The sequence below is a fragment of the Rousettus aegyptiacus genome, unplaced genomic scaffold (genome assembly GCF_014176215.1).
Source record: "Rousettus aegyptiacus isolate mRouAeg1 unplaced genomic scaffold, mRouAeg1.p scaffold_m13_p_2, whole genome shotgun sequence".
Classification (NCBI taxonomy): domain Eukaryota; kingdom Metazoa; phylum Chordata; class Mammalia; order Chiroptera; family Pteropodidae; genus Rousettus; species Rousettus aegyptiacus.
The window spans coordinates 97,566,301-97,698,787 of record NW_023416295.1 but is presented as its reverse complement, the minus strand read 5'-3'; the positions used below and the strand labels follow the sequence as shown (position 1 = coordinate 97,698,787).

Sequence of the window (132,487 nt, the reverse complement as noted above, 5' to 3'; positions counted from 1 at the left end):
CTTTAAATTTTTCTGGAATCAATTTCTGCTTCCAGCTATGATGGAGTAACCAGGATCAGATTTGCTCTTCTGCCAAAAGCAACTATGTTTGAGACAACTATTTTCAGGCAATGAAAGCAAAAGACTGTGATCTCTAAAAGAATAGAAACATGAGTTGAGCCCCACATTTACCCCACTTATTTACTGGGGGACAATTTCACAACCATGGCATAAAATGGTGAACCACAAGCAGAGCATGACAGTTGTATTGATCTGGACAGTCAGAGAGCGGAGTTTGGGAGTCTGCTAAAGCATATGGAAATTTCACTGTAGAGTACCAATGTTAAAAGAGCCGCACAGAAAGAAGGATCCCAGAAGTTTTTCTGGGGATTCCCTCCAGGTTTCCAGGCAAGGAATTGGATAAACAGGCCAAGGGAAAAATTACACAAGGTCTACTGCTATAGGGTTGAGAGCATAAATAAGATAGATATTAGATGTCACACAGGCTTGGGGGACACAAGAGTTCTGGCTGAGTCATAATAGAGAGATCTACACTGAATAGTCTGGGTATTCTACTAAGACACCAGGAAGACCACTACTTAAGAGTAATGACCATGCCCTAGAGTAAGGGCCACCTAAACCTACTCTAACAAAGCCTAGGAACAAGTCTCAATAGCATCAAAATAAGTTGCCAGTATATTAACAGCCAGAACATAATTCAACACTCCTTAAGGAAAGACAACATAAAACAAATGTTTTACAAGGATTCATTCACAATGTCAAGATACAATCACAAATTACTGGAAATATAGAGAGTCAGAAAAATATAATCTATAAACAAGAAAGACAGTCAACAGAAACTGACCAAAAGATGACCTACATGTGGTAATTAAAAAATAATAATTTTAAAATGGTTATTATAAAAATGTCCAAGGAGGAGTTCTGATCAAGATGGCAAAGTGGGACAATACTGTGCTCTCCTCCTCCCATGACCATATCAAAATTACAACTAAATTATAAAGCAATCAACCCAGAAAAGGGATAAAGGGACAGCAAAGGGACAGCATCTCAAAAAACACCAGAGACACATTGGGAGAAAATGAATTGTTTGGCATGGACTTTGGGCCACCACTATCCCTGTGTTGAGCCCTCCCCTCATGAAGCCTGTAGGGGCAGGTGAGTGCCCAATCTGAATCTGCATTAACCTGATGAATACTGCTCATCCCACCCTGGTGATTCCCTGAGGCTTCTCTCCACCTGGCTCTCATACTGTCTTTGGTTCTTTCAGTGGCTGTGCCTCACAGGCAGACTCGGATCACACGGCAAGCTTTCTTAAACTCTCCAAGGTCCACATGCCTCGGAAATGCTGTAGCTGGCTTCAGTGTGCCCTGTGCCTTTCCCAGACCTTGGGTGACAGTGTGGCCTCTCCCTTGAGCCTCTGGGCTTAGCACAGACAGATGTCAACTGCGGATTCTTTGTAGCTCTTACAGATAAATGTAGGCTGAGCACAGACAGAGGCTGACCTTGGCCTGCACCAGAATCCCTCCCAAGAGGCTTTAGAAACACCACACCTAGTGACCAGCATCAGACCACAACAGAGTACCATCAGATTAGCTCCGTAAAACTGCACACTTAAAGAGTGGTCTTGGCAGACACCAGAGCCCAGCTGGGAAAAATCCTACTTTATAGGGTCAGCCCCCACTGTGGTTGTGGGCATTCCTCACAGCCAGCTAGCCTGAGAGTCAACTCCAACCACCAATGAGTAAATAGCAATCAAGCCTCAATTACAACAGAAGAGCACACACAATTCACAAAGGGAACACTCCTGGAGCACCCAGATCAGGTGCCCAAGGAGACTGCAACACTGGGCCCCACAAGACACCTATAATAAAAGGCCACTCTGCCAATACTGGGAGACAGCAGATTTACCTAATACATAAAAACAAACACAGAGAGTCATTCAAAATGAGGATATATGTCCCAAATACCAGAACAAGAGAAAATTATAGAAAAGTACCTAAATAAAATGGAGGTAAGCTACCTACCAGATGTAGAATTCGAAACACTGGTTCTAAAATGCTCAGCAAAAATAGGTTAAGCGTATATCAACTTAGTGAGAATATTGACGATGATATAGTTAACATAAAAAAGAACATAGAAACCATTAAAAAAAAAGTTAGAAATGAAGAATACAATGACTTAAATGAAGAACACAGTAGAAGAAATCAATACCAGAGTAAATGAAGTAGATTGAATCAATGACTTGAATGACAAGGTAGCAGAAACACAATGAAGAATACTCTAGAAGGAATAAATAGCAGATTAAAGCATAAGAGCAAATCAGTGACTTGGAAGACAAGTCAGAAATACCTAAAATACCTAAAAAAAAAATTTTTTTTTAAAGGGGGATAGTTTAAGGGACCTCTGGGACAGCATCAAGGGTGCCAATATTTGCATCATAGGAGTACCAGAAAGAGAAGAGTGAAATGAGGGATTAAACACTTATTTGATAAAATAATGACTGAAAACTTCCCTAACCTGGTGAAGGAAATAGATATAAAAGAGTAGGAAGTGTAGAGAGTCCCAAACAAGATGACTCCAAAGAGGCCCACACCTGACACATTATCATTAAAATGACAAAGGTTAAAAACAAAGAGAGAATCTTAAAAGTAGCAAGAGAAAGGTAATAAGTTGTCTACAAGGAAGCTCCCATAAGACTGTCAACTGATTTCTCAACAGAAACATTGTAGGCCAAAAGGGATTGACATGACATATTCAAAGTGATGAAAAGCCAGGATCTATAACCAAAACTACTCTACTCAGCAGAGCTATCATTTAAAATTCAAGGAGCAATAAAGAGCTTCCCAGACCAAAAAAAAAAAAGGCTAAAAGAGTTTATCACCACCAAATCAATATTACAAGAAACATTAAAGGGACTTATTTAAAAGAAGAAAAAACCATAACTATAAATTTTAAAAATGACAATAACTATGTATATATCACAATCACATTAAATGTAAATAGATTAAATGCTCTAACAAAAGACATAGGGTAGTTGAATAGATAAAAACATAACATCATAAAAACTCTCAACAAAGTGGGAATAGAGGGAACATACCTCAAAGTAATAAAGGTTATATATGGCAAATCCACAGCTAACATCGTATTTAACAGGGAAAACTAAAAGCATTTTTCTTAAGATCAAAAACAAAACAAAAATGTTCACTTGCACTACTTTGATTCAACATAGTATTGGAAGTTCTAGCCACAGCAATTAGAACAAAAAATAATAAAATAATAAAATAAAATAAAATGCATCCAAATTTTAAAGGAAGAAGTAAAACTGTCATTATTTGCAGATAACATAATACTACATATACAGAGAACTCTAAAGATTTCACCAAAAAACTGTTAGAACTGATAAATGAATCCAGGAATGTAGCAGAATACAAAATTAATATTTAGATGTCAGTTGCATTTTGATACACCAGTAATAAACTATCAGGGAAATTCAGAAAATAATTCCTTTTACAATTGTATCTAAAGAAAAATAAAATACCTAGGAATAAATTTAACCAAGGAGGGAAAAGATCTGTTTTTGGAAAATCATGACATTGAAGAAAGAAATAGAAGGAGATTCAAATAAATGAAAACATACACCATGCTCATTAGAAAGAATTAACATTGTTAAAATGTCCATACTACCCAAAGCTATCTGTATGATCAATGCAATCCCTATCAAAATACCAATGGCATTTTTCACAGAACTAGAAAAAATAATCCTAATATTTATATGGAACCACAAAAGACCCCAAATATCCAAAGCAATTTTGAAAAAGAAGAATCGAGGTGGAGATATCAAATTATACTACAAACCTATAGTAATCAAAATGGCATAATATTGACATAAAAACAGACACATAGATCAGCGGAACAGAATAGAGCACCCAGAAATTAACCCATGCCTCAAGTAATTTATGAAAAATTAATTTACGACAAAGGAGTCAAGAATATATAATGAGGTAAAGAGAGTCTTTTTAATGAATGATGTTCAGAAAACTAGACAGATACGTGTAAAAAAATAACATTATACCACCTTTGTACACCATACAAAAGAACAAACTCAATATGGATTAAAGATTTAAATATAAGAACCAAAACTATAAAAATTTAGAAAAAAACAAAGGCAGTAAACTCTCTGACATTACTTTTAGTAATATTTTTGTTGATATAGCTCCTCAGACAAGGGGGGGAGAAGAAAAAATAAACGAATGGGACTACATCAAACTAAAAAGTTTTTCACAGTGAAGGAAACCATCAAAAAAAAACAAAAAGACAACCCACCAATTAGAAGACGGTATTCGCCAATGTTATATCTGAAAAGGGGTTCATGTGCAAAATTTATTTAAAAACTCACACATCTTAATACCAAAAACTGAACAATACATTTTTAAAAATAGGCAGAGAACCTGAATAGACATTTTTCTATTATTTTCTATTCAGGTGGCCAATAAACATATGAAAAGATGCTCTATGTCACTAATCATTAGAGAAATGCAAATTAAAACCACCTCACACCTGTCAGAAGGACTATCATCAATAAATCAACAACCAAATGTTGGCAAGGATGTGGAGGAAAGGGAACCCTAGTGTACTGTAGTCACTATGGAAAACAGTATGGAGGTTCCTCCCAAAATTAAAAATAGAACTATCCATATGACCCAGAAATCCCACTTCTGAGTATTTATTCAAAGAATTCTAAAACATTGATTCGAAAAGATATATATATATGTACCCCTATGTTCATTGCAGTATTATTTACAATAATTGAATATGGAATATATGGAAGCAACCTAAGTGTCCATCAATAGACAATTGGATAAAGAAGTGGCATATATATAATGCAATATTACTTGGCCATAAAAAAGAATGAACTTAGCATTTGCATAGACCTAGAGGGTATTATGTTAAGTTAAATGAGTCAAACAGAAAAAGACAAATACCATATGATTTCATTTATATGTAGAACTTAAATAAAAATATAGGTGAACCAACAAAACAGAAACACACTCATGGACACAGGGAATGAACTGATGATTGGTGGATAGGAGGGGTAGCCCAAGACTGTGAAAAGATGAAGGGAGTAAGAAGTACAACTGGTAGTTAAAAAATAGTCACAGGATGCAAAGCACAACATAGGGAATATAGTCAATAATATTGTTATAACTATGTATGGTGCCAAATGGGTACTAGATTTATCAAGGTGACCATTTCATAAATTATATTAATATTTAACCACTATGCTATACACCTGAAATTAATACAATATCGAAATATCAAAAAAAAATAAAAATTACAAATATAAAAAATACAAAAATAAAGGTTTATGCTACCTTTAAAAATAAATAGGTGAAAATGTCTAAAGATTTAAAGAAAAAAATGGACAGAAAGAGTGCACAAAGGAAGAAATCCTTAGAATTTTCATCTTTCTGCTTGTATTATTCAATGTGCTCTTGTTTGTTGTCTACTTTGTCCATTAGTGGACTTACCATATTAATCATAGTTATTCTAAATTCCTGGTCTAATAATTCTAAAACTTATGATATAATTTAATCTAGTAATGATGCTTGTTCTGTTTCTTCGAATTGTGTTTATAACCATTTAGTATGCCTTGTAATTTTTTGTTGAATGCTGCATGTGATACACTGTCTTAAAGGAACCAAGGCTTTTAGTGATATGGTGGTAAGGTGGTGTGTGAGGAAGATAATTGATGATTGAGTCTCCTTCTTTTAATGAACCTGTGACCCTGAGTTCTGACCTTCGCATGTGCTTCAGTTCCTACCCCCGACCTTAGGTGGGACAGGATGACTAGCGGGAGCTCCTAGAGTGGGTATTTACTTCTCTTCCCAGGTAGGTTAGTCTCTTATAAAACCCCAGCAGGTTAGGCTCTGGTAAAATAGTTTCTCTTGAGAGCAAGTCTTGTTAAGGAGAACAGAATGCTCTGATATATTTCAAAATTATTACTTTTCTCTTCCCCCTGTAAAGAGAATGAAAAGATTTTGCTCCAGTGCTCGCTGTGAGAATTTGGTCAAGTTCTAGAGGTAAAACTTACAAAAGTGTGGGTGACCTCCTAAGACTGGACTGCCAAGAAGTGTTTAATCTCAGACTTGTCCACAGTGAGCCTCCTACAATTCATATATTATACTTTGTGTTTTCCTGTCCTAGTACTGGTTTCTGAGGACATTTCTGCCCCCTCAGTTGCTGCTCCAGGAAGTTGTGATTCTCTGTATCTGCCAGTGGTTTGCTTTGATTTTCTGAAGGATTTAAGAAGAGTTGTTGATTTTCAGCTTATTCAGCTTTTTACTTGTTGTTAGGACAAAGTGACAACTTCCAAGTTTCTTACCTGTTTGAATGGAAACCACAAATCACACTTATTTTTGTAGGGAGAGAAAAAATGGCATAGATGATAGAGGCTCTGTTCATCCTTCTGGCTAATATGGGACCTATTAAGACTCTAAATATTTGCCTGATCGGCGTAACAGAAGAAAATCAAGATATTGAACAGCTGTTTGAAAAAATAATGATGGAGAACTTCCCTAACGTGGTGAAGGACATGGACATAAAACCCCAGGAAGCTCAGAGAATTCCAAAAATCAGGGATCCAAAAAGGCCTGCACCAAGACACGTCATAATTAAAATGCCAAATTTAAATACAAAGAAAGAATATTAAAAGCACCAAGAAAAAAACAGGTAGTGACTTATAAGGGAACACCCATAAGACTGGCAGCTGATTTCTCAAAAGAAACTATGCAGGACAGAAGGGCTTTGCAAAAAATATTCAGCAGAATGAGGACCCACGATCTATAACCAAGGATACTTTATCCAGCAAAGCTATCATTAAGAGTCGAAGAACAGATAAAGAGCTTCTCAGATAAAAATAAACTAAAGTAATTTATCAACACCAAGCCAGTATTACAGGAAATGTGGGAGAGACTTCTTTAAGAAGAAAAAACATGTATCAAAAACAGGAATAAAGAATGGTAACAACTACATTCCTATCAATATGTTCCTTAAATGGAAAAGAATTAAGTGCTCTAACCAAAAGATAGAGGGGCTGAAAGGATAAGAAAACAAGACCCCTACATGTGAAAAGGAAGGGGATGGCAAAAGATATTACTTTGATGAACCTAGAAGGTATTTAAGTCAGACAGAGAAACATAAACACTATATGATTTCACTTATATGTGGAATCTAAGGGAAAAAAAGAAAAAACTAATCAAAAACAGATCACAAATATAGTGGACAATTTGGTGACAGATGGCGAGAAGGGGAGTTTAGGGGGCTGGGAGAAAGGATTGAAGGGTTAAAGAAGTACAAATTAGTAGCTGATGGATGGTCACAGGGATGGGGAACACGGCATAGGGAATGCAGTTAGCTTTAATACGTTGGCTAGGTAGACAGTCAGGGGAGGGAGGGAGCAATTAGGGGGATTGTTTTACGAACTATATAGATGTCTAACCAATGTACTTTATACTTGAAACTAATTAAAATTTTAAAAGTAAATAAATAAAAGTAAATAAATAAAATTAAAATAAATAAATAAAATTTTGAAAATAAAATAAAATTTACCTTCTACTTTTTGATATAAAAAATTTTTATAGAACACATAAATGGATTGCCAATGTCTGTTTTTGTGTTACAAGAGTACATTGAGTAGTTGTGAAAGAGACCATATGGCTTGCAAAGCCCAAAATACTTACTATGTGTTCCCTTAGAGAGAAGTTTGCTGACCCCCAGACTAGACTAGATAAAAAGACAAGACTCGACTATATTCTGTCTCCAAGAGACACATTTTAAATATAAAGACTAAAATTATTGAAAATAAAAGATTGGGGAAAAATCCCATGCAGCAGTAATCATAACAGAACAAGCGTGGCTTTCAAACAAGACTTTCAAACAAGAAGTATTACCAGAGATAAAGAAGAAAATTTTATAATAATAAAAGAGTCAATCACGAAGACATAACAATCTTAAATGAATATAAAGCTTATAATAGAGCATTAAAATGTGAAGCAAAAACTGAGAGAAATGAAGATAAATAGACAAATCTACAATCCTGAAGAGAATAAGTGATAAAACAATTAGAACAAAAAGTTAGTAAATGTATTAGTTTTTTATTGCTCCACAACAAAGTGCCACAAAATTGGTGGCTTAAAACACCACAGCTTTGTAGATTAGAAGCCAGGGTAATCTAAGTGGGATATCACCTAAGGCCAAAAGTATTAGCTAATCTGGGCTCTGTAGCCTCTGGGTCTACAGAGAATTCACTTCTAAGTTCACTCAAATCGTTGACAGAATTCAGTTCCTTGCTGGTGTAGACCTTAGGTCCTCATTTATTTGCTGGCTGTTAGCCAGGGCCACTCAGCTCCCAGAAGCTACCCACATTCCTTGAGCCTCACCACCTCCATCTTCAAAGCTAGCTATGGTGCATCCATCTTCATCATGCTTCAAATCTCTGACTTCCTCTTCTGTTACCAGCCAGAGAAAACAGTCTGCTTTCAACGAATTCATGTTAATGAAGCAGGTCCACTAGGATAATCTCCCTATCTTCAGGTCAACTGATTCCTAATTTTAATCGTGTAAGGGAGGAAAAAATGGCCACCCTCTACTCCAAGTTCTGAAGTTCCTATAACAAAATACAGATTAACAAAAGAAAAACAAACAGAAGTTTATTAGCATGTATAACTCTTGGAAAATGCCAGGGAAATGATTAACACTCAAAGAGGTGGCTTAGAATTCAGGCTTAAATATCATCTTCAGCTAAAAACAAAGAATGAAGGGTATGAGGGAGGCCAGTTATGAGAGTGGTCAGTAAAAGTATGATAAATAAAGTATTTGTTAAGCAGATTTAAATTGATACCTTCTCCATTGATGAGTCTCTTGTGATACAGTCATCCTCTCGTCTGGGTACAGAGAGGGAGATATCCTTAGAAATCCAGGTTTCTTTAATAAATGTAAATTTCACTTATAAAAGGGTAACTTCTACTCTGTTTTCAGAGCTTCTTCCTGTGCCTGCTATTTCTCGAAATAGTCCTTATGTCAAAGAAGCATATTTGGGGGTAGAATATTCTGGTCTCTTACAACTTCATCTGTAAATCCTCTTTTACAACGTCACATAATTTAATCACAGGAATAACATCAGGGAATGGAGATCATAGAGCCCATCCTAGAATTCTTCATGCCACAGTAATGATACAGAAGATCTGAACAACACAATCCAAGTAACTTAATTGGCATTTATAGAACACTCGCTTGCAAAGTTAATCATTGACTGACACTATGATCCAGCTATTCTATTTCTAGGTACTGACTCAAGAAAAATGAAAACTTATGTCCATAAAAACTTTTATATGAATATTTATGATATTGCATAATTAACAAAATAGATTTTAATGAACAATTAAAGTATATGCCTCCTCATAATAAAAATTAAGGCAATTCATTTCCACCAGGAAATGGAAATTTTTCTTTTTCTGAAATCACCAAAGAAATGTGAGAGAACTAGAGAGGCTGTTAAATAAATATTTGTAATGATGTCTTAACATTCTCTTTCTTTTCTTTCTTCCTTGAGAGTTCTTAGCTACAGATGTGGTGTAGCAGTCACCAGGCTGGCCTCTTGTTTCATCCCAAATTCTCACGGTGTACAACATCTTCAGAGCATGAACGAGATGGTGAGAGAAGCATCCACAAGTGATGGAGGGACTCTGCACGTGGGTGGTGGTGGTGGGCATGCGTTTCTGTGTGATGAGGTGAGTGGAGATGGCTATTTCCATGAGGGTTGGAGGCAGCCTGTGCTGTAGGATGTTTCTTGGGCAGCTTTTACTACTGCTGTGACTTAGCCATTTTTGATGTCACCACAGTGGAATTATTCTGGGGGATTGGGGCAAAGGGAGGGATGAAAACGTTTGCCAAAAACATATTTCTAGTTCTCTGGGAACAGATGACTCCTACATCCCTCTGGAGCTACAACATATACATTTTCTCACATCTCTTCATAAAGGCAGTGTGAACCAAAGCAGGAAACAGCCTATGATGTATAGGTTTTAATTGTGTGTGTGTCTGGTGTCTCAGCTTGATTCTAAATCTAGCTGATTGATTCAGGCAAGTAATTGTATGACTTTCTAACTGGTCAAGTAACTCTACTAAGGGCTTCAGGGCTGAGGTGGGTCCTAGGAAAGAACTCAGCAATTATCCACTGTGTTCCTTCTCATACTTCGTGAAACCTGAGACAAAGCCTTCCTGGCCTTTCCTTCCCTATCCTGAACAGTTTGCCATTAGGACACCCTCCTCTCCAAGCATTACTAAGGCTAGCTCTACCTTTACAGGGAGCTTAGCTTTTTACCCCTATTGCTGTAAGCCAGGTATTTTTCCAGCAATCCCCTGAGAAGTCTAAGAACTCCATACAGATGCATTTGGACTGATGTAAAGGCCGGATGGAAGTCGACGGGCTAGCAGAGCACCAAACCTTGTATCTTTTTCACCGTTTTCTGCTTCCACAGAGTGCCTTGCTTTTCTCTGTTTCGTATATAAATTACCAGAGAACGAAGATTTCAACTGTTAGATTGCTCAAAAAAAAAAAAAAAAAAAAAAAAAGAAACCAATAATAGTTCACTATTTGGAGATGGTCTTTCTAGAAGCCTTGTGAAGAGAACCATATTTCCAGGGGCTTCTGCACTGCAGCTTATGTCTCGAACCATATTTGTTTCTTTTCTTGTTGAAAGAATCTTACTTAATCTTGAAAGAATCTTACTTAATCTTGAAAGAATCTTACTTAAACTTGGTAGTAATACTCAATTCTGATCTGAAGAACAACTTTGGATTACAGCTTTGTCACAGAAAATACTCAAATGCCTCTACTTACATGCAAAACTGTAATATAATATCAGCAGATTGATGTAGAGGTACAGGGTTTTTGACCTTGAGGCTTGCCTTTAACCTGTCTTTAACCTTGAGGGTTGTCTTTCCTTTCTCAATTTACCAGGTCCATGCTGGCAATAGTATTTTAACACCATCATAAATCTGGCAAAGGTCTTTAAAAATAGCTGTTATTGCTTTTTTTTTTACTTCAAAAATAGATATTTTATGTGACTATTCATTTCAAATGCCTAATCCCTCTCTCCAACTATCCATTTTTTTTTATCATGGTGACATTATTTGTTATTATTTATTAGTTTTATTATTATAAAGGTAAAATATACTCATTATAGAAAGTTTATAAAATAGAGAGAAGCAAACTCAAACTTTTAAAATACCTGCAATCCCAACACCTAGAGAGAACCCTGGATGACATTCTGATTCTGTCTGTCCAGTCACTTGTGCTGGCTGGAAAGTTACTGTTTGGCTATCACCCGTGGGAACATAGGCTATCATCCATAGGGACATAATATTCTAACAATAAGCTTTCTGCTTCTGTAAACCCACTTGCACAACTTACCTGTGGGTTGACAGTTAGTAAAAAGAAAAAAAATAGACTTTTGTGTTCAGACAGAATGAAGAATGGGGTTTAGGGCTTAAAAACCCTATACTTCTACATTTCGGGGCTGCTTCATTTGGGGTCTGCATACCCCTGGCAGACTCAGCTGGCTGAATAAAGAGTGTGTTTCCTATAACTTACTGATTTCTGGTGGTCCGTGTGTCTATCAGGGGCTGGCAGCTACGACTTTTTAAAACATTTTTTTACCATAAAAATAAAATCGTGTGAAGTTTTATCTTGCTTTTTAAAATTTAACAATATGTCTGAATATTTTCATGTCATCGAGTACTCCTCAAAAAACATGATTTTGAACGGCAGGGTGGAATTTTACACAGTCATTCATTCGAGCCTTGATTATTGGGAGTTATTTCCCATTTAGTATGACTATAAACAATGTAACAATAAATATCTTGAAGAAAATTTAATTCTTTTTCTAAATTCAAGATTATTTCCCTAAGGCAAATTCCTGAAATATTATTTCTATATTCTCAAATTGCTCTTCATTTCATTTTATATACCACCACCCCACTCTCCCAGCAGTGTGGAGGATTACATGCATCACCAATCTTTGCAAACTCTGTATTATTATTGTTGTTGTTGTTTGTTTACTAATATGATATGTGGGAAATATCTTATTGTCATTTACATTTGCATTTATTTGGTTACTAATTATATTGCCCTTTCTTCATAGGCATATTAGTCAAATGTCTTTCTGCTTCTTAGACATTTCTACTTGGATGTTCCACAGGCACCTCCAATTAGATACACATAAAAGTTTACTCATCTTCTTTCCCTTGTAAATCTTCTCTTCTTCCAATGTTCCATGCCTTGGATAATGGTATCACTAGGCATCCAGTTTCCCAAGCCAGAAACCTTGGAAGCTTCCTTAATTGTTCACCTTCACCTTCCATACTAATATGTACCAATTGAACTTCCTAAATATCTTTCAACTGGTTCGCTTCTGTTTCTCCACTCTTTCCAGCTATCATCATGTCTTGCTTAGATGACTTCTCCAGAGCCAGCTGGTCTCCCTGCTGATCCCCTCTGCACAGTGCAGTCAGAGGGGTCTTTCCAAAACACGAATCTGATATTGCTCTTTTGCTTCATGCCCTTCAGTGGCTCCTATTTCTAGCTGGTTGAGGTCTAAGTGTCTTAACATGCTATATGAGACCTGCATGATTAACCTCTGCTACTTATCCAGTCCAGCTTCTTCCTAGCCCTGTGTCTTCACCTGCTTCCCCTTTTCTCTCGCTTCATGGCATGGCAAACTCTTACTCATCCTGTGAAGTCCACCTTAAACATTACCTTCCATGTGATGTTTTTCCTAACTCTCCATTCAGCCATTGAGGTGTTCCCTGTGTTCCCATGGTTTTTTTGCTCATGTGCTGGCTGGAAAATTACTGCTTGACTATCGCCGACAGGAACATAGGCTATCACACAAAGGAACATAACATTCTGACAATAAGGTTTCCGCTTCTGTACCCACGCTTGCACAACTGACCTGTGGGTTGACAGTAAAAAGAAGAAACATAGACTTTTGTGTTCAGACAGAATGAAGAATGGGGTTAAAAACCCTGTACCTCTACATTTCAGGGCTGCTTCATTTGCGGTCTGTGTACCCCTGGCAGACCCAGCTGGCTGAATAAAGAATGTGTTTCCTATAACTCACTGAGTTCTGGTAGTCCGTGTGTCTTTCAGGGGCTGGTAGCTACACCACTTATATTTCTGAAATAGCATTAACTGGCAATATTAACTTTGCCATTTTCATCAAGAGCAATGGAACCAGTGGTTTCATGCTTAAGAGATTCAAGGTGGCTGTGCCCAGACACTGGTGCTCTGAAAATTTCTCTTTAGTCTTCCAGCATCCTTATCATATTTTCTAATTCTAGTAACAAGGGCTTTTCTCTCCCTCTTGGCTTTCCCTCAGCACTGATGGCTACCAAATCTATATTTTCTCGTACTGACTTTAGCCACAATGCCAGCAATGAACTTTGAAAACCTTCCTGTCTGATTATCAGTAATTACATCAGAGTCCACATGCCTAAAGATAATATCATTGTCACTGTCAAACTAGAATTCCTTTCTGCCTTCCTCACCTTGGCCCAGGTCCTGCTCAGGAGGTTTTCTCTTTATCATTGGGGGAACCATTTTGGAATTTTAAGCAAGGGAATAAAAATTTGAACTTCTATGTTAAGGAGAAAACTGACAATGGTGAGATTTGGAATGGGTGGAGAGGTGAAGAGACCAATTAGGTAAAAAAAAAAAAAAAAAAAGGTAAAAGGTAAATGGACCAATCAGAAGATTTTCAGAGCAGTGTCGGTCAATTTCTTATCTTTGAATCCCCAGGACCCAAAACAATGGCTAAACTTGTCATGAGAGTTCTTGAATAGAAAATTTTGCAACACTCAATGAAGGCAATTGAATCAAGGTTGTAAAAAGGCTTGTTTTGTTTTTATCAGTGATTAACAGCTAATATATTCTGCTTTTTAATTTTTATTTCAAAGTATCTGACTACGAGGCCCCGCAAAACTGATATAATCTGGGTTTAGAGCTCTGGACTTAGAATCAGATGTTTTGCACCGACCAGCTGTGCAGTTTTAAGTAAGTCTAACTTGCTTCTCCATTTCTGTAAAATGAAAATAATATTTTCCTCTCAGTGTTGTTGTGAGCCTAACTCCGGGTCTTTCTTGCCTGTCACATTTATTTATGAGCGAGTGAAAAGAGTAAGAAAGATAGTTTTATTGTGTTTGCTATGCCAAGTAGGCTCTGGTACAATGATAAACTTATTTTGTAGGAGGTCAGTAATTTTTTAAATAAATGAATGAATGAATGCTTCGTGTGCTCTGGTTATGAAACTTATTAAAGCAACTCAAAAGTGCAAAGGCTTTTTTAATCTACCCTATGATCTTTCCAGTTTTCCTAATAACTTATCCATCATTTTATTTCTATTTTGATTTACAATTATTATAATGTAGGAAGGAGGCAAGAGAATTAAAAATGTTAATCAAGCTACATTCAGAGAATGCAATATGCTGAGCAGCCCTTCAGCCAGAACAGGAGGACACCTTCAGAACAAAGGAAGATTTCTACCTGGATTGCTAACAGCCCATTCCTCACACCTGTGATGGCGAACAGGCACCAGGAGTCATTCCCTATTACTAACACCATGGGGGAACCTAGGATTAAAGGCTAGGAACTGCCAGCAAGACTTTCGCTCTACATATTCTTACTTTTTCATGCTACATGCTCTTCCCCTTCCCCTAGCTCACTGCATGTCCATATCAAAGGAAATGGGAACTAAAGAATGACCCATGAACTGAATTCCCTGAACACTCAGGGTCACTCTCAGTACCTTTACTCTGTCTCTCTCACTGTCCCTCTCACTCTCTGCCTCTGTGAGGAGACCACACTCTGTGGAGTGTTATCTTTTTCCTAACAAACTTTCCTTTTGACTCTAACTTTGGCGTGTATGTTGAATTCTTTCCACGCTCTCCGCGCAAAAGACCCTTTTCTCTCAGTGCATGGCTTGGTCTCCACCCCCACTCTGGGAAATTTGCTTTGTTCTTCATCTATTAGATTGGGACTGTCCTCAAGAAAAAAAAATCTCAGTAGTAGGCTGAAGGAACCTAAGAATATTTCATCAGTTGTCACTGAAAAAGAAAAATCATTTGGAGAAGCTAGTGGGTTATAAAACCTGTGAAAATCCGCTCATTTGATAAAGGATCTCCCAGCTGACATTTCCTGTGAACCTAATGATCTCACAGAGCTTGCCCTGGCCCCAGGCAAATCTGTAAAGCCTGACCACCTTTTCTTCTTCTCCAACTCCCACTGTTCCTGGCTGTAGGAAAGACAGTGCTGGACAGGAAACCTGGATCTGGTCCTGCTGCTGCCATCACCTTCTGACACCTGGCCTCTTTGCATCCATCCTGTGAAATAGAGTGATATCTACTTCACAGATTTGTGGTGAGGAGGAACAAACAAGTCAGCATAATGGTCCTCTTTGGATCCAGGTTTCCCCTGTAAAACTGAAAAAGTCTCCAGCAAGCTAGTCACAAAGACAAGACAGGGAGTGATCTCTTCAAGTGCTGGCTCTCAAGAAAAGGAAAAAAAAACAAAAACAAACAAAAAAACATCACTGCCAGGAGGCAGATAACAGAACTGTCTACCAGGCCCTGTTTGCTATTGTAATGGCTGAAAAATGACTGCTAGAAATGTATTACTTGCAGGAAATTATTGCTTGGCTATGCCCATGGGAACGTGGCTATGTCCATGGGAACATAGGCTGTCACCCATAGGAACATAACATTCTAAACAAGCTTTCTGCTTCTGTAACCCCACTTACTTACGCACCTGACCTGTGAGTTGACAGGTAATGAATAGAAGAAAGATAGCCCTTTGTGTTTAGACAGAATGAAGAATGGGATTTTGGGCTTAAAAATCCTGTACCTCTACATTTCGGGGCTGCTTCATTTGGGGTCTGCATACCCCTGGCAGACCCAGCTGGCTGAATAAAGAATGTTTCCTATAACTCACTGAGTTCTGGTGGTCCGTTTGTCTTTCGGGGGCTGGCAGCTACAACACTATAAGATTTAAGAGTCCCCCAGAAACAATATATCTTTGTACCAGAGGATAATGGCCAACTTCTGCTTCTATAATCTGCCTGCTTGTTTAATGTTTAACCAGGGTGTAGTTCTAGGAGATGTCCTGTGCAAAGATACACTAATGACTAACTCCTGCTTCTGTAAACCTGCTTGCCTGATGTGGTTTTAGGCTTTATAAGCTACCTCCTCTGGAGCTCGGGGCTGAATCTCTAGTGGGGAGAGTCAGTTGCCGGCTGGCTAATAAAGGCTCATAATTAATCTCAATTGGTTCCATGAGTCTTAGAGTTGAACGTGCCACAACACCCCTACTTTCCTGACCCAGCCTGGCCAATGGGCTGGATCATCAACCAGTGAGTTGTCTTGGGCACACAGACTTTTTCTTTCTTTTCTTTTTTTAACATAAAAAAAAAAAATTTAGTCGTCAATATTTTAAAATAAAGAGATTTCATAGATTTACAAAAATTAGATTTTCAGCTTCCCTTGAAAAACTGGAGCTCTGGCAACACTGACCAATATCCATATTTGCAAATAGTCATCTGGAGGGAGCAGGAGGATCTGCCCCAGTTCACCATAGTCTCTGTTGTTAAGGATAATTTTGAAACAAACTTAACAATTGCAACTCTCATACAGATATAAAAATGAAACATGTTAAAGATTGCATTTAATTCATTAATGATAAAAGTGGTAAGTTGTTACAATTAGTTCAAGAGAATTCAAATATCAGTAATACTGAAGTAAATGTGTCATAGAAGGCAAAACTTGGGAAGGAAGTTCAGCTGAACCTCTGTGGACAGAATTTACACATCTATGGACAAGATTATTTTGTATTGTTACCAGTTTTCTACAGTTTATAGATAGGGTGGTAAATAGCTCCTGTAGAATCAGAATCAGAAAGCCCAGAAGGATGTGTTCTCATAGAGTCTAGACTCTGGACAATGTATAGTTTTCTAGTGAAGTACAAATTTTCTCCTATACTTCTAAGACAGGAGGTGTCTGCAAAATGCAAAAGAAAGGGCTTGCAGAAATGACTGACTCGGCCAATTGTAGATTAACCACACCCTATAGATCTTTAAATTGCCTTCTGGAAACTCTTGCCACACTTAACGATCTGAAAATAGATTGGACTGGTGGGCCAGGAATTCCTTCCCCCTTGCAGCCCCACCTGAAACTCCCCCTCCCATCCTGAGACATGAAGTGCACGTATACCCTCAGACGAAGGAATCACATGCCCCTTGAATGGACACTGCCAGGGTATATAAGCTGTAAGAAATCCAACCAGAATGGGCTCGTGCTTTGTAGAGCTTCATGTGCTCCGTCGCCCTAATAAATTCTCCTTCCTCTAACAAAGTCGTCTGAGCATCCAATTTCCTCTGCCAGGTATCATTTCCTGTAACACTTCTACTTTTTATTGTCCTACATATGGACTGCCTGGCTCCAGAAGTGTTTGTCCTCCTAGATCCTACAGAGTTGTCATTTCTCTTGTTTTTATTCAGTTTCTTCAATTATGAAATGTGGAGACTGGACCAGATAATCTCTAAATTCACTCTTAACTCCTCAATTAGAATTTCTTAGTACTGCTTCCATCCAACAGTCCCCCCCATACACACACACATAAACCACCATAAATTATTTAACCTTATTCAGCCCTGAAGGTCCTTATCAGTGAAATGCAGCTACTTTAATTTGTTCTAAGGTGTTAATGAGTGATATTTTATGAATATGATATTTTATCCTCTGCAAATCTTCTATAGTTTCAATTACCATCCAAAACCATCATCACCTTCGTGTAAGCACCTCGTTGTGTGCTGGATGATTGAGCTTTAAGTATCGACTGCCAAGAAGGCCCAGACATCTCTCTGACACTGGCGTCCTAATGACAAAATTGAGCCTATTATAATTTGAGGTTTTATTACAGATTTGAAACTGTTATTACCTGAACAAGACCAAAACAATTTGGGATCAGACAGAGTATTCACCTAAGAGTAAGGAAAGAATCTCCCCACCCCATTCATTCTTTCGTTCATTTGGCAAATGTTTATCATGTGCTGAGTAGGTACCTAGCACTGTTTTAGATGTTGGGGATGTAGCAGTGATTATGATGAATAAAGAGTCCTCCTTTCATGTGATTTACATTCTAGTGTAGGCATTTTAAAAAGAATTTGAGAGACAAAATGGAGTCACAATTTCAATATATAGCAAATAAGTTTTGTGTTTAATGTGTTTACAACATATAGTTATGTTAATACAAATTATGGTATATTACTATTACAATCAACCCGCACTATCCTGGTATTTGAGGCTAATTCCTCCATCAGTGCTCTGAATTCATTTCCTCCAGAATCGGACACCACAAATTATGGCAGCGTCACCCAGCACAAAACAAGGTACTTAAATATTTGCATCCCCCTGACCAAGAGGGCCTTACCATTCCCTCAGCCCAACTACATTTTAGACAGGCTTCTTCTTGACTATACAAGAGGGCCCAGGAAGAAAAGAATTTAGAGTTTAGAGTAGGATCAGAGTTAAACAGATTTGTTAAATTACAGAAGTATAATGATAAGTGTACGTAAATTATAGATGAAAATGTAATGATAAATGGGATGAATTTACAGTATCGCAGGATGCAATCAGTTCTGATGAGCAGGTAAAGTGCAACTTGAACCCCAAGGACAGGGTTCTATAAGTGTACCTCCCACAGGGCAAGATTTGAAGTCCCTGAAAGAAAAGCCACTATAAATGGGTACTCAGCTCATTCCTCTTTAAAATAAAAAGAATCACTCTGGATATGGGAGCCCAGATCTTGCACCCAGGGCACAGTGCTCGGTCACATGCCATCTCCACACACAAAGATAATTCTAAAATGTTTGGGATGGTACAATTGTTTCCTTAGTTGGTAAAGGTCTTCAACCTCTGAAAGACTTAAAATTAAATATACAGAATGAAGTAATTCAAACTTTGACTAATATTTTATGTCAAATTTTGGAATAACTTGTGAATATTTGGTATTTAAAACGTTTGTGATATTTAAGAATTTAGCATTGTGCTGTCTAACAGATTCACCTTATGATTCTAATTTCAAATGTGTACTTTACTGATTCAGACTTTGAAAAGTATGACAATTTTGCTAAGTTTGTAAATAGTATGATTAGCAGACATCGAGATTAATATCTATATAATTATTAGCTTTCCTAGAGTTGTTCAACAGTGTAGGAAGGTTTTGTATATTAGACAACTGCAAAATTTAACAGAAAAAAAGAACTTACTAAGGGTTTAAAATATCTAAATTATCAGTAACTAAATTGTAAAAACTAATTGCTATATTCACTAGATTTATAAATAAAATTGTGGGTTGAATTTAAAAGTTTAAAAATTTATTACTTCAATAAATTATATGATTTGAAAATTTCTGTACTGATAAACTGCCTTCTGGGAAACCTAAAGATTCATATTAAGGTACAATAATTACTGTTTACATGTCTATTTCTTGCCACTGAACTATAAATTCATTGAATAGAAAGTGTATTTTCCTTCTTTATGTCAAGATCACCTAGCATAAGAATGGCCGGTAGAGTATATCATGCGTGGTAAAAATACCAGCAGCTAATATTTATTATTTACTATATGCCAGGACTGTAATATGTACTTTATTCATAAAACCTCAAGGAATCTTCACCACAAACTATTGACATGGTTAAGGAAAAAAATAGCAACAATCCAGAAAGCTAAAATAACTCTCAAGTTCACATAGCAAGGGAGTGTTGGAGCCTTGGCTAAATCGAGGCTCTGACTTCAGGGGCTGCATCTTCCGTTAACTTTTATTTTAGTAGTTAAATGGATTAAATTCTTTAATGGCGAGACTTCCAATAGTATTATTTGAGCTGAGGAGACAAAATGGATGTGCCAGAGACATGGATGTAAATTGTCCTATGTGGAAAAAAGACCAGGACAGAGATATTGGATCCAAGTGGAGGTTCCTGGGAACAATTTGAAAAAAGTGAAAGGCTGTATTCCTTAAAAGACAGAAAACATGAAGATTCTGAAGGGAAGGACATAAGTGATGAAAAAGAAAATACTTTGGCTTCATTTAGAAAGATTAGGAAAAGTGCTGCCTGGATCATGATTTACTTGGTGGAGGCTCTGGGAATATTTCCTTCATGGTCTGTTGGCTATTGTGGCACTTTGATTTGGAACTGAAGTGTAATTCCGGGTAACTCAGATTAAGCAAAACAGGATTCCTCAAGAGCCAAGAAAATGAAAGAGAAACCTTTGGCGCTGGTCTAAGGAAGAAGAAGTACAAAAGGGCAAGCAAAGGGTAGCCCAAAAAAAGAATTAGTATTGGTTGACCTAGAAGTGAAAGCAAGGAAAACCACCCACTAAAAGTTTGGTTATTTTGCTAATTTGTGGCAGAATGTGAATAGTTAGTCTATACTTTACCTAAAATTAGCACCCCATATATAAATAGATATATAGGTTAGATAGATGATAGATAGATATAGATGACATATAGATGATGATAGATGATAGATAGATAGATAGATAGATAGATAGATAGATAGATAGATAGATAATGGATAGATGGACAGACAGACGGATGGATGGATGGATGGATGGATGGATGGATGGATGGATGGATATGCGCTATGGTAGCCTTTTGCATTTTGAACCTCAAATGTGTACTCTCCTACTGGAGGGTGGACTGTGGGGGAAGAGAATCAGAAGTAGGAAGACTGAACTATGGTGTGCCCTGGGCCTACTCAATGGTGAAAAGCTAAAGGCCCTCATTTTAAGATCAAAAACAAGACAAGGATGCCTACTCTCCCCACTTTTATTGAACATACTATTGGAAGTCCAAGGCACAGCAATTAGGCAAGAAAAAAATAACAAAAGGCCTCCAAATATAAAAGGAAGAAATAAAATTGTCACTATTTGCAGATGACATGATACTATATGGAGAATACTCTACAGGCTCGGAAAGAAAAAAACTGTTAGAATAAATGAATTCAATAAAGTTGCAGGACACGAAATTAATATACAAGTCTGTTGTGCTTCTTTATACTTTCTTTACACTAATAACAAACTATCAGAAAGATAAATCAAGAAAACAATCCATTTACAATTGCATCAAAAGGAATAAAATACCTAGGAATAATATTCATTTAACCAAGGAGGCAAAAGACCTATACACTGAAAACTATAAGACACTGATGAAAGAAACTGAAGAAGACACAAATAAATGGGAAGATATTCCATGCTCACAGATTGAAAGAACTAGTATTGTTAAAATGTCCATACTACCCAAAGCAATCTATGAATTCAAAGCAATCCCTATTAAAATTCCAATGGTATTTTTCACAGAACTAGAACAAACAACTCTAAAATGTGTATGGAACAACAAAGACCCCGAATAGCCAAAGCAATCTTGAAACGAGAATAAAGCAGAGGTACTATTCTCCCTGATCTCAAACTATACTGCAAATCTATAGTAATAGAAACAGTATGGTATTGGCATAAAAAGACAGATCAATGGAACAGAATAGAGTCCAGAAAAAAACCCAAGCATATCCCATCAATTTACAACAAAAGAGGCTAGAATATACAAAGGGGAAAGAATACTTTCTTCAATAAATGGTGTTAGGAAAACTGGACAGCTACATGCAAAGGAACGAAACTGGACCACCATACACAAAAAATAACTCAAAAAGGATCAAAGATTTGAATGTAAGACCTGAAACCATACACTCCTGGAAGAAAACACAGGCAGTATGCTCCCAGCAATGTTTTTTGTTTGTTTGTTTGTTTGTTTGTTTGTTTGTTTGTTTTGGGGGGGTGGTTGGGGGTGGGCTCTAACTCCAATGGCAAGGCAAATAAAAGCAAAAAATCAACAAATGGGATTACATCAAACTAAAAGCCTTCTGCACAGCAAAAGAAACCATTAACAAAACAAAAAGGCAACCTACTGAATGGGAAAAGATAATTGTTTATCCAATAAGGGATTGATATACAAAATATATAAATAACTCCCATCACTCACTAACAACAAAAACATCTGATTAAAAAATGGGTAGAGAATCTGAACAGACATTCCTATGAAAACACATACAGATGGCTAACAGGCACATGAAAAGATGCTCAACATCACTAATCATCGGGGGCATACGAATCAAATCTACAATGAGATAATACCTCACACCTGTCAGATTGGTTATTACCAAAAAGACAAGAAATAACAATTATTGGCAAAGATGTAGAGAAAACAGAACACTCATGCACTGTTGGTAGAAATGTAAATTGGTGCAGCCACTGTGGAAAACAGTATAGATATTTTTGAAAAAATTAAGAAAAAGAACTACCATATGATCTAGAAATTCCACTACTGGTTATCTATCTGAAGAAAGTGAAAACATTAATCAGAAAAGATATGTTTACCTCTATGTTCATGGCATTATTTACAACAGCCAAGATATAGAAATAACCCAAGTGTCTTATTGATGGATGAATGAACAAAGAAAATGTGGTATATATAACTAACAGAATACTACTCAGTCATAAAAAATGAAATCTTTCCATTTGAAACATGGATGGACCTTGAGGACATTATGCTAAGTGAAATAAGTCTGACAGAGAAAGACAAATATCATATGATTTCACTTATATGTGGACTCTAAAAAATAAAACAAAACCCACATTCATACAGAAAACAGATTGGTGGTTGCCAAAGGGGAGGTGGGGTGGGGGTATAAAATAGGTAAAGGGGATCAAGAGGTATTAACTTCCAATTATAAAATAAGTCATGGAGATTTAATTATAGGAAGGGGAATATCATCAATAACATTGTACTAAATTTGAATAGTGACTGATAGTATCTAGACTTACTACAGTGATAATTTTTCAATACATACAAATGTTAAATCACTATGCTGTACACATGAAACTAATATTTTGTCAGTTATATTTCAATAAAAAAAAAGTCCACTAATTCAGAAGTTGACATCATGAATAGTGATGACGTTCACAGTATTTAGGTGAGCAATACAACCCCTCCCACTCGTATCAGGCCACTTCACAGTGGTGCCTACTGTGATTACCCATAGGGATGCAAGTGGTTGATGACTTCATTATGTCTTCAGTGTGGTAGTGCTCGCACATCAATATATTAGAGTATGTTATTTTATTATGTATTACTTCTCTTAATTTCTTATTCATATAAGACATTACACTTCAACTACACATTAGGTAAGTTATGTAGTAGCTCTGACTTTCATATCAGGAAAATAAAGGATGCATTACAAATATATAAGGGGCATTAGGTGTTACAAGAAAGAAAAACTATCCTGGTTGAATGATGATGTTAAAGAAAGCAAGTGTGTAGCATCATAGGTTATGATACAATTGAAGAGATGAGAAACAACATTCCTAGAACATGCAGATACTGTAAGATGCTATACATTACAGAATTCTTATTTCTTTTCAAGTCAAATCCACTCAAATGTGTGCCTACTGGCTGGCTTATGGCCAGCAAGAGTATCATCCAAAATAAGAGATATGTTAACTGAAGAAAAAAGTGCAGCTGCAGTTGGGCCGTTTTCCAATAAACACTGATTCTCACCTATTATTGTGCATGAGAATAGACTGACATGTTTAGTAAAAATGTAATTCCTGAGCCCTTTCTCTAGATTCTGATTCAGTAGATTTGGGGTGAGGATTTACCACCTGAATTAACAATAGGAATCACTCTGCTCTGATGCAGCATTTGCACATATCAATGCTTTTCATACCAGTGTGCGTATAGATCTCCCAGGGACCTACTTAAGATGCAGATCTGAATTCAACAGATGTAGGGAAAGACTTGGTTTTCTGCTTCTAACAAGCTTCCAGGCAATGCTGATGCTGCCGGTCCATGGACCACACTTTTAATAGCACACTTTTGTCTGTTTTTGGAGGACACACAGAAGGGAAGGTAGAGAACTCACCGTAAACACTGATGTTCCTTACTCCGTAAAAGTGAGACAGGCATTACTATAACTGAACAGTATTTTCAGTGACAGTCTCATCCTACAGATCAAGGGCTGAATCATGGTAGAATGCAACGACCCACCTTGGGACATCTGGGACAGTGGTGTGTTAGCTTCACCTCAAATTATGGGCATTTTTACTCATACTGTACTAAGGAATTTGCTGACATTAAATCAACTGTTCATCTGGCTCTCGACTGCAATAATAATAACTCAGTAAAAAAGTCCGAGTCTTAAACCCTGGAGATTACTGCAGAGGCTGGGGCACCGCTTTTGCATGAGAGAGAATCTACATCCGTATATCTGAAATCATCCGGATGTTGTTCTAACAGTGAGGGATAGAGGGCTCAGGTAGTTCAGATCTGAGCAGAGGACTATGGAATTACCGCAAGCAGTTTGAGAATCCACATCTATAGACAATGTTTTATATGTATGGACTATTTTTTACATGTTTGTAGATATATATCATTATGATAAATTTTTTAAATAATAAATTTATATTAGTTATGAAACATTGTATATTTTATCAATTAATAGATAGTAAAAGACAATCACGTATCACATGTGGTAGTCATATTTTGACATTAAAAATATTAATGTCTAATAATATTGTCAAGTAGCTTGACATAGGGAAATTCAAATCCTTCAGCATTTCAGAGAATGATATATATATATATGTCATCATTAAACATATATTTAAAGAAAATTATGCTCAAATTCTAAATGGCTGAATGTCTCAGAATTTTATAAATCACGAAAGAAAATGCTGCTACAGAATATAACCTCAGATGTTTTAATAGAGAGATCTTATTTACTATTTACAGGATTCTCTGATGGAAGTGGGCTAGTCACTAGCCAAATGACCCAAATGACACCAAAAACCAAGGGCAGTCGGGGGCCACTAAATGTTGACAGTCTTGGCTGGCTTCACATCTTCAACTTCAGAAGCTAGCCAGCGGTAAGTGCGATGACGCCTCAGCACCTCAATGGCCTTCATTTCCAGGGGTGTGGCCTGAATGCCAAGGTCTTCCAAGCCAGGCAGGTGAGGCAATGTTAAGTCTGTGATGTGAACCTTTGAATAAACAAAGAACCACAGAAAGCACTGAAAATTTGCCAAGGACACAAAGTGCTATTCTAGCAAGCACTTCAGCACTAGAGATGGCCTGAGTCCTATTAGTGAGACATCACTGTTTTCAAAGAATATGTGGTAGTATTTGATTCCTGGAACTCAGTAAAAGTAAACAGCAGGAAAAGAGTTTAGGGAAAAAGAAGGCAAGTTCACAAAATATTAGCTCAAAGGTGCCCAGCACTATCCATGAGCACAGGACACTGCCTATAAGTGAGTCAGTCATTCTACAGACTTAAATGGAAATAAATCTAGATTGGAAAAGCGCAAGTCATCACATTTATTAGGGGTAACTTTATAGGAGGGTGTAAGAATAAAATAGGTACTAAGGCAGAGCTAACCTATTCCCCAGTTCTCCCTGTGCCTGTGCTCTGCTTCAGTTTTAAGTGTTGAATTAAGAAGATAATTAGCATTTGTCCTTGCTCAATAAGAGAAAATCCATTAACCTTTGTGCTCCTGCTATACTTAATCTGGTTGGCTAATGCTCAGTGAAGATCAAAAATCCAAACCTGTTTTGTCTCTGGGGAAGGAGAATAAACTAAAAGACTTCCAAAGATCTCAGATCAATCATCCAAAAGCACAGAAGAGAATCAATTTGCATATAGAGCAGCATCAATCTTTTATCCTTCACCCAACAAAGTCTGCAATTCTTTTGTGAGTGCTATAAAGCAACTTCCAAACCAAATCTAAAGCCCATTCAGCCTACTGTATTAACGCTTTTTCAATTATAAATATAAGAGGCACATTAGTGTAAGATACACTGAAGTGTTCTGATAATCAGTTCTTTCTGATCTTTCATGAACATAAAAGGGATGCCTTGAAAATAGTCTTAGCTTTCCAGCCTGTCAGAGGGGAGGATAATTACTTCCCATTCACATCTGTTCCCTAAGGGCTATTTTAGCTGTCAGGTAACATTCAGAGGACAATCCGGCTATTTCTTGTTGATAAAAGGTCAATAGGTCCTCAAAGGTATTTCTATTGTCTGATACAGTATTTTTTATTTTGTGTCTTCCCTAGAAACATTTCTACCTACAAACAGTGGGCAGTGATCAGTAAGGAATATTAGCAGAGGAGACAGCAAGATCGAAGGAGCCAGAGCTCTGAAATTCGACGCACTATACTGAGAACAGAGAGGCAGCAGGAGACTAGTCAAGAGAATAAGAAAGGAGGAGTCTACCCATTTGGATTAGTTATTATTTCTTTTACCTTTCTGTAAGTTGAAAATTTTCAATACTATTATAAATGTTTTCATAATAAAAAGCTGAATAAAAAGGTAGGCAGAGGGACATGCTCTAAGATCTGGTATATATTTTGAGGATTGCCAGAATCATACTTGCCCATGGTCTAGAGCTGTGCTGTCCCATACAGTAGCCACCAGCCAAATGTGGTGATTTAAGTTTAAATTAATTAAAATTAAATAAAATTAAAATCTTATTTCTATAGTCACACAAGCCACATTTCAAGTGTTCAACAGTCACATGTTGCTAGTGGTTCTATCTTAGACATTGTAGCTTACAAAACATTTTCATCATTGCAGAACGTTCTATAGGAGTGCTGATTTAGATCTAGACTGGATGGGAAAGAAAGAAATCAAGGGGAATCTCTACATTTTTGACTTGAGCAACAGAGGTAATAGTGATACCATTAACTGCAATGAGAGAGGCAGGCTTGCAATTCATTTATGGACATGTTATATTTCAAAAGACTAATAATATATCTAAATTGATAAAAGAGACTGCAGCTGGGTTGCGGGAAACAGTTCGGGGCTGGAAGTAAAATTGAAGCCATGAGCTTTACAGATAGCAGCTGGAGCATGGGACTAGGTGAAGGACATTAAGAGAATGAGCAAAGACAGAAAAGAACTGAGGACAGAGACTTTGGGTCCCTCAACATTTAGAGATGGGGGAAGAAAGTGAATCAGGAAGACATATCGAAAAGTATGGCCTAGTGAGAAGAGGGTAAGTAAGAGAATCTGGAGCTTGCCAGAAAAGTGATGGAAATTCAGGGTTTCAAGAAGGAGAGAGCATGTCAGAGATGGAATGAAATGGAGGTCAGAGAACTGACTCGCATTTGGCAGAATTGAGATCATAGGTGAGACCTTGAGAAGAGCAGTTTTAGAAGAGAAATGAGACTAAAAGCCTGAATGGAGTGGGTTAAAGAAAGAATGAGGTAAGAAGCTGTCAACAGCAGGTACAGACAGCTCTTCTGAGGAGTTATGATGCAAAAGGATAAACAGAATGGAAAAGGGAGGACTCTGACTTTAAAAAACCTGGAGCTCTTAAGGCATGTCTGTATCCTCATGGGAATGAACCAATGGAGAAAGAAAAATTGATGATGTCAGAGAAAAGATAATGGAGAACCACACCCTGGGGCAGGCTGAGAGTGGATGAGTCTGAGTGCACAAGCAGAGGGGCTGACCTCAGATGAGTAACAGATAGGAAGCATGAAAATAAGGAAATAAGCAAACAAAAATAAGGAAGCAAGCAAACAAAAATCAATTCTAACTTATCTGTCTCTATACTCTGGTTTTTCTTCAGATCATATAAATCTTTCACTTTCTGTTAACTTATCTGTCTCTCCAACTTTGACCAATATCTATACAGAGATACTCACCCGCTCCACTTTATCCCTTGTTGTCCAGGGCTCAAATGGAGTTATTTCAAAGAGCCGTGCTATCAATCTGTACAAAGGAATAAACATGACACATGTGATAAATGTCTCCATGCCCAATATTCAAACTAACCTATAAGAATCATAGGAAGAGAGGCTACTGTAGAGGCAGGAAATTCACAATTTTTTTTTTTTTTTTAAGAATATCCTGGCACCGCTACCTGTGATGTTAGCTCCCCTTTCAAGCTAAGCCAACCTGAGCACTGTAACTGCTGGCACTCTGTTCTCTACCAAAGAGACAATGAATCTTAAAAATTGAAAACTAAAATAAAGCCACCACCAACAACAAAACAAAAAATTTCCAACATTCAGTGAAGTCTAAAATTCAATCTAAGCCTCAAACATTCAAATATGCTACCATTACGAATGCAAGGCATCGAGTTTCTGTCATAAGTACCCTTGGGGCGGTAGGTGTTAAGCTACCATACAAGGTACCCTAAGAATTCCTTGGACTCTCCAAAGAGGACTAGGGGCAAGGGAGTATATGTTCTGAGTATCACCCATCAGTACAGACAGCTCTACTTTTATCTGATTACTTAGTGGGCCTTTATGTAAAGAGGCATTGAACATAGGGTTCCATAGTAAAAAGTAAAAAACAAAAAAACATCATTCAACATGTGGCATAAATAAATGAAAAAGGAAGCTGAAGACTAGTCAGGATTCCTCAGGAACATATAAAGCCTCAGATTCCAGACGAACTATTCCAATGGCAGAAAAAGGCACTTTACTGGGCTAACACAGCTTAATAAAAACACCCCTTACAAAGCTTCCAACTTTCTATGCTCTGGCTCTACGCTAACAGATCACTTCTGGCATCCATTTCAGTGTCCTCGGTGCGCCACGCTATGTGCATATGCCAGTTCTACGATAACTCTCAACTGTATGCACAACCAAGAAAGCAGCTCCCTCCAATCTGGCTTACACCCCTATTCCACTGCAATGAAAACACATGACCTCACTACTAACTCCAGTGGATACTTTTTAGTCCTTTATCTTATTTGAAATTTCTCCAGCATTTCACTCCACAAATATTAACAGAGTGCTTACTTACTGTATACCAAGTATTGCTCCAGGTGCTCACAATACAGATGTGAATAACAATGTTCCCCTCCTTAAAACATTCCCTGTCCTTTAGTATATAGGCTTCCAAACTCTTCGTTTTTCACTTAAATATTTGATAACTCTTTCAGCCTCCCTGATAAATTTATCTTATACTGCTGATCCCTTAAATGGAGGTATCCCTCAAACTCCGTCCTCAGCCTTCCTCTTCCACTCACTATGAGGAAGTAGACAGCCTAAAAATAAAACATTCTCAGTATGTTATCATCACACTGCATTCTAATTGTCTGTTTTTCTTTTACCCCTGTTAGAGGGTTTACTGTAACATCTTGAGTCCCTAGGACATTGCCTATGACATAGTAGGCATTCAATAAATGTTTGTTGAATAAATGAATGAAAAAATCATATGAAGTGAACTGCCATGCTGGTTTATAAGTCAATCTCTGGAAAACTGGATGTGAAAGCATCCCTGACCAGACCACTAGTGTGTGGCATAATTCTGAGATTCTAAACCTACAAAGAAAAGAAGTGAACCAAGAAGCAGGAAATGAAGATAAGGCAACCACAGGCAAACTCCGAATCAACTTAGCTCCTTTCCCCAACTGCATGACCAGACTGGTTTAACAAAAAAGGATCCCTTTGCCATTTCTAGGTGGGTGCTATGAAACAGAGGGAAACCTGAAAGCTCCTTTACCCAATCTGCCAAGCAAGATACTTCTCCAAACTAAAACTTAGTAGTTTTTAATTAGAGAATTTGAAGAACTGCAGATTTAACCTCTAGACACACACTGTTTTTCTCATCCACAATAATCTACATTTCTCTTTCTGGTTTTTCCCTAGACTAACATCAAGACATCATGGGCACATCCTAGCTAGAGATTCAGAGATTGCACTGTACCAGACATACTCCTTAGAATCCTAAGTGAGAGCATCACCAACAAATGTATCAAGTTAGCTCTATTTGAGAAGGCACAAAAAGAAGCACTATACTTACTGAAAGGCAAAATGTGGCAAAGGGTATGGCAGGAAGGGCCTGTGAGCCACAGCAAAAGCATACTGCACCAGGTCATAAAGAAGGTACCGATTGGGCCTATAAAAAGAAAACTCATAGTTATTCAAATTATTTGCTCCTACAAATTTTATTTTTTAATTTGACAAAAAAAAAATGTCATTTTTCTTTTGAAAAAGAATACATATGCACTGCAGTAAATACAAATTAGCACAAAGAAAAATCATCACAATCTCACCAAAGATAGTTCATACATTTAACATATATCCTTTTCATTGCCTCACATATACATTTTTGTTTCTATAAATGTAAGATGACACAGTTCGTCCTATTCTGTAATGACTTTTTCATCTGATATTAAATCACAATCATCTTTCAATGTCATTAAATATAATATCTATTGCATGTTTAATGGCTGCACATACTGTACTACATGTAATCCTATTTTACCAATTCCTAGTTTTTGGATATTTAAGCTATTAAAAAGATTTTTATTTTATAAAACAATGCTTTAATAAACAGTGTTGCAGTAAATATTTATACTTACCCATAATTATGTATTTATAATACATTCTAGGGTAGAACTGGCTCATCATACATTTTGAAATTTTAAGGCTTTTATTGAATACTTCCAAACTGTCTTCCAAAATGGTTATATCAATTTGCATAAAATGCTAGTAGCCCCTCATCAAAATATTTCAGTCAGAAAAAATAAACAAAATTTTGCCAATCTGCTTCGTAAAAAGGTGCCTCAATGTTTTAATTAGCATTAATTTAATACTAAATATTATTTTTTTTTCTTCATTTATTTTTGGCCATTTACACTTTTCTCTCTTTCCTACTGGTGTCCCTGTCTATAAGAATGATTTGTAAGTGTTCTTTATATTTTAATGATATAGTTGGAAAAATCTTTTATTGTATTTTACCTTTTAATGTTTAGGTGTTTCACGGCATACAAACATTTCAATCAATCAAAACTACTGGTTTCTTTTACTTTATGGTTTGGTTTCATATTTAGAAAATCCCTTCATAGTCACCAGTGATACAACTTTCCACATATTTTTACTAATGCTTTTGGGTTTTTAATCCATAAAATAAGTTCCTTCTGAAACAAATTTTTGTACTGTTATAAGGTAAAGACGTAACACCATTTACCGAATCCCTCTATATTTTTCCTTAAGACTGTTCCTCGACTTTCTATTCTATTCCATTCATCTGAACAGTTTTGTACCTGTATAAGCTAGCTTTAATAATTACTATTGCTTATGATACATTTTAATACCTCTTCACCTATTTTCCTAATTCAGCCTATGATAGCTGAGAGCTAAATGAAAGTAATTTAGTGAGAACCTCATCATTCTAACATTTTCGCCAAAACAAAACAAACACAAAAATATCAGCTAGGAGAAATATCAGACAAAGCCCTCACATAGCTTCCTTCAAGTTTCAGAAGGGTGTGTAAAGATCACTGCAGGGCAGATAATGTATGCTGTGCCAAAGAACAATCTGTAGTCTTTATGATGACAAGCAATACTGATATGGTAGGTAAACTATTTATGTCACATACTTGCCCTCCAGCTGTTCTAAAGCACTTTGTGTTCCATTAACTGTGACTCAAAAACTGGTGTTAGATGCCCCTAGTCACAGAGAAAGGAATTTACCAATTCCTATGACAACGAAGCCTGTATCCTTCTGAGCTTAGTTTTCATGGTCATTCCTTTGCAAACATCCTCAGCAAAACCTTGTCCCCCAGCCTCCTCTCTACTATGCTAGAACAGCAAAACCCTTACTCTGGTTAACCCAAGTATCTGCCTTCTCTGTGCCTGAGCCCCCAGAAAAAGAAATTGTAGGGAAAGTACAACTGGGCTAACTGGCTTCATCTTCTATTTTTGATCACTACCTTCGAATGAAAAACTTGGTTCTGCTCTGCAATCCTATTATTCTCTCCTAGGAGTACTCTTTTCCTGTTATCCCAAAGAGTACTTTCCTATCTTCCCTATCTTCTCTGTTCTCAGATTTTCCATATACCTCCCTGATCCACCCCATTCTGCCTTTTAGCTGATGATCTCACTTGTCTTTATCATTTTCTTAATGATGTCTTTGGAGATATGAAAGGTTTTAATTTTGATGAAGCCTAACCCAAGGTCTAGATTTTTTTATTTTTCTTCCAAAAGTTTAGTTTTACTACTTACATTTAGGTCTCAGATTTATTTTTTGAATTAACTTTTTCATGATGGTATAAAATAAGGCTCAATGTTCATTTTTTTGCATTTGGATACCCCAGTATCATTTGTTAAAAAGACTATCTTTTCCCCTTTGAGGCGTTATGGCACACTTGTCAAAAATCAACTGTCCATAAACCTAAAGGTTTATTTCTGAACTACCAAGTCTGTTTATTGATCTATATGTCCATTCTTATGCCAGTACTAAACTTGATAATTGTAGCTTCAGAGTAAGTTTTGAAATTGAGAAGCTTAACTGCTACAACCTTCTTCTTCTTTGTCAAATGGTTTCAGCTATTGTGGGCCTTTTGCATATTATAAATTTAGAACAAAATTGTCAATTTTTGCTAAAAATCTTATTTTGATTTGATTAAGTTGAATATACAGATCAATTTGGGGAAAACTGCTATTTTAATACTGCTGTCTTTTCAAAACCATGGACATGGGATGTCTTTCCATTTATTTGTCTTCTTTCATTTCCCTCAGTGTACAGGTCTTATACCTCTCTTGTTAAATTTATACTTAAGTATTTTATTCTTTTTTATGCTATTGTGATTAAAACAATTCTCTTGATTTGATTTTCAGATTGTTCATTTGCTAACATATGGAAATTGATTTTTACATGTTGATCTTGTTCCTTGTCATCTAGTTAAACTTGTTTACTAGTTCTCATTGTTGTATGTGTGTGCATCAAAAGGTATTTAATGAATGAATGAAAAACAGAATGAACCAATATCATGTAATTAAGAACTATGCAAAACCTAGAAACAAAATTAGGGTCTTATGCCTCTGCCTTAGCCTCAAAGTGTCAGGAAGATAAGAAAAGTTTTCCCCTGGACCTGAAGAGACAAAAGAGAAGTATAGATACATTTTTTACAATTTCACAAGGATAAACGCCTACACTGCCATGTCTAGAGTAACTTGACCCATCACTATGCCAAACAAATAGGACTTACTAAAGCCTAGCAAAGAAACTGGAGTTGCTGGGCTAAACGAAAGAAAATGGCTAACTCATCTCAGAGCTATTCTCACTGAGTAGTAGTAAAGGTTATAAAGCCATTTCTATTCATTTAATCCTTGGAATCCTGTCTAAGTACCTCTTAACTAAAGCCTGATGATGTCTTTTCAGTGTAGAGTTTTATGAAACCTGTGGTGAACTCAATTTTTTGTGACTAACTTTCCTAGAGTATATAACTGATTGCATGTTAATACACCGAATTGGGAACTCAAAGAGAGACATGTGTCTTGCAGCAGCTAGTTGACAGGGAAACACAATATAAATTTTTGGAAAGGCACACACAAATTTTACTAAACTACATTTGTAATAATAGTGAAACATAATAATGTATAGATTCATAATCCTGGAAATAAATATTATGCATCTGGCTTAGAGAGAAAGTGTCTCTTTTTTTAGAAGCAAATATTTCTTAGAAATTAGGCTATGCCTGAATTGTTGAATTAGGTCCCCACATTTCACAGAACATCAGGTATCATTAGTTTCTTTCACAGAATGACAGGGTTCTGAGCCAACTATTAGGTGGATTTGGTACTTTTCGATTTGGTAGACTGAGTCTTAGTTTTTTCAGTTTTAGTTAATTCAGTAAAAATGTCCTAAACCTAACTGTGACATAATTTAACAATTTCAGGTAAGGCACCTCCCTTAACTGTGTCCTACTTTTTCTGGAGAGCAAATTTCAACAAAGAGAGCATATAACAAAATATCAGTTTTGCACAGCATTAGCAATTGTACCCTAAACCAGTCATTTCCAACCTTTTGGGGCATTAAAGTACTCTAACAAAATTAATTTGATTTGCAACTGTACTTACTCCCTAAAAGTGTTTTGTTTGTGTTTTAGAAATTATAGTAATATAATTTTATAATGTATTATAAACATCACGGGCATAGTATAAAATTATACTTGTGGTTCACTGGACTAAGTATATATAATAGTCTAGGGCAGAGGTTCTCAGACTTTGGTGAGAGAAAAACCACTGATCAAAGGAGATTCTCAGGTTCCCTCAAATTCTGACTTCACGAAATCATTCAGAAGATTCTGATAATGGTGGCCTTTGGACAGCTGTTTGAGACACACTGGCCTAAGGTCTAAGGGAATAAGGTTTCTGGAATAAATACAGTGGAAGAAAAACACTATAAAAATGTAACAAATAAATCTGTTAGTGACATGTGTAGAAATTATTGTTGTAAATCATTATGATTCCTTCATTTTAACAGGTACCATAATTTTAAAGTCAAACTCTAGCCACCTACCCAACAAAGGCAAAAGTTTTCCCTCTGGCATCTGGCTCCTTAATTGCATTAATGATTCCTTTGGATACATCTACAACCTATAAGAAATTATAATATGTGTTTAAATAATTGTTGGGGTTGTGGGGAGAGAGAGAGAGAGAGAGAGAGAGAGAGAGAGAGAGAGAGAGAGAGAGAGAGAGAGAGAGAGAGAAGAGAGAAAGAAAGAAAGAAAGAAAGAAAGAAAGAAAGAAAGAAAGAAAGAAAGAAAGAAAGAGAAGAAAGGAAAAAGGGATTGAGGGAGGGAGGGAAGAACGAAGGAAAGCACATCGCATCAATCACACATACACAAAACCATAAAAAAATTAAGATAATGGCATTGCCTGTATTCAGAAAGCTTCTGCGAGAACCCACTACTCAGGAGCTCAAATAATCTCCACATTGGAAGGTTCGCATAAACATTTTCTCCAGTCAGAGGATGTTTATCTTCAGATGGCTGCCAAGGCCTTCTGATTTACCTTTGCCCACTATCTCTCCAATTTCATTCCTTACCGTTCCTAATGCTGTTACTCAGCTATCACAAGCTATTAGGCTAAACTACATGGAATTGCCAATATTCTACTACTTTGACTTTTGAAAGTAATTTCATATGTTTGTAGACTCCATGGTTTTCAACTGGGTTGACTTTGGCTCCCAGGGGCATTTGGCAAATGCCTAGAGACATTTTTACTTGTCACAACTGTGGGGGTGGGTGGGGGGTGGGGGGGTTGGGAGTGGTGGTGGTGCTACTGCCATCTAGTGGTTGGGGACAGGAATACTAGTAAACATTCTCCAAGAGCCTCTACAAGGAATTATCTGGCCCAAAATGCTACTAATGCCACAGTTGAGAAACCCTAATTCATAATATGGACCTCAAAATGCTTCCTCACCTCTGCGTCCCTGTTTACACTGTTTCCTCTGAATGGAATACTCTTCCCCAACCCCCTTCATCTGACTTACTGTTAGTCCTTTTTAAGGTCTCACCTTAGACGTCATTTTCCAGAGCTGGCCCTCAAGTATGGATTAGGTGTTCCTCTGAAATAATTACCTAAACCCTTCTCCCCTTCACAGCACTTACCACACTACATGATAATTGCTTGGCTGACCTAACTCTAAAACCATCTTGAGGATAGTAATTTGTGTTTCCCTAGTTAAAACCTTTATATCCTCAGTAGCATGTACAGTGTGCCTAGCACATTAAGGATTCAATACATTATTCTTAAGTGAATGAGCAAGTAAAGACACAGAGAATACATGTACCTCTTAGGTAAACAGAGAGGCAGCCAGTTGAAGCAAATCGATAAGAAGAAAATGACAGGGTTACAGGATTAGGATAAAACCAGAAAACTGATCATCTCAACCTGAATTCAGCTAAAGCCTCTTCATCCAGGGTACTTACATATACTGGTTGTTTCACGGTCTTCATGCCCAAGGAAATAAGAGGTACGCCACCAAACCAGCGAATATCTGGTAGAAGAAAGAGAACCATTCTTAGAAAGCCTAAGTGGCTATAAGCCTCACCAATCTCCAGGTACTCCAGATTAACAGAATCATTTTGCATAATATAAATAATGAAATAAATGTGACTGACATTGAGGAAGCTAATGAGCAGCCACTTGGTTTTGGCACAACAAACATGGAAAGTAAAAAGGCCAAATATTTAAAGACACAGAGAGAAAAGGAAAAAGGTCAAATGGCTTGGCTACTTGTCTTCTACTCAACAATGCTAAATGTGTGGCCACTCTCAAGACTGGACTCTAACTGCACTCCATCTTAAGTAGGAATATAAGAAAAGATGCTGGTAAAAATGGGCATTTAGTATAGGATAAATGCAGTATCACGAATATGAGGGAAATGGTGCTGAGACAAGCATTCTACTATCTGGGGAAAAAGAAAGGAGAGGATAAGACAGGACAGGACAGGACAGGAAAGGACAGGACAGGACAGGAAAGGACAGGAAAGGACAGGACAGGACAGGACAGGACATGACAGGGCAAGAAAGAAATGGCTTGCATCTCACCATAAAGCAAAACAAATCAAATTCCAAGTACAGTAAGTGTAAAGGTAAAAAAACCTTTCAAAAAAAATTTCAGAAGTAAAAATTATTTATAAGAGCATCAAAAAGAATAAAATACTCAGGAATAAACTTAACCAAGTTGGCTAAAGACTTACACACTGAAAACTACAAAACATTGCCAAAAGAAATTTTAAAAAACAGAAATAAATGGAAAGACATTCGTGTTCATGGAATGGAAGACAATACTGTTAAAATGTCAAATCTACCTAAAGCAATCTACAGATTTAATGCAATCCCTATTAAAACTCCATCCTAAAATTTATATGGAATCTTACAGAACCCTGAATAGCCAAACTATCTTGAAAGAGTTGAAGGTATCATACTTCCTAAGGCCTATTATTAATCAAAAGAGCATAGTGATAAAAACAGTAGTATAAAAACAGATATATAGACCAATGGATTAGAACAGGGGAAAATAACCCTTGTACATATGGTAAAACATTTTGGACAAGGTGCCAAGACAGTTTAATGAGGAAATGAGTCTTTTCAACAAATGGTACTGGGAAAACTGGATATCCACATATAAAAGAATGAAGTTGGACCTTTACCTTACATCACATATAAAAATTAATTCAAAATGGACCAAAGACCTAACTATAAGATCTAAAACTATAAAATCCTTAGAAGAAAACAGAGGGAAAGCTTCATGACATTGAACTTAGCAATGATTTCTTGGCTATGACAATGAAAGCATAGGCAACAAAAGTAAAAACAGATAAAGTGGACTACATCAAAATTAAAAGCTTCTGTCCATAAAAGAACACAACTAACAGAGTGAAAAAGCAACCTGCGTAATGAAAAAAAATATTTGGAAATCCTGTATCTAATAGCAGGTTACTATTCAAAATATATAGAGAGCTCATATAACGCAACAATAACAGAAAACAACCTAATTAAAAAATGAGTAAAAGACATGAATAAGACATTTCTTCAAATAAGATATACAAATGGACAGGAAGTAAATGAAAAGATGTTCAACATCACTAAGCATTAGGGAAATGCAAATCAAAGCCATGAGATACTACCCCACACTACTTTTTTTTAAAAAAAAGAAAGAAAATAACAACTGTTAACAAGGATATAGAAACACTGGAATCCTGTGCACTTGGTTGAAATGTCAACTGGTATAGTCACTATGGAAAATAGTACAGCAGTTCCTCAAAAAATTAAAAATCAAACTATCACATGATCCAGCAATTCCACTTCTGGATATATACTCCAAAGAATTGAAAGCAGGGTCTCAAAGAGATATTTGTTTACCCATGCTCATAAAAGCATTATTCACAATAGACAAAAGATGGAAGCAACCCAAGTGTCCATGGATGGATGAACAGATAAACAAAATGTGGTACACACACACAGTGAAATATTGTTCAGCCATAAAAAGGAAGGAAATCTTGTCACATGCTACGACATGGATAAACCTTGTAGACATTATGCTCAGTGAAATAAGTCAATTACAAAAAGACAAATACTGTGTGATTCTGCTTACATGAGATATCTAGGGTAGTCGAATTTAGAGACAAAAAAAATGGTGGTAGCCAGGGGACGGAGGCAGGAAGAAATGGGAAGTTGTTTAATGCACATAGTTTCAGTTTTGCAAGATAAAGAGTTCTGGAGATTGGTAGCACTATAATGTGAGTATATATCAACGGTACTGAACTGTATGCCAAGAAATAGGAAGATGGTGTCTTAGTCTGTCATAACAAAATACCATAGACTGGAAGACTTATTTAAACGAGAAATTTATTTTTCAGCTCTGGAGGCTGAAAAGTCCAAAAAGGTGTTGGCTGTTTTGGTTCCTGGTGAGAGCTCTCTTCCTAACCTGCAAGCGGCCAACCTTGTTCTCAAATGACCTTTCCTCACTGCATACACACAGGAAAAGATAGATCTCTTTCTTCCTCTTCTTATAAGGCCACCACTCCTATTGGGTTAGGACCCCACCCTTAGAGCTCCTTTAACGTTAATTGCCTCCTAAAAGCCCTATCTCCAAATACAATCATACTGGGGGTTAGAGCTTCAATAAATGAATTTGTGAGGGACGTACTTCAGTCCATAGCAGATGATAAATTTTATCTCATATATTATATTCTCACCACAATTTTTTAAGTGGAATACAGAATGTGAAAGGACACAAACCATGGGGGGGAAACATATGATAAAAACATCTAAATTGGATAAATGAACTATAGTACATCTGTATAATGGAATATTATTCAGTTATAAAAAGAAATAAGCTATTAGGCCATGAAAAGACATAGAGAAAACTTAAATGCACATTGCTCAGTGAAAGAAACCAATCTGAAAAGGCTACAGACTGTATGATTTCTACTATACAATCTTCTAGAAAAGGCAACATTATAGAAACAATAAAAAGATCCATGTTTGCCAGGCATTAGGGTGAGGGTGGGAGGTAAGTGGGCAAAGAGGGGGGAATGAATAGGTGGAGCACAGTAGATTTTTTAGGGCAATGAAACTATTCTATATGATATTCTAATGGTAAGTATATATTATCATACATTTGTCAAAATCCACAGAATATACAACATAAAGAATGAATCCTAATGTAAACTATGGACTTTAGTTAATAATAATGTATCAATATTGGCTTATCAATTGTAAGAACTGTACCACACTAATGTAAGATAATAATACGGGAACTGTCATGGGAGAAGGATGAGGAGTTAAAGGATACATGAGAACTCTGTGCTCTGCATTCAATTTTTCTATAAACCTAAAACTACTCTAAAAAATAAATCCATTATTAATTAAAATAAGAATTTTAAAGTAAACAAGCCAACCAAAAAGTTACAGCAAATGTAAGAAAAGATATGTATCCTTAAAAGGTAAAGAGCCTGAATAAATCACTAAGAAAACCACCTCTCCAAACAAACAAACAAACAAACAAATAAATAAATAACCCACCTGGGCAAAAGACAGCATAGAAAACTCACAGACGTAATACAAATAGCTCACAAGGAGAAATAGGAAGCTTCTAATAAAACAGTAATTCACTAACCTTTCTAGTACTTCCTAGGAGGAAAGTATGAATCCTCTCCAGATATAAAAGTGAATAAATGGAGAGGTAAAGATGGTTTCTTATCATAGACTTAAAAATGTATTCTCCTCTCCTGTGCCCATAGAAGTACAGGAAAATCATTTTTTCACCCCTAAAATCTCATTACTGATTTTCTCTGCCAAGACAAGTCTAATTAGTAAACAAACAAACAAAAACCCTAAGAATAAACATAAATACCTCCCAGCCTATGAAATTAGTTTACATACCAACTGACTACTTTTAGTTTATCAATGGCCAAATTAATATTTATTAATCTCTAATCCCATTCCATAGAAATTGCCATTAACAAGGAAGATCTATTAATGTGTTTGATAAAGTATACTACCTTTCTGTCTTTGAAAATCAACATCTAAGTCTTAGAAACATGGCAATCAGAGAAAGTGAGAGAGCAATAAAGAAACTGGTTTCATATGAAAGAATAAAAGTATAGAAGTATAAAAGTATAAATGAAGCCAATATTTAAGCATTAAATATGTGCCAGGTGATATAATACAGGCTACTTCATCTAATTAACACATCACTCTTGAGGTAGACATTATTATCTCCATTTTAACAAATAAGGAAGCTGCCACTCAGAGTCATGCCAAAGTCACAGAGCAGGTTAGTCCCAGGGCCAAAATTTTAACTCAGGTCTCTGACTTTCAAGTACATGCTCTTTCAATGAATCTAAGTTGCTTCTTTTGATGCAAGTAACAAAAATCCTGAGAAGGACCATGTTGGCTAGACAAATATAATAACCTTGGGGAGAAAAAGGCAACTTGGGGGAGAAAAAGTATAATTTCAGTCTGTCAAGTCAGAGAACATTGTTAGCTTGTGCTTAACTTTGACAAGGTTAACTGGTTCTCCTCTCTTCTACCATTAAGAAAGAATACGCACTTGCAAAATAATTTAGGAATCTATCTTCTCGTCCATAGATGTCTGACGGCTTTATGATAGTGGCTTCTGGAAATGCATCTCTCACTTCTTTGTCTCCAACAGCCTAAACAAACAATCAAATAAAAGAGTTCTCAGATGAGTAAAAAGAAACCTTCCATTATTTCCACTATCAGGGCACTACTTGTATTACAAAGGTCATATGTTCATTCAGATTATAGTAATGATACTATTCATAAAACTCAGTTAACCAGAATTTTTTTTTAAAAAATCATACATAAAAATATCCTGTCTCTTACAACTCTTGTTGGGTTTCTTCTCATATTTAGTCTCAGGAAGCTTACACAGAAAGAGAAAAACCAGAGTAGAATTTCCAAGCCTCTATTTTTCCTTCTAATTACAGATTTTCTTGTCTGTCAACCACCTAGCAGCCTGCCGGAGAAAGGAGAGTGCTGAAGACACTACCTTGATGAAAGTTACGGCAGTACATACCTACCCGGGAGAGGTCCAAAAGAGGGTCCTTAATCTTCCTCCCCTCACCTGTTATCACCCACTCATCTCCTAGACAAGTCCTCTTGTTCAATGCAGACATCGGCACCTCGTTCAGTCCTTCTTTCCATCCCAACTTCCTTTTCACCTACGCCACCACTGTGGGTGACATCGAATTTGAAAAGGACTTGGACCTCTCAGTTTCTTGAGCTTCTCAACTCCAATGACCACCTCTTCACTCTACCCCTACACTCTCGATTTGGTCAGGCTCAGATCATATCAATGACTTAAGTGCCCTTCTTCTGAAACACTAAAATGAAGACATCCTACTCCTAAATTACAAACTTCTATTTCCAGTCTGCATGTTCTTTGTTTATCTGCCCCTGAGATATGTTTCTCAACTTTCTCTGGAACCCTAGTCCACTGATTCTGCTTGTAACACTGTCTTTCCTTGGCTTCTTTATCTCGTTATTCTCCTGATTTCTCTTCTATCTCATCATTACCTCTCTTCAGTTTTTTTGTTTTGTTTCTTGCAGGTGCCTCCTGCAATTAGTGGTCTACAAGACCACTAATTACTGGTATTCCTCTCCTCTCAATCTACACTTCCTCTCTAGGCCATCATAACACCCCCCCCCCCCCGCTGCCACCATTGTTTCAACAACAAATGCTGCTGACTCCCTAATTTATACCTCTAACCCAGACCTCCCTTCTGGGCTGCAGGATCAGAAAGCCCATTTCGCCACTGTTACCTGGATGACTGACATACATATGAAATGCAACCCGAATCTAAAACTGGATCATGGCCATGCCACCCTGAATGCGCCTGATCTTGTCTGACCTCAGAAGTTAAGCAGGGTCGGGCCTGGTTAGTAGAAACCACCTAGGAATATCAGGTGCTGTAGGTGTTAAAGTGAGTGAATGAATGAATGAATAGGTAAGAAAAGCAAAATAAATGAATGAATGAATGAATGCATGATGAATGAATAAACAAATAAATAAAAACTGAATCATCCTCTTCCATTCTCCATAAATAGTATTTCTCAATCTTTGCTATACACTAGAATTACCTAAAGAGAGTTAAAAAACACTCAAGTTCTATCCCAAGAGATTCTATTTTAATTGGACTTGGTGCAGCCTGGGCATCAGAATTTTTCAAAGCTCCCTCAGTGATTGTAATGTGCAGCTAAGGCTAAGAATTACTGCCCTAAGCCCTGGTCCTTCTCAAGGGTTTCTCATCTTATTCAACAGTACTGCCATCCACCCTGCTGGACATTTTTGACCCTTTTCTTTCTCACCAGATTCCCTCTACCCTGTTCCTTCCAAACAATCATAAATTCAGATGATTCTATGAATACTACGACAGAAGCAGGCACAATGTACATATTCTTTCTCTCTAATGTAGTATGAGAATGTGAGGCCTTGATGTGCTGTCAGGCAGTTTTGTGAGTATGAAAAACCAAGCTTACACAAAAAGCTGAAAGAATCACAAAGAAATGAAGCTGCACTCTTGATGAACCTTGACACCAATATGTTTTAAGGGTCCCCATTGTTAGATTTTTCAGATACATGGGCCTATAAATTCCCTTTTGTTTAGGCCAGTTTACACTGGATTTGCTAATGCTAGTAATTAAATGCTCCTAACTGATAGATATCCTTTCTCCTCCATTATAGGCTCCTATGGGACTGTTTGCTATTCTGCAATACCTGGTGCCTCGGGAATTATTTTCCTCAAAGAACTGGAAACTAGATATGGGCTAAGACCATATCTCTTTTATTCACTACTATATCCCCAGTGCTTAATACAACATGTAGTACATAGTAGGTGCTTAATAAACAATATATTCAATAAAAGAATGCAGTAAGTCAAAAAGTTAGAGCCACTTTCAAGGAACTCTGTGGTCATTCTCAGTCTTCACATCACCCCTTTAGAAGTGGCATAAGACCATGACTACACAAGGGGTTTGAGAAAAAAAGACTGTCCTTTAGCCTTGGGAGGTGACATAAGCATGACTCTTTTGGGCAGAAATCATACTCTATTTTTCATGATGTTTACTGTGTAATGCTATTATGTCCCAAGAAACTATGCATTTGAGGGCAGGTAACAATATTGTCTAGCTTTCTTTGAAGTCCCTTAGCATAGTTCCCTGTAAGCAGAAGGCACTCAACCAAAATGAAAGAACACTACCCTCACCGCCCCGCCCCCCACACCCCATCACATACACAAATCTAATTCTGGTATGGAGAATTAGAAACCTCTGTTAATTCTGGATATGCCAATGAGAGACATGAGAAACCCTTCTCATATAACTCATGTTTCAAAGGGGCCAGGAAACTCCAGCTCTGTGAACCACTTCTCAAATTAACTTGTTACTTACCTTATTTCTCAGGTATCTAGAAGAGCTTTTAATATCAGCATTCAGATGTGAAATGTGAATCAATTTTTCAACTCCAGCTTCCTTGGACACCTGAGCAATTGCTTGGGGAATCTTCACAAAAACATCCTCAAAATCATAGTTTCTGGAAGAATAAAGGGGGCGGGGGCGGGATCAGCTGAGAACACCTAACTCAGGATTTCAAAGCTTTTTATCCCAAGCTGGTTTTCATACTGCTGCTGAAATTCCTAATAGCTAAACTTTTAAACAGCAATGATTTAACCCAAAATCAAAAAAAATTCTTTTTTTACTGCTCATTATTATTACGGTACATAATTCAAGCCTTACCATAAGTTACAAAGCAGTATGTGTAATATTCTGTGTTCTCAAGGAATCCCTAGGCGGAGGCACTTGAAAAACATGTGACTGCACTGTCTGCACTTCTGCGTTGGGATGAGGTTAGTGCTGGGACTGGAAGGAAAATCACTTCTTATGTGGGCCTTTGTTTCCCTCAGGGGGAAAGAAAGAAACTAAAAAGTCACCACTTTAATCCAACAACATTAACTAAAAGCTTACTCTGTTTAAGGCACTGTGTTAGTCACTAAGGTGGATATAAAGGTGACTAAAACTCTCATCAAAGAACTTAAGAACATTTGATGAGGCAGACATATATGAATAAATCTAAGTCAAATTAATAAATGCTACAAAAAAGGTGTGAACAAAGTGGTGTGGAACTACAGGAGTCAAACGTTATTTGTTGATAAAGGACTCATGCAAAGGCTAAAAAGAACTGTTCAAAGCAGTACTCATGCCACCTTCGATTAACAATGTGAAGAACAGATTCAGGACATTGTCCACACTGGAAAACCAATGTCCATCTTGCTGAATAGTGAAATACGAAAATTCTCCTACTTAATCCCATCCCAGCTGGACAGATACACGCACAGTACCAATACCTGTCATCATGTCAAACTGATGACACCAACCACACTGACACAATCTATATGGGGTTTTTTATCGGCAGCATATCACACTCCTTACCTTACCTATACTAAACTTATGCAACTAAATCCCTGGGGCCAGTGGGAAGGGGGGCAGTCACTAGATAAGTAAATGGTTGGTATGTAAATGGTTGTTCAACCAATGCTTATTGATGGACTAATTAAAAATGTCACCACCACAATACCTAATGTATAGATGGTTCCCAATGAATGTTTACTGAACCTTAAGACAGCTTATGCAAAGAAGAAATGAGTCAAAGACTTACTTGGTTTCCCAGTCTCTACCAACAAGATTGATGACCACATTGCTGTGCTCTACTGCTCTTCGGATAGAATCTTTGTTTCTCCCATTCCATTCCTATAACAGCAACAGTCAATCGGATGGAAAACTAAGGGGTGCACCATAGCACATAACACTTTTGTAGGGTCTCACCCCCACTCTTTTGGAGACAGAAAGTTGAAAGTACATGTTATTCAGGTAATCAACTGATAAAACTAGTAACGACGCTATTCGTTTTTAATGGGACATATCAATTTTTGTCTACCCGATGGCCACAAGTCTGTAAAGGAATCCAGTAACCAAATCTCCCTTTCTGAAATACAGCCAAGGAACCAAGGATCATCTGGGAGGTAAAGCGACTTGCCCTTTTTAGCAGCAAGCAGTTACAGACTAAAGACAGGAGGGTCTCTTAAAGATTAACAATAAATTGAGAGCACATAACCATTTTTTTTTAATTTCTTTTTAACTCTTTCCTCTTTATAACCCTAGATCCAGTCATTTCTACTTTAAAGACATGAAAACAACACTCAGAGAGAAGTGACCTGCCTAAAACTTCAGGGTGAGCCAATGGCAGATTTCAGTGTAGAACTATACTTTTGAGTATCATTTAGGACTGAGGTCAGGTTCATGATCCTTATCCAAAATAGTGACTGGTGATTAAATGACCCCAGACAAAGGTACAGAGTTTTCTATGTTAAAATAAAATGGAATTTTTAAAGTATTTCAATGGAAGATAATAAGAATTTCATAGGGTCAAATGCTAAGTATATATGTATGAGTGGAGTGGAAAGGAGAATGAGGACGAAAGAAAGGACAAGAGGAAATGGGGGCGGGGGAAGAAGGAGGGAAGGAATGAGGGCAGGAGTGGGGGAGAGCACGCAAGTGCGAATGGGTGTGAGCGTGAGTGCAGACACACAAGCGAGCATGAGTGAGCATACTCAAATGCCTGTGTAATTTCGAAAAGAGTGAAAGGGCTATAGAAATGTGATTCAAAAACAAAAAGAAGCCCTCAGCAGGAAAAACTAGTTACAACTGATGATGGAGAGTAGAGTGCAAGGATCATATAGCATAACAGCTTCGGAGTCAAACAGGAATTCAAATTTCATTTTGCCATTGACTCCCTGTATACAAATGATCTCTCCAACCACCATGTAAAATTTGAAAATACAGCTTACCTCATAGGGTTGCTATGAAGATCAAGTAAAATACCCATAAAATCTGCAGCACAGTTGGTGACATACTTATCAAAAAAAAAGAAGCTCTACACATAAAGAGTTAAAAAAGGCCTTTTCAGCAAAGATGGCAAGAGTGAGAGAAAAAGAATCCAAAACCACTGGAGAGTGGAAGAGCTTGCAGCATTAACTAAATAAAGAGCCCAAGAGAGGCCTGGAGAGAAGGAATCAAATGGAAATCAAATTCCCGGGGGTAAGGCCCAAGAGCCACAGTCAGAACAGTGGTCACTCAGACACCAGTTTCAAACAGAGCCGAAGCAGAGAAATCAGCATCCCACACCCCAAAATTTCCATCCTTTTCAAAAATAAACAACAATAATATAGTGAGGTTTCCCTCCATTATGCTTTCCCTGGGCTTCCCCTTTCATAATCATTATTATATTTAAAGTTCTGTGCTTAGTGTCTGTATTCTGTTAAGATTAAACTCCCTATGGACTTGTTCATCAAGATATGCTCCAAGCTTAGCTCAATGCTAAAAACATAGTGGACACTCAACAAATATCTGTGGACAGAATGGAATAATGTCATATGGCTCAATTCCAATGATTCCACATTTGCAAGCCTGCAAAAGTTTTCATCTATTACTTGAGAAATATTTTAATTTTTGGACTGACAAGGTGACCAATAATCTTAAATTACAAAGAACTAGAAAAAAGAAGATACTTGAGAATAAGATTTTGGAAAAGAAAAACACTTTAGAAACACGCAATTTCTAGTATAAATATACTTAGCTTGTGAACATTCAATAAAAAATAAATGAAAAAGCCATTAAGAGTAAATCAAAATTTAAACAGATAATTTCATACAAATAATCTGTATGAAAATAATATCAGAAATTAAGAACGTTTATCAAATCTTTTTTAAAAGAGAAAAGTGCAAATTAAGAACTCAGTTCCATACAGGATGATGAAAGTAAGAAAAGTTAGTGAGAAGAACAATAGATCCAAGCATCAAAGCCCAGAGTGTTTTTCAGCAAGAATACTGCAGGCATTTTGGGCAGCATGATCTTATATGAAAAGGGACTGTCCTGTGCACTGTAGGATATTAGGCATCTCTAATAAATCAGTCAGGTCTCCAGTGTCACTGTGATAATCAAAAGAGCTCACATATTTTTAATCACTCCCTTGAATGTTCTTCCTGACCCCATTCCCCCTGCCTCGCCCCACTGGCAACTATTGGCATAAAGGAAGAACATGCAAATTAAAAAAATAACAACATGGACTACTCAGGAAGAATTATTTTAAGTTAAGGCTACGCCAAGCAAACCAAGTTATAAAACACCCTATATTATGATTTTCTCTGTCTACAGAAGCACTGTCCAGTAGAAATATAACTTGAGGCACATATGTAATTTTGAATTTTCTAGTAGTCACATTCAAAAGAATAAAAAGAAACAGTGAAATTCATTTTAGTAATATACTTTATTTAACCCAACATGTCCTAAAACATTATTTCAATATGTAATAAATGTAAATAATTATTGACAATACATTGCATATTTTCTTGATACTAAGTCTTTGAAATCTGATGTGCATTTTAAACTTAATGGCACATCTCAATTCAGACCAGCCACATTTCAAGTGCACAATAGCCACACATGCGGCTAGTGGCCACCATGCTGGATAGCATAGGTCTAGAGCAGGGACTGGCAAATTATGACCCCACAGGCAAATCTAGCCTACAGTCTAACTTTCCAAATAAAGTTTTATTAGAACACTGCCACTCCCATTCCCTTACATATTGCCTATGGCTGCTTTGTGGGCAGAGCTGAATAATAATGACAAAGACCCTATGACTCACAGAGCCTAAAACATTTACTATCTGGCCCTGCATAGAAAGTTTGCCACCTGCTGAATCAGAGTTTGCAAGAATGCCATGTGAATGGAGAATGTCCTTGGTCGATTCTGGGTGCTCTTTATTATACCACCTCTCTTTTCCCAAAATGATCTTAGTGATCTACATTTGTCAACTCCCATAATCAGTAATACAGGCTCTTACCAGAAAGATAATCTGGCCCAGGTCACCCATGGGACGAAGATGCATGAGGTCGTATCTTTCACACCGATAGGGTATGATTATCTGTGATCCCATACGTCCTAAAAAAGAATGTTTTGAGACAAGGAACAATGTTAACATAATAAAGATACATTATATGACAGTGATTTGGTAAACATTTAAATTCCAGTATTATATGTGAATTGATACTATCCTTAACAAAAAGTGTATTTTGCCATGTTAGAGATGCCATAACTTTTCAGAGTCCCCTATTACTATTTTAATGTGCTATATAGGAAGTATGAATGTACTCATAATGCACAGCAGACCAAATTCACATAAATCCAAGACAGTGGTTATTCGGAACAGTATTGAAATGAAAAGAAACATAGCTCATGGCTTCTCATTAGGTAACCCTGATAAATGGCATTAAAATATATTAAACTCAAGAAATCTTAATTACCAAGGTGGTTGACAACATATCGGCCCAGGAATCCTGTTGCTCCAAACACAGTGGCCACTATCCCACTGACCGAGGAACGCCCACCTTTCCCATGAGGTATGACTGCATGATGAAGCTGGCGATGGGGTGGGCCATGAAACACGGATGTGGCTACTGCAGCAATAGACGAACCTTAAACAAAAGCCCAGAAAACACAAAAATGGAAAATGTCAATATAAAAGTGACTATGAATACAAATACTTTCTTTCCCTAGAAATCTGTAACATTATTTTACCAGCATTTTTATTTACATATGTTAAAGTTTAAATTTAACTTTAAAATTAAAAGTTATAATTTAAGTTCCAATAGCAATAATAAACACAAATTATTACAACAAAGACTCTGTAGGAGATAAGGAAATATATAAAAAGTATAAACTCCCTCTCCTATAGGATATAATATGCCTAGGAAGATAAATCACAGTTAAAACACTAATCAGTTACAAATTAAGAATATAAACCTCTACAGTGAAAGGAACTGAAAGAATGCAATGTAAAAAACAATGAGTTAGAATATCATGAGGAAAGAGTCTGAATAAAGTGTTTTGAGAAAGGTTTTAAAGAATAACAGAAAGAATAGATTTCCATGTGAAACACGTAACACATACAACAAAGTCGAGGTGGAAATGAATAAGCCCGGTGCAGGGAATAGCAAAAGATTTACCTGAAACAAACTTTGAAACTAATAATGAATGAAAAATAAAGTTGATGATATGAGTTTATGCTAAGCGAGGCAGAAGGCGTTAGTATACAACTTTTTTCTTTTTTTAATTAAATTTATTGGGGTGACATTCATTAACAAGTATATGTTTCAAGTGTACTCTTCTATAATACATCATCAGTATATTGCATTGTGTGCTCACCAACTAAAGTCCAGTCCCCTTCTGTCACCATATATTTGACTCCCTTTACCCTCTTCAACCTCCCCACAACCTCCCCTTCCAATCTGGTAACCACCATACTGTTGTCTGCTCATCTATAAGGTTTTTTGTTTGTTCGTTTGTTACTTTCTATTTTACAGCCCACATGAGTGAAATTATATGGTTTTTGTCCTTTTCTGACTTATTTTGCTTGGCATGATACTCTCAAGTTCCAACCATGTTGTCACAAATGTTAATATTTCATCTTTTCCTATGTCTATTGTATATACATATCACATCTTTATCAAATCATCCACCAAAGGACACTAAGGTTATTTTCATGTCTTGGCTATCATAAATGATGTTGCAATAAACATAGGGATACTTATATCTTTACAAGTAAATGCTTTCAAATTTTTTGGTAACTACCCAGAAGAAGGACTGCTAGGTCATATGGCATCTCTATTCATTTTTTGAGTAAGCTACATACTGTTTTCCAGAGTGGCTGTACCAATTTACATTCCCACCAGCAATGTATGAGGGGTTCCTTCTCTACAACCTAACACTAGTTATTATTTGCCTTAATGATAAAAGCTATTCTAACAGGTTTGAGGTGGTATCTCATTGTGGTTTTAATTTGTTTCCCTTATAGCAAGTGAAGCTGTGCACCTTTTAATACATCTATTGGCAATTTATGTTTTCCTGGGAAAAGTGTCTGTTTAGGTTCTCTGCCCATTTTTTAATTGTATAGTTAGTTATTGAGTTGTATGAGTTCTTTATGTATTTTTGATATTAGCCTCTTAACAGAGGTATTGTTTACAAATATCTTTTCCCATTCAGCTGGTTGCTTCTTTGTTTTGATGACAGTTCTTTTGCTGTGCAGAAGCCTTTGAGTTTGAAGTAGTCCCATTCATTTTTGCTTTTATTTCCTTTGCCTTAGGGGTCAAATTTATAAAATTTGAGACCAAGGTTCATAAGTTTAGTACCTATGTTTTCTTCTATATATATTTTTTTAAAGAGTGCAATTCAGACTTAATATAAAACTACTGAAAATCATCAAAAGTAGGTAGGTAAGTAAGTCCGTGTCTGTTTCCTAGGGATGACTTTCCAGTGGCACTCCACCCATGTTTTCCCTATCCTAAAGTATGCATTTGGAGAAAAATCCTAGCTTACTGAAAAGTTACTGAAACTACAGAGATTAAAAACAAACATTGCTCTTTACAGGTAATAACTATGTATGGTGTAGATTTATCGAGGTGACCACCTCATAAGTTATATAAAGGTCAAATCACTATGTTGTACATCTGAAATTGATATAATATTTTATATCAGCTAGAATTTTTTAAAATATTGCAGATCAGACACATAATAATAACAAAATAACAACATAATAATAGCTAAACTTACAAAGCTTTTACCAGGTGCCTGGCATTGTTCTAAGTGCTTAATAGGTATTACCTTTATTGCCAATTTACAGATAAGAAAACTAATGTTTGGAGTGGTTAAGTAACTAGCCTAAAGAGCCAGCAAAGAAGACTGAAAAGCAGCCCAGTGAGGTTAACAGGGGGGAAAAAAAAAAAAAAAAAGATATCTGGAAACGAAATTTAAAAAGTGATTGACGAAGAATACAATAGTCTCCTCTTATGCTCAGGGGATACGTTCCAAGATTTCCAGTGAAGGCCTGAAACCATGGGTAGTACCGAACCCTATATATACTACTATGTTTTTGCCTATATATACAAACATTTTCATTTACAGGAGACATTTTTATGGCTTCTCTTTGGTATAGCCAAATTCCCAGTGTCACTATTCTTGCTCTTTGGGGCCATTAAGTAAAGTAAGAGTTACTTTGAACACAAGCACTGCAAACTCTGACAGTCGATGTGATAGCCAAGGCTACTAAGTGACAAACAAGCAGGTAGTGTATACAGCATGGATACAGTAGACAAGGGGATGATTCCCGTTCCAGGCAGAACGGAGTGGGAGGGTGCAAGGTTTCGTCACAGTACTCAAAATGGCGTGCAATTTTCAACCTGTGAATTGTTTATTATTGGAATTTTCCATTTAATATTTTCGGACTGCAGCTGACCACAGGTAACTGAAACCATGGAAAGTAAAACTGCAGATGTGGGGGACTATTGAAGTAAACTCTATAACTCATCAAATACTGCTGAAAAGTGAGGTAGGGTGAGGACAAAGGACCATAGGATCTACAATATGTTGGTTGTAAATGGCCTTAACAAGAGCAATTTTATTGGAATAGTGGGAATGAAAGCCTAACTGGACAAGCAAAAGAATGAGAGGCAAGAAAGTGGTAAGAGTATTGATAATCTTTTGAGGAGGTATGATGTAAAGGGACAAAGAAATATGGGACTCAAGTAACATGAAGACAAGGGATTTTTTTTTTTAATATGAGACATTATATTAACATAATAACCAATAGGAAAGAAAATTAATGACCCAGTAGAAAAGAAAATTAATGACTCAGGAGAGGAAATGAATAGGTAAGAGAGGATAAGATTGAATGCAAAGTAAAGAAACTGGTCTTAGAGCAGAAGGACCTCATCTACTGTAATAGGAAGGAAGGCAGAGAACTATTACAGCTCAGCTATTAGATTTTTATAGTGAGAAAATGATATTGTTCTCATCTGATTCTTTTTTTTTTTTTTTAATATTTTAGGCAAGGCAACCCTCAGTTGATCTCACAGACTGCAAGGACCTTGTCAGCCTACAATCTCTTATTTTTTTTATTTTTTACGCCTACAGCACCTGGTCTTCCTAGGTGGTCTCCCATCCAAGTACTAACCAGGCCTGACCCTGTTTAGCTTTCATCTGCTTCTTTTGATTTCTCTGTACAGCTGAGAATGAGACAGAAGCACATGTTAAAAGTTTTAGGAGACTGGTAATATTAAATAATTGTTATGGAGAAAGGGAAAGTAAATTTCCTAGGAAATTTGTGCTGAAAATCTACTTTGTAGTCTACTGAAAATCTACTTTGAGATTTGTATTCATGAATTTAAAATAAGGCCAGTCAGTTTGGAGTTTTCCCTACTTCAGTTCTCCACTGCTTAGGGGCAGCCAGGAAATATAGGGAAAGTTTGGCTTAATTGGTATAGTTTTCTTTTCTTTTTTTTTTTTTTTAACAACAAAAGGAGATAGGCTGGGGAGTTGAGAATATATGAAAGGGAATGATTAAAATGATGAGTAAGGAAGAAAGTGAGGGCACAAGATAAAAGACGGAGCCAATAAAATGGCAGCAATTACTGGAGTCAAAGAATTAATACCTCAAAGAATTGTTATGAGAATTAGAGTAAATGTACATAAAGCATTTAGCACATTTCCAGCACACATTAAGCATTCCATGAATAATAGTTGCTTTCATTTATTACTACTTCAAAATTCCTCAGAAGGTAATATTATACTAACCTCATATGGTTGTTTTTTCCAACAATTATGGGCAAAGCACTATTCTAGAAACTGTGACTGGCAAGGTAAAAAAGACAAAGTCCCTGGCCTCATGGAGCTAACATTTTAGAGGGCTGATGTAAGAATTAGTAATACATGGGTAAGTATCTGTCACAGTGCCTTGCTCACAGTAGGTGCTCGATAAATATGTCATTACCCTCTTTGGCTCCAGTCTCTCAATTTTCTTCCATTTATTATAACCATCATTAGGAGAGTAATATTATTTATTCCTTATATTCCTCTGCTCAAAAAGTTACATTGGTTTCCTACTGTAATATCTAAACCAGTAGTCTCCAAACATATTTGCTTGAACACTTTATTTTTTTATAATTACATACATGTTCTATGTAGTACCAACCTGTTTTACATATTATAAAACATACTTAGAATAGTGTACATAGTTTGAATGACATGTTAGCTATTGTTATTACAGAAAACTTTTTTTTAAGCTCTAATACTGTATTTTTGTATCCCATTATTATCTCTTGCAAAACCCACCTTGGAAACCACTGTTCTACACTCCGTTCGGTTTTCAAAGGCCTCTATTATTTGATCCCATTCCAGATCCATAGGTAGTCATTTCACTGCGTCCTAAGTACTTCATGATTCCATTCTCACCCCCTTGTCCTCGCCAGTGACAGGAAAATGTCCATCCTTTGACTTTCCAGATGATGACAACCTCCCCCCGCCCCGCCCCGCCAAAAATCAGTGGAAGCACAATTCTTCACTAGTCTTCCAATCTTTCCTCACTACTTCAAATGATATCAATCTTTCATTTTTCTGATTTTCTCCATATTTTACTATATCTAATTGTTTTACAGTTCTGTTTTATAGTGTCTTGATTATGTTACACACTAGACTTGCTTCTTCAGAGTTTTTACTCAAAAGCTAACTTTACCAGAGTCAATAAAGCAGTGTTGGTTAAAACGAAAAAAAAAAATTATAAACATATCTAGAACTGTGGCTAGCAGATAGCTAGTACTCAATAGTAGTTATTACCATTCACAATCTACATTATGTCAAAACAGTGTAATCATTTAACAAGTATCAGTAAATGTCTGCAAAGAAATCATGGCTACAAAACCATCAACTATAAATGATATGCACCAAGAACCTTCCCAGTGGTATGTAGGAGCTAGCGCTACCCCAGATGGAAAATAAAAAAGGATTCTCCAAATACTAGAACCGTGGAGATTTTCAAAATTTATGGTGCAAGGAGCCACTCTCAAGAATTCTGATTCGATAGCTCTGCAATGAGTTCCCATTTCTATTTTTTATAAAGCTCTAAGAATGATTTTGACATGCAGATAATTCTGAAAATAAATGATATTCTAAAATGACACACTATAGAAAAATACTACTTTTGGTGGTTGATTGGGGTCTGTTTGTGAAAGGATAGAGAATCAAAGAATAATGATGAGGTGTAACTATTAAATTACCTTGTTTTTCTAGCCTTAGTGAATGGAAGAGCAAATATACGTTTTCAATTTGAAGACCAAGATAGTAGATCCAGTAAGAACAGGCGGCTAAATGAAAAACGCTTGGACAAATCCTAATAGATCCTTTACTCTTCTTCCCTTTCCTTTCCACTGAGCTCGTGATTCTTCTCTCTCTGAGCATCCCTCGCTACCTCAGGCTCTAGCGCCTCGATTTAACATACTCTGCGCTTGTAGAGATTTAGAAAGTGCTTTTAAAAATACTACTTAATTTAATCTTTTCATAAACTCCCTGGCGTTGTGGTATTACCATTTCCATTGTAACACAAAGGATCGTAAGTTGAGATCGATTGAGGGTTTGCACAAGGTCATAAAGTCAATTCATGAAGAACCTTCTCTCCATTATCCTGCCTTCCACTCCGCCCTCAAATTTCGCGTAACCCCAAACTCTTACAACGCTCTAAGAAATCTGATTCTCTCGATCCTTTACACGTTCCCCACTTCCTCCTCTTCCCTTCCCGTTGCTCACGTTCTCTCAGTGCAGATCCCTTTCCAAGAGCACATTTTAATATGTGAGCCGGGAAAGAAAGAAGAAACCTTACAGAGAGGCAGCTCCAGACCTAGAAAAACAATGGTCTTCAGGGAGTCCGCATGACCGCTGCAGCACAGTTCCACTCCCCAAGTTTCGATCCCCGTCTCGGAATCCCAATCTGGGGCCAGTATTCCCGGTGACACTTACGTGACATTGGCAGGGCCCAGAGAACCCGGGGGTAAATGGTAGCCGCCATCTTCTCCCACAATCCCCCACTGCCGGCGCTCAGACCGACTACGGCTAGTAGGCTGGGTCAAAAGTGACCTTCCGCGCCTGTCTGCGCAGGCGCTAACTGGGAAAGAAAAGGGGCAGATCAGATTGGGGTGGAGTGTAGTAGAAAGGAGAGCTGGGGTGAGAGAGAGCGGTACCAGAGGGAGCGAGGAGATGAGAAAGAGGGAAATAAAAGGACTCCTGAGGTCAGAATCTCCGATCTCAAATTACAGAATGGACCATAAAGATAGTCTCATTGCCGAGTAACCTGAAGTTCAGACTGACTCAAGGGCATACAAAATTGCAGAATCCGAAATCAGCTTTCCTGACAGTTCATTGTTCCCTGAAAGTGTCAGATAGGAAAGCCACGCTGAGAGTGGGAGAAGGTGGAGGCGTGACTCTCGAGCTCCGCAAGTTCTTCAAGGAGAGAACCAGGGTCCAAAGGAGAGGTTGGACAAGAAAAGAGTGGAGCGGGGACCCAGAGAGTAAAAGTGAGGAAGAGAAATGGAAATGAGGATATACACGTTCTAGTTGCCAACATACGTTCTCTACCCTGAGCCATTGCTCTTGCTTTTCCTTTTTCCCTATAGCATGCTCACGCGGATAGCACCAGCTCGTCTCTGCTCTCAGGTGACCTCAGAGAAGATTTCTCTGACATCGTGTCCAACCAAAGTGGTCATCGTTTTCATGTTTTATTATTATTTAGCAATGCACTTATCACCACCTGACTTATGAATCTATAAATTCTTAACCTGGAATGGGATTCATGAGTGGACTTTAGTAAAGTCTGTAAATCTCCTGAAGTGTTATGTAAAATTTAGTGGACATGTGTGCCCTCTGCACATTTTTCTGGGAAGAAAGCCAAGATGCTCTCTAGAGCAACGGTTTATAATTTTTCTTTTCTTTTTTTTTTTTACTTTAACTGGACTCCTTTGGGAATCTGCTTGTTTTAGAAAGAGGTATTTAGAGCCTCAGGAGAGTCCAGAATGGTAAGACTGAACACATTTCTATTTTTTTAGATGTTATTATTTATTATTATTTATGCCTACAGCACCTCATCTTACTAGGTGGTCTCCCATTCAAGTACTTACCAGGCCCAGCCCTGCTTAGCTTAAGAGATCAGACATCAGGCTTGTTCCTGGTGGCATGGCTGGAGACCACATACTGTGGCTCTACTGAGGCATGAACCCAGGACTTTCTGTGTATAAAGCAGACTTACTAACCACTACACTATGGAATCGTGTCCTAGACCAAATGCATTTTTAAATAGTTTAATCTGGTCACCCTCTCAATGTCCCTGAGTTGGAGTTAGCAACCAGCAACCTGTCCTGAGACATATACCTTGGACTTATCAGAAAACTAGGGGGTCTCTCTAGACTCGATAATTCTTTCATGTTTTTTTTTTTTTTTTTTTTTTAGGAAGAAAGAGAGCACTGCTGGGTTTGACAAAACACCTGTAATGAGTAGAGGTTGCCTGTTAGCAGTCTTGTAAGATTGGCTGTTCCCACTGTACGTCACCCCTACTGTTTACTGAAATGTCGCCTACCAAACTGAATTAGAAGAGAAAAGAAACTCTTAAAGAAATTTTATCAGAGAAATTGACTAATGTTATGCTGTCTTATATTTCTTGGCCTCAACCTATATTCAATCAGCACTTAAAATCTGGTAATATTTGCTTCTGGGGTCAATATAAACATAAATGTACTTTCCTGGTTCCAATAAATTAACAGACCTCTATTATCATCAGCAACCTCTTTACACCATATAACATTGCCAATTATGTTATATTACAACTCAAAGTCCAACACAGCCCCGTGTTCTAAATACTAGTTTCAAGGTGACATGATATAGTTGAGAGAACACTAACTTAAAATTTAGACTATTAGATCCCAATTATTAGTTATGATCTGGGTAATCTTCTATACCTGTCTACCAGGAAAAATAATATTTGCCCTGTTACCTCAAAAGGTTATTGTGAGGATCAGCTGACATGATGGATATGTGCTCTGTCAACTGCAAAGTGCCATATGTGTGTATATATAGTTTTATTCAAATACTTATGAAGTATCAAAATCATAGAATGTTAGAACTGGAAGAGATTGTAGAAGATCAGAAAGCCCAATTTCTTTATTTTAAAGATGAAGAAGCTGACACCTGATGTAAAAGGTCATAAAGGATAAATAACATTGTTGAAAGAAGCATGTAATAAACCAGTCAGTCACTTTTGAATTCATTAGCAATTTTAATTCTTATCTTGTGGCCTCGATCAGAGATTCTTTTTGCTTCATGGAAACTATGTATGTGTCCTATAGTTAATCATTAATTAAGAGTACCTAAGATAACATTTCCAAAGTGAGTGTACTACTAATAAAGTCCTCAAGTCTAGAAATTGCCAACCAAATGCCTCTTGGTCTGATTTATCCCACTACAATTCCTCTGGTGGAGGCATTGCAGAGGGCAGAGTACTGCTACTGTATCTCTGACTATCTAAGATGAATGTTAACCTAGACACGTTAATTTAGGCAAAATATTCCCAAATTAATTTTTTTATAAAAGTCAAGATGTTTATAATGAAAAAGTCCAAGCTAGATCCCACAAAGTGAGGTGATTCCATGGGCTTTAGATAAAAAATTTAGTAGACCTCTCAATTCTTTTAATTCTTGTTTCCACATCCATCTGGATTTGTTAATACATAATACTTACTCTGCTGTTTTAAGTAGAATCCATTGACAAAATTTCCCATCTCATATTCCCTACATAAATCAGACACAGGAGACAATCAAGTAATTGTCTAAGCATCAGAGCCTTGGAGTGTACCTCTCCCCCTCCCTCCTCCATCCTTTGATGACTCAATTTCTGGTAGCTGCACCACTGTTGCTATAGAGACAGTGATTTCACCAGTTGTGATTCTGATGTCACTCACCAGTCCCAACAAGGGAGAGGTACATGGAAGGCTGGGGGAGGAAACAAGATCTCGAGCTGAGCAAGAACATCCCAGCATCTTCGTTGACTTTAAAACTATATTCTGGAGTTTTCTGTGGTCACTATTCCAGTACTACAGAGGTAGGAAATCCCACTGGTCTGATAAAACAGTTCATTTTCTTTCTTATCCGTTGGTTAAATGGGAGAATTTAGTGACAAGTGATAGGTCTCTTTGCCCAGTCAATTTTAATTATACATCAGAATCTTCTGAAAATATATGAGCCTCTTCTTCAGCAGCATTACAACTAAACCTACTATCTTTGATGCTGAAATTTTCATTTTGTTGCAGATTGACCAGACCTCTTTGATCATTCTTTTACCAGCATGAGGAGGTCTTAGTCTCTGCTTTTCAGTTTGGCAATGAGACTGGAAGCTGACTACTTGCTGACTTCTCTTTGTTATGTGGCTATTCCAAAAGGTCTTTTTTCCCCCCAATACTCTAAGAGTAAAATCAGACTGGTATAACTTTGAGTCCCGATTCTTACCCACTTTCATTCTCTCACTGTTATTTCTGAAGCCTCAGCTAGACAACAGAACTGGGAAAAGACAGGGTATATAGATAACTATATTGGGAAAATATCTGTACTTATGGGGCACTAGAGGAAGAAGCTATTACTAGAGGGAAAGTGAACATCGGGGAGAGCCACTGGAAAGCTAAACAGTGAATAGTACCACAGAGAAAAAGATACAACATACACACACATACTACCAATCCTATTTAAACAAAATCAATTGAAACCGATTTTGGATGTCTACAGTTTATCAGACATTTAGAGAAAGGGAGAGAGAGAAAAGGAGAATGGATATAATAGAATACATTTTTTAAAAAAAAATTGTAATAAAACTTGGTTGAATAAACTTCAAGACAATCAGGTATGTATCAATCCTGCAATAAATTTATTTATGCCACCTGTAACTTGAGCTTTTCTATGAGTTTAGGAACCTTGAGTTTAGGACCCTCTTGCTTTTGATGAATACAGGAGAAAAATGTCTTGAGATGGAGTTATGGACTGGAGTACAGCATCTATAACCAAACCCCTGTGTTGTTTATGCCCTCTTTGGCTGGCAGTCATGATTTTCACGCCTCCTCAATTATTGAAGTAATAATCACACTGGCATTTTTAAGGAATATTTTAAGTCAGTCCTTCTAGTGACTGGAGAATCCTTCTATTGGCCAAAAAAATTTTTCACAGCCTCCAGGATGTGAACCTGCAGAACTGCAATATTTGAAAGAATATATCCACTGGTTTTACTATTCCTTCTTCGTGCCTCAATTTCCTAATCTGTAAAATGAAGATATTAGAATAAATGATTTCTAATGTTGATTTATCTTTACACTATATGTGATTAGCTTCCTTCTTCACCAAACTTAGTAGATAATGAAAAGCATCCTCTTTCTCTCTTGATTTTCTACCCTAACTAAAGATATTGGTCAATAACTTTGAAGTTAAGAAATTTATGAACCCATTCATTGGCTCCATTAAATTCTTTAGATTTTTCTTTTTTCTATTTTCTTATAAGAAATGTATACAGATTTAGAAGTCTGAATATCATTATCCTCAAAAGAGAAATTTAAGTACCTCTTTGTACTTACTATTATCCAGAACAACTTAGGAAGCTTAAAGTCTAAAACAAGCTTCATGGATGCAGATAAACATGCAAAAGACATTGAAAATAGAATAAAAACATTAGTACATATGTAAGCGGAGTGCTTGTTAGATATATATGACCAGTAAGTGTGCTTTATGTTGCTGAAAAAGTAACAAGAGCACTTCTAGGGTGTTGATGTTATTGGTATAAGAAGGTCTGTTAATAAATCAATGGATAAGTATTTACGCCTTGGATAAGCCTCTAGAGTGAACTTATCCCCCAAAGGAGTCAAGCTTCAAAAAAAGCTTGAATGTATGGCATAGAACCATAACAGACTTGAGCAACCCATTTTTTGTTGTTGTTCTCAGATTCTCCAATTTAAGAAAGAAAGAAAAATTAAGCTATCTGGCTTTAGAAATAGGTAGTATTCATATATTCATTCTTTCAGCAGACAATTATTGCACGCCAAATTTAAGATCTCACTACTATAAGGGATACCAAGATGGGTAAGAAAATGCATCTGCCTTCATGAAACCATCTAATAAAGGAGATAGATATATGTGAGCAATTAACATACTAGAGAGGGTATAAAGGTTGAGACAAAATATTACAGAAACTTTGATAACAGAACAATCACTTTCAATTAGGTATTTAGAAAATATTTTATGGCCAGGGTAAGATTTGACCTGGACTGTGAAGTAAGGTGGACTTTAGAGAGATGTTTTCAGCAGGATGATGAATATTCCGAGGTACAGTGCCCTAATGTCTTCTATTTAAATATCGTGGTCGAGGTAGTATAAGGAAGACAATTGATCTGGAAGCTTGTTTTGACATTAATTATGAATTCCCTCTTATAACATGAGGATGTATATTTTTCTCAAGTCCTCGAAGGAATAATTACAAAATGTTTTGAGATACATGAATTCAGGGCACTTATTCTCCATTCTAGCTCCTTCTGACACCTTATTCAAGCAAGTTTGAAATTAGGCTAAAAAAATTTTTTCTCATTGTTAAAAAAGCCTATATATCAATGATTTGAAAGTGGGATATAGTCACTTCAGAAATTATTGGCCGAAAGACGAGACCATTTTTGTCATCCGGAAACCATCAGACTGTACAAAGAATAAGATCTGGGCTTTAAATTTGAATGTTATTTTGTGCTCATCACTTGTATACTACATGTGAAAAATAATGAGTAGGTAAAAATTATTTGGAAATAAGAGCAACGTGGCTCCTATTAAAAGTAGTCAATTTTTATATGTCTTTTCATTGCAGATTCCTTATATTACATGGCAGGAAGGGTGGGTAAATTTAGGAATAGTGAAGACAAAAACCAATTAATCAAGAGCTTTCCTCATACCTCAGAACTCATCCTCAGTAACAGTAAGTGATCACATGATCTCCTTACTTTTTGTACTTAATTTTTATCCTTGCTTTTTAATTATGCTATATAACTTAAATAAGTCTATAGAGCCTATTGATTCTGCCATTTTCTATTAGAAGTAATTCATTAAGATGAAATACAAACTGGCAGTTAAGAGATTTGTAATGTCAGCAGTCCAGGACTGCCCATCTCCAAGTCGTCTCATTCTTTGGCTGAGTAGTAGTATTATCCATTCCTTTCTTCATGGTAATGATTCAAGCATAAGAATATTTATATTTAATAGTGAGCTGCTAAGAGACAATACAGGGTTTAACTTCATAAATATTAACAGTTTTCTTGTTAGGTGTTGAAATAACATTAAAAGGAGATACCAATGAGGTTAAGAAATCTCAGAGAAAATGTAAAGAAAAGAATAAATAATTTTGGTGCTGGCGCATCTTTCTCAGAGAAGGTCTCTCAAGATAAGCCCAGGACTGGGGATTCTCTATTCTAGATGTCTGTTAGAATCACATACATCTAGAATAGAGAAATTTAGTACCTAAGTTTAGCCACCCTAAAACCATTGAAATAAGATTCTCTGGGGGGTGGTATCTCAGATTCGATATTTTAAAGCTGTTTCCTGGATGATTCTAATCAGGGTGGAGAACCCATTGCTTACCTAAGGAACCTGTTATTATAATCAGGAAGAGTAAAAGAAACTGTTTCCATAGCTCTGTAATCTGAGTCAGTGATTGAGGTGTTAAAATGGGTACAAATCCTGTAGGAGCAAAAAACGATTAGATCTTATAAGCTCTTATTTTTTATTTTTAATAATTACCTACAATATTCTGTATAACAAAATTAATGAATCCACTTATAAATAAGTTTAAATCATGTGAATAATCTGTGTTTGACATGCATTGGTTTTATTTTAAGGGAAGTTGTCTACCTGCACCACTGCCTAAAGTCCTTTAAAACAAATATTTCCAATTAACCAGATATTCAATCCCTATTAATGCTTCACTTATTTCAAGCAATTCTTTATAAAACACGATTTTACTCTTAAAAAAAGAGTAAGCTTTTGGACTTTATTATAACAGAATTTTAAACCAATATATTTGTTAGAATCAAAATATGAATATGCATGTACATTGTGAAATGTACATGCATGTACATTGAGACATTGGGGAGGAAAAACTGGCCATTTTATCTCACCTTGCGTATTGAGAAATATAGATCTAAGCAGCATTTATAATAAAAGAAGGAAAACTTCAGTGCGGAAGCCTGGTGGTGGAAGTCTAATATGGAAAAAGAGGACAAAGAGAAGCTTCTCATATTTGTAGATTGTCAGTAGGCACATATCACAATTATTCCTGTTCCCAAGAACCACCTAATAAGATACCGTGGAGAGTGAGTGAGACCAAGGCCAAAGACCAAAGGAGTATGAGATGGTCAGCTGCGAGGTGAGGTAATGCAATCAGCAAGTATATGCAATTCTTTCAAGAAAAGTGGCTACAAATGAGAAAAATAGTAGCAGGCAGAGAGAGGTTTGAGGTGGAAGAAGACAACTAAAATGAAATATCAACTTTCTGGCTTAGAAGGTTGAGGGTGGTACGGTTACAGAGGTTAGAGAATAGAGAAAAGTGTTGGAGGGTTATGAAAGAATAAAAATAAGCAAGGCTTTTTACTGCCTCCATAGACAAAGGCCCATTGGATGATGCATATGACATTTCTGTTCTGGCATTCAGAAGTTTGGCTGAACCATGGAGACTGAGAATTCCCCCAGGATTCTTGGCTAATTGAAGGAGGGATTAGTTTTAAGGAAGAGCTACTAGACTTACCACTAGTATAAGTAAGTTAGTACTCTAGAAATTAAGAACAAACCATATATTACTTTAAAAAATAAGTTGGTGGGGGCAAGAAGAGGCAAGCAATAAATTACTTCTATTTTGATCACTCTGAGTTTTGAGTATCTACTGAAAATCCAAGATGTAGAAGGGCTGTCAAGTGATGATATAAAGAGAAAGACATGGCTGCTTAGATTCTTTCATGAACAGACCTGTATTAAGCACCTGTAGCATATACCAGGCACTGGCCTTAGCACAGGGGTACCTATAGTTAAGAAATCTTCCTGCAGTTGAGAGCTGACAAATTAGCTCTTGGGGCAGGTCTCTATGAAAGCATTGCTCCTATTTTTCACACCTCAGCCATTTACCTTATTTCTCCTTACTTTCGTATAACTTGTCCTTTTGATGACCATTTCTTTTTCTTTTTTTCTACATCTAGATGTCAGATAGGGTTGACTGGTTACAAAGCCAAAATGGGGTATGCAAAGTTGATATCTATTCACCTGGAGAAAGCCAACCTCAGGACTGGAAAATAGTAAGTGTCAACCTCCTTACAAATACTGGGTTAGGAATATGCGGAGTACCATTAAGAGTAGCCTTATTCTCTCCACCACCACCACCTACCTCTTATTTTTCAAAGATTTAATTCTTGGTGGTGGGTAAATTGAACTTTAGAACAAAAAATTACCATCTACAATTTTTTGGAAAAAAATTCCTATGGGATATTTAGTAGGAGAAATATGCTGTAATTAATGAAAAAAAAAACCTATATATTACCACTGTAAAAATGTGTTTTATTTTCAAACAGGAAGAGTTAGATTTCAAACAAATATCTCTAAAGTTCATAAAAAAGTATTTTCTGATATGTAGGCTGCTTCAAAATTCTCAGAACTATGAACTCTTATCTAAGTAATATTGTCAATCTGCCTTCATCGTTCAACATTTATTAAATACTTACTCAGTATCAGGCTCTGTAAGTTTGGGTTCAGTCAAAAGATGGAAACCACACCAGTAATTTAATATTTAAAAACTGTTAAAAAGGTACTTAACTAAGTTAAGTCCTAAAGGTTATAAAAGAGGACTCTAAGAGTTCCAGAAGTAGCAAACGCAAAAAGCAGCTGGTACCCCTAGGGTAAGAGAGCTTGAGTAAGGAAGAAACTAAGAATTCAGAAAAGCTCCCTCTTCCTCAACCAAGGCTACTTCATAACTCTTTGGAGAGAGTGTGGCTGCCACAGGAACGCACAGCCTGCTGGTGCCAAAGACACTTGCCAGAGGCTGCAGGTGGGCCAGGAGAGAAAACTATTCTTCCTGCTATGGCCACAGAGTATTCCTTCAGTGCCCTCTATAAACAAAGCCAGCTGAGAAATGTTTAGCAGATCCCGTTTTAGTGTCATAAAACAAGATGAAGGATGGACTTAGAGTTGTGAGACAGTAGTGAATAACTGATATAGATACTGTGTTAAGTCTTAGGATCAGACATATAAAAATTTAATTCTCTCCTTGTAAGGATCTCATGGTCAAATGAAATCTCTATTGTAATCCTCATCCTTAGTATTAACATTTATTAAACACTGATTTGCATGCAATGTTACATGAATCATCTTCTGTTTGTCTAAAATATATTTGGTCTATCTTTATACAGCCTAAGCGATAAAACATTAACAAATCTATGTAAGACATTAAGACATATAGATAAAAAAAATACCAAATTACTAAGGCAGATAAGTTTCAATATTAAGTCAGAATAACAAAAATGTCTTCATTTTTCACTAAGTGAGAAGCATTCTGGAGAATTCAAAAAAGAACAAATCAATTTCTACCCTCATAGACCTTAACATTCACTTGAGGAAATGAAACATATACATGTGAAAATATAAATATAATTTAAAAAGCTCTAAATTACTGGTGGATACTAATAAGAAATCTATGATATTTGCCAAATGGATTTTCTGGATAATAATTGCTATATGTGTTTAAAGAACAGATCATTTCAAAATGGGAGGTGATTAAAGAAAATTTTATAAAGTATGTTTAAGCTATAGGTGAAGAAGAATTGGATGGGAGGTATATACATTGACTGAAAACTAAGCTACTGAAGTGAAAGATGGCTGAGGAGAGAAAATTAACCCCTTAACCCTTTTCACATTCTCTATCCTGATACGAAAATTTTCCTGGGCCCTTTATTAAGAAAAACGCAGAAATAATTTGACATCCACATTCCCCAACTGCTCAGGATATTACTGTATAATAAGAGAAAGACTTAAAGGTTGCAAGAGGGCAAAGGGGTTGGAAGAGATGTATGTTTGATTGTAGACTGCATTGATAGAAAAGAAATGTGGTTAGCCTTTCAGTCAGTCAAGACGGCTTTACCAACCAATTTTTCAAAATTCTTCCGGATCTAGTGGAATAATGGATGTAGGATACACACATTTTAGGTTTAAAAAACATAGACAATAAAATCCTGTAAATATAGCAAGCTAACACAACTCTTAATGTTCCACCATAAAGCTCTATGCTATGCTGTAGGTTTGTTGGGGTTTTTTAATGTTCTGTGAAAAGAATTGAAAAGGATAAAAAAATAAACCTCACATCTGCATTACAATAAAACTCACTTGTACATCTTAGCCCAATTATGGAAACATGCTTATTTTCAGATAGTGTGGCTATCTGTAAATAAATACTATTAAGGCATACTTTTCAAAAAAGGATAAAATAAAGATTCTCAATTAGATGTGAAAATGAAGATACGTTAAAGATTTTATTTAACTCATTAATGAGAAAATTGGTGAGGTGTTACAACCAGATCAGGCATATTGAAATGAATGTGCAAATAGATGCAAAACTGGCCTCTTCCACAGTAGAGAAGGGAAGACAGCTGAACCTCCACTGGACATGATTTACATGTCTATCAACATGTAGAGTTAGTTTGCAATGCTTTCAATTATCTTTAATTAGCTTAAACTATCAAGATATAAAATAGCTGTCATAGAGTCAGAAACAGATTATATGGAAGTCTGTAGACAATGCTTAGTCTATAGAGTATGGACTATAGACATGAACAGTTTTCTATTGAAGCATAAACTTTCATCTACAGTTGTCATTTTGATAAAAAATCTCAAAGTGAGGTAACTGTGATCCCAAAATAAGGCTAGTCTCATCAGATTTGGTCTGATTATTTACATAGGTACAGCAACTGGATAGGCCTTAAGTTTGCTTTACTGGAAGTTTTCATAAAGAATCTCAGATTGGACTTTTAAAAGCCTGCATTATTTGATATGCTGAGACAAGAAATTCAAGACTAGGAAACTCTCCACCAGGTTTTACCTGCTGTACCTAGAAAAACAAGCATGTACACCATTCGATTTCTCTAATGCTATTATTTCTAACAATAGTCTCAACCACTTATATTAATATAACTTTCATCGAAATATTTTCTATTCTTTCTATTTCACAAATAAAACGGGGGAGGGAGAGGTATGTAATTATAAACTGTCACATACCAGCGTAAGTACAGACTAGCAGAGTTCATGAACACCATAAGACAGTATGTAAGCCATATACATCCCTTATAAAACCTAAGTGGTAAAAAAGAACACATTAACAGACCTAAAGATATAGCTTTTCTATAATAATAAAAAGAGAAGCAAAAGCATATAAACTATGCTTAATTATCAATGTTTCACTATTCTATTTTACTTAAAAATGATCTCAATATTCAATGAATATCCATTAATTAACAATTTAATACCAGTCCACTGTTTTAAGTTACATGAAGATATTGGAAATTTATCATCATGCTGACATACTATAAAACATACTGGAAATAAAGTTTGTCAGAATAATTATTCAATTTGATTAAACATAAATTTATATTTTTCATGTTATTAAACATTAAGTAGAAGTAATACTAGCTTTTTGGATCTGTATAAACTGTATGAGTTTATGAAGAGCATATCCAAGTAAAAATGCAGATTTATACTTAACACTGAAAAATCAGAAAAGAAATAACTGTTTTTATTAAACTAAAATTATTAAACTAATCTTGTTTACCTAACTTACACTTACCTAACTAATCTAATCTAACTTAAAGATTTACCTAACTTATGTAAAGTTAGGTTCCTAAAATAATTCACAATTAGATTCTATAAAAATACTTTTTCCAACCAGAATAGAGATCCTTTAATTTAATAGGCTTTATAAAGGCTAGCTTAATAATAAAATGTGGAAGTAGGAAGGGATTACTCCTTACACTTAATGCTTTTCTAAATGACAAATACGTAGTGATACAAGCACTAATAGACAGCTTATAGCTTCAATCAGCCATTAGATTCAAATGCTCAGTTTTTAACAAAAAGTCACAAGGCATACAAAGAAACAGGCAAGTATGGTCCATTCAAAGGAAAAAAATAAATCAACAGAATCTGTTTCTGGAAAAGACCCAGTAACAGATCTACTAGACAAGACTACAAACCAACTGTCTTAAAGATGCTCAAAGAACTAAAGAAAAGATGTGGAGAAAGTCAAGGAAACAGTGTTTGAACAAAACGAAATATGAGTAAAGAGATAGAAAACCTAAAGATAAGCTAAAAATAAAATTCTGGGGGTGAAAAGTAAAATAACAGAAATAAAAAATTCACTAGAAGGAATCAAAATCAATTTGAGCAGGCAGAAGAAAAAATCAGCAAACTTGAAGATAGGACAGTGGAAATTATCAAGTTTAAAGAACAGAAAGGGGAAAAAAATGAAGAAAAGTGAACAGAGCCAAAGGAACCTGTGGGATACTGTCAAGCAAACGAACATATTTATCATGAGAATCCCAGTAGGAGAAGAGAATGAGAAAAGGGCATAGAGAACATTTTAAGAAATATTGGCTAGAAACTTCTCGAATCTGATGAAACATAAATATGAACATCTAAGAAGTTCAATGAACTCAAGTAAGATGAAATCAAAGTACCCCACACTGAGATATTATAGTCAAACGTTCAAAATACAAAGACAAATAGAATATGGGTGGGAGTGATGCTTGTCACTTCCATGCCTAGACCAAAAAAGCCTCCTATCTAATTCTCCATGATCTTTATCATTCCCCATACACTTGCTTAAGAAAAGATTCTGAGGCCCTAGGGGAGGATAACACGGTGCAAAAGCAGAGCCTGGGTCCCCGAGTCGCTGCAAAGAAGGCTCCTCATTGAATGCCCTCTCTAAACAAGTGATCAAGAAGTAAACCTCTATTTTAATATACCACTGATACTTCAGAGGCTATCTAATTTAAAACTAGCATCACCCCAAATAATATATTTTGCCTCTGTCATTTTGTTGCCAAGAATTCCCACTCTATTATCTGGCTATCAAAATGCTTTAAAGTCCATCTTAAATGCCACTTTTTTCTCTGGTTTCCTAGCAAAAATTATCTGTCCCTCTTCTAACATTAAATATTGTTTACTTTATTGTTTTATAGCACTGCTCATATAGTATTGTTTACAGTTTATCTCTACAGTAGACCATATGTTTCCAGAAGGCAAGGATCATATTTCTTTCACCTTTATATGTCCCACAATGTCCAGTAGAGTATGTTGTACACAGACACTATATACATATTGTACAGGTAACATACACATCATTTCTCTCCCCTAAATCACCTCTGCAATAGTGGATAGCTCATTCATTGGAACCTGACTTTCCATTGCCTGAATTCTGCCTTTGCTCTGACTCTGCCACCTGTGGTCTGTCCCTTTCTCAGACATGCATATAGGCAGAATCCTTTCCTAAAACTTCTGCTAAAAGCTAAATTTTATCCATTAGGAAGTTCCCATTTGTTATCAACCTTTGGTTAGGAAAAATAATTTTTAAAAGATTCATTACAGAAACTCAATAGTTTCTCCACACATTCCACGTAATCTAATAGGAATGAATCGCAGTGCACATCCCTAGTAATACTCTCTTCCAGCACTTCTCTTTTCACCCAGGGCACTATTTTCTCATATAGGAAAGTCAAGTTTTATTTTCTGGTACTTCCTTAGCTTGTTAACTGTGTTTCACTGCATTATCCTAAAATAAGCTTCTCTTTTATTTCTTTTGAGGTCTAATCTTTATTTGAAATGTTTAAGTAGTATTATCTATCTTATATATACCACATTAAGTATACAAATTATTTTGTGCATATTATCTCATTTAATTCTAATCACAATAAAGAAGAAATTATTAAAAATAATAATTACCATATGATCCAACAAGTCCACTCATGCATATATATCTGAAGGAAACAAAATCACTATCTTAAGACATATCTGCATCACTTTGCATCATTATTTACAGTAGGCAAGACATGGAAGAAACCTTAATTTTCATGTCCATCAGTGGATGAATGGATAAAGAAAATGTGGTGTGTGCATATAAATACATATGGGTGTAATATTATTCATTCATAAAAAAGAAGGAAATTTTGCCATTTACAATATAGGTGGACTTTGAGGGCATTATGCTGAGTAAAATAAGTCAGAAAGAGAAAGACAAATACCATAAGATCTCATTTATATGTGGATCCATTGGGGAGGTGGGCAGAATGGGTGAAGGTGGTCAAAAGGTACAGATTTCCATTTATAAAATAAATAAGTCCCGGGGATGTAATGTACAGCATGATGACTATAGTTAATAATACTACATTATAGTGGTCCCCAACTTTTTTGGCACCAGGAACCGGTACTCCTATGAGAATCTAATGCCTGTTGATGTAAGGTAGAGCTGAAGCAGTGATGTTGTCCCTGGAGAACGGCTGAAATACAGATGAAGCTTCTCTCACTCACCTGCCGCACACCTCCTGCTGTCCGGCCTGGTTCCTAACAGGCCATGGACTGGTACTGGTCTGTGGTCTGGGACTTGGGGATCCTTGCTATAGTGTATGTTTGAAAGCTGCAAAGAGAGTAGATCTTGAAAGTTCTCATCACAAGAAAAATAATTTGAACTACTTGTGGTGATAGATTAGACACATTGTGGTGATGATTTCACAATCTATACAAATTTTGAATCATTATTTTGTACACCTGAAACTAACACAGTGTTATGTATCAATTATATATTAATTAAAAATAACAATGATAAAGTTTAAACCATACATCAGAAGTAAAAACCGAAACACAGAACTTACCTGTCCAGAGATCAAAGTGCTCTTCTGCTTATAGTGGGCACAAAATTATTGGTTTGAGCTTAAGATGGGAAAAATTACTAGCAAAATGAATTTTCTATTGTGTCTCACCCAACAGAGAATAGAGCTCTATAAACCATAGTTCATTAAAGAATCAACAAATCGTCAGACAATAAAACAAAATTCTCAATCATTGCTGCCACCAAAGATTAATGGTCATAAAGGAACCAAAGTGAAAACCAAAAGCAAATTAAGTAGAGAGGAAAATTAAAACTAGAAAAACAGAACACCTGCACCATTCTATTGCCACTTTGGATTCACCTGTGAGGGCCAAGACGCACCTGGTAGACTACTCTCATGATGACATTTTCTTCCTTTAGATGAATCTTTTGAAAATCTCGGCAAAGACTTCCAAAACTGTTAAAAGATCTTTTTCAGAGAAGAGTAAAATAACGACTCTCATACATATATAAAAATAAACTCATGTTAAGGATTTTAACTCATTAACAAGGAACTGGCATGGTTTAAAGGAGACTCAAAGGGGGGGGGGGGACACATATAGATCAGGAATATTGAAGTGAATGAGCAAATTGAAGCACTTTTCCACAGTGTGAGAAGTCAGTCAAACCTTCCCTGGTCAGAATTAATGTGTGAATAAGCAGGAATTATATTGCACTGCTATCAGTTATCTACACTTTATAGAATTATAAAATAGCTCCAAGAGGATTATAATCAGAAAATGTGGAAGGCTACCCTATAAATTATGCATAGTTTTCCACAAAATTTTGCTGTAGTTCAAATTATGTGAACCATTTAGGAAGACTTTGAACCAAGTACTATGACCAACAAGCAGCTCAAACCAGTCCTGTAGAGAACTGGTACAACTACTTTTCTTTCCAAGTCATCAAAACATAGCAGTGGGTAGAGAGCACCAATGTTAGAGCAGGAACTGGATTTGGATACTAACCCCCATCATGTAGTAGCTGTGAGATGCTAGTGAATTTATTTAGCTTCTCTAAGCTTCAGTTTTCTCAGCTGAGAATGAAGATTCACAGGTGTGTATGAGGATTAAAGGAAATAATATGTGTAAAGCACTTAGCACAGTACCTAGAAAATGTAAGTATTCAACAAATAGTAGTTAGTAACTATATGATGCCTGGTAATTAAAATACAAATTATTCTTTAAAGATTGGCAATATTTGTGGTCATTTTGAGAAGATATAACTCCAATAATTATATTGATCCTTTACATTTAATAGTAAATAGGACACTTTCACATACATTCTTATTTTATCCTATGTTCAAGTGAAGATTATAGATTACAAAACATAAACATATATATGCATGTATTTATCACAACTACTATCCACCAAAGAATCTATATTCACTTAAAACTAACAAATTGTCCACAGATATTAATTCCTCAATTATAAATCATATTAACATAAGTGATATCAAATGTTCCATTGGAAGCTGTTTAACATTGCATAGCCTGGCAAAGTGATTAATTATGCACAATTATCCTCCAATTTTCTATTTTTTGAAAAACTGTATTTTGTAATAAGAGACCTAAATAAAAACAGATAAAATGTAGAAGACAGCAATTAATATCAATACAAGAAAAGTCTGATTTAGTTCAAATGCTAACTTGGCTGTATAGCTGATGACTGTCAGATCTTAAAGATATATGTTGTTAGATACAGTATAATATAGTGGCCTAGAGCATGGGCCACTGGAGTTAGACTGCCTGGGTTGGAATTCCTGCTCCATGAGTGATTAGCTGTATAACTTCAGATAAGTAACTAAGTCTCTCAGTTCTTCAATTTCCTCTGTAAAATGTGGCTAATAAGAGTTAACATTTAAGTTTTCTGTGAAAATAACATTGAATGAGATAATAGTCTTAAAATACGTGAAACAGTGCATGAAATACAGTAAGCACTAAATACATGTTGGTTCTATTGTGGTGATGGAGTAGTTCGGGCTTGAGCAAGGTGACCATTTTTGAAAGTGATCTTTGAGTTGTCCTGAATATTCTGTGTGTTTACTTTGTTATAGTCGGATGAATCCTTGTCTATTTTTAAGGAAGCCTCAACTGATCCTGTCAGAGTGCTCAGCTGGCTCCGCAAAGACCTGGAAAGAAGTACAGCAGGGTTCCAAGATGTTAGATTCAAGCCTGGAGAATCATCACTTGGTGGGGAAATGACCAGCTCAGGAGACCAACGCAAAGGTATCTTTGTGGACTATTACGATACCACCCATGAGGGCAATCCAGGGAGATTGCATTTTGAAATGACTCACAGAGAGAACCCTCTCCAGGGCCCCAGGGCCCAACTTGGTAATGGGAGTTCAGTGGATGAAGTTTCCTTCTATGCTAACCGCCTCACAAATCTAGTGATAGCCATGGCCCGCAAGGAGATCAATGAGAAGATCGATGGCTCTGAAAACAAATGTGTCCATCAGTCATTGTACATGGGAGATGAACCTACACTGAACAAAAGCCTGAGTAAGGTGGCATCAGAACTGGTGAATGAGACTGTCTCTGTATGTTCCAAGACACCTATTTCAGATAAAGTTCCTGGTTCTGGTGACAGAACATCAAGATCATTACAGAGTCCCTCAAGTTTGAAATACAAGACCACATTGAAGATCAAGGAGAGTACTAAGGAAAGCAAGAGTCCAGCTGACAGACCTGCTTCTAAGAAATCTTTCTTCTATAAGGAAGTGTTTGAATCACGTAATGCAGGTGATGCCAAGGAAGGTGGAAAGTTCTTACCTGGGGAGAGAAAGATATTCAAAGGGCAAGAAAGGCCCAATGACTTTACAGCTTCTGTTAGTCAAGGGATCATGACCTATGCTAACAGTGTTGTATCTGATATGATGGTCTCTATCATGAAGACACTGAAGGTCCAAGTGAAGGACACAACCATTGCCACCATCCTGCTGAAGAAGGTACTAATCAAGCATGCAAAAGAGGTAGTTTCAGATCTCATTGACTCCTTCATGAAGAACCTCCACAATGTCACAGGGACCCTCATGACTGATACAGACTTTGTCTCTGCTGTGAAAAGAAGTTTCTTTGGTCATGGAAGCCAGAAAGCCACAGATATCATGGATGCCATGCTGAATAAGCTATACAATGTGATATTTACCAAGAAATCTCCTGAGAATATCAGGAAAACCAAGGACCAGTCTGAGACTTTTTCCCTTGTCTCCATGAAAGGAATGAGTGACCCTAAAAACCGAAATGTAAACTTTGCATCAATGAAATCTGAAGGTAAACTGAGGGAAAATGTGTACTGTCCTCCATGCAAACCAGAGGAGAAGAGTTGTGCCGAAACTTTGGGTGAACACATTATCAAAGAGGGGCTGACCTTGTGGCATAAATCTCAGAATAAAGAAGGACAATGTCCAGGTTTCCAGCATGCAACATTTGCAGCTCCCAACAAACAGTATAAGCCTGCACCAGACATTCCCCTAGGATATCCTCTGGATCCTTGCAATTTCAACCCCCCTATGTGTGGCCCAGAGAAACCTGAGAATTTTGATTCAGACTCCTGGGCCAAGGACCTGATTGTATCTGCCTTGCTTCTGATTCAATACCACCTTGCCCAGGGAGGAAGCATGGATGCACAGAGCTTCCTTGAAGCTGCTGGCAGCACCAACTTTCCTGCCAACAAGCCCCCTGCAGTTCCTGATGAGACCAAGCCTAAATCTCCTCATGTGGAAGGTAACCAAGAAGAAGCAGAAAAGAAGGATCTAATGAGCATTTTTTTTAACTTTATCCGGAATTTACTTAGGGAGACCATTTTTAAGAGTGACCGTAGCTCTGAACGCAAGGTGCCAGAACAGCCAACTAAGGAAGAATATAGCCACCTGTGTGAAAGACCTGTAACCCCTTCTCCCATCAAACTAAGTGAAGGCGATGAAGCTGGTGGTACCTTTGCTGGGCTGACCAAGATGGTTGTCAACTCACTAGATGGCCACATGAATGGGGAGATGATAGAACATCTGATGGACTCAGTGATGAAGTTATGTCTCATTATTGCCAAGTCTTGTGACTCTCCTTTGGCGGAGCTGGGAGATGATAAGTCTGGGGATGCCAGCAGGCCAACTTCAGCTTTCCCAGATAGTTTATATGAGTGTTTACCAGTAAAGGGCACAGGGACAGCAGAGGCTCTCTTGCAGAATGCCTATCAAACTATCCATAATGAATTGAGATGTATATCAGGACAACCCCCAGAAGGGTGTGCATCACCCAAAGTGATTGTCAGCAATCATAACCTAACCGATACAGTTCAGAACAAGCAACTCCAAGCTGTACTTCAATGGGTAGCTGCCTCTGAGCTCAATGTCCCTATTTTGTACTTTGCTGGTGATGATGAAGGAATCCAAGAGAAGGTAAGGAAGTAGTCAGAGGAATTTGGAAATATTTATTAATAGTTAATTAGGGTTTTAAGTTTTCTTTATGAATGGGAAGATACCATAAGAAGGGTAAAATGGGGACAGTAAAATTTGAAGATCATGCCTCTTGGAAGAGATAATAGATAAAGTAAAATTAAATTTTGCCAAATAAGAGTCATACCAAAGGGGAAAGGGAGGAATATATGATCAATCAAATCTAATCCTTTTTTTTTTCGTATATATCAATGGGCTTGCACAGATGAGGAACATCCAAGAGACTTGGCGAAAGGATCAGATTAAGATCTGGCTGAATTTTGTGTAGAATAGCATTGCCCAAAGAATGAGAAGGGGCTGCTGGGAAACATCACAGGGATGTTTTGGGGGAGGGGGTGAGGGATCTAGATTTATGACCTTTTGAAACCTGTCACTAATCTCTTAGCTGTTTGTCGACAAGGTGTTGGGGATTCGAAGGGACTTGACAAATAGCATCCTTCTTCCCCTCATTCTAAATTCTGAATCAGTTGAGAAGTACTGCTTCATGTTACTGTAGAGGAATCAAGAGAGACCATCCCAACACACACACACACACACACACACACACACACACACCCTGCTTAGGATTTTGGGTTATTTTGTCTCAATTGAGAAAAGCAGAACAATGGTGGTTACCAATTAGGTAATAAGGGATTATTTATAAAAATAACTAACTCATCCTCATAGAATAAAAAAACTAATGAGATATGTTGTATATGCCAAATTTTAAAGTGACAATATAGTTGATGATGTAATTTTCCAAAATGATACATTTTTTAAAAAATCTTATTTGACTTAAATCTGTAATTCCTGAAAAATTCAGTGTATATAAAAATGTTCTGAAATGCTCGTAAGAAAAAAAAATCATCCTCATAGAAACCAAAGGAGGTGGAGGAAGTGGCTTTCTCTGTTTAAGTGGTTTTAGATTATTTTGAATTAGAATGTCTGTAATATAATCTAAAATGTGTCCAATAGATTTGCAGTCCTTCTCTTAAACAAACACAAACACATATACCCATACATTTTTGCCCATTGTAAAGATGAAGACAGTCATCTATTTTATTAAAGAAAAAGAGTGGAAAGGATGGCAGCAGCACATCCAAACTTCAACTAATGTTTTGCGTTAGTATGTTTTTAGGAACAGTTAGTATGTTTTTAGGAACAGTTGGGTGAAGTATACCTCAAAGAAACTACCTAAGATAGATCTGAGATATTTTTTTTGGAAAGGGATTTACTAAATGCATACAAATATTCTCATGCTAATGTAGGTGATTAAACCCAGTAACACTGGAATGCCCATAAGCCTAATTCCTTGAAATAAATTTGTATACATTTTTGAATAGGTAATGTGTGCATAGTTTAAAACCCAAAGGCACAAAAGGATGTGCAGTGAAAACTAAGGTTTTTTTTCTTCATCCTTATCTTCCATCCTGTTGCTCTCCTTAGAGAAAACCATTCTGATTGATTTTTTGCTTATCCTTTGAGAAACACATATGCATATACAAATAAATACTTATATGTATATAGCTTAATTTTTAGGTTCGAATGGTAGTAATGTATATATGTGTGTATGTGTGTATATATATATGCAAACATATATATATTCTTTTTAATGGCTGCATATTACTTTATTTTATAAAGGTACTGTATTTAACTACTCTCCCATGTATGGACACTTCAGTTACCAATATTTTGCTACTATAAGCAATGCTATATGCCTAGAATCAAATATATCTGTATATGCTAAATACTTAGCAAAGGAATTTCAAGATCACTATTAGTGTGTGTTTGTGTATTTGATATAAATCCCCACATTGCGTTTTGTAGAGTTTGAGCTAATTTGCACATCTACAAAAACAATACGAGTGCTTATTTTCCATACTTTAATCAACAAGGAGTGCCAAACTTTTTATATTTACCAAGTTTTGCCTTTCTTTGCACTTGTCTTATTAGGAATGAGGGTGAATATCTTTTCATATGTTTAAGAGCCATGTGAATTTCCTTTTTCATAGATGAATTGTTTATAACTTCTACCCATTTTTATATTGGGTGATAGTTCTTTTTCTTGTTGATCTGAAAGAGTTTTATATACAAGGAAATTAGCCTTTGTGGTATTAAATGTATTTTTTAATCATTTGTCTTGTGATGCATTTTTCCTTTTTCGTTTTTGCCACAAAGAATTTTTAAAATATTTATATAGTCATATGTAAGACATTTTTTCTTTGATTTTTCCTGTATTTTATGTCATATTTTGAAAGACATTCTTTATTCCAAGATAATAACAAAACTTGCCCATGTTTTCTTCTAAGTACTTGAGATTTTTTTAAAAATATTTGACCGTGATCCATTTTGATATTTTTTTGATCCATTTTTGATCCATTTTTATATAAAGTATAAAAATGAGGTAGGGATGCAATCTCTTCACTGTTTCAAGATGGCTAACTGATTCTTTTTCTGAACTTTCTTTTCTTTCATTGAATTGTTTGACTATTCTTACTATTTTAATACTATTTGAATAGCACACTGTTAGAATTACATTTATTCTATAATGTTTTAATATTTGATAAGACTAGAGACTCCTTATTTCTCTATCTTAGAATTTTCTAGGCTGTATTACTCAATTTCAACCTTGAGCCTCAGGCATCCATTAACCTGATTTCTATCATTGATTTATCTTTCTGACATTTTATACAATGGAGCCATAAAATATATAGTCTTTTACATCTGGCTGTCCACAGTGTATTTTTGAGGTTTATCCATGCTGTAGTACGTATCAGTAGTTCGATCCTTTTTATTGCTGAGTAGTATTTCATCATGTGGATATGCTACGTTTTATTTATCCACTCACCAGTTAAAGAACATTTGGATTGGTTCCACTTTTTACTGTTATAAAGAACACAAGTCTTTGCGTGCACATATGCTTTCATTTCTCTTGGATATCAAGGCGTGGAATTGCTGCATCTTATGGTAAGTATATATTTTTTTAATGCCAAACTGTTTTCCAAAATGATTGTACCATTTTACATTCTCACCAATAATTTATGTAAGTTTTAGTTTCTCCACATCCTCATCAACATTATTTTTTATTATAGCTGTTATCGTGGTAACAGATTGTGGATTTAATTTGACATATACACATTAAAATGACTAGGGATGTTGAAAATCTTTTCATGTGCTTATTACCCATTCATATATTCTTCGTTAAATGAGCTATGCAAATCTTTTGCCCATATTTTGACTGAGTTGTTTTCTTCTTGTTATAAAGTTACAAGAATTCTTTATATATTCTGGATTCAAGTCCTTTATCAATATATGATTTGCAGATATTTTCTCTCAGTCTATGGCTTGTCTTTTCAATGGAATCTTTTGAAGAACAAAAGTTTTAATGATGAAATTTAATTTGTCATCTTTTATTTTTATTGCTTGTGCTTTTTTTTGTTATATATGATCTTTGCATAATCCAGTGGTTCTCAACTGGAAGCAGTTTTGCCCCCAAGGGACATTTGGTAAGGTGTAGAGACATATATTTTCTTCACCTCTGGGAGGGAGGTTGCTACTGGAGTGTATTGGATAGAGGCCAAAGATGCTGCTAAATATCCGACAATGAACAGGACAATTCCATGACAAAGAAATATCTAGCCCATAAGGTCAGTGCCACGAGGTAGTGAAACACTGACCTAACCAAAGGTTATGAAGATTTTCTTCTTTGTTTTCTTCAAAATGTTTGATAATTTCAGCTCTCATATTTAGGTTTGTGATACATTTTGAGTTCATTTTTGTGTATATGATATGTAGGGATTAATTATTTTGTGTGTGGGTATGCAGTTGTCTCAACATCATTTGCTGAAAAGATAAATGGATATCTGGCCCTTTTGAATTATCTTTCCCTTTATAAATCCCTTTAAAAATTAATTGGCTGTAAATATTAAGGTTCAAACTTTCTTTTTGTTGGTGTTTCCATATATCATTCCATAATATTACTTTTAAACTACCTATATCATTTGAAGTGAGTTTTTTGGTAGACAGCATATAGTTGGTTTATGTTTGTTTTTTAAATCCATTCTGACAAGTGGTGTGTTTAGACCCTTTACATTTAGTCTAATTATTGATATGTTTAGATTTAGGTATACTGTTTTAATATTAGTTCTGCTTATTTTATTTTTTCTTCCTGTTTTTCCCATCATTGCCTTCTATTAGATTAAACACATTTAATATTCCATTTTAATTTATCTATCGTGTTTTGACTGTCTTTTTGTGTAGTCTTTTTTGGTGATTTCTCTAAGGATTACAAACACATACTTAACTCTTCAGAGTCTATGTAGAATAAAAGCTACCACTTAAACCAGAATATAGAAATCTTACTACTATTTAGGTCCCTTTATGCTTCCCTCTTACATTGTCATTATTTTAGGTATTTAATCTAAATACATTGAAAAACTCTTAAATAATGTTATTTTTGCTTTCAACCATAAAACATATTTTAAAGAACTGAAGAGAATAGTTTATTATTTATACTGAGAATTTTACTGTTTCTGTTGTTCTTCATTTATTACTGATGTTTCGATTTCCTTCTGATATCATTTTCCTTTTGGATGAAGAACCTGGAACACATTTTCTGGCAAAAAATTCTCTTAGTTTTCTTTAACAGAAAATTTTCTTTATTTGACTTTTATTCCCGAAGTATATTTTTGCTGGATATAAAATTTTAGTTTGACAAGTTTTTTCTTTTAATGCTTAAAAAATGTTGTACCATTTCCTTCTGGCTGCTGTACTTTTTGATAAGAAATCTATTGTCATTCAAATAGTTGTTCCCCTCTAAATAATGTGTCATTTTTCTCTGGCTGCTTTTGGTACTTTTTCTTTTTCTTTAGTTTTAAGCAATTTGGTTATGACAAGTCTTAAAGTAAATTTCTTTGGGTTTATCTTATTTTAAGTTCACTGAGCTTCTTGAATTTGTTCTGCCTTTTGACAAATTAGAGAAGCTTTCATCTATTATTTCTTCCAGTATTTTTTTCTGCACCACCCTTTTTTTCTCTTCTGGGATTTGAATTACATAAATGTAAAACTTTTTAGCATTGTCCCACAAACCTTCAAACTCTCTTTATTTTTTCAATCTATTTTGAAAGAAGTTTAATTGGGCCTATATTCTTCAGTATGGCTAATGTCTATTGATCTATCTTTGAGTTTACTGACTCTATCATCTTCATTCTACCCATCCAATATATTTTCATTTTGGACCTCTTTTAGTTCTAAAATTTCGATTTTGTTTTTCTTTATATCTTCTTTTTGCCAAGACTTTCTGCCTTTCTATTTGCTTTAATGGTATTTATATGTACTTCAGTTTCTCATATGGAAATTTCTCCTTCTGAAAAAGCTCCTGGACTTTGGCCTATTTATTTGCCCTTTGACTTTGTATCATAGAGTCAGGTACAGAATGTGTAAAATAAAAATTGGGTTACTTTAGTTTGCTGCTGCTAGAATTCCAGATGAATGGCAATGTACTGTGTTCATATTGGAATGGCTGCTTTGGATAATTTTTCTCATTTTATGCTTAGAAAGAGAAATAAATGTAGGGTTAATGTCCATGTAAGCAAGGACATGAAATTAAAAATTTACAGTTAAAGGGCTCCAGGTGTATGGTTTCCTTGGGATCCAATGGGGCAATAAGGTAGAGAAATCTCAGGAATGAAAAAATAATCAGATAACAGAAGAAAAATGATGTTGTGCTGAAAGATCCTGCCAAAGGGTATGGATTTTGCTTCTGCTGATTTCTACCACTGTATTACTAACAAGTCTCTCTACTTCTCTGGGAAACATTTTCAGGAGGGTTGGATGGGTCTTTGAACTGCATTCCTGCTCTAACATTCTAAAGGTCTCTGATCTATGGGGCATGGGACAACATCCACATTTTTTTCCTGCCCTTGTTGGTCTTGGGGCAATAATGGGGACTGTTTTATAACATTACAGGGAACTTAAGAACAACATTAGAATTCTTAGAAAGCAAGAAAACCATTAACCAAACACCCACTGGAAACAGAAAGATTTTAGTCTTAGCGGGAAATCTTATTTTCTGTATCATGGACAGATGGATGTTACCACCTCTTCTTTAAATTGAGAATGATATAATCAACTTTCTTCTGTCACACAGGCTAGCAAACTTTACAATTGAGGAAGTCTTCTCAACATCTGAGTCCCTTATGCTGAAATGTCTCAAAGTCTACCTGTTTTAGCCTTGGCGGGACCTTTCTGGCCTGCTGTGGGATGTTCTGCACCTCCACTACTGCTTTTTTTCCTTTCCACAGCTACTTCAGCTCTCAGCTGCTGCTGTGGACAAAGGACGCAGCGTAGGTGAGGTTCTGCAGTCAGTGTTGCGCTATGAGAAGGAGCGACAGCTGGATGAGGCAGTGGGAAACGTTACACGGCTGCAGCTGCTGGACTGGCTGATGGTGAACCTGTGATCGGCGCCCACCCACTGCTTTCCCCTTTTTCAACAATGGGCCCAGCCTTTGCCCCTTCCCTTTTTTTCTCACTTCCACAGCTCCCTTCTCCATATTCTCACAGAGCCCTAACATTATGTTCATCCTACTCACATCAAAGACATGTCATCGTATGCTACTCACTGGATTTTTCAGATTTTCCCGTCCATGCAAGCAAGGACATAAAATTAAAAAATTACAGTTAAAGGGCTCCAGGTGTGTGGTTTCCTTGGGATCCAATAGGACAATAAGGTAGAGAAATCTCAGGAATGAAAAAATAATCAGATAGCAGAAGAAAAACAATGTTGGGCTGAAAGATCTTGAAAGGTCATTCGGTCTGTTCCCCTTGTCTCCAATATGTGCTCCAATTTGAAGCTCCTCTACCATAAAGTATTCCCTAAAAATAAGAAGCTATGATTCATCAACTCAATTTAGTCTTTTATAACCATGCGAATTGGGAAATGTTTTCCAATATGCAACCTAAACCAACTAACTATGAGATCAAGGATTTGGCTTTGAGGACAAAACTCTTCACCTCAACTTTTTTCGTGGTTGAAGATAGTTGGTATCAATAAAAGGTCCAAAAGACCCAAGTTCTATTGCCGGTTCTGTACCTTTCTGGCTATAGGACCTGGGACAAGTTAGTTACCTGTTATGACACTTCTCTGACTTACTGTCCATTTCACTCCATTTAAGAAACTTTTTCTATTCTTATTCTGAACTTTCTGTGGAATTTTATAATCTTGATCCTTCTTTCTAGAAACTTTATCTTTTGTTTGTCTAATTTTTCTATTTTTCTATGTCCCTTGGGAACTCAATTTTGTCAACTCCTTAAATATACTTATCTCTCTTAAGACTTTCTCTTGACTCTGCTATTCTTGCTCTGTATCATCTTCCCTTGATGATTTCATCTAAACTCATGGCTTCAATTACATGGTGTCTAGAATATTATACAGTGATTAAAATGAAAGCCAGGGATATTTTCCAAGTTGTTTATGATGTTATGATCTAATGTTTCTTATAAAATTTTATTCATACTATAAGTACAACCACATACAGATTATGTATTCATTAGATACTAAGAACAAGGCAAAAAAGTAAATGGACTTGATTAGACTTTGGGAGTGATGAATGAATACATCCTGTTATGGTAGTCCTAGAGAAGCCTCAGTCATGGTGCTACCAACACCACCACCATCAGTATGGGCTTGTGACCCAGGCAAGCCAATCAGAGGATCCCAATACCTCAAATATAGTGATTGGTTTGAGTCCAATCATTGCTGAGACTTTCCTGTCAGCAAAGAAGACTGCATAATTTGACTGGATGACAGTGGTCTTCTGGGCACAGCTTGTCTTCAGAATGAAGTTAACCATAAAATGAAGCTAGGCTCAGGTGGAGAGGGAGTCTGAAGCCCCATGACCTTTTTTGTATTCCTAGATTCTGCTGTGCCCAAAACTATACTCACCCTTCCTGATTCCTCAATTAGGTAAATCAATAAATGTCTTTTATTGTTTAAACTACTTTGAATTCCCATTCTGTCATTTTCAGACAATAATACTGTCTAATATAGGTTAGTTGTCTTGAGCAAAAGAGAAGTTTCTTTTATTTAGAATTATAGTAGTGATTATATAGCAATGACTATTTAACAGACACTCCTCCCCCCTCACACACAGACACCCATTATTTTATCTGGTTGAGGGCATAAGGAGGGAATGTAGATGCAAGGACACCCTCTCCCATTTCTATATTAGGAATATGCCCACTGGCCATGTGAGTAGAGTTTTTTTAAAAAACAAACTTTTATGCGTTAAAAACAACAATCTAAAGTATTGTACAGTATAAGTGTGGTCTCTAATACAAATCATTGGTGAACAGGAATAGGACAAACCCTCAGCAGAGTTCATACAATAGGTGGTAAAAGATTTAGGTTCTTGGGGGAGGAGTTTTTGCTTTGTTGCCCTGTAGAGGTCTTGGACTCTTCTGGCCTGACAATTGCCTCTGGTTTCCTGGAAGCTTCAGCTAGATAAGGCAGCTTGTCAACTTCAGCTGTGTGCTGGAGAGAGCCTTGCTGATCACCTGAATTCTGAACTTGCTTTGTGGTGTCATCTTTTATTTTGTCTGTAGTCTCCTCTTTGTTGACCACATTTGCTGAAGAAGATAGAAGACAAAAGAACAAGTGTTCAAATGTGAATTACATGCTAACTGTCCATTAACTGTGCATTAGCAGGGAAATTCCAGTTGTAATCCCATAAAATGAATTCATTTATAAAGCACATTCTATGTGCCAGGCATTATTCTAAGCAGTTTACATTTACTAATTCATTTGATCCTTTTCTGCAACCATGGAGAAAAGGCATTATTCTCATTCTCATAAATGGAGAAACTGAGACATAGAGAGGTAAATAAATTGCCCCCAAGGGCCTGAATTTAATTCTAGACAACCTGACTCCAGTAACCAAGTACATAACCACTAGGCTATTTGCATATAAAATGCATTTGCATAATTTCACAATCTGATAAAAATTCAAAAGGTAATTATAAGGCAACAGAAAAAGAGTCAGTGTAAGAAAAAGGAAAGGAGAAGAAAGGGAATTAAAGATAAGATAAAAAATGAAAAGTCCTAATAATAAGGAGCAAAAAAAGAAGAGAACCCAGATAGAACCAATTTTCCTGAGAAAGGAAAATCTCCACAGTAACAATGGCAAGCCAATAGTGATATAGCAAGAATAATTTTCCAAGGCTGAGTTTAGAGAAATTGACATGCAGTCTTCCAGAGATGCCTGATATCCTGGACTATGGGAAGAGTTACGGCTATGTGAAAGTCTATACCTTTTTTACCCAAGTGATGATGGCCTTGAACCTTGTCCTTTCTTGCCTCAGAGGGGAAACAGAGATTGGGTTTCTTCAGGGCCTGGAACCTGGGCTGTGATTTGAGATTCCGTGCCTCATGAATCCAAGTATGCTTGAGGGCTTGGTCAGGGGTCATGCGAAGAGAAGGTTCCCATCTATATACCAACAAAGCCCAACATGGGTTATTGTTTTACTTTTAACAATGAGACATTTTCAAAGACTCCAATAAAAAACCTCAAGTATAATAAAAAAGGTTCATTTTTAAAGAACCCATTTATGTTGCAACTCACAGATACCATAGAATAGAGATAATGACATATAATTTTAAAGTCCCTGGAAACAACTATTGGAAATAATCTTTTTAGTAATTTGTATGACAAGCCAAAAAACATATTAGAGCCCAAATCTTCTGGAGTCCCCTTCTAGAAATTCCCTTAAAAGAAAAATTATGGAAAATCTTAACCAATGAAATTTGGGATTCAGTAAACTAACAAGATCAAACAAAGAGAAACTTAATTTCACTTTCAAAACTACAGAATTTGAGCCTCCAAATATATCACAAAGAATATTATAGAATGCTAGAATATTAAGATTATAAAGGGACTTGGATATAATCCAGCCAAACTTCTAATGCAGTAACAAAATACACTTGACAGAACCCTCAACATGCAATCATCCTGCTGTTCTTGAGTAATTTTAGTGAGAAGCCATAAACAGAGCGATTTATTCCAATTTTTAAAAAAATTCCAATTCTTTAAAAATTCTTCCGTTTTATTGAGCCAAAATTCACTTCCCAGGAACTTTTACCCTAGTAACTTTGACCCAAGTCCTCAGTCTACCTATTAGCATTATACAGATTGAGGCAACTATTACATCTTTTATGTCATAATTGTGCAACTATCTGAAAACATTTACATTATTATCAACTATTGCTACTTTCATAGATATGAAATTTCAGCTGTTGTCTTACTGGTGCCATCATGCTGGTAACAGCTTCTAACTGCAGGTAGGTGGCATTCATATTCTAAACTAGTCAAGGTCATAAATAACTCAAGTTCCCAGTTCTTTGCCAAATAAACTGCTATTAAGCTACATATGCCCTCTCTTGAACTTCTAGAGTTAGTCTATAAAATCTAGACCAGGACTTTACAATTAACCCTGTTAAATTTGATTCAAAACTTTTTGTTTCTCATTCCAAGATTTGCTAATTCACAGAATATGTAGTGATAAGGTAACAGGGCCCCATTAGCTTGACCGCTTGTTGCAAGTTGTAAGCAACCAGCCCTTTGCACTAAAAAAGATAATAATTTCTTTCTTGGTTCTGAGCTGTGTTCTCCATGGTTGGGGTTTCTGGGAAACTCACCTCTGTCTCAGTAGTGAATTTCTGTCACTCTTTAATGCACATTCTTTCTACAGCCTTAGCAAAAGGCTGGTATGGAGTGAGAGTCATGTGGGTACAGGATCCTTCTCTATCTCCATTTATTAGATAAGTAGCAAGACCCCCTGATTGGAAAACTTTCAGCATTCAGCAGTACCCGGGTTTATCCTCTGGGCTAGTACCTAAATTCCAGAGTGCACAAATGCCAGAAGAGTGTTTGCTAAAACTACTCCAGCCCACTAAAAGAATGATATAACATAAGGACATGGTCTTCTAAAAATAGTGAACAATGATAGGACTGATATTACTGGAACTAAAGTTAGGAATACTCCCATTTTATAGAAAAGGAAACCAAGGCCCAGAAAGAGACAATGACTTGTCAATATCACACAGCTTATCTATTTGCCACTCAGTGGAGACAGACTGGCAAAACAAACACACAAACAAAAACAAAACAAAAACAAAAACAAAACAAAACAAAACAAAATCTCTTTAAGAAGTGACAATAATTTACATTTTCCAAGACCCTTCTCAACTAGCCACTGTTCTGGGTATATTAGGTGCTATTCTTTTTTTACTATGACTTGACTGAAGTACAGAACCTAATTTCTAAGATTCAAAATATGCACGTAGATTCTAAAAAGCTAAACATAATAAATGGTTTATAGTTCACCCTTTCCCTTCCCTAATACAAAAAAATTGACTCTAAACTGTAAGGGGATGGGAAGAGGCCCTGAAACCATTTGTACACTGTACAAATAGTTACAACTGGCACGTGGAAGAGGCTGGTTTCAGTTCATGAAGCAGAAGACATTTAGGACTTGCCTACAACCTCACTCCCAGACAGCTGGAGGCCAGGAAGAAGGCAAGCTCTACCCACATACCACAACTCAGGGCAAGTCACTCAACCTCTTTGAGTCTCAGCCTTCATATCTCAAAACAGAACAAATCATCTACCCTGACAATCACACAGGAGGAGGAAAGAGCAGTCTGACTAGGCAACAGATGGGGAAGCGTTTTGTAAACTCTGAAGCTCTATGGTCAGAATTTACTATTATTTTTTTTTTATAACTGTCTCCCAGCCCCAAACTTTCACCAGCAAACATATGGGAAAGTGAAGTATTTAAGAGGAAAATCAGAGACAAAAACATCCCGACAAACTCACACCAAACACCTTCTGAGAAAGTCCAGGAAGCTAGAGTCGTAGGTTTTCAGCACCATCGTGAGATCCTTGGAATCCGGGTATCTTTTTTTCCCCCTGTTGTTGGTTATATTTTTAGGAAAACCTTTGGAATCTTTAGAGATACAACATTCTGTGTTTAGTTTCAGGTGTAAATAACCATCAGTCACATCACAGCTGTTCACTCAACCACACTGCGTCTTGAAGTGGTCTTTGCAGCTCTCTCGCTCTCGGTACTACACCGGCCCCTCCAGTCAAACACACCTGCAGTCTCAGTTTGAATAAGCACATGTAAATTATCCAATGAATACATTAACTTTTACAAAAAGTTTTCTCTACTGTTCAGTATGTACCGAGACTCCTTCCCAACGGCTCCTCCCCACATCAATTAAATGATTTAAATAGTTTAATATTAAGGTAAAATAATAGTGATGATGATTAATAATAACAACAAATCTGAAGGAATAAAAACATTCAACTTTGAATAGAAAATATATTGTTCATTCTTGGATTGCCTATGCCCTTGCTCCTTCCTCACTAACCCAATAAAGTGAGAATTGGGGACATAGAACAAGAAATTCATTTGAGGAAAATGATTTGCTTTCAGAGCCCATTTACAAGCTACAAATTAAATTAATCTCATTACTTCTTTACAGTCATATCAAAATTTTGTACATAATTTTTGATTAGCTGCTTAAGACGCTTGAAACAACTTTCTTCAGCCTTTTCCACCAGTTAAAGCCCTCACCAAATGTATGAAAAGAAGCCCTGAAGACAGCTCCAAGGATGCTTTGTGCAATGCTGTGAAGGTGAGACCACTCATTTGAACACCTAGATTCTGATGTATGTGTTCAGAAAAGTTGCCCACATATGTTCACACCTGGTAAATCTGCATGTAAATGGGTGGCTGGCTATGTGTACACACACACACACACATACACACACACACACACATAATTTACATATAAAACAGAATTCTCACAAAAACTCAGTGGGTTTTATATAACAGACCTTCTGAAATGTGCGTAATGTTCTTCCATTACTTATGCAATCAATGCAATTTGCAGGTCCTCCAAAAGAACATCTGCTCTTAACTGAATTCCTGGAAGAGACTATGAATGTGCATTTGTGTATGTGTGGATACACATACATGTATAGTCATGTATTTATATGGATAAGTGTTGGAGGCATGGCATAGGGTATAAGTCCTGTAGATTGATACAAATCTCTATTTCTCTTTTTGACTGTGGCACCAGTGCCCCAACCTTATCCCATAAGTTGCTCTTTTTTTTACAAATGACCAAAGAAGAAACAGGCTTACAGGCTTATAAATGCCATAGCTACTAAAGTTATCCTTATGTAATTGATTTTCTTGTACAAGTTTTTCTCAGCTTTCTGATACTTCCCAACTATTCTCTTCTTGTGGCCTGGAGCACCTAAGTGTCTTACTACTATACTACCTTTGAGGCAACATCAATTTGCTGCTAATTAGGGGTATCTTTGAGGAGTGGCTGAGAATTGAGGAGCTGTTGGCAACCCAAACCCAGGAAAGGGAGAGCCGAGAACTGAAATGGACACAGTGTTTCCAAAACTTCATCATAAGATTCACAAGGAGCTTTTGTTAAAAAACATAGACTCCTGAGACCCACATCAAGTCTACTATATCATAGGTTACACAGGAGGGTTGTGGGAATTAGCATTATTGCCAAGTATCCAAGTGATTTTTATAATCAGATAAAGTTTGAGAAACACTGAAAATGATGCGGCTCCCAATAAAGTCCTTTCTTATGTGAGAAGGGAGAACATGTGGAGGTTGATACCAAAACCACATCATCATTCTATAGCCTAGTGCTGATGGTAAAAATTGGATACTCTATAAAATGAACATGCATGTATATCTTTAGTACCCTCTCACCAAGATGCCCTACATTCCCTTCTTTTCAGTCTCCAGCCACATCCTATCCTCTGAGTTGTGTTATAGGCTTAAGTTGTGGTTCTTCCCACAATGTCTTTGTCTAGCAAAAGGGAACTCCAATATCTCTACTTTCTAAATCCTTCAAAATCCAAAAGACTAATTTGGGGTCAAAAGACCAGTTCCATTGCTCCTGTATAAATTATATCAGTGAGTCAGCCAGGTCCTCTGCCTGCCATCAGACTGCTCTGCAGAGGGTTAGTTAATGTGTGGGCACCATTCTCAGACTACCAGGACATTGACCCTGCTTAGAGGCGAGGTCTTTAAGGCTCGGCCATGGCGATATACAAAAGATTTTACCATTGGAACAGAATTAAAATGACTAATCAGAATAGATGGCAGCCTTGGAACTGAAGTAAGATCTTAGAGGACCTTTACTTGCCAGGCCTTAAACTTTTAGTTTCTGAATTATGGGGAGTCCGCGGAGTCATGAGAGAGGGGCCAGGGAGCCTATGGCTGTGGCGGAGTCTTGGAGCTGTGGCATTTTATAAAATGGTACAGAAATAGTCTACATTTTAACCCCCATATGACTCACCACCAACATGACTGAAACCCTTTTGACCAGGAGGATCCCCCATGACAGTGTTTTTGACTCTACTATTGATGGGACAAATTGTGAAGAGGAATTATGTGATTTGCCTTCCCAGTTTGAGGCCACTCTCAAGTGAAAATAAGAGGTGGGAGAGTTAGGAATGACAGATTCCACAGCCTGTATGAGTCTATGAACTAACCTAATGACAATGGCTGGTCAGCAATGTCATCCCCTGTCTGTGGACTTCCCCTTCCCCCAGGCCTGGCTTCACACCACTTGGCTAACCTTTGGGCCACTTGAGCTTTTTCCAACATGAGAATCTTTAATTTCTTGTGGTTCTTCAAAAGAATTTTAGATATGGAGCTGCATTCCTCTTTTTGGTACATAGTGCTCTGGAAGGCCTGCCTCAGTTGGGCCTTGTTAATCTACCTGTCCATCTTGTATAGTACCACTTGAATAGAAAGACAGAGGATAATAAACCCCAGAGCCTGGGAACTACAATGAGGGGCAGAATGGGATTGTGGATGAGGTTTGGCCCCAGTAATTAGGCAGATGTTCTGTAGATAGTTGACAAGCCACAACACACTCACAGCAAAGTTTACAGCCCTTGCTTACCCATCTTATTCCAAAGTTCCAATGAACCTGAGATAGAAAAGTTCTGGAGGACTAAAAGAATTTCAGTAGGAAAGAATAATGCTCCATTAATGACAGAATGTAGCAATGAAATTTTCCACTATTCTTAAAAAAAAGCTTCCGCTCTTTAATTTCCCTCTACAGTGTATAGTGTGAGGTGGCAAGCTCTTTGGAGATGCAAGGAGAACTTATAAGAAAGGGTATTGTTATAATCTTTTAAGGTTTCAAGACCTGCCGATAGATCTTCTGAGCAGGAACCTAGTCATTTTCGTGCTCCTGCACATTCTTACTACCAAGACCTCATTCCCAAAGTGACCTTCCTATCCCATCTCCATCATGCCATTTGGTACCAATTCTCAGCATTTTTTACTTTTCTGAAAGAAACCCCTAATTATAGCTTGTCCTTTGAAATGGGGCCAAGGGAAGAACACTAAATGGCATTTGGATATGGGAGACATCTTCAAGGCCTGTGACACCTCGTCAGCCATGATGAGATAAAGAGAGTTAGACCTGGAGACTTACCAAAGAACGTCTGTCTCCTGGAGGCAGTCTGAATGAAGTGGTTTGGTGGCAGACCCAGTACCTTCAACAAGTAAAATGCAGTTGGTTCATTCTGTGAAGTCAGTCACATGTTCAAAGACCATTAGAGCCGAATGGAACTTTGGTCAAACTTTGCCTTTTAGAGATAGGGACCCAAAGATATTAAGTGGTAACATTAAGTCAGTGGTAGAACAGGCCCAGAGACTGGGTCTTTTGACTTCAATCCAGGACTGTTTCAATATCCTGAGCATCAACCCAGTCATGTAACTCTAAATAGGCACCAGCACCAACTAGACATAAGCACTCTTGATGGCAGCCAGATCTCATTGTCAAAGTGAATAAATCAGTGAACATGCTGACCACCCCTGAATTATGGGATGTCATATCCTGGCTCAGAGCACTGGGAAGGAAGGAAAGGAAAAGAAGATGAAAATCACCAGATCGGCATAGACTACTATATGACAAATAACTTGAAAAAAAAAAGTGTAGCACCTACTTGTTTACCTTTCTCCATTGTAACCTATAGAGAGTGTACAAAGATAGAGAAATAACAGGTGTTACCTTTACCCCTGGGTCACCTAACTTGAGGCTGGGTTCCCAGACATATCCAGGCATGACCCTGCCCTCCTGTTCCTCAGCCCTATTGACGTTGAGGTCAAGAGGAAACTGGATCTAGGGCAGAAGGAACCTCAACCCAGATCCCATACTCATTCTCCTTGGTATTGGAAGCAGGAATAGTTCAGAGGTGCTTTATTAAATCAACCATCATCAACTATAGAAGCCATCTATGCCGATCTACTCATTTTAGAGAAATCCAGAGCAGTGAAATTACTAAAGAGAAAGAACCTGGACTAGACTCCAGGTTTACTGATTCCCAGGCCAGTGTTCACCATAGCTATCACTTAACAGCTACATATTTTAACACTTTATGATTAGCTTCCACCATGAAATGAAACTATCTATATGTAATACTTCTCAAGGGTATATACCCATGTGTGTTTTCCTGACCATCTGTAACTTTGAGACAATCTAGAAAATAAAGATTTGGGATGGATAGATAGGTAGGTAGGTAGGTAGGTAGGTAGATAGATAGATAGATAGATAGATAGATAGATAGATAGATAGATAGATAGACAGACAGGCAGACAGATGGACTCCATCTTTGTTCACAGTCAAAATATCTTTGTTCACTGGAAAATTCCTAAAATGTGAAATTTCCAATTTTTTCGGGTTATTTTCTCCTCTTTTACCTAATTTAGTTCTATAATAAGATGTCTTTAAAAAATAGGTATAATGAATGATTACATGATGTATCTTAGTAAAGTATTTTTATTGGGAGATGTTTTTCTCAGAAAGCTAAGATAATGAATGACTAATGACTAAACAATACATAGATTTTGATGGGTGTTATATCACTCTGGTCTTAGACTCTTTTGAATATTTTTGAAAGACTGGTATAACAAGTTTCATATTATTGTATAAAATTATATCCTTTGTAATTGTTTAATAATAAAACAGTTAAATGTTAATTTAAAAGTGTACAAAGAGATACATAATTTCAAAAATACTTTTAGGGAACATCCAGCTAAAAATTAAAAAGTAAGCAGGCTGCTGCCTTACTGTGAGTCTGATAAAATCCAACTTCTGAGAGTGGAAGCTAGCTGACCTGTGGCATCTCAGCTGAGTGCAGCCAGGCGCCCATCCCTCACCTCCATGATGCAGGCCAGCTGCTCCACTTCATTCTCCCCAGGGAACAGAGGGTAGCCGGTGTACAGCTCAGCCATGATGCAGCCCAGGCTCCACATGTCAATGGCCATGTTGTAGGGATGGCCCAGGATCACCTCTGGGGATCGGTAGAATCGGCTTTGGATGTAGCTGTATACTGCAAGGAAAAGAAAGAGAAATTTCATGTAGGAAAACATTCTCCTCTCCAGAACACCCTTCTCCAGGATAACCGTCTCAGGTGAGGGTGAGTGATAATAACTCCCCACACCTACTCAGGCTAGAAGCTTTGCAGGGAAACAGAGGTACAACTGAGCAGCACTTTTGAGTCACATCACGTATCTAATCTCATCAGATCCTCACAGCAACCTAATTATCATGGAGATGTTACTATCCTCACTTTATCAATAAAGAACTCTAAAATAGACATCATTCTAGGGAAATAAATTTTAGTCAACTAAGTTTTTAAAAGAGGGGAAATGTAAGACTAATATAAAGCTAAGAGTCCAAACTGTCAGATTAATTTTGGGTAGACATCTTCTGAAAATATTGTGATTTGGCAAGGGAGGAAGCAATTCAGAACTGGAAAAAAGCACGCAAAAGGCATAATTTAGAAATATTCAACATATTATGTGCTTGCGTTGTATAACGCTAAGTGTAGAAAGAAACGCTCAATGAAATCTCAGCAGATGAGGCTATATAGGGGTCTGGATTTTACAGGAGACTGAGGTTGGAGAAATGAGACATTGTAGTTGTTTCCACATTCTATTATTGGTGGCTCCCTGAATGGGGTTGGGGCAGGGATTCTGTAGTCCCTTCTCTGTTGTTTGACTTGATTATAGTCAGGATATAATTAATAATTTTGTAATTAAAGGTAATATAAAGATTTAGTAAAAATGACTTTTATATCTTGCCTCCTTCCAAAATGGGCATGAGGCATTTTGTAATCAAAGTGTACAGGGTAGTTTTAAAAACTGGATTTAATGGTTGCTTATAAAATGCTTAACATGTACCAGGTACTCTTCTTCCAAGTGTTTTATACAGATGAACTCTTTCGATCCTCATTTTAAAATGAGGAAACTGAAGAATAAAGAGATTACATTATCAAAGTCACTCAGCTATAAGTGGCAGAGCTGGGATTTGAACCTAGGCAGTTTGAGTCTAGAATGCATTGTCTATACTCTCTCACATTTAGACTAAAGATAAAGGGAAGTCAGAAAGTATAAAGGAGGAAATGGCTATCAAAAACCAAGGATGAAATAATTACAGATTTGGTTTTGAGCATCCTGACAGCACTACAAATGGCAACTAAGAGGTTACACAGCTTTCCTATCTGAGAAGAGTAAGCATCCAGGTTCTCTCTGAGAGGCATATTATTTTCTAATGGGATCTATACATAAAAGGTAAAAGGAATATATTCAAAAGTGGTGCTGCAGAATATTTGAGCACATCTATCTAGTAGCCATTTCTTCAACTTCAGAGGCTTCTTCTGATACCCCTGCCACCATAAAGGGCAGTCTCAAAGGCCTTCTTTTGTGTGCCCTTAACACAGTCGTTATGTATCCCTGATCATTGCACCTATCGTGTTATCTTTTTATGTTTATGTCTCTTCCATTGGACTGCAAACAACCCAAAGATAAACAAAGTTCTTTTATTTTTTTTTCTGGTACCCAGGAGAGTGATCGACATGCAGCAAGATACTCAATAAATATTTGTTGACTAGTACATGCTCTTAATATCAAACTTGATAAACGGCATAAAAAGAGAGATTATTAAATCAAGTTGAGAAAATGTTGTGCAAATGTACTTTAAGTTTGCTTTACGGATTCTAGCTTGAAGAAAGTATAAAGCTTAGAGCACGTAGGGCAGTGAATCCCAAACTTGAGAATGGCTGTTTTCTGAAGTATATGCTCCTGGGTACTCCCCCAGAAATTCAGATTTGATACATTGGGGGTGAGAGTCTGGAAGCTTTAATTTTTCAGAGGCCAAAAGTGATTCTAATCTAGTTAGTTTTATTAGATTTGGGACCCAAAGCTCTTGGATAATTCCAAATCCACGGAATATGCAAGCTGCAAAGGACCCTTCTGAGTCAACCTTCTCATTTTATAGATGAGAAAATTTAGTCTCAGAGAAGAGAAGCACTTTGTTCAAAATCATACAAGCAATTATTATGGCTGGGCCCAAACTAGAACCCAAGTGACCACGTGTATGAAGTATTTGTTTTAGTAAGGGAAAGAAATCACAGTAGGAAATCACAGCAGGAAAATTCAAGCAAAGAAATAATAATGAGGCCTACCTTTCTCATGTTGATAACAACTTGATCCAAAGTCAATTACTTTAACAGAGACTTGGCCCTTCTGGTATAGCACTATATTCTCCTACAGAGAAGAAGAAGGACATAGGTCATGTTTTAATAGCATTGTCCTAGGCTTGCTATTGACCAAGATATCTGCCATCATCCAGGATCCAGTCAAAAACCTCATGGTGGACTCCTCCCACATCTTCTCCAAATACCATTGTTTTTTTCTCCTCTGACTTCCCATTTGATATGTGGTCTGTACCTCTCATTTAGATTCATTATTTGCTGCTTTGCAGCTTTTGTATATATTTTGTTTCTTTCCCCATATAGAGTGTTGGTTTGTTTTTCTCTCCTTGGTACCTGGTCCTATGCTTTACTTTCATAAGGCCTTAAAAATTATCACCGACAGAATTTGATGTTTCCATTAAGTGCCCCACCAACATACTGCTATGAGAGTTGAGGACCCCCCCCCCCAAAATGCAATAATTTGATTGGAATTTGTGACTTTCATGTTGAATTTGGGGGATATATGAAATCAGGAGTTTCAGCAGAATCAGGAATAAGGAGGCAGAGCTCCTGGGTTCTCCTGCCTGAGTATGAGAGTGTGATACCTCAGGCTGGAAGATCAAGTCCTAATTGTGTTCTCAAGAATCTGAATATCATGTGAACTGATTATTATGAATATCAGATGAATTGATTGCTTTTTGAGTTCCTTAACATTCTAGATCTGGCATAGTAGGCCTGGTCTGAAATTTCTGGCACCAGAAACTAAGAAAGTACCAATTTAGTCTACAGCACCTTTTCTAAAGGGTATTTGCGTTAATTGAAAGAGTATGATCAGCAGGTCTTAAAAAAGTAAGAATTTCTAGTGTGTCTCTAGTCCAGTGGAAAGGCTGCTTAGCTAAATGGGACTGGCCTTTCCATTTTATTAGCAGAAGTCACTCTCTAGAGGAGATAGATTCATCAGGCCATGACAGCTCATTGATACTAACCATCAAGTCCATAAGAATAACTCTGATTCTTGAATCCACACTCATCAAACACTCTCCTGGTTATGTGTATACTTCCCTATTGGGCGCATGCATTCCAAACTACTTGATCTATTTTTCAAGGAAATCTATTACCTAATACTTTGGCTACTTAGTGTCCTGTGGATTTTCTTGGTGAGTGTCAGTCCCTTAAATCCAAAGACCAAGGCTGTTGTGACCCTTTGGAGCTGCAAAGCTGAGGATTAGAAACTTGAATGTGGAGAATAAATCAATGTGGCACCATCCTTGTGAGGCTCTACCAGTCAGCCGTGAGAGAACATCTCTATCTTGACAATCTTTAATTGTAAAAATGTCCCAAATTTACCCAATGAGTTACCGTTTTTTTTTAAATTAACTATTTTGAGGTATGAGAAGAAAGGAATAAGAAAAAGTTTAGAGATATTTACATAATTCTTTTAGGTTGTTTTGGAAACCAGCTCCTTGACCCCCTACCTTTACACTTTTCTACCTTTTATCTAGCTACGTCTCTGTATTCCTCACATTTGCAGTCATTAACTTGTCTAACAAGCATTTGTGTGCCGATTGCCTATGATTACTATTGTCAAGTACCATATCAGGTCCTGGGAATAATGTGGCAAGAAGGCATAGTTGCTGACTTTGGGATTACTCGTAGTTCAGTGGGGGATACAAATATAAAAAAATTTCCTACAGAAAACAATCAGTGCAGTAATAGAGCTAAGTATAGAATACTGGCAGGACATGGGAGAAGGGCACATCCATTTGCAGTAGAAGAAGTAGTCAGAGATTTGTTGTATCCTAGGACCAACTAGGAGCATAATGGATATAGCGAGGACTTAGTTCTACAGTGATCCAGCTCTCTGCATGACACAGGTCTCTGCATACCCCTAAGCCTTCCAAAGGAAAACTCGCAGAACTTGCTATTTCTGTTTGCCTCAATGGCACCGCATCTCTCTTCTTTGCCTGAATATCCATTCCTTAGTCTTCACTACACCTCACTTGACTTACACAACCTATGACTGCTTGAATTCTGCCCTGGAGTCCGGGCTATGATGCTGCCTACTTACCACTGGGGAATGGAATGGGACAAAGAGTTTCTGAGGCTGGGAACCAGCTCGCCTGGTAGGACAGAGGTTGTACTCACAGGCTTGAGGTCACAGTGAATAATTTTCTCTACATAAAGCATTTGCAAACACTTCAAAACAGAGAGAGTAAAGCGTCGAACTATTGACAGACTGAAGCCTTGAAAGCTATTATTCTTCATTAACTCATACAAGTTGATTCTGGGAAAGAGAAAAAGTGATGAGCATCAGTATAAAAGGTAAAATGCTGACTTTGAACCTGCAAACAATCCCACACTACCTTGTTTCCCTCTGGTAGTAGGCAAGTGTCAGACCAGGAGGTAGGGCTTTTGTGTCCTGTAACTCAACTTTCCCATTGACTCACAGTGGTTCACGGTGTCATTCACCTGTGCTGACCCCTCAGATGTCCCCTCATTTCTTATGTGACAAGGTCATTTAGTTACTTTTTCACACTGTGGATGTTAAGAGGTTGGACTAAACTTCTAAAATATTCATAGTTCTTCAGGCCCTTGAAAGGGATCCAGTAAGTCCACTGGTCACTCAACCCAGCAGCCACCCTGCCCAGGCCTCCTAAGGCTGCCTAAACATGTCAGGTTCCTGACAGGTAAGAAAACAAGAGAGTGGGCAGATGGAGGCTGAGGCAAACAGAGATGCTGAATCCTAACTAAAGCAAGCCTGGAACGCTTGGTCCAATCCGTCGCTTTGCAGGAACAAGGGCTCACCCTTGCCAGATTATCCTAAATTTTCTAGATCAGCAAATGCCTGCAATATTATATAAAAACCTGACATATTATATGAAATATTCTGACTTACAAATATTGGAAACTAATGTAAAGCATTCTACAAAGAAAAAAGTTATTTGTGTGCTGCCAGCTTCTGGCCTCTGTACAAACTGTAAGATAGGGAGAGGAAGGAGAAGACACAGCCCAGGAATGACTGCATCAGCCTCTTCCTGGTTTCCCCTAATCTTCTATCTCTAAGTTTTCTCTAACTCTGACTATATTTCAGAAGGCTTCATTCCTGAGGGGCACAGTGGAGAGGTGAGACTTGGCTCAGGTGTCACCCTAACCAGCTGTGTGACCCTGGGCAACTCCCCAGCCTCTCTGGGCTTTGGTTTCTCCCTCCATACACCTGCTGCTCCTGACCTCTCAGCGCTGTTTTAAGTACAATGACATCCTAACCGTGCATGTGATTAATGGCCAATAAAGGCAGCCTAGATTGTCCATTTTGACACAAGGAAGATAATTTATCTCTGCATATTGCGAGGTGGACATTTTGTAATCATCAGAGATGGTGAGGAGAGTGTCAACTTCCCTCCTGATTCAAATTTAGAATTTCCTAGAATTTCACCATTATGGATGTTGTCATGGGAACACTAAGCTACCAGCTCAGCAAAGTCAATATCACTGGGCCTCCGAGAGCTTACCTCTAATTATTCTCCCTTGCTAAATGCATTCTGGGTTTCTTATTTTATTTAAATTGCATCAGATGGTCTTCCCAGAGGGAAAGGTAATCAAATTAGCATGCCCTCCAATTAGCACACTCTTTCAGTTTTAATCTTCAACCAGGTGATGCCAATCTATTTGTCAGGTTCTGTTCTCTTACAAAAAAAAAAAAAAAATCTCTTCCTGTCCTTATTTGCACAAATTAAAGCTCTTTCCCCACTCTAAGCAGTCAGCTGTCTGCTCCCCAGGGTTCCAGCCTCTGCACACAGGGTAGCAAATCCAGTGAGTGGGGGACATGCTAGTGAAGAGAAGTCCTTTTCAAAATATTTCAGTTTTTTTCTTGAGGACAGAGGCTTTGTTTTGGTTATGTCACCCAGTCCAGCACCCAGCACCTTTGTGGCGAATTCTATGTACACTGGCAGGTGACAGGCATAACTGAGGGATGGGGTAAGATAGGCAGGTTTTGTACTAGCCCCTTTGCTCCTGAGCTTTCTAGATGACTGAGTGGCCGCTGCGTCCATTCTATTCATTAAATGTTCACATCCAGAACAATCTAGTGTTCTGACCTCCGGATTTCTCTTTTGTCACTTTAAGGAACTTTTCAAAAGAAAATAAATTCAAAAGAAAGAGCAGCTGACCCCAGGAGTTCAAAGGTGATGCAAAGGTGATTGCGGAAGTAGAAAAAGTCCTTCATGTGCACCACATTGTAGGTATTGTCTTTGTCCTTCCTTCTGAGAGCTTCCAAGATCTTCAGCTCCACCAAGGCCTGGTGGTGAAATCTGAAATGATTGGGGAATGACAGGGATGGTGAGAAATGAAGATGGAAGACAGGGTGTCATACGATGCTGCAGCAGTAGCTCATTTTCTCAGTCCCTCCCTTTGACCCCAACAAGGCAGAAAGCACCAAACAGTCCATACTCTTGCCTTCACCCCACCATGGAATCAGATAGGTAGAGAAAGAAGAAAAAAAATCAAAGAATGAGGCAGAGCAAGGAAGGGTTGGCTTTAAGAAGGGGCCAGAATCATGCAGTCCCTCCCCTAGAGCCTATCCCATCTATCACACCTCTTCTTGTTCCTGATGATTTTCAAGGCCACCAATTCATTGTTTTTGTGGTCCAAGCACTTGGCCACCTGTCCAAAGGACCCTTTTCCAATCATCTCCAGAACCTCGTAGCGATAGGCAACATGGTCATGCAGAACCTGCAGAAACCAGGCAAAGGGTAAGACACAGAGCTGTGGGCTCTAGGACTTCCCTGACACCAGGATCTCTAGCTGACTCCAGGGGAGAACACTCTGAATTGCACTGGACACTAGTGCAACTCCCACCTTCATCTCATTGCTACTGCAATGGTTAGGTTGTGACCGGATCCCAGGTCACCCATGTCAAGCAAAGCGAAGAACATTGGATGATCTTTGGAAAGAGGAGCAGAGCACCTTCAGTTTGGAGGAAGTCGTATTTCTGATCCCTGGAGTGTCTCCATCAATCAAAGGCTTTGTGTCAGTTCTACTTCTTCCTGGCCAGATCCAGCTCTCTTCTTGACTTATCCAGATTTAATTCTATCCTGAAGTTATCAGTACAGAACTTGGACCTTTCTTAACTAAGAAGAGAAATATTTTCCTAGAGCTAGAATCACCCATGTCCTTCAATGTGCTGAAAACTAGGAAGCAGATGTTTAGTCAAAGCAACAGGATATTATCAATAAAAAAAAAAAAAAAAACTTTTCCGGGTGACTTCAGACAAGCCACCTACCACTCTGAGCTGCAGGTTCCAGATAAGATGTAACTCAAAGTTCTAAATACGGTGATTTCCAAGGCTTTCTAGCTCTGAGAATCTGCAATTCCTAGGGTTACACTCATGAATTTTGGAGAGATGAAGAAGTGTTTGTGCACAAGTCCTCAGGATGTGTTTGTGATTGTGTGGTAGGGATCTGTTCTTACAGAAAGAATCAAGACCATGGATATGGATATGTACAACTTTACTGATATATGGAAGTATATTCCTCTACTCGTAAGGTCTGTCATGATAATATGTGGGGAAAAGGCAAGGCATAGATTCTGCGCATGTTGTTAAGGTACAAGTGTTTCCCTAGCACTTGTACATATCTTCTACATGCCACCAGTTTGGAAGTATCGTAATTATTCACTCATGTGTCAACTTGGACATTGACCATGGTTACTTAAGGCCAAAGACAAGGTCGCATTCATTTTTAATAGTTGCCTTTGTATTCTAGAGTCTAGCAGACACCCGAGCATATGATAGATTCTTAATAAACAGATATTCAATTAGCATTTGCTGACAGAATAAATGTGAGGATGCAGTTGTGTAGCTTGTTTGGGAATGTGCTATGTGCATTGTATGTTTCTGTGAGCACTAGAATGTAATAAGGATGGAGATTCTGAGCATACGGAAAGCGCATATATCTTTCTCCCTGCACCAAAACATAGCTCTCTGAGATTTGAGATTGAGGAAGTAAGTTCCAGTGAATTAACTTAGGTAGTGCTGGCATCCCTTGTGAATTTCCCAGAAAATCTAGGCCAGATTCAGGGTGGGAGGGGTGGAGATGAGAAGATTTGAGGATATCTGGCTGAACTGGAGGTAAGGTTTATATTCAAGATTCTTAACCAAGAACTCATTAATGATCTACCTCGTCTTGCTGAAATTTTGCATATGTGCAGGTCCCTTTTCTGGGATGAGGATTTACAGCTTTTATCGGATTCCTAAAGAGATCTGACCTAAAAATGTTGAGAACTAGGGCTCTAGATAGAGGATATATGACAGAACCCTAAATCCTTGCTTCTCAAAGTATGGTCCAAGGACCAGCAGCATGAGCATCACCTGGAAGCTTTCAGAAAAGCAAATCTTAGGTCCCATCCCAGACCTGCTGTATGAGAATCCACATTTTTAACAAGATCCCCAGGTGATTTATGTGCATAGTAAAGCTTGAGAACTACAGGCCTAAATGCCGTTAAGATAATCCTCCTCTTTTGCAAAGCTATCAAAGACCAATTCTGTCTCCTAAACCTAACCAAGTTATGGGAAAAGGTCTCATACCAACCCACCAGCCTACTAGACTAAGCATCACTCATCTGGACATCCTCAGAAGTGGAAATTGCTTCATCTTCAAGCTGGGAAGAGACCCTGTCCTGGGAAGCCCTGGAGATAGTCAGAAGAGAAGAAGGGCCACTGGGTTCCATCTTTGGAAAACTGAAGTCAAGCACCAAGGACTATATGCACCAGGGACTATAATGGCAAAAGCTTTTTGTTTGCCTGTGAGGGAAATTACATTTATTATGAACTAGAAAAAACTTCTGGTATGGGCTTGTATGGAGACAAAAAAGGGAATGTTGGGGAGACTGCATCTTATTCTATAGTCTGACTTTTTCTGATAGGTCCAGGGCTGTACAGAAGAGCCTGTGGGAGTTCACCCAGGATACCTGTTACCCCAAATACTCTTGGGGAAACCAGTATTCTGTTAGCAGAGTAGTTTATATACTAGCTGCACATTTTCCCATTTTTAAACATGGTATTTCTTTGGTTTAGCACCTACAGAAATCCATCAGGATGCCTAGTCCTGGATATATCAGCACCAAATGCCACAAAATATCCTACACTTTTTTCCTTTCCAGACTATCTCTTGTCCCCAAGCCCCAAACTCGTGCAGTTTTTATGACCTACTCCCCAATCACCTTCATATAGGAGCCATGTTCATCATCAAAACTTGTCCTGCTGATTTTTTCAGGAGCCACATGGAGCTTCTCAGCTTCGAGTCCCAGGAACCACAGCTCTGTGTAGCCCAGGATTTCACTTTGCTCATAAGAAGACAACTTGTTCCTAAAAAACTGTAGGGCTTCTGTGTGAAAAACAGTGTAGTTGTCAGTCAAGTTGAGACAATGTGGGGATCTGCCTAGGGGGACAGATGAGGGCAGCCTTCTAGTTTATGGGCCAGTCAGCCCTTTCCTCAACTAAGTAGTTTACTAAGGATTATGCATTTCAAGTCTCACAGGGTGGAACTGTAACATGGATAAATGTCAAGGTGTTGTACCGAAAGGGAGAATTCAGTTCCCAAAGAGCTGTGGGTCGCAGCAGCATGGGTAAAAATAATCCAGGAGTAAACTTAGTGTTCACAATAGTATGTAGTTAAGGCATCAGTTGCCAAATTAATGTGATATTGAGCTACACAAACAGTCTCTCCTTGAGAGGGTCTGCAAAATATAACATCTACAGGAGACAAGAAGGGAACATACATGTGACCAGGAGGTATTCCTGGCTGAGCCAGTGAGTCCCTCCAACTACAAGGAAGGAATCTGTGTTAGCTCTTCTTTACTCTACACTGGCCTGATCACATCAGGGGGCTGGTGTTTGGTCTAGGGGTGAGTGAGGTGGGAGTCAAACTTTAAGAGAAATAAACTAGAGTGCTAAGAGGAGGGAAACCAGGATTGGGGAGTGGAAGGAGTACCATGATATTTGACAAAGTGCTGAAAAGTTGGAGAAGGAAGTACCGGGAGGATAAAGGAGACTTACGGGGAACAAGACCTGTGTGTGGCTCCATATATAAGAAGAGCATGTGTAAGCTGAACAAGACATGTTCTTTGCCCAGAAGATAGAACCAAGGCCTAAGAGAATAGGGAGGCAGATAACAACTCTATAAAGCAGAGCTTGCTCAGAACTGAAATGATCTTCCAGTGATCCTGAGACTGTTTAAGAAGGACAACCAATTTCAAAGCTGTGGGAGAAGAGCTCCAAACATCAATTTGTGTTGGCACATGGTAGATGCTCAGTGTATTTTGTTTTTGTTTTCCTTTAAACCCTAGTAGGTTATGAGTCACTGAACCTTGTGAGAAGTCAGGCTCCTGACAAAAAACTTGTGTCTGACTTTTCAGGCCTAACCATAGGCAATTACAAAGGCTTTACCTGGCAGGCCTCACAGGGGAAGCTGCCCTACCCAAATCCAGCCTTGGTGCACAGCCAGTGCATTGAAGTCTTGGAAGAGTTGCAGTCAAGGACTCAGGTTCCCCTAGTGGCCATGCTCTTAACATATCTAACCCAGGAACCTCCATCCAGAAGTGCTTCTACCTCAGATACTTTTACCAAGACCTCTTTATTAAGAAAACGGAAAAAACTTCAAGACATTTTCCCCTACTCTGACTCAGTATTCAGTACTTTTCTGCTCCCAGATCTCTCCCATCCAATTTTCTCTGCCACCCCTCCTCCATAAACACACACACACACACTCACCCAGGGGCCTGTTCAGGCTCCCTAGGGAGTGAGATAGTTCTTCTAACTGTACTGATACATCTGACCCTGGCTTGGTGCCAGCCCATGACAGGAAATGAAACAGTGGGGAGTCAGTGCTCTCTTCTGTTTAGCCTCCTGCTTATACTATCACAGGAAGTGATGAAAGCCTTGACTGTTACTTTCATTTTGGCTTGTTGCCTTAATCGACTATTCCAACACCTAGCAGCTTAGCCTTCTCCAGCTCAGCTCAGCTCTTGACACCTGACCATCTCTAACCACCCGTGTACACCTTGCTGCTTCCCCGAAAGACATACCTGATGCTGTCAGAGGCACCTTGTGTTTCCTTGGTGGTTCCTTCTCAGGTTTAGGATCTTGGGTGTTAATGCTTGAAGGTAAAGGCTTTTCTGAAGCCTTGAGCTCAGAGACTGACATCTGATTGTGAGTTTGATTCTCCTGTCCAGGGAAAGAGATTTGAGATAAAAGATTCCTTAGCCTTCTTTTGGGTATCCTAAACCATTTATCTAACCAAGAACAACTTCCAGAAAGACTCTACTTCTTCTTCTACAGGGAGAAATGGTAATTATTATGAGACAGTAGGTTTTCTCAGTCTTTCTCTCAAAGAAAGTATCTGTCTGACTCTCATTATTCTCTGTGAGACCCATGTATATTACGATATGCAGTTGATGACTCCAGCGACATTTTACAGCAGGAAGAGTGGGAAGAGTATTTTATAGCTGCTCTTGAAAAGACCAGTTCCTAACTATATGAAGTTCCTATATGAAGTGACTTGACCAAGGGCACAAACACTCAGACTTATGAGTGTGTAATACCTCTTTAACTTGGTAATTTCTCACATTATCTTATTTGGTCCTACACAAAAAAAGTAGGGAGAATTGGAGATAAAATTAAAAAAAAAACAAACATTCGTACACTTTTACCATTTATTCAACAGACAATTCATTTTTCCTTTCCGCAATGAATCCTCGTGGCAACCCTATAGAGAGCCTGTTTTGTAGATAAAAGAAAGTCAATGACTTAATTGCTGAAGTTTACATTCATTGTAGAGAGTAAGAACAGACTAGAACCCAACTCTTTGGTGACATTGTGCTTTTCCCACCTTCCTGAGCCTTTCTAAACTTGGTTCTAGACTGAAATCAGGTCTTTTGCCTTCCTGCACGGGGCCTTGTCTACTGCCCTACACTCACCTGATATGGTAAAGGTGGCTTTAGCAGGATTTTGTTGCTGATGCATGGGAAGTTAATCATATTTTTCTTTCCCTTGGTATCCACAAAAGGGAGTGAACTAATGCCAGTGTTTGTACTCTATATAGGAGAAAATGGAAAAGTTACAGAAACCTCAGGCAAGAAAATGTCTCAGGAGATTATTTCCTCCAGCACCATTCCCACAGCAAGGATGAGTCTGAACCTCAACTTCAATAATCTCCTCTACCATGCAAACAACAATTGGACCTAGCTCATACTTCTTGGGCGGTGGGTGAGGCAATCTATGTAGACTGTTTCATAAGTGTTGGCCATTATTTTCATCATTTTGATATCTTACTGCCCTAACATGGAGAAGTTCTTCCTGAAAATTTTCCTTGGTGCAATATAAATTTCCATTTTCTCTACATTATTGACTTGACCTACTCACTTGAATTCCTCCCAACCCTGCGATTGATTAATTGATTGATTTATTGATTTGTTGATTGATTGATTGTAAAAGAGTAGTATTAATATCAATAAATAGCAACATTTAACGTCATATTAAGATGGGGCATAGGGATGCGGATAGAATGTGCTCATCATGTTATGCTGAGTTGACCAAATATGCCTGTTAGAAACTACCCTGGCCACCTACCTGCCTTCATCTTCTCCTAAACAAAAGACACTAAGTACCATTTCTTACCTTAGGCAATAATTGAGTCATTCTGACATTCTTGATCTTGGAAGAGGGCTTCTCAGCTTGAACAAAAGGCTTACTCTCAACCTAGATCAAGTGGAAAAGAATTGAAACAGTGCTGGGCACGCCTTCACCTCAAGCCACCTAGACATTTATTTTGTTTCATTACAATAAACAAGACACGCTTAAAGCCAGCTCTCCTGACCCCAAAGCCAAGAAGAGCTAAGCAAGGTTCACAGAAGTGTTGGATGAATGTATGAATGACCAAATAAATAAGTGCCCAAACAAATGATATTTCTATCAGTGTTTATTCTGGATTGATTTGTCCTATGGTTTTCACATTTTAAAAAATTTATATAATTCTTTCTTCAAATAAAATCTTAACTAGAAGCCCTGAACATGGTAAAAGCAAAAGCTGAGCTGCTTTTGCTAAAAAGAAGAAAATGCCCATAGTCTTGCCCAGGAATGCTTTCACCCCCAGAATGGCTCTGAAGGTGCCTTAGTGGAACTGACTAGAATATAGTCACCCAGCCTGAACATTAGTGACCTGATCAGGAGAGAATTCACATGTAGAAAGAGGTGGAGGGGGGAGACCAAAGCAGCAGAACAGTGCATCTTAAAGGATGGTGAGCCTACAATGAAGGCATGTGACATAATTATGTATAGTATACATAAAACAGTTTTCTAATTGTTATGTATTTGTTTTAATATCCATTTGAAAAACTATAGCTAGCATGTGAAACCTTTAATTTTGTGGTGGTTATTATTTAGAATGAGACTAAAATTTAAGTTAAAAAAACAATGTGAGTACTGTGTAGGTACAGCAAAAATCATGAAGGTGATGCTGAAATGACTAAAATTGAACAAAAACAGGCTACGCCTTGAATCTAGGTTCTACTCTTTGAAGCAGAAGCAAGGGGTTCTCCTCCTTGCAGTCTTCTCTTATGAAATCAAATGACATTTATCCAAAGCTGAGACACAGCTGATGCCAGACTCACCTATGTAAAACTTGGTATACTAGCCATATTGAAATAGGAACAAGGTACAATACTTCAACTTAATATTGCCTAGTACAGCTAAGCCCTCCACAGAGCTGTAATGATGTGGACCATTTAGAATAGTTTATCTTGACTCAGCTTCCAGAAAAGGGGCATGATTGAAGGGAGAAGGAACTGCATAGAGCATGAGCCAGAGCCTCAAACCAAACTAATTTGACTTGCTAATGTGTACTATATACAGGATTTGGTTGTCTATTGGCTGGATAATGATGACATCTGAACAATTACTGCAATGGCAAACCTGATTGAGTCCAAACTTCTCATTAAATAAGTTTATGAGGATTAAAAATGATAACCATCGACAATGACTAGCCGGCAATGCCGATGAGTTGGGGAGATCGAACAGATAAATGAAAAGTGCATTGACAAAACACAACCCAGAGTAAATACCAAATAAAAGCATAGATAATGAGTGTCAAAAAAAGAAGGAAGAGATCACTGTGAATGCAGTCTGGCCAAGAGAATATGGAGTTTTTTTCAAGGAGTATGGCTCACTCTGGATTGTATTTGGAAGGAAGGGTAAAGAGCATGTTCATTAGCTGAAGTGAGAGTATCTGGAGTACTTTAGGGGTCTTCGCTGCTCATGCTAGTTCAACTCGAGCATGGTGTACATTGGGTTGTGGAAGGCACTCAAATGCTAAGCTTTATAAAGTACTTGGTATTTATCTTATGGACAATAGTGAACCATTGACAGTTTGCAAGGCTTGGAGCTACATACACAAAGCAGTATTTCAGAAAGATCTTTCTAGCAGCAATACAGCATAAAATAATGCTCATAGATACAGACTCTGAAGCAGACTCTGGTTTTGAATCCAAGCTCCACTACTCATTAGTTATTTAGCTTTCGACAAATTATATTGACTTCTCCTCATGTAACATGGGGATAATAGCAATATCAACCTTAAAGTGTTGTTGTGTGGATTAACTGAATTCATATGTGTAAAGTACTTATACTGGTGCTTCATATATGCTCAAGGGGTTTGCTAGAGTTCATTTTTCTCTTTTATGAAGCAGAGAGAGAGAGACCTTTGTTTATTTCTCATGAAACAGGAAAACCAGGGACTCAGAATTGATGGTGATTATGCAAAATGGTGTGGAGTCTAAAATAATGAAAAGAACTAAAGATGTTTGATTTGAGAGAAGATAAAACAAACGTTTTGAGATACTGCCATATATATATAATGGAATCAAGAAACAACAAATGGATGACAGATAGTATGAACCAGGTTTCTCACTGTTAAAGTGGAAATGTATAGATGATCAAGGTCAACATTAACATTACCACGCTATGATAACAGATTAAAGTTGGAGATATTAGTAACAACTCAGGCTTAACTTAATATAGATAAATATGGCTATATATAGAAATATTTATGGATATGTGCATATAGAAGGATTAGTATATGTCTATGGCCATGCTACCTTGAATAAGCCCAATTCTGTCTGATCTCAAAAGCTAACTAGGGTTTGACCTGGTTAGTCCTTGGATGGGAAACCACCTAAGAAGACCAGGTGCTGTAAGCATAAAAAATTAAAAAAATAAGGAATTGTAAGCTGACAAGTTTCTTGCAATCTGTGAGGTTAATGAAAGGTTGCCTGCCTCAACTAAAAAAAAAAAGGATTAGTATATGCATGTACACACACACACACACACACACACACACACACACACACACACACTTCTTTGCTTTGTCAGCTGAGAGGTCCTAAAAGAAATAACACCCCAGTAGAAACAAGCACACCTAGCACTCGGATCTTGGTTTCTGATTCCATTCTCCAATAAGAGGAACCAAGGCTCCTTGGAGAAATGATTGGTTCTAGGACCGAGGTAGGAAATGCACAAGATGAGCCTGAGGCATCTTGTAATGACAGAAAGTAAAGAAGTGCTCGAAAAACCAAAAACCCCACATTAATGAGAGTATGTTAAAAGGGCACAGAAACCAACTAAAAGAGCTTCCAAGGGCCAAAGCTGGAACAATTTTAGCAACAAAATAAAGTAGTATTGGATTATAACTACTTTAAAGTATAAAATAATATCCACGAGCCCATACTGATGTAAATAAATGGTTTAATAAGGAAATAAGTAAGGGAAAGAGACATATCTCCCACTCAAAAGAGTTCCTAATAAATTATATAGATACTTCACTCTAGAGGAGGAGGAGCATGACTCTCACTCCCTAAGCATGGGCTATGCATAGTGACTGGTTTCCAAAAAGCACAGCATAGAAAGGGAGAAAAAGGGCAACTTTACAGTGGAAACACTAGACAAACACTGCCACAGCCAGGTGATTCAGGTCAGCATCAGCAGTCATAAATCATGTTGATGGTGTGTGCCATTGATAGGATTTGATGAAAATGGCACTTTGCCTCAGTGGTCTTCATCTCAAAACCTATAATCCCAATCTTATCATGAGAAAAACAGACAAATTCCAATAAAAAAAATTATCCTACAATATACCTGACCAGTATTCCTCAATACTGTCAAGGTCACCAAAACAAAAGGGAAATCTGAGAAACTGTTATAGCCAAGAGGAAGAAACTTTAGGAGACAGGAGAACTAAATGTAATATGCTATCTTGGATGTTATCCTAAAACAGAGAGAGATCATTAGGATAAAACTGAGGAAAGCTGCCTAAAGTGCAGTTTCCCTAATAATAATGTATCAACATCTGTTCATTAATTGTAACTAATGTACCATACAAATGTAAGACATTAACAACATGGGAAACTGATATGGGGTATGGAGTGGCCTATGGTAATTCTGTACTATCTGTTCAATTTTTCTGTAAATCAAAAACTATTCTAAAAAATTGTCTGTTAGTAAAACACACAAAACTAAGAAGAGGGGCTATGTCAAAAGGGTTGTTGTTTATAACATAGTGCGAATTTGTTCTACATTATCTGAAGAACAGAATCAGGCCAAAGTGTGGAATTTATAGGAAGGTAGCTTCTGGCTCAATAAAAAGGATTTTCTTCCATCAACTACTAATTTGTGCTTTTTAAACCCTTCACAGATGGTCACGGGGATGAATAGCATGGCATAGGGAATGCAGTTAGCATTAATATACAGGTAGAAAACCGGAGGAGAGAAGGAGCAATTAGGGGGATCATTTCATAAGCAATATAAATGTCGAACCAAGGTACTGTATACTTGAATGTAATAAAAAAAAATTGATTTAAAAAAAAAAAGGATTTTCTTGAGCTTTGAGCTGTCCAAGAATGGAACATGAGTTCTTGTGAGATACTGAGCTCTCATCACTGGACATGCCAGAGTCCATTTAATGAGCGTTTGTGAGAAATGTGCATAGAATTGAGGGCTGAGAAAGATGCAATCTCCAAAGTTGCATTAGTAAGATTCATTTAAGTGACCCCTGGAAGTGTGTCTTGAATGAAACCTTCATCCTCTTACAGAAGCAAGACTGAAAACCATTGTATAAAAGAGTATTTCCCAACCTTTGTCACATCATGCTACACATAAAAAATTATATTTGTGTGACAACCTTGGGTAAAGAGAAGCAGCTCACAACAAGGTGCTACCAAACCAGGGTTCTAGGTGCCCCAGGCTTGACCAGACCACTGTGAAGGCCGGTAGCCTCTACATCCCTGCACGCCTACACTTCATGCACTGATACTGTATGTTACACAAGTTTATGAACTTGCTGATTGCTTGTTGTCTCCAGCAGGTACCTCAAGAGCCACATAATGCTCCCATAACAACATTTCATTCTACCATAACATCTCCAAGAGGCAGGAAAGAAGAAAGTGTGAGCTCTCATATTTATGATGGCAAAACAGAATTTTTCCTTTACAGCAATAAGCTTCATGACATAGTTCTATGGTATTTCACTGATTTCTGAGCCAACATAACAAAATCTCTTTAACAGCCTTGAGCTCTGTATCCAAATTTAGAATCCTCAGTGTAAAAAAGGTTCTATTCATAGGGGTACCTAGCATAAGAGGCGATTTCTATGCTGTCACTGGACAGAGCCTGGAGAAAGCCTCTGAAGGGGCTGGGACCTAAAAATACAGGGCATCAGAGGAAACCACCAGGGCCTTTTCAGGACTCCTTTTTGCATTTATCACAGCTCTCAGAGGCTTTCTCAACAACCAGAACTCAACTGTGAAACTCTTGTTTTCCAACTTTTTATATAAACATGTACTGCTTACAATTTGAAAATACCTTTATTTAAAAACAAAAAAATATATATATTACAACAGAGAACTCTAAATGATTCCATGCAATGAGGGAGGTGGGGGGAACCAGAAGGCAGTAACAACAGCAGGGAGCACTCTGCCCCTGAGAGCCTGGAGCAGAAAGAATTAGACTTGAGAAGAGGCTCTAAAGGGACTTGGACTCAGAGCCTCAGAGCATGGACACTGCATGGTGTGGATCAAAAGAAGAGACAGAGACCCCTAAGTTCACAAGTAGCCTCAGGTTGCTAGGATTTTTCCATACCAAGGTCCACATTCAAATATTGGGATTCCCCTGGGGTCTCCAGCTATGCTTGTCATTACAGGGTGATGGACCCAGAGGGTCTTGACACTGCACAAATGTATACCTGGTTAGCCCTGAGACTCAAGTCCTGATCCTGAGTTCCTCTTTCACCTTTCTTGTGTCTCTGTATTTTGAAATGGAGACCCTTGGATTCTCACACCTCTTGTTTTTTCAGGGGGAAAAAATGTTAAGTTCCATCTTACAGCTTTGCAAAATCCAGCTCACCTTTCTCAAATAGAAACTGAGTTCAGCTTAAAAGCTGATTCAGAAGAAGGTGGGAAAGCTGAAACCCAGCTGCCCCACCTTTCCTCACATCTCTTATATTCATAGCTGCAAAGTTGCCAAACTATTCCAATTATTGGTTCCTGTGACTCAAAGGTTCTTCCAGGGATGCTTCCTTCCAGTCTTCCCAGCCAGAAGGATACATGGAATCACGGCATTGAGATGGACTTTAGAGACTCATTCATTCTTACCATATTTACTGAGCACGTCTATGTGCCAGGCAATGTGTTAAGCACAGATTACATGGTCCAGTGGTTTTCAGATTTGCCTGAAAATATTTTAAAGTACAAAATCTCAAACCCGACCCCAAATTTCCTAGTGGCAGGGCCCGGAAACCCATGTTTTATAAAAAGCTCCCTAAGTAAGTTCTGCACAGCTGGATGTGGGAGCTGCAATCTGATGCAATCTCCTCTTTGGAATTAATTTCTCTCACCTCTGAATTTGATTTTCCTTTATGCAATTAATATTGATATCGTTCATCCTAATTTTTTGTGAATTATTATCTCCCTACAATGAGATTCTATGGCAACAAATATTCATCCCTCTATGATATGCCATCCCTTGACAGTGGTCCCTCTGGCTTCATCTAGTGGTGCACACAGAGCTTAGCCTGTGTGTCAGTGTCCATGACATCATCACAAGAGCCTAGACTGACCTGGGGTCACCTCCAGAGGCAATCTTGGATTTGCTGAGTGTCTCAGGATGGGGATGGGGTTTTCATTAAGTATCATTTTTCTTGTTGGGGTAGCAGGATAAACTGTAGGCTGCTCCTAGTGAAGGCTACCTCTTTATACGATGTCACAGGGATGTCTCTTTACTACAAATCTAGATTAATCAACACAAGCCTACTGCAGTAAATACAACCCTCTCACTTGCATCAGTGAAAGTGAGAATGCTTTTAGAAATGTGCAAATTATCATTTATGATTTCTTACCTTGCGAAGCATAATTGTGTGAGAAAGAAGCTATTCCTTTAAGACTCTTTACCCACCATATCCCTAGTTCAGGCACCTATTGCAAGTGTCTCCTAAGCAGTTTCCCTGACCCTCCCACAACCCATTCTCTACCACCTAAATGACTACAGAAGTCAAATGGCATTATCTCGAGGACCAGCCAAGATGGAGTAGAGGTAGAAGCTGTGCATGTCTCCTCTCATAACCACACCAAAATTATAATGAAACTACATAGCAACCATCACTGTGAGTTTCCTGAGGTCTGACTGAACAGAAGTCATCTAACTGGGAACATACATAAGAGATCACCTCAAGGCTGGTAGGAGGAGAGGAGAGGCAAAATAGTCCAGTCTCCCAACTGCGTGCGGTGATCGAGAATCAGGAGGGATATCTTGGTTGGCGAGCCCCCTCCTCACTGCCCCAGGAGCAAGGGGCCCATACTGAGCTCCCCAGCCTATGGGTCCAGTGCTAGGAAAAGTCCACATAACCTCTGGCTGTGAAAAACCAGCATTGTGGCTGAGTGAGACAGAGGGCGACAGGAGTTTCAGGTGTTCCTCTTAAAGAGTCTACACATGGACTTACTCAGCGGTGGACTCACTCACTCTGAGCACTAGTGCTGGGCAGCTGCTTGAGGAGTGCCAGGGACATAGAAGGAGTAACTGAATTGTTTGGTTTTAGGGTAAGGGCTAGAGGGGCAGCTTTTTCCCAGACGGAAGTGCTGGCAGTATTCATTGTTCCTTGATTGAGCTCTCCCCCCTCCTATAGTACAGATACAGGCAACCACCATATCCAAGTCCCCATCGACCTGGATAACACAAGTTTCTTTGCCAAGTAATTCCCTGAGACTCTGCCTTTTCTAACTTGCAGGCCCATTCAAGGTGCCTCCAGTGGTTTATTCCATACAAATGGCCTTTCTTGGCTTATGTTGTGGATTTTCTTAAACCTCTCAAAGGCTCACAAAACTCAAAGAATCAGCAGCTGGACTTGGTGTGCTTTGTACTTTTGCCAAGCAGCACCAAGCCCAGCACCACCCAAGGCTACATCTGAGGAGGAAACACCCGAAGAACAGACTTGGCAGGCAGCAGAGTCCTGCAAAAGTGAATCCTGCTCCATAGTGTCAACCCTTCACAAGGTAATCCTCACAACTGATCAGCTCAAGGGTCAAACTCTCCCATCAAAGTGCAAACAGCAGCCAAGGCTCAGCTACATCAGGAGGGCATACACAATCCACACAAGGGATACATCTTGAGCACCTCGCTCAGGTGACCAGGGAAGACTGCGCTACTGGGCCCCACAGGACATCTACTACATAAAACCACTCTACTAAGACCAGGAGACTTAGGACCTCTACTTAGCACATAGAAATAAATACAGGAAGGCAACCAAAATTGGGGAGACAAAGAAATATGTCCCACATGAAAGAACAGAATAAAGCTCCAGAAAAAGAACTAAACAAAGTGGAAACAAGCAATCTACCATGCAGATTTCAGAACACCGGTTATAGGGATGCTCAATGAACTTAGGGGAAGAGTAGATTAACTTAGAGAGAATTTCAACAAAGAGATAGAAAACATAAAAATAGAGATGGAAAACATAATGGAACCAATTAGAAGTGAAGACTACAATAACTGAGATGAAGAGTTCATTAGAGGGAATTAACAGATTGGATGAAGTAGAGGGTTGAATCAGCTGTTTAGAGGATGAGGTAAGAGAGTACACCTAATCAGAACAGCAACAAGAAAAAAAAATCCAAAAAAAATGAGAATAGTTTAAGGAGCCTTTGGGACAACATCAAGTACAATGATATTTGCATCACAGGGGTACCAGAGGGAGAAGAGAGAGAGCAAGAAATTGAAAACCTATTTCAAGAAATAATGGCGAAATAATGACTGAAAACTTTCCTAGCCTGGTGAAAGAAATAGACATATAAGCCCAGGAGGTACAGAGAGTCCCAAACAAAATGAACCCAAAAAAGCCCACACCAAGGCACATCATAATTAAAATGCCAAACTTTAAAGACAAAGAGAGGATCTTAAAAGCAGCAAGAGAAAATCAATTAGTTACCTACAAGAGAGCTCCCATAAGACTGTCAGTCAATTTCTCAACAGAAACTTTTCAGGCCAGAAGGACTTGGCAGAAAATATTCAAAATGATAAAAAGCAAGGACCTATAGCCAAGGTTACTCTACCCAGCAAACCTATCGTTAGAATCAAAGAACAGATAAAAAGCTTCTGAGACAAGAAATGGCTAAAGGAGTTCATCGCTACCAAGTCAGAATTACAGGAAATACTGGAAGAACTTTAAGAAGAAAGAAAGAAGAAAAAATATGCATCAAAAATATGAACAAAGAATGGCAATAACTATATCAACAAGTACTTCAAATAAAAAATAATTAAATGCTCCAATCAAAAGATAGGGTAGCTGAATGAATAAGAAAACAAGACCCTTATATAGGCTGCCTACAGAAGACTCATTTCAGGATTAAAAGATACACAGACTAAAAGTAAAGGGATGGAAAAAAATATTGTGCTGGGCAGAGTAAGTCAGATAGAGAAAGAAAAATTGTATATGATTTCACTTACATGCGGAATCTGAAGAACAAAACAAACAAACAGAAATAAACTTATAGATACAGAGAACATTTTGAGGGTTACCAGATGGGAGGGAAATTGGGGGAGTAGGTGAAAAAGGGGGGAAGGGATTAAGAAGTACAAAATTGTAGTTACAAAATACTCATGGAGCTATAAAGTATAGTATAAGGAATATAATCAATAATGTTGTAATAACTGTGTACGGTGTCAGAGGGGTACTAGATTTATTGGGGCGATCACTTCATGAGTTATATAGCTGTCTAATCACTATGTTGAACACCCGAAACTAATATAATATTGTATCCTAACTATAATTTAAAATAAAAATTATTATAAATAAATAAATAAATAAATAAATAAATAAATAAATAAATAAATAGAAATTAACATCAGCATCTGATCTTGTTTCTTAAATGTCCTCAGTGATGTCCCAGGGCATAGAATTTCTGGTATACAAAACCCTCCCAGTCTTGTCCCTTGTCATGTACCTGTCCCTGCGCTTTTAGCTCCAGTAATTATGAACGACTTAGAGTTTTCAAACACCATACTATTTCATATCTCAACACTTTTACTCCTGCTATTTCTTAGAATACGCTCCCATACCCCACCCCATCCCTATTTCCACCACTCCAAGCCCCTGTCATGTACCTGGTAAATTTTCCCACATTAGAACCTCAGCCAAGGTACCATGTTCTCCAAGAATCCTCTGTAACCATCCTTCTTGCATTTATAACCCTCCGTTACCCTGCACTTTGCACTTGTTCCAATCACAGCATCTGCAAAAGTTTGTTGCATAATGTCGTTTTACATCTGCCTTCCTCTGCCAGACTATAAGACTCTTTAATAAAATATCCAGGTCTCATCTGAGAATCCTGAAGTCTAACATGGTATCTCACACATAGTAGACACCTAATATTTGTCAAAGGAAAGAAAGAAAGGAGGGAGGGAGAGACTGAGAGAGCAGGAAGCCCTAGTACTTGTCCTCAAAGATTTTAGACGGCTCTAAGCCACCCTGAGAGAAGTTGAGCTATGACTCCAGCATATTCTCTTGGTTGGTAGTCCACCCTTTCCCAGGTATAGCCACATTCCCACTCTAAGTGACTTCCACTCCCACCAAGAACCAGTGCTCTCCTGCTCCCCAGTGTGTCTTTTTGGAACCCCCTATCTATACCCTCTTCTCAAAGGCAATTGCATTTTCAAAGAGAATTCTCAGAAGAAGAAGCACTTTATCCCAAATAAATGAACCTCTACTCAAAGAAGACTTTCTAGCACTGGGAAACTAGATTAAAGAGATGATTCATTTTAGAAATAAGAACTTTGCAAATTCTATCAGGCAGGAGACTCTTCCCATGAGTCACACTGGCATGTAACTTCTGTCAGAACAGATGTAAAATCTCCAATCCTATGTCCTGCACAAGTATCCTCTCCCCAGTGCCATTCTGCCTTCTCCTTCTCTATTTTACATTCTCATCATGCCAACCCCTGACCCCTAAGATGTACAGTTAACGCATCGGTCACAGGGGAGTACATTTCCTGTCCCTTCACTCTGAGAGCTAGCTAAAGGATAATAGTTCTGGTCCCTAGAGCAGAACCCAAGACACATGGCCTCATCTTATTACCTGGGACAGAAACCTGGATGTCCTCATCTGTAAAGTTTAGGGCTCTCAGCAAGCATCAGGGTTACCTGGTTCCGTCCACCTAGGCCACCCAGCCTTTTCAGAAAGGCATACTTCCATCAAACTACCCCACCTCAATCATACCTCGCAAGCTATTTTTAAATTTTTTTTCCAGCTGGCTCCTCCTTGTCTCTTCCTCTTCCGCATTTAAAAGAAAAATCCCAAGTGCCTGGTCAAGGTTGGAAGGGCAGAAAAGGCTCAAGTTCTGTGATATCAAATCACAGCTTCCTCCTCATTGGCTTCATAATCCCTTCCCAGAGGCCAGAACAACTGAGCGTTCAAAACAAATGCAGTAAAGTAGGGAGAGGGGGTGATGAGGAAAGAGAAGAGAAATCTCTGGGGATTCTCTAAAGAACAAACAAGTTCAGTGATTTGGCCCAGCAGGGCACCTCAGAGGTCTGGGAGAATGGGGGAGGTTCCCAGTCTCCTCGCAACCCCAGCTAAAGCATTAAGCTACCATATACACAGGACTTAGGCAAATAGCAGCATCTCTCCTACTGCCTCTTCTAGCTAAAATTCTGACTTTAAAGCCCCTTTGCTGTACATGAGGAAACCCATGATGCCTAGCCAGAGGGGAGCGGCCTCCTGATTACACTTGCAGCCAAGGGTGGACCCTGGAGACCTATTAGCAGAGTGAATGTGGACAACCACTTGGGAGGACAAGGTTTTCGTCGTCTCACTGATGCATGTATTCCCTGGGATCCTGCCCACCAGGCTATTCCCCTGGTGACGGTGGAGGAAGGAGACCCTGGCTGTCCTTAGAGGTTGAGGGAATGACAAAAGCATAAGCCTGTAAGCCCAGACACTTGAAGCCATTTTCTAATGCACTCTATGAATGGCCTTGGTGGAGATACTTTCCCTTCTGGACCTCTGGGCATAGAGCTTGGAAAATCATGATGCTAGAAGCCACCTTAGGGAGTCTGTAGTCAAATGCCCTCATTTTATAGATGGAGAAAAAGAAGCTAAGAAGGCGTCCAAGTGACTTGTCCAAGATAACACAACAGTAGCGAACCTGAGTCTAGAATCTATGCCCTTAAGTGCCCTTCTACTGTATTGTGCTGCCATCATAAAATCTCCTCTGACCTCTTTTTGTTCTTCCCTGAAACTGGGTGTGAAGGGATTATAAACACTTCCCCTTCAAAAGTCTTTAATTAAATATAAGGTCATGCTTTTATTGGGATGATACTTGGATATAGTTGACAATAAATAGAAGTTCTCAGGAAGTAAGTGCTTATTGTAAATTAGTTAAATAAATTAGATACCAAATTCCCTATAACAGAAGGGGATTTGTGCATCATGTGGAAGGACTAAGTAGATGATTTCTAAGGCTCTATTCCCATTGATTTAGATTTATTCTATGTGTTTGCTCTGTTATTCTTTCTTCCTGAAATGCCCTCTCTGCAGCTCACCATGTGGCACCCTTGCTTAACTCCAGGGTGCATCATTCACTTGAGAAAATGTGAATTATTAGCCCTGTAACTATGCCACTTGATAGGACTGCATAGCTGACTGGCACATCAGTGAAGCATGATGTTGGGTCTAGGCATTAGCCAATGACTTAAGAAATTTTCTCTAGGTTCTCAGAGAACTTTGTTTCTACCTTACTGAGTCCACTTACCATGCCTCATTGTCACTTATCCATTTACATGTTTATGTCTCCCACTAGACGGTGCATACTAAACAAGAAGGAGATGTATACTGTTTATTTTTTGTACCCCAGAACCAAGAACAATGTTTGAGTTGGCTCTCAGTAAACAATTGTGGGATGATTTATGAAAGAATTAATCAGTCAAGGGTCTTTAAGTCTTCACAGGATATTAAAAATATAGAGAGAGAGTTTAGAGTCACAAAGACTGACTAGAATTCTTGCTCTGCTACTTGCTACTTGTATTACTTGGCAAGCTATTTACTCTCAGATTGTTTTATTTTCTGAAAACAAGACTATTATCCTCATAGTAAAAAAAAAAATACATAATACACAAGGAAACAAGGTACTGTAAGTTCTGGCAGAAACTATAGACACCAGAATAAGATGCTCCTCAACTCAAAAAGTCCAAATATTGAAATTATTGGGTAAAAATTACAAAATAATGATGCATAATATGCTTTTAAAAATAAGAAACTAGGGGGTGGCTCCATAGTGTAGTGGTTAGCACATTTGCTTTACACGCAGAAGGTCCCGGTTCACACCTCAGGTGGAACCACTAACCATACCCTGGGTGCGCCAGGCCCCAGGTGCACGCTGTGAGCATGTTTACACGTAGCTAAAGAAAGAATTAGTGAGCTGGAAGAGACAAGTTTGAAGAAATTATCCAGCAAGCAACACAAAGAGATAAAGAGATGAAAAATATGTTCAGAAATTAGAAACATGGCGGATAGAGTGAGGTCTAGCATATGTCTAAATAGAGTTTCAGAAGAGAGAGAACATGGCAGACATAAAGACAAAACAGCTCAGAGAATTTTTCAGAATTGATAAAATACAAAATTACAAAACTTTTAGAAGATATATCTGCACAGTTTAATGACAGGGATATGATCTGAGAAATCTGTCATTAGGCAATTTCACTGTTGTGCAAACATCATAGAGCACCTACACAGACCTAGATGAGATAGCCTACCACACACACCTGGGCTATCTGGTGTAGCCTATTGCTCCTAGGCTACAAAACTGGACAGTATGTTACTGTACAAAACAACACTAGGTTAAACCAAGGATAAGAGAAAATGATGCAATCGAAAGACGTGGTAAACACAAGATGAATGAGGCTGCTGCCAGCATAACATGGCACACTGTTTTACAGCAAATTTTTTTATAAGTACAAACAATATACTCTAAAATAATAATAAAAAATTAGTAAATACATAAACCTCTAACATATTCTCTTATTATCATTATCAAGTATTATGTACTATACATAATTGTATGTGCTATATTTTTATATGGCTGTCAACACAGTAGGTTTGTTTACACAAGCATCACCAAAAACATGTGAGTAATGCATTAAGCTGTGACATTTCAATAGCTATGACATCACTAGGCAATAGGAAATTTTCAGCTTCATTATAATCTTATGGGATCACTATCCTATCTGCAGTTTGTGATTGGCCAAAATATTGTTATATGACACATAACTGTATCTTTATGATTTTAAAGTAGGGAATGATTTATTAAAGACAAAAAGTTCATATCATAAATTTACCTACATTTAATTAAGTACTTCTCTTCATCTAAAGACAATATAGAGACAAGATTATAGGAAGGTTGCAGGATACAAGATTAACGTACAAAGTGAATTGCTTTCCTGTATACCAGAAATGAACAATTGGAATTTAAAATTAAAAAGACATCATTTACATTAGCATCCCCAAGAAATTGGAATACTTAGGTATAAGTTTAAGAAAATGTGTACAAAATCTATATAAGAAAAATTATGACATTTTAATGAAAGAAATCAAAGAAGACATAAATAAATGGAGAGATTTTCCATGTTCATGGATAAGAAGACTATCATGTTAGTTCTCACTGAAAACTATAGGACATGGATAAAAGAAATTGAAGAAAATACAAATATATGCAAGAATATTCTGTGCTCTTGAATGGGAAGAATTAATATTGTTAAAATATCCATATTGGAGCATTTGAGATCTTGTTCCCCAGCATATATCATCAGTTCGGCTCAAATAAACTCTTATAAAAATTCCCTAAGGAAAAAAAAATCTCCAAACTACTTAAAGCAATCTACAGATTCAGTGCAATCCCTATCAAAATTCCAATGACATTTTTCTCACATAAATAGAACGAACAATCCTAAAATTCGTATGAAATCACAAAAGACCCCAAATAACCAAAGCATTCTTGAGAAAGAACAAAGCTGGAGATAAAACGGGAAAGAACACACAGGGGACTTTTTTCTTAAACTGTGTGTTGGATATACATAAGGGCATTCATTATATTATTATTCTTTAAACCTAACACATATACTTAAATACTCCTTTATGTGTTCTCAACATTTAATAATAAAAAATAATTTTTAAAAACATTAATGAATTATAGAATAAAATCAGAAGCCTGATTTCAGCTTTTATTAGCAGAATTAGATAATAATAAGCGAGATTTTTGCTTTATCTCTTAAGGTCTCAGTTTCATCCTCTATAAAAATGGGGGTGATGACTACCTTAACATTGTTGAAAGAAACAAATGTAAAAAGCTAAACTCATATCGGAGTGGGAGTTGTAATTCTAACATCCCCTCATCCTCACCTCCAGTGTCAAACAGATAGACTCCATTTGTCATGGCTCAAGGAAGCTTTTAAGAGAAGTTATCTATTCTCCCTCGTCAGTTCTAGAACTCAGAGATGCTCCCTCACGCTGCTTGCTTCACATCTTGGTCATAGCAATTGAAAGTAAATTCAAGTCTTTGTTTTCCAAACTGAGAGCACCAGTGGGAATGCAGAACAAAGGAACTAGTACTAACTATGTAGATCTCAGAGGGAAGAGTGGGGCCCTACGAAAGATGGGAAAAAGAATGTAAGTAGTCTCCCTCAGAATCCCAAACGTATCCCAAACACAGATATTATATTGTTTTATATGCCTATTTTTCGTTGAGCCACCAATTCTAGATTGGCAGTTTGTAGTTATATTTTAAATGTTTTAATGTTTAGTTCTATAACCATTATAAGTTCTTCTAGTCTGAGCCTTCCATTTGCATTTAAAAGGTGAATTCATTACCATAAATAATAGCGAACCACACAAAATTTAGGCAAAACTGGCAATTGGAATCTTTGCTCTTTGTTCTCTCTTCAGTTACGTTGACTATGCATTCGATTCCTTTGCAATACCAAATGATTAGATTGCTTGTTTTTCCTATGGAGTAATGATGAAATGCAGAATGAGAATGAATGACTCTCAGATACCTACTCTTCTACTGTGGGATGCTCATTAATAAACCTGTCACCTTTCTGTTAAATGGAGAGAACCGGGGAAGGTAAAGCAGCCAATATTTATTGGACTTCCAGTATCTGCTAGGCAGCAAGTTCATCTTACATCATTTAATCCCACCACAATCAGGGGATGTAGGAATAATTATTCCAGTTTCACAATCAGCCAAGAGTTAGAGAAAATAATCTAACCAGGGTCTCACAGGTGTTTATTTTAATTTTATTTATTTACTTTTAACTCCTACAGCACCTGCTCTTCCTAGATGGTCTCCCATCCAAGTACTAACCAGGCCTGACCCTGCTTAGCTTCAGAGATTAGAAGAAATGAGTCATGATCAGGGTGGCATGGCCATAGACTCACAGATGGTGTTTAAATGGGTGTTTGTCCCTGTGTGACAGAAAGGAACTTTTAAAAACAAAAATTTGTTTTTAAAGAGTTTATTTGAACCAAACCGATGACATATGCCAGGGAGCAAGATCTCAAATGCTGCATAGAACAACAGTTTTGTAGCTTCTTTTATACATTTGAAATAAAAGAGGGGATATAAGAAACATTACTTGGAGGTGGGAGAAAGCATGGCAGGGATTAGATTATAGGATAATTAACAAGAAATAAACTTAAAAAAAACTTTTTAAAAAATGTCCATGACTCCTAGAAATTCTGATTTCAGTGGTGTTTAATACCTCCCCCAGGTGAATGTAAATATACAGCCAGGGCTGAGACCACTGATCTAGTTCAGACTAAACTCTTCACCACTGAGGAAAATTATTGGTCATTATTGCCGTTCTCAGCATGTTGCTGGCTAGCTGGTCTTTCTACAAAGAATTCCAATTTTAAGCTACATGAGAGGTTTTGTTTTGTTTTGTTTTGTTTTGTTCTGTTCTGTTTTGCTCTCCACTGAATCCCCATTACCTAAGACAATGCTTAAAATGAGTAGGCACTTAATGAGTATTTGTAAAGGAAATAAGCAAATAAACACTTTCTTGATTTTTATTTCACAAGTACACATCAGACTAATCTGTGCCAGGCACTGTCCTGCCTTCTGGAGATCTAGCACTGAGCAGACCAAGAATATTTTTCCTGTTAAGGAGCTTCTATTCAAGAGCGGCAGTGTCATGTAGTAATATAAAACAAGTCACATGTATAATTCCAAATTTTCTAATAGCCACATTAAAAATGTAAAAAAGACAAGTGAAATTAATTTTAATATATTTTATTTAACACACTATATTCAGAATACTATGTTAACATGTAATCAATATAAAATGATTGACATACTATAAAATTTATCAAATTATTAAAAAATAATAATATTTTGCATTCTTTTTTTTTACCGAGTCTTTGAAATCTGATGTGCATTTTTCACTCATAGCACATTTCATTCCATTTGAACTAACCCCATGTCAAGGGATTCAGTCTCATGTGGCCCCAGTGCCTGCAGTATCAGACATTGCAGTTCTAGAAGGTGAAGTAGACAATAAACAAGTAAACAAGCAGATATATAAATAGAAGGGTGGTGAGGGAAGGCCTGTTTAAGAAGGTGGTATCCAGCAACTGAATGACTTAAAGGACAGAAGAGAAATAATAGAACAAATCCTAATCTTCCCTTGTTGAAAATAGGAAATGCGTCTAAAGCACACTTTAAAATACACTTTGTAGCACCTACTCATCAATTGTCCGGAAAATTGTAAAGAAACACCCTAAATTAACAGAGCTCCCTTCCCCAGGCCTCCCAGATCCTTCTCCTGGTATGGCTGAACCTTACACCCTGCAGCTCTGCTAGCTGCTCCAGTCCCAGAAGCGGGCTGCGAGGTGAGGCAACATTCTTTTCTTTCAATAGTTACAGAAGAGCCAAATATCTTCCACCTTACTAGCTGAGATAACCACGCTTCAGAGGTGGTATGTTCCTTCTGCCAGCATTTGAGATAAACTATAACATGAGAGCATATTCCTGAAAGGCAGAGAGATCCTGTGTAATTGAGAGCCACGATCGGAGTTCTGTGATCCTTGCTAGCTAAGCTGAAAGGTTGGGGACTCTCCACAGACATCAAAGACAAAGGTCTCTCTACGGTAGATGAAGTTTTAATGTTTTACCATGTTTTGGTCAAAGGATTAGGGGCATTTTTTAAAAAATCATATATTATCAAACACTATATATTATTACATTAATATAATCATACGTTACTATTACGAATATTGCTAATTGTATGTTATTTCATCTTATAGTAAGACCTGTTGTCTTAAAGCCAGGTGAAATAGATTATTTAAAATCACATTTAAAAAACTCCCTCAGCTGAAACACTACCCAAATCCATCTAGAAAATATTTAAATATTTAATTATTATTATAAACATTGTGTTTATAACATAGTAAATATCATAAAATAAATACAAATTATTATTAATTTATTTAAATATCTAAAATAACTTTTCAACACCTGCTTGGGACAGTTGATATGCTGAGATCCATAGCTCTCTCATCTTCAATGTTCTTTTAGATGAAACGATTATAATTCATTCTTTTCCTCCTCTAATTAATATAACTATCCACCAAAAACCAAAGTTTCATGTCCTGAGGACAGCCATTGTCTTGTTTGCATTTCCTTACTTAAGCCTATTCAATTCAATTAGATGAGAAGCCCATTGGGAAAAAATAAACAGATGGTAAAAAGACATTTATGTATGGCCCATCAGAATAATTACCAATATGAATACAACAGTTATATTTAATAGTATTTTTAAATGATATTGTCAATTTGCCAGCACTATCATAAAATACAACATGAATGAATTTATCTTCACTATGACTTTTATTGTATTTTTGACAATTCCTGTCACTGTAACTGCAACAGAAATTTGGTTTCCTTAAAATTAATATAAACATATTAAGAAATTGCATATGACAGCATTTAACAGAGTTGACATTACTTGGCAAAGAGGCATGGATAGAGTGGTTAAGAATATGAGTTTGCCTTGCACACCGTTAGAGCAAATGAAAATTAGTACCGTCACTACGGAAAACAGTATGGGGTTTCTCAAAAAGTTAAGAATAGAACTACAGTATGATCCAGCAATACCTCTTCTGAGTATTTACCTGAAAAATATAAAAATACTTATTTTTAAATATACATATATACCCCTATGTTCATTGCAGCATTATTAACAGCAGCCAAGACATGGAAACAACCTAAGTATCCTTTGACCAATCACTGGATAAAATAGACGCGGTACATATATAGGATGGAATACTACTCGACCATTGAAAAGATGAAATATTGCCATTTGTGACAACATGGGTAGATCTTGAGAGTATCATGCTAAGTGAAATGAGTCAGATGGAAAGAACAAGAACTGTATGATTTCACTCATGTGAAATATAAAACAAAAAGCAACAAACAAATGAAACAAACCAGAACAAACTCATAGATACAGACAACAGAACGGTGGGTGCCAGAGGGGAAAGGGGGAAAAGGAAGTATGAAGCAGGTAAAGGCGGTCAAACATATGGTAACAAAAGGAAACTAGACTTCAGGTGGTGAGCATGCGATAGAGTACACATATGTCAAATTATAATCGTGTACATTTGAAAATTATATAATGCTATTACCCAATGTTACCCCAATAAATTTAATATTAAAAAGATTAACTACAGGAAAACAAAAATACGGGTTTGACTTCAGTCCTCCGCTCAGTGGTTTATGGCCATGACTAGTTAACTTCACTTGTATCTCAGTTTTTCCATCGGTAAAATAGGGATATGATAGTACTTGTTTCTAAGGTTTATCTAAGAACTCACTAAATGTGAGCTCAAGCAATTAAAAAAAAAGTTGCAAAACTTATGATGGTTTTGCTAAGTAAAATTATAACCAAGACCATTCTGTTTCTGTTTCCATAATATTTAAAAAATTTGAACTAACCGAATGTTATCTTTATGTTATCATGTTTTGCTATAGATTTACTATTTCAAATATTGTGTATTAATTTTTGTTTTATTGAAAGAAATGTTCTAGGTATTAGTACATTTTGTACCCATGAATTGCAAAATAAATGTTTTTGTTGTATATGCTGATGGCAGAGGTAGGGGTGGAAAACAATGGACTTTGTATTAAGGTCCATTTTATGAGTTATAACCCTGAGGGTGAGAATGCAAGGGTTAAATCAGAAGCACTGCTTAGAAGAGGTGACCTAAGAGTTATAATTTTAAGGAGGTGGCTTGTGATCTACAGAGAGGAGAATTTTCACCAAGCCTTTGGTAGGCTGCTAAACTCTAGCTCTCCCAATAAATAAATGATGCAGGCAGAATCCAGAAAGTCAAACCTGAATCTCTGGGCTAAAGTTTGCTGCAAATTTTTCAGAAGAAAAATCCCAAAGAATATGATCTTTTGAGTAAGTTGTGGAATCCAAACTGAGGTCCTTAGATTAAAAGTTATACCTGATTTAGAAATTGATTTTATAGATGGTAATTGCAAAGTTACCACATCACAATATTACCTTCAGTGCTGTGGCATTTCACTAGTTTTTGAAACAGAGTAAAAAGAAAGACATCATGTTCGTGTTAGTGGGAAAAAAGCAGATCTTTTCTGGAAATGTTTTTGCATGCTTGTTCAGAACCATTCCAGGAGACTTCCATTATGGTTCCAGAAATATAGAGCAGAATAAAAGACACTAGCCCAGGGCCTCCACAAATACAAGTCACCTGTTCAATTAAGGCCTTGCAGTCCTGAAGTTCATAAAACTGAACTCCTGCCCTCCTGCCAGTTCCCCCCCAAGCCTGCCCAGTCCTGGCTCTGCAAACTAGCCTGGTCCTCCCATACCTTCCTTCCCCTCATCTTGTTGTCAAAGGTGCTTGGGACACAGCAATCTCCAATGGGTCCTGGGTCCCCAAGTCTTCATGATGATGCCATTCTCTTCCCCCAATTAAATTCCAGGATCCTTACCTTCACGAAGCCGAGATTTTCTTTCTTTCTTGTTTTCAAATTTGGGAAGGATGTCAAACTGCATTTTCTTGGCTTTTTAGCATCCATTTTAGTCCTGCAGAAGAGAGAGTAAAAAATAAATTGGCAGTAGAAACAAAATATAAGTAATGACCCCAATGCCCAGGGAAGCGAGGAACATAGGCAGGCTTGGAGGAAGAAAAGTGTCAGGTCTAATAGCAGTGCCTGAGCCTCTGCTGCTCCTTTTGTTTCCTTTCTGGTGGCTGATGAGGTAGGGAGAGGGGGCATCTTGGCATTAGTCTTCAAGTGCTCAGGACAGAGGGAGACAGGAGCCAAGGAAGAAAGATGAGCTAATGAGGTGGTAAGCAATTTAGAACACCCAGTGAGAAGACTCATTTCCCTTTGCTAGCTTCAAAGTAAACCATTCTCTTGCAACAAACACCATTTTTCCTAAAATATAGATATATTAGTTGTCACTTGGTCGCTTAATGACTATAGAAAAAGAAAAGGGGGAAATTGGTAGAAGTGCTGTTCCTGGATCTCATTTGGTCATTTTTGCACCTTCTTCATTCATAGCACACCTCTACAAATAATTAACTCATTGCAAGTTGAAAAAATTAACTTGCAATAAGTGTATGGAATCAAGTTAAAGTGGTAATTTATGTAAGCAGAAGTTAGTGTCCTGGAGGACTCTCATGCTACTAGTATACTCCTGTTACATTAGCAGACTACAGCTGAGTCTCCACTTTGTGTCTTGGAAGTCCCCTTTCAGCCCCTAATACTAGAAAGAACCAAGAAATTAAGAATACATGAAATGGGGACTGAACAGGAACTGATGAGAATGTTATCACAGCTTCTGTAAATCATTCCAATGGTAGGTTCTTACAGACACAATGATAAACAGTAACAACATCACAGTTTTGAAGTTATTCAGAAGACTGAAGACAAGTCACGCCAACAGTTATTGGAGCATAATGTTGAAAAATCAGAGATTACTTTTCTATATGTAATGAGTTTAAAAATATGCCACAGATATATTATGGAATATGACACAGTCATTTTTAAAAATGAGATAAAGCTTTATGTATGTCCATAATACATTGAGTAAAAAAACAGAAAAATATGTATAATCCCATATTTATTTAAGAAAAAAATAACAAGATATTTTCATGTCTTTATCAGGCATATTGAAAGATCTAGAAAATAAACTATAAAAAGTTTATTGAGACATGAAGCTGGAGGAAGTAAGTGGGAACTTTAATTTAAACACACACTCATACACAATAATATGAAAAAATGTTATGCAAAGGCAAACAAAAAGTAAAAGTCGCTTCCCTGCAAAATGATCACAGTTTCATTTCTTCCTTCCCTTCCTTTTTACAAATATTTGCTGAGACAATTCCTCCGATAAGCTAGACATGGCCTCTGCCCTTAAGGAGAGCTCGTTATTTAGGAGAGACACACGTAAGCGGGTCATTAGAGTGCACATTGTCATGCAGTCCTATAGGCCTGTGCAAAGTGTTAATGCAGCGCCCTTCAGGATGGTGACTGAGTATGTTGAAAAAGCTTAGGAAGTCCTCACACCTGAGCAGAGCTGAACAGTCCTTGAAGAATAAAACGAATAGGCATGGAGTCAAGGGTAGATGGATGAGACTGTGCAAAGCATAAAAGTACAAAAGAGGGTTGCTTTTTACGGGAACTTCTGGTTTAGTTACTGGACACCAAAAGAGGAGGTAAGATTGTAGAGTCACATAGTCCATGTACGGCATTAGGGCATATGTGGCTATTCCAAGGGTGACAAGGCCAGATCTGTATTGTAGGACCATCTCTCTGGTGATATCATGGAGCATGGTTTGGAGGAGCCCAGGTAGGAAGTTATCTAGATTACCTAGACAACAGATGATGAGGTCCTCCACCAAGGCAATGACAAGGAGGACAGAGTGGAAGGATGAACTTGGGAGTAATTTTGGAGACAGAACTGGTAGACTTTGACCATCAATTCAGCATGGGGTTTGTAAAATCCAAACACTAGGGTGAATGAATACAATTTTTCCTGCCAAAGCTCTGTGTCAAATGTTCCCTCCATCTACTTCACAAGGAAGTAGAAGATAATGAAAGTTGATGTGCATCTTTCCAAGGAAGCGGAGCTCTTTCTTCTATTCAGTTTTTGTAGCTTTGTCGGTGAAGAGAACCTGACATCCAAGGAAGATGCTGAAAAATCTTGGAGTCCACTTTCAGTGCCGTCCCAGACAGATTTTGAGTGAGTCACTCATCTTCTCTATACTGTGTCCCCATCTGTAAAATAATGAACTGGACTAGATGACCTCTAATTTCCCTTCCAATTCTAAGCTTCTTTGATTATAATTATATTAAATTCTGCCAGATTGGGGCAGCGGGGAGGGGGTGGGGTAGGGGGAGGGTAGGGAGAGTTCTGTTGTGACTTATTCCACGAATTCTCTCCTTTGGATAATTTTCTGGTTACTAAAGACTGTTTTAAGCCTTTCTTAATACATTCACTCTGGCTTTCACTTAACCCGTTACACTTAACCAACACTCAAAGAATCACAAATGCCACTTTTTATCCACAAAAGATGTGGTGAGCTATGTAGGAAAGGAATTAAAATATGTTGTTTATACCTGTTGTGTGAATAATGAAAAATAATAAATAAACTCAGTTTAGCGCTAGACTGAATATGGCTTTGAGAACTGAAACCAAAAAATTTCTCCTATAGTTTTACACTAAGATCAGAGTTTCCCTACCAATTTATACCAGCCTCCTTTCTCTGAATTTCAACACTTTCGTGTATGGGAACCATTTTGTTACTTGGCCAATAACTTTAGTATTGGTTATATTAGGTGTATATATTTTCATCTCATCTTGATTGTAAGTCTCTTGGGGAACAGGGATGATGAGCTTGTATTTTAATTTTTTATATTTCTTATATGGTTGAGGACAAGGGCTTGTCTATTGAAAGCTCTTGGTACAAATTTGTCAAAGAAAGAGAAATCTAAGATAAATTCATCAAAAAACTTCAGGCCACCAACTATGTGCCAGGTACTGTGCTAAGTATGGGGAATTCAAAGATAAGGAAAACAGAATCCTTGCTTTCAGGAGTTCAAAGTTTGGTGGGCAAGACCCATAAGCAGTAGAGCCAGTATGTCACCATGTGCACAGTATTTCATGCATAATACATTATCTGTGTATACCAAACTTCAGTGCCCAGAAAGGAAATATCTCTTTGAGATTTATCCATTATTATTTCAGCATTTCTACTGCAATAGTCAGTACTTTGACTTTTATTCGCTGGGGCCCTAACTTTGATGCAGAAATTGTGCCCATGTAAGATGTTCAGAGATTCCCTTTGTATTTCTGTTAACGGTAGATAATGTACTTAATGTATTTGTTACTCTCTCTTCTGCCAAAGGGAAGGCCCCAGCCCCCTGCAATTCTCCTTAAAACTCTTCATGGTCCACAGATTCACAGATCCTTAGGAGCTGGAGGAGGTTTTGGAGGCCTTCTCACCCATTTTTCTACCCTTGGCTATGTAGGAAAGGAATTCAAATGTTTTGTTTATACCTGTTGTGTGAAGAATTCCTTGACAGGAATCCTCTTTAGAGCAGGGGTAACAGTCTGTGGCCTGTTAGTTACCAGGCTGCACAGCAGGAGGTAGTGGGTGAGTGAGCGAACCTTCATCTGTATTTGCGGCCACTTCCCAGCGCTAGCATCACTGCCTCAGCTCCACCTCAGATCATCAGACTTTAGATTCTCATAGGAGCACTGGTTGGTCCCTAGTGCCAAAGAAGGTCGGGACCACTGCTAGAGTATCCATGGGGATCAGTCTCTGCTTGAATGTATCCATGGGGATCAGTCTCTGCTTGAATATTTGTGACAAGAGCCCATGGTTTTTCCAGGCACTCCATTTCACACCCAGCTGTTAATTTACATATGGTTAGTACTCAGTAAATGTTGGTTAGAAGAAATGATGTTGAGCAACATATCCTCCGCTGATACTTATTATCCTCTCCAGAGTAATGACAACAAAAAAATCTGCCCTCTCTTCTACTCAAGAGTTCTTAAACATTCAGAATAGTGGCTTTTTGCCTTCCCAGCACCTACTAATCTCCAGGTATTCAGCGGTTTTATTTCAAACCCCTCATATAATAGAGAATCTAAGCAGAATAGAGACAACCTACTGTGACTGTCTCTCTCTGTTTTCTAGTTTTTTTTTTTATGATCTCTCTTAAAGTGGCTACAGTTTCTAGCCTAGATTATGTTATGATCAATGCTCAGTTAGGCAGTGAGACCTTAACATCTCTCATCTATCCGGTCACTATATTTCTATTAATGTACCCTAGACCAGTATTTACTCTTTTGAGTTATCACAACACACTCATGTTGCAGACAATATGGAGTTGGAGAGGAAATCTTTCAGGGAAGAGTGGCTGGAACATTCTTAGAGACTCTCTTCAGCTTTGTCATTACTCTCTTGATAAGGACTAAAACAAAGAAAGGAAATAAACTCAAATCACAGAACCAATTAGGCACAGTCCATGTTTGAGGAATTCCATAGAACTCTTGGATTTTATGCACCTACTACATGTAGGTGATTAAATCCCTTAGGCAAGACTGGTCACAGAGGACACTTACATTTGTCCTTTCATAGTTAGAACTTTCCATTTAAATAACCTCACACTTTCGCCAAGTCCTTTTAAGCCTGAACAGTGAAGTTCGAATTAAGATTGATTATCAGTCATTTAAAATATCAGAGGAGTCACAAGTTATCTAGCTAAGTCCTGAATTGGCTGGTGGCCTTTTCAAACATAGCAAATACCACAAATTAACTAGACTTTAAAAAATTCCCCAGATCTGCACCATTCATCTCCCTTTTAAGGAAAATAAAATTGCTAATACTGGGAATTACCCCAGGGGGCCAGTACCACGTGAGAGGCAAATGTTGCTCTGGATGTACAATTCACACACACCTAAAGTGCTCTTGTGTAAGGGCTGGGCTCTGGTTCAGCTCGGAGGCTTGCAGTGTTTGGGGCTGGGTGGGAATAGGCTACTATCAGTCAGATCCTCATCAACATGAGGCAAATCGTGGGGACTCACTTTTGACAAAAGATGATGAAACATCCAGTGCAGATAAAGACAGGGGAAGAAAGTTTTGAGCCCCAAGTTGTTGGGGGCAAGGATGGCAGCATTTTCAGAGTAGGTCTTATGAGTTCTCTAAAATCCATCTCTCCCCACCCAGCAGTCAGTCTGTCAGCGATGCGACGTTCCATTAACAGTTTATCGATATTGGATTGTGAGGATGCAACTGTTCAGGTCAAAATCTAAAATTGTACCCGCCTTCTCTCCACACTCACATGCCCTGTTCTACCTTTTTGTATTCTGTATACCTTTCATTCTCCCCGCTTCCCCTGTCTCCTTTCCCATTGCCTTAAGAAGCTCCTTCCCCTCCAAGGGCCGCTGGGATCCGGCAGCCTCAGCCCCGAGCAGGATCACTAGCCCCGCGCCCTCTCTCGCCCTTACTTTGTTCTGGTGTGGGTAGGAGGTGGGAGGAGCTGCATCAGGCTGGCGCAGACTGCCAGGCCCCTGGAGCGGGCTCGGACCAGTAACCTACGAAGTGCAGGTGGAGGACACACCCTCCTCCCGTCACTATAGAAACTATTTCCGCCCTTTTTATGACTTGGGAGCTGAAGACTTAAAGCTCTAGTCCGGTCCGAAACCGCCTTTCACATCGACCAGAAAAAAACACATCTCTTTTCCTCCTCCTTTCTTTCTCTTGCCCGAGTTCTTTCAAGTTTGAGACAAGAACTCAGAGGACAGAGATTAGAGTTGACCAAAAAGACCCGACTCCAGAAATTATCCCTCCCCTCACTCTTCAAAGTTTGTGGTTACCGGAAGCTCATAGTAAAAGTTCTGGATATAACGTATTCATTAAATGAACACTTTCTGAGCACTTAACTCTGCACTAGGTTTTAAAAGCAGGACAACTAAGGAAAGTTATAGTTGAATGATGGTAGTGCGGCCTGGAGGAACACAAAGTGGTCCATGAAGGTAACAGACATCCAAATAAAGGTTTTTGGAAAGAGCGAGTTTGAGTTTTCAAGGACAAGTAGGAATTAGCAATGTAAAGAGGGAAATTATGAGCCAGTCTGAAGGCCCAGGGCCATGGGATGTATTGTACCATGAATGTCAGCACTGTTTGGTTAGCCACATTCAAAATGTCTCATGAACTAAATGGGACAAGGTATGAGTGTGTGGATTTTAAGCAGCGGGGTGTTCAGGCTTAGATTTTATTTTAGAAAACTCCTTCTGGCAATAATGGTAGAGAGGGCAGGCTAGAGTACGTTAAGAATCAAGGCTAGGGTGCCTGTTAGAAGTAGAAAGTGATGATGTTTCAGAATAAGGAACAGCAAGTGGAAGGACAGATGCTTTGAACAACTGAGAAAATGGAATAGAGCTTGGTAACTTGCTGTGAAGGGTGATGCCTTAGGCACTGAAATTTGTGGTAGTGCCATTTACTGACAGAAAAATAAAGGAGGGAAAACATTGGGGGTAGGGGAAGTTTACTGATTTAGCGATGACTCACTAAATTATCAATGGACCAGGCAACAGGTCTTGTGCAGAGCCAGGTCTGGGCTAAAGATCCTGCCTTGGCAGTCACTGTCACATAAGTGACCACTAGAGCTTGAACTAATTTTTTTTTTTTTAAAGGGGGGGTGGAGAATGAAATTACAGAATATAACACTATGGTGGGAGGAAGGGTATAGATGACACAAAAGATTAGAAAGCTACAAAATAATGGAAAGTAAAGGTGCAAAATAATGAAGAGTAGGCAGGGAGATGGGGAGAAAATTAAAGAATACTGTCATGTGAGCCCAGGAAATAAAATACATTATGTATGATGAACAGGGTATATTAGATTAGGTGAGAAAAACATGCACTGCATTTGGCAACAAGAAGGTCATTAGTGCTTTCTATCAGGTCAA

At 37.5% G+C, this 132,487-nt stretch overlaps 3 protein-coding genes across 3 annotated transcripts; 1 reads left to right on the top strand and 2 right to left on the bottom strand.

The window, feature by feature from the left end:
• Window positions 1-24,895: 24,895 nt before the first annotated feature.
• Window positions 24,896-54,989, bottom strand: NDUFA9 (NADH:ubiquinone oxidoreductase subunit A9). Its single transcript, XM_016150131.2, has 11 exons — window positions 54,895-54,989; window positions 48,357-48,527; window positions 47,897-47,994; window positions 44,653-44,744; window positions 43,389-43,530; window positions 40,528-40,630; window positions 35,895-35,962; window positions 34,481-34,557; window positions 29,975-30,070; window positions 27,865-27,931; window positions 24,896-25,197 (listed from the first exon to the last, which is right to left on the bottom strand). Exons 1-11 carry the CDS (start codon window positions 54,941-54,943, stop codon window positions 25,027-25,029), a joined length of 1,134 nt encoding a protein of 377 aa, XP_016005617.1. The 5' UTR covers window positions 54,944-54,989; the 3' UTR covers window positions 24,896-25,026.
• A 2,887-nt stretch (window positions 54,990-57,876) lies between these two features.
• AKAP3 (A-kinase anchoring protein 3) lies at window positions 57,877-81,005 on the top strand. Its single transcript, XM_016150117.2, has 5 exons — window positions 57,877-58,020; window positions 60,805-60,912; window positions 63,179-63,274; window positions 71,963-74,278; window positions 80,617-81,005. The coding sequence occupies exons 3-5, from the start codon at window positions 63,179-63,181 to the stop codon at window positions 80,770-80,772; spliced, it is 2,568 nt and encodes an 855-aa protein (XP_016005603.1). The 5' UTR covers window positions 57,877-58,020; window positions 60,805-60,912; the 3' UTR covers window positions 80,773-81,005.
• A 1,561-nt stretch (window positions 81,006-82,566) lies between these two features.
• On the bottom strand, window positions 82,567-126,143 carry DYRK4 (dual specificity tyrosine phosphorylation regulated kinase 4). Its single transcript, XM_016150132.2, has 14 exons — window positions 125,495-126,143; window positions 104,573-104,653; window positions 103,873-103,989; window positions 102,982-103,120; window positions 101,119-101,282; window positions 98,495-98,631; window positions 98,070-98,210; window positions 96,049-96,187; window positions 93,895-93,976; window positions 91,586-91,758; window positions 89,859-89,919; window positions 86,185-86,314; window positions 83,621-83,796; window positions 82,567-82,939 (listed from the first exon to the last, which is right to left on the bottom strand). Exons 1-14 carry the CDS (start codon window positions 125,885-125,887, stop codon window positions 82,692-82,694), a joined length of 2,181 nt encoding a protein of 726 aa, XP_016005618.2. The 5' UTR covers window positions 125,888-126,143; the 3' UTR covers window positions 82,567-82,691.
• Window positions 126,144-132,487: the final 6,344 nt, after the last annotated feature.

Excerpts from the sequence above, each read along its gene's own strand:
- DYRK4 (XM_016150132.2), bottom strand. The coding sequence starts at position 125,887 with ATGAGTCTTCTCACTGGGTGTTCTAAATTGCTTACCACCTCATTAGCT. Across the intron at positions 101,283-102,981 it reads GGTGCCTCTGACAGCATCAG|AAGCCCTACAGTTTTTTAGG; the intron begins GTATGTCTTTCG and ends TTTTTCACACAG. Across the intron at positions 96,188-98,069 it reads ATCACCTTTGAACTCCTGGG|AATCAACTTGTATGAGTTAA; the intron begins GTCAGCTGCTCT and ends TCTCTTTCCCAG.
- NDUFA9 (XM_016150131.2), bottom strand. The coding sequence starts at position 54,943 with ATGGCGGCTACCATTTACCCCCGGGTTCTCTGGGCCCTGCCAATGTCA. Across the intron at positions 48,528-54,894 it reads CTGGGCCCTGCCAATGTCAC|GTTCGTCTATTGCTGCAGTA; the intron begins GTAAGTGTCACC and ends CTTTTGTTTAAG. Across the intron at positions 30,071-34,480 it reads AAAACTTTTGCCTTTGTTGG|GCCCAATCGGTACCTTCTTT; the intron begins GTAGGTGGCTAG and ends TTCTTTTTATAG.
- AKAP3 (XM_016150117.2), top strand. The coding sequence starts at position 63,179 with ATGTCAGATAGGGTTGACTGGTTACAAAGCCAAAATGGGGTATGCAAA. Across the intron at positions 63,275-71,962 it reads AACCTCAGGACTGGAAAATA|GAAGCCTCAACTGATCCTGT; the intron begins GTAAGTGTCAAC and ends TCTATTTTTAAG. Across the intron at positions 74,279-80,616 it reads ATGAAGGAATCCAAGAGAAG|CTACTTCAGCTCTCAGCTGC; the intron begins GTAAGGAAGTAG and ends TCCTTTCCACAG.